This window comes from Elaeis guineensis, chromosome 8 (genome assembly GCF_000442705.2).
Source record: "Elaeis guineensis isolate ETL-2024a chromosome 8, EG11, whole genome shotgun sequence".
NCBI classification, from domain to species: domain Eukaryota; kingdom Viridiplantae; phylum Streptophyta; class Magnoliopsida; order Arecales; family Arecaceae; genus Elaeis; species Elaeis guineensis.
This window is the reverse complement of record NC_026000.2, coordinates 5,813,046-5,923,264: the sequence shown is the minus strand read 5'-3', so window position 1 is coordinate 5,923,264 and position 110,219 is coordinate 5,813,046. Positions and strand designations below refer to the sequence as shown.

Here is a 110,219-nt window from a genome sequence, read left to right as displayed (position 1 = left end):
TCTCCCATGGGTGACCCTTTGGCTCCTACCTTCATGTATTCCTCTCAAAGCACACCGATGTCCACCTGTGGGCCTGTAATAATGATAAAAAAAAAAATAGTAACAGTAATAATAATAAGAAACTAGCACCATTCCTTCAAACTAGCTCTTAATTTATGGATTTTCGTGAAATACTAAATAGGATCGGTCACTCGTGGGTATCTAGAGATTTTGAATCACTGGAATGTAACGTACCGAATATGATGTTTTGATCATCCTAGGACAAGAATCATCGGTGATTTAGGATCATCTTGTTAGAATTTTTAAGAAAAAATTCAAAACTTTTCTTCCCTTCAAAGATCGAATCTTAAAAATTTATTATATTTTTAGTTCCATATTGAAAAGGAACAAACTTTTCTTGATGTTTATATATATAATATATATATATATATATATATATATTGCCCATCTTTACTTGGATCAAAGAAGAAAATGATTTTACACCGCATACGCTGTCCGACTCGGCTCGCATGCATGCAAAAATGCGGCATGACGTGGCATGGCGCATCAATTTGCACCGATGAAAAAAATGATTAATTTCTTATTCTTTTTTTTAAATTTAAAGTTTATCAAAATTTTTTATTTAAAACAGCCATTGTTTGATAGAACGTTCTTTGCAGAAGGACTCTTTATGACATATCTCAGATATCCCAATTGGATCACCAAATCCAGCTTAAACGTACATAGCAATCTCATAGCATTTTATCATCACAGACTTTGAAATTGTTTGGTGTTGCAGGTTCAAGAGCTTTTCTAGTGTATATAGAGAAGTCGATTTAACAGATCAAATTATATATGATTCATAGGCTGGATCTAAGTTCAATAGGATATGGTATTACCAGTCAAAGAATTAAGAATGTGCTCGGTCGACAATGTTGACAACTCAATTCAGATTTCTTTTTTTTAAAGAAGTATTGTGATGTTGATATTTCGATAAAAATGCTAAGAATGAGATGCTACTGTATCTGAAATTATAAGGTTATGTCAAGTCTATTGGATGATACTTACAAGACCATACTTTTAGAATGTTAGACTTCGATAAAGATTAAATCAATCATGGCTTCACTAATGAGACAGAAGGAATGCTGTACATTTGATGGTAAAACTTCTTTCCTTCGGGGAGACATGATTTCATGGATTCCTCCCCAATTCAAATCCCTTGGTGAGAACTTGCAACTATTTTCCTGAGATATTTCTAATGTTTCCTTGTTCTCATCATAGGGTCTAAAAGCATGACGACCATATCTGAGTGCATATCGATCATTTGGATTTAGTATTCAAATGCATCATTACTCTTGCTAAAATTTGGTACCATTCAATGAAAAACTATTTTGCACTCTTTCTGTCTAATTCTAGAAGTCCAAATGGAGCTTATCTGTCTCCAAAAAGATTCCTGACTTTTCTGTGCCCCTTTAATAAAAGGTCAACCTTCAATCTTCCTCACATTGAATCCAAATCTTATCCGTGTCTTGTTGCTGATGTGGATACAATTTTTTTTTTTTTTAAAAAAAAACAAAGTAGGCTAAGTAATAAAGACATGAAGCAGGAAAACAAAATGATTGGGAGATATAATTCAACATAATATACTAAAGAAGAAATCGTTTAAAAATTTAATTGTAGATATATCACCTAAACTAGTTTGTAACATTTTTGCCTTTTTTATTATTGAGAAGCTGACGCTAGTGAGAGAATAAAGGTAAACCAAGGGAATTGAAACTTACCAAGTTAGCTATGAAAGTTTGGAGGGCATCATGATTGCTCTACTTTTTAGTTTTTTTAAAAAAAATTACAACCATCTTAAAATATGGGATCGATAGACAATTGAGCAAGATCCATGCTCTGATGTAAAGAGAATATCACCTTGTCTTGTTGTAGCATGTAGCCTGCTCTACAGATTAAATTCCACAGGATGCAGCAACTCTGAGCATTAGCAACCCAATAATATTTGCTCCTTGATGCCTTAAAATAAATGGTTCGGTAGTATTTTGGGAGAGACAGAGAAGGGGGGAGAAGGGGGGGGGAGGGGAGGCTGCGAGAGATGAAAAGAACGAAGCATGGATGGGTAAAGGAGAAAAGTAAGAAGAATAGAAAAAGAATTGTGAGAATGTTTCTCGGGAAAAACTGAATAAATATAAAACTCTGAAAAGAAATCGGCAGATGGAAAGCATGGACAGTTTACATAGATTAATGTAGTTAGTTTGGAAAAACAAGCATAGACTCATGATTCATATCGAGCATCTCATGCACGTGTGATCCCTAGCTATGAAAAATATTTGGGTTGCAGCCTTTTAGCTTCACCTCTGTGAAACTGACCGAACTTGCAGTAAAGGGCTAACAGCTACCATCAAGATTGTATAAATGCAAGCCAATGGTTTTCTATGTTCTCTCCATTTGGCGAATTGTTGGTCAGGGTGTTGCAAAGGGGCAAACTGAGTTGTTGAAACGAAGGGACGATGTTGGAAAGATGGCCGTTGCTGCAAGGCATTCGAGGTGCAAAAATAGGAGAATACACTGTAGAGGATTGACATAGAAGATTCAACTTAGGATCTATTGTAGCTAAGGATTCATAGCTCGACACGTGAGGTATTATTCGTTCTAATTTATGAGTCTCACAATTTTATCTTTCAAAAAATACTTCATGTAGGAAGGATAGTCTCCTCCGATATAAAGAGTCTTTCTTGACTCGTAACCAATGTGAAATCAATATTATTCTCCCTTCTATATCATAATAAGACATACATAAAAAATCTAGTAGAATTAGTTTGGATTTCCTCACAGATTCGTGGATTGGATAGTCTGCTTAGATAGGAACTATATTAACTCAACATCATTCCAGCCCAAATCTTATAGAAGGAAAATTGACCTCCATGACTTTTTTTTAAAAAAAAGGAAAAAGACCCGTAGACTGGATGTAGGCTAAGACTAAGGTTTGGATAGACTTTCAAAAGACTATGAGCTAGATAGGCCAACAAGTCTAATTCTTGCAGGCTCTTAATTAGGAGGGCGGTCATTTCTATAGTACCAACAGGAGGATGAGGGAGAAGAGCCATAGGGTACAAGAGATGGGAATGTAGACCAAGAAGAAGGGTTCTCCAGCTAAAATCCTTCCCCTAAAAGATGATAGCAACGAGATAAATCCATATTTCTTTCGAATAAAAAACAATGCAATTGTACTTAATGTTGTTTTATACGCATGTACAGATAATAAGAACTCAAACTTTCCAGCAATAGTGTAAGAAAAGGCATCAAAGCCCTCGCCCCTGCTAGACTTGAGCTAAAGTTAAAGTTTTCAGGAATGAACAAAAGAAGTGGACCAATGGGAGCCATGCCCTTCCATTTGATTCAATAAAGTGTTGTCAAAAGGTGGCAATAAAGGGAGAACTAAGATCAACATGACCACACATCGTTTCCAACTCTGAGAGCCTGAGCTGACTGAAAGATTCTTGCTGTGGTAGAGAGGATTTCTATGAAGCCTACAATGAAAAGATCTAGCATGGGTAGTGGGCGAGCACAAACAACTCGCCCTCTTGCTTGATTGCTTGGATGGAACCGGCCGACCACTTCCTGCTAGTGTTGTTATCATCCTTTAAAGAATCATCTAGCATGATGATGTTAGCAGGCTTCAAGTCTTTCACCATCATTCAGGCCTTGATCGAGCATAATAAACTAATTATTACATGATGCAATGTATCCACATCATTGTTATAGGAAAAATGTTGCACCTTCAATTAGAGTATCTTAACTATTACGCTAGCAAGTTGCATTATCTTTCACTAAATCTGAAGAACTGTTAGGATTTACTAGCATCAATCGGTAGCAATATATTCTGCAATGGTTAATAAATTTTTTAACAACACAATTGCCAATTCTAGCCCAAAAATTTGCAAAGTGGAGTTGGATAGAGTTTTATAATTGCTAATCGATCGGAAAGAAGTTTCATGCGAAACTAAACAATGTTTTTACCAAAGGAAACTAAACAATGGGAAAACCCATTCATTTCCCAGAAAAAAAAAAAGTTCTATCTCTGTTTTTCGTAAAACTAAATGATTCGGACTAAAGTTATACAATGATTAATTTTCTCAAATTTATCGACTTTAATGACCAGACTGTTTCGTAAAATGAGTTTGTCAATGCGGGAACACAATGATTGAATCAAAATATAATATAATATAATATATATATATATATATATATATATCAAAATAAACTGAGTACAAAATAGAAATGTAAATAGCCAAAGACCTTACAGTCCTATTAGAATGGAGCCAAATCCAAGTCGAGATAAGGCTTTCATTGGCTCATTTGGCAGACAATGGTTTCATTAGGCAAAGATAATTCTAGATAGGATCCTCTACTTGCCTTATTGTTTGCTGTTTTAAATGGAAAAGTTCCCTAGGTGCATATGGAATCACAATAGATCCGACCTTAACGGTCGGAGCCGTTTCTCGCAGCCATGAAACCACCCGGGCGCCAACTTCCTTCTTCGTTAAAAGCAGCTCCAAAAGAGAATTATCGTAAGCATGAGAGAAATGGCACAAAACAACCATTAGGATGGAGTGCAAGATGGACAGAAAGAGGTTAATTTATCATAAGTATTATCACTATTCGGAAAAGGGAGAAAAGGTTGGTGGATGGAAGGATAATTCCAAACACTCAAACCAACAAGGGGGAATAAGAATAGTGAGCTTGATTCCCTAAAACAAAATAAAAGGGATTTATTTGGCGTTGGGTCTTAAAGTAGGGCATCGGTTATAGCAATCCGAAACAAATTCAATGATTGTATGTCCCACATAATGCATTAACCTAAGAATAACCGAGTAAGGACTGAAATTGACATGAGAAGAGAAACAAAGAAATTGAGCAAAAAAAAATTTGTCATACAACATCTTTTTTTTTTTTTCCTTTGTTAAAGTGGAAAGATAGACACAATCTGAATTATTTTTGAAAGAAAAAGGAGGATCATAATGTTATAATGAAGCATTCAATCTTTAAAAGAACTTTAAATTCCATTACATATGTCCCAGTACTTAAATCTGTACAGAGCTTTTGACGTTCCCATTCTAACTCTCCTCCATGTGAAGCATGTATAATGTTAATCAGTCCGACTAGAATAGTCCGGCTCATTTTATTTTAGCATTGTTCATAAAAAAAAAAGCCAGAGTAGAATGAGAAATTATTGAGCTCAAAAAGGATCCAGCCAGCAAACATCAAAGCGGTGCTGTAGAATGTATTTTGTTTCCGACTGAGAACATGCAATAGAAGAGCTGTAATTTGAAAATTGAAATGCTTTCATATTTATGTTAGGAGATCAATGCAGTTTAGGAGTAACAATCGGATCGGATCATAAACGGATCGGATCAAAAAATCATTAACCAAATCGATCTGTTTATTAAACGGATCAAAAATTCAAACCTAAACTCAATCTCTTTATTAAATAGATAATCCGACCCGACCTGTTTAACCTGTTTATTAAATAAGTTAAATTAGATTAAACGGACTAAACAAGTTAAACAGACGAGATTAAATGAGTCAGAAATATGTTAAACAAATTTTAAACAGATCTTAAATGGGTTAAACATGTCGCATTAAATGGATCAAAAATAGATTAAACATGTTAAATGAATTATCTGACTCAATCCGACCTGAATATTAAACGGATTAAATAAGTCAAATATCTAAAATCAAATCCGATACACTTATTAAACAGGTTAAACGGATTGATCTGTTTATGATCCAAATCCATTTAGTCTAAACCCAAATTTATTTATGACGGATCGAACACGGATCAAATTGATGGATCGGATCATATTTTATCAGCTCTAATACACTCCCACTTAGTGTTGTATGCTATCTATCTTGTGAGAGCGAAGAGAAAGCAAAATTAAGATGGGGTGCATCTTTCTGCACCGAGCACATGGAATGCACATGAAAAGAGCTCTGATGTGAAGACTGAAAGAAGATAAATGCACTCCCAAGGGTAAAATGTACACTTGTATCTATCTTGAATAAAGAGGGAGAGGAGCAAAACCAAGGTGGAATGCATTCAGCAGTGAAACATACCGGCAAAACTATTGCCATACGTTAGACGTCTAGTAGGATTTTGCTTGATATAATAGGAGTTTGCACCATAGTCTTTCAATCCACCTGGGACCTACTAAACTTAATTACCAAATTTTGAGAAGACTTTTCTTAATTTATTTTATAGGTAAGGATTAGGAGACAATCTACACCATCATCTTGGTCTGTTGAAAGATGAGTTCTGAGTATTTTTAATTCAACTGCTAAGGTCTTTGCTTTTAAATAATGAAGCTTTGTATTCAGCTGCTAATGAATTATGTTAGCCGGTGCTTTGATGATTGAAAAAGAAAAAAACACTGTGACCTAAAAGGCAACTCAACAAACATAATAACTGGACAAATTTGTGAACAACCTAGTGTAGCTTTAAAGAAACCCCTTACAGCAGGGAGGGAGAAATATCGGATTGTCGCAGGTTATAATTCAAACCCCACCAAGAGCCTTTTATCTTGTTCATTGAGATCAAATAATATGTGCTCCAGGTCAAACCCAAAGTCTAAGGTTAGGGAGAAGAAACTTGAGTGATTACACAATTTGGTGAAAACCCAAAACAAAGCTAAGGAATGCGATATTTGGTGCTATATTATTTCAAAAAATAAATAAAAATTAGATTCTTATGGAAATTATCAAGGGATACTCCAGGAAAAGCCAATTTTGATTTTGGATATGTCTTTGTTAAAAGAATGTACAGATAGACAAAGACATGTTTATTAGAAATTAAAGGAATAATGGAGGAAGTGAGTGTTTTTCAGCCAGCATCACACTAGAGTTTCTTAAAAAATCTTACATAACATCCCCTATGGTGTTGTAGGGATCAAAATATTGAATGAGTAAGAAGTGTTTATCCTAAGAATCTGGAATCCCAGAAAACCTACTACCTGAATATCATGCATTTCATTCTCCTTCCAAACAAACTTCGGTTCAATACTCCCTCAAGTATTATAAATGATGCTTGCTATCACAGGTCATGATCATTTGACTTCACATTTTATGAATTGAAACCAAATGAGCGTATTTCAGGTCCAGAAAGATTATGTAAAAACAGAATAACACTAATATTTAGTCAAGTGCACAAATAAAATAAGTAAATAATCAAACTTTACAATAAATTTCACTTTCTGTTAAGGCAGAAGGGCAAAAAATAATTGAAACAGAATCAAGGGATGCCCTTGATCAAAATTGATGATCCAGGGTATTCTGGTAAAATCATTTTCACTAGTTTGTATCAATTATCGATAAAAGTTGGAGATAAAGCAAGACAGATGAAATAAAGGAGCATACATGTTCATATCATTTCTTTGAAAAAATTTAACAAAACATACTGCTGAACAACCTGCCATTTTGCCTAACATAGTCAAAACAACAAAGAATATTTTGCAGTAACCTCATTCATTGCGCTCCACTTAAAACCATCTACCTATCCAGCCACAAAGAAAGGTTTGTAAAAATATTTCAACCTAGGAGGCAAAGAGATAGATTGCCCACTAATATTCCGCCAAACATGTAATTTTCATGAAACCATATCCATCAGCTCTTGTCCCAAACATTTGGGATCGGCTTCTGATTGCTCTTTGCCGATCATTCCTATTGAGGATCAGGTCTTGTGTTACTGCAAGCTTTTCCAAGTCCTTTCTCACAAGTTCTATCCATGTTAGCATTGGTCTTCCTCTCATCCTTTTAGACCCTCTTGGACAAGCCTGAGCACCTCTCATTGTTGGTGCTTTGGATTTTGGTTGTACATTCCCATAACTTCTTGATTGATTTTTCATCAAATTTATGTTCAAATTAAATAGTTCCTACACCTCCTCTAATATCATATTCATCTTAATATTCTGATTTTCATCATGTTCATCATGATTGCTCACAATTTCTTCATTGCCAAGATTAGAAACCACGAAGAACATTCTCATCTCTACCAAGTCCAACTAACATACTGCCTGATTACATATAACCATGACTTAGAGCAATCCATTAGCTATTTTAGTTGTAGTTTAGAATAGTAGCATTAGACAAACCCAGCTAGTGAGAGATAGTATTTTGGTTCCAAGGTTCTTAACATCAAACTCAAAACGTAGCCTTAGCAACCAAAATCAGCTAATAATATGTACAATATGGGCTGTAGCTCAGCATAAAACAAAAAATCAAACATATCTTGTTCTGAACCACTCCAGCTCAACCAAAACAGAAAACATCAAAAATGTCATGCTAACTGCTCCATACAAATGCTATTCTAAAATGCCAAACCTGAGGGCTAATAATGGTCAGAAGCATATGAAAATCTGAAACTACTTATCAGGTAGTAGTGCTAGATATCAGGGGCACAAAGCATAACCAATACACAAGAGGCGGTGTAATCCACCTTTGAACTTAAAGAAGTAGATGTTTCATCACTAGAATGACCCAAACAGATCATTGTAGAATAATTTTAGGCAATTCAGGCATTCCTTTTGGGTGTACGTTGACCCATGCAGAACAACATGAGAAACTGCAACAAAATTTCTCAGTTATACAGCACTCATAGCCACCATGGGCTTCGAAATGTCCACATGAAGCATAACTCATCACAGACTCATTTAATGAACAAATTAATGAATGAAATATGGTATATCATCAGTGATTACCAAAGAGATCATTGCTGTCATCTGCTGAACTAACGTTGTTTTTCTCACTGGCAGAACTAAGAGGCTTTTCTTCAATGCTTTTTGTGCTACCCGCCTGCCTATCTGGCTTGTATGCCCAGGATGAGCCCACCTTTCCAGAAAAGGAATACCCATATAGATCATCATAGATCCCACTTTCTGTAGTGCTTTTGATTTGTTCAAGACCTATTGTAGCTTATCAGTAACACCCTTGGGAGAAGTTCTGTCTTCCCTTGGACAGACCTGCTCCTTTCCTTTTGGTATAACTGTAATCTGTAAAAGAGATTCATATTTCCCAACAAGACTGCCTTCTTTTACACCAATAGGGCTAGGTTCAATCTCAACATCCCCCCCCACCCCGACCTGATCTTTAAATGCCACTCTTGCTTTCCTAATTCTTTTGGTAGACCTTCCTGACAAATGGTGGTCATCAGTTCTACTTGACATACTGCCTGATGATTTTTGAGACTTGGATGAGAGGTCCAACTGACTAATACAACCATAACGGGTGAGTACTGTATTATATGCTACCACAGCATCTTCATCAGAAGGGTCTGGAGGGGAAGGTAGATTAATTTCCGCAGGAAGTGCTGGGTTTGGAAAAAGAGCAGCTGTATTCTTTCTTAAGATGTACCTTCTGGTTGATGCAGCAAACAGCATCGACCGTCCAACTTCAAGCTCAACTGGATTGTCATTAATCAGTCTCTCATTGGCAACAAATGTACCATGAACTGAACCCAAACTGATCACATAGATGCTGTAGAAACATTAAATATATGAATAGATACACTCCAGCTCCAAAAAGAAATACAATCAACATAATGAATTCATTTCAACTTCTAAGCAATCCTAGTAAATCGTTTCACAAAAATCATAATTTGAAAAAGAATCATGAAAGAATCTGCATGGTTGTAAGAAAAATGGCTTCAATTTATAAGTCATAAGCTGTACATAGGCAAACTGGCACCAGAGAAAATTAAGAATCAATTCCAATCTCACCTTCCATGCTTGTGGGGAACTATTGCTGCATGTTGGCATGATACAGACTGGTGATCTAGCACCAAATCACATGTTGCAAACTGCCTTCCAAACATATGCCGCTACTTATCTAGATTGATCTTATCATTGACCTCTGTATTCTTCAACATCTTGAGATAGTAAACCCCAGGACGGGGTTCTATAGCCCAATCTGGAGGCTGCAAGATAGATTGCACCCCACCAACCTGAGTGGCCTGTGGAGCTGGAACTGCTGCTTCAGGTCACGTAGGTTTCGACAGGACATGCTGTTGATGCTGAGTATGGGTTATGCGAGGATTTTGCAGCTGCAGTGACTGGACCTGAGGGTTGGCTGCTTTAGGAGCCAAAGTAGTTTTGGATGCTGAATTGAGGTTAACCGAGAACGGCTCCAAAGATTGGGCCATCTTAAATATATCGAGACCCCCTCTATACATTTTCCTTTCTCCCTTTTGCCCTAACTACAATTTTAAGGTTATGTTACGTAAAATCATCCCAAGATGCATTATTTTTTATTTCAGAAAGAACAGCTCAAGAACAACCCATATGGATAACATCAACCCTCTGTTACATCCAACCAATCTAGAGGTGTAAAGCTTACGCATTGAAGCAGAAATCCTAGAAAAGCTTCCAAACATCAATTTCGAAAGCAATCAGTTCCATACGCTCAAAAAAAATCACTAAAACCCCATATTAACTCACAAGAAGAAATCTATTTCCCGCAGATGAGAAGCTGAACGGAAAATCAAATGTGGAATAAAAAAATGCCCAAAAAGCGATAAAAATGCGACCTTTGAATCCTAGACTTTAGGAAATTGGATCCCTAATTACACGTAGTTCGATCTGAAACGATTACAGAAACTAGAACAAATTTCGACGAAGAATCCAAATCTAATCAAATCAGAAGCAAGCATTCATTTTTTAAAAAAAAAAACTGGAATCATCCGATAAGAACCAAATCAAATGAAGATGACCATTATAATAATAAATTCGTGATCAGTGGTAAGAGAGAATCGGATATTTGGCGAAGAAGGATTACCTCAGGGGACCAAAGAGGGATTTCCAATTAGGGCTTTGATGATATTTTCTCGAAGAAGACAAGGGAGGAGAATACCCTGTCGCCGAGAGGGTGGTCTTAAACAACATAATAGCGTAGAAGACCATCGATGACTCCGTTTCAGAACTTGTCTTTCCGGACGGTGGGGCCTACGTGATGGACTACTCTAATGCGGGACTGGGAGTGGTTGGTAGTGAAGGAGGGGTCATCAATTGGGTCTTTCGAATATTATTTCTTTCATCCTTGCATGGCGCTAGAGTATCATATCATGGCAGGAAATTATTAGATAGATTATATCTAAAATAGACCTCAAATAGCCACTCGCATGATATTCTCTTATATATATATATAAAATCATTCAAGATCAAAACGAAGGTGAGCACTCATCTAGTCCATTAGACCTGATCCATCTAATAATTTCTCTCTTATAACCCCTTGTTGCTGTAATCATGTGCTTACCGGTGCAAAAATTTGGTGAATTTTTACACTTCACAATGGCTTATATATAAAAATATTTTGTATGTAATTGCATTTATCTTCAATGTTAAATTTCATCTCAAAATTACAATATATGTGCATCAGGAGTTCACAGAGATGTGTATGTTTTAAATTCTATAGTTGCTTTGCAAGGATGGATTGACATGGTTGCTCGATGCCCATGGGAAAGCCAGCTGGCCATAAAGCCTCAATTAATTGTACAAGTGAACTTATGGTCTTTTGTCATGATTCTAATACAAAGTTGTATGCTGCTTTTCCTAAGAAATGCTGATACTAAAGTAGGTTGCTTGTTAACCATGACAGGATATCGGTCATCCACAATAGGGCTCCTTCAGATTTGACCACAAATATTCTACTTGCATTTATTGTGAATATAACTATGTATTTTTTATGATTTATTATATTTATTTTAATATTAAAAATATTTTATATTAAAAAAAATTGATTTATATTTCTTAATATAGTGTTTAGAGATACAATCGCACTGAACTGAGTCGATTAGCCGAAAGCTCGAGCTCGAATCGACTCAAAATATGCAAGTTTGAAATTCAGCTCGAGATCGACTGAGTCTTAATATCTTAAGATCGAGTTCAGCTTGATGAAAAATAGACAAAATTCGAAATCGACTAGACTCAACTGGAATATCAATCGAGTCATACTTAATCTCGAAATCGAGTCTTAATCTATTAATAATATATATATATATATATATATATATATATATATATATATATATATATATATATATATAATATATATATATATATTCAAATAGGCTCGCGAGCTTTAAAGTCGAGTATCTTGCTACTCGAGTTCGATTCAAAAAATTATTCAAACGACTCAAATTTGAATAGTAGGTGGCTCGACACATTTGCATCTCTAATAATAGTAATAATTGTTTCTTCTTTAATCATGAATTTTATATAAAATTTATGATGCGTGATTCATGATATTGTATGGCATTTAGCAAAGAGCACATGCATATTTGTAAGTTAATGTCATCATGTTAACAACCAAAAGTTGCAAGATCCCTTATATATTTATGTACACTAATAGTTAATCCTAGTTTCTGCAATCCAAATCATACATGGAACTTCATAAGCATAGTTTAGCCTCACTCCATGACCTTAGTTTGGACTTTATATAGGTCAAGACTGGTGAATTTACTGCATAGCCAGATAGGTCTAGACTAGTGAATTTACTGCATAGCCAACCATATATGTGAGGTAATAACATTTTTTATTTTTTATTTTTGTTTTTTACGGTGCTCATTTGCAGCTACTCACGTTTGAACTTGAGATTATCACTTGAAGAAATGGGACCAACTACTTGAGCTAGCAGATGTTGGAAATAAAGCCTACAAATTACAGTGGCCGTGATAGCTGCAAAAAGATGGGCGACACAAAGAGCATAAAAATGTGGAAAAGATTTGCATAATTATGATGGATTATGCTGAATTGGAGAAGGGATCCTATAGGACAAGAACATAAGAAAGAGGAACTGCAGGGGGGAAAAAACCTCTGACATTTTGACATCCTCCATGCCCATGAATGACCCCGTCTTCAGAATGGAGAGTTTTTTCTTCAAATTCTTCTTCAACGATCTGCTCCTTTTGTTAAAAAGAAATCGACGATCTTAGTCTTCCACAGTACTATGATTTTCTCTAAGATAGAAGTATATCCTCACTATTCTCCTTTATAAGAGACCTATTGCGGCCAATTTCCTCGTCGCCTGGTCGTCGGGAACGAACACCTGCAAGAGAAGTCCACACTGATCGAAGATACCTCCGACGGAAACCCTCCGATGGTCAAATCAGAGAGGAGAGTAGACAACAGTAGAAAAGAATCAGGAAAACTCAGCGAGAGAGAGAGAGGGAACTAGAGAGAGAGAGTCCAGGGGCTTCGATAGAACCTCTCCGTAGCACTGTTGCCTTCTCCGTTTTATAGTAGAGTGTGGCGTGGTGCCGTCATTAATGGCGCAGACAATTGAAGGAGTTGTCAAATCGTCAGAGGCTGTCAGAGTCGTCGCGGACTGTCAAGTCGCTGGGACTGTCAAATCGCTGGGATTAATCTATGTTCTTGGCAGGACAATGCCCCATGACGGCTATGCCGCACACTCTTGTCAAGACGGCGGCCCTCAGCAGTCGTACGGCATTTGGAGGAGCCGACCGACTATACGTCGGCATTTGGTTGCAGGACGTCAGGCGAAGACCCAGGGACACCGTCGGCTGGTCCGATACATTGCGGGAATCGGACATCGGCCACCACGCCCACCTGATAGTGAGTCGGTAGAGTCAGGCTCCACCATTTGGCTAGTCGGGAACAGAATGGGTCCATCCGATTGATATATCTTCGGTCGAATAGTGTCGACAATCGTCGGTTGGTGCAGTCGGTAGAGTCGAACACCGGTCGGACAGGTTCGAGAATGAGTCAGCATGAAAAAGATCGATCAGTATATCCCAACAAGACCAATATTAACATGATAAGTAGATGTGCAACCAGAGAAAAGAAAGCTCTGGGATGTTTTTTTTTTGGATGATAGAAGGCTCTGAGAATTTTTAAAAGTACAAGTGGAAGGGAGTGAAACATCATATTACCAATGCAGAAGGCAAAATGGAAGAGTAAAATTGGAACACAGCTTATGCTCGTCAAAGATAAAAAGGATCCTCCCATTTGAACTCTGAACGGTTAATTGAAGCCGCTTATCCCCTCAAGTTATCCCCTGAATCAAACTGGACCATGACAGGTTATCCCTTCAACTTGTCTATTCATCCAAACACCCGAAAAAGAAAAACCGTCCCATGGAATAAGTCCACCATCCTAAACTTATTCATGCATCCGAATGCCCAAAAAATTATTCCATGGAATAAGTCCGATATCCTAAACTAATTCTTCCATCAGAACGGCCGTAAAACTGTTCCGCGGAAGAAGTCCAATTCTCCCAAGCTTATCCAGAAATGCTTTTCTTATTTTATAGAAATTTATTTTGCAAGCAAACCTACCCACGCTCGAATGAGGTGGGAGGGTCGTATCTTTCGCGCGAAAGAAGGATTCTCCTCCCTTCGCACTAATTAACCGTTGGATCACCCTTGGCACAGCTCTCAAAGATCTCCGAACTGGATCATCCATCCGCTTGCGCAGCTCTCAAAGCAACCGGCGGGTAACCAGTCGGCGGTGCTTCCTTATTATGTGTCACATTTAAGCACAACCGTTGATCAGGCCGTCATCATGTGGTCTTCCGAATAGACGGCTAGGATTCTCTTCTCCATCAATAAAATGACCAAACCGCCCAGCTGCTCTTATCCCTCCTCTCTTCTCATCCGCCCCAGTCTTGGCCCCGAAGCTGGGGAGTCGACACCCGTCGTTCCTCCTCCACCCCTCAGTCCAGTGGTCGTTTGGAATGATCTTCGCTTTCCTCCCAATTTTTGGTGCTTCCCATGGCTTCTCTCGCTCCCTCCTTCTCCCCCTCTAGCCTCAGCGGTATTCGGAGAGGTGGCGCCATGGATCTCTGCGAAGCCTCCCACCTCTTCCCTCTCGCAGGGCAGCGAGGACTCCTCCGCTTTTCTCGACTCAATATCCCCAGACCGGCCATCTTTCCGTGGGTTTTCTCTTCTACTTTTCTTTTTTTTTTTTTTTTTGCTTTTGAATTTATTGCATATTTGTGGTCAACAAGGACGTCTTTTTACTGTAGTTGAAACGAGTCAATGGAAAGACGAGATTGAGCCGTCTTTTCTGGATTTCTTGCGTTTTTCATTTGGTCCACATGGTTTCTTTTTTGTGTTCTTGAGATGGGCCATTGGAAGAATAGTCTGGAACTCTTTACTTCTTGAATTTAGTACTGTATTTGTAGCAAATATTGCTTCTTTTTATGCGTATTTGATATAGGGCAACGCAAGGAAAAGATTCTGAAGCATTATTTGCTGAAGTTATTGCGTAATTGATGGTCAAGATGGTTTCTTTTCTTGTGTTCTTGATATGGGTCAGTGGAAGAACAATCTTGAACCATTGTCTTTCTTGAATTTATGACTGTGCTTGTGGCAAATATAGCTTCTTTTTTGGTGTATTTGATTTGGGGCAATGCAAGGAAGAATTCTGCAGAATTTTTTTCTGAATGTTATTGCTTTCTTTGTTGCCAAGATGGCTTCTTTTTGCTTATTGAAAAGGTATAGAAGAAAATATATCAATTTCCCCCGAATTTATTTTTGCTGTGGCCTTTTTTATTTGTTTCAATGAAATTTAAATGGGTGAATCGAAGAACAATTCTGAACTGTCTTACCAAATTTAATGCTTTCTTCATGGCCAACATGCCTTCCTTTTTGTATATTTGACATGGATCTCCAGAAGAACAAGCTTGAACTTTTTAATCTATTATTTTTGTAAGATTTTCTGAGTTAATGTATGTCGGCCATGTAAGGGGCTCTGAGCTTACATGCGTTGTACTCATACAAGTTATGTTAGCTCGATATTGCTCCCTTTTGTTTGTTGAATTTGCCTTATTGGATGATATGATGAGCACAACGCCATAAGTGTTGTTACTATCTCTTCATTCATGCTTCATTGCACCAGGAATGCCACCTTCTCTGCAGAGTTCTCAATACCTCCTTTTAGAAGCCTTTTGTTTTGTTCATCTTCCAAGTAGAAACAGTGGAAAAATTGTTTTATCTGCTTGGGATAGGGATGCAGTTCACTCTGTAGAGTGCTTGGCCTTGGGTAGAAAAAGTGGTGAAGCCAGTTCAAGATAGATTAGACGAAATTTGTTTTATGATGATTAATGAGTGACTCCATCTCTAATTTTCAAACACACTACAGAGACAACTATGATGAACAGATTTTAGACCTGATCAATGTTGCTTTCATCTGTAAACCATAATTTTTCCCAGACAATGGATTCTTATGTTGGAATGATCTTTTCCCAGTGGCATCGCAGAAGCCACTTTTAGTCTACTCTAATTGAGCGAATCCTGGCCTAAAAATTCATATACTTTTGACTGTTTGTTGGAGATGGGGAGGGAGGGAGAGAGAGAGAGAGAGCCTATGTGATATATGAAAGAACCAATAAATTTTATCTAGAAGCAACCTTAGCCCTTTAATCTTATCAAGCCAATCTCAAACGTTCAGACTCTACCACGTACCTCACAAATAACATCCTAAATAAATATGAACTTTATTCATGATTGCTGCTGTTAATTTTGTTAGATATTAAGTTGATATTGTTAATATTGGATTTCATATCTTGAAATTGGGACACCATCATAAGAGGCAAGGGATAAATGAGATGCCTCATGCATGAGAGAGATGGAGAAACTATGGTGTGAGTCTAATGTATGCGAGGTGAACACAAACATCATCTTATGAGATGCAAAGAGAGAAAGATAATGCAAGTCAAATGAATTCCCCCTTCCCCCCAACCAACAAAAAAAAAAAAAACCACTCCTGCCCCAATCTTTTCAGCTCTTTTTTCGTAGAAGAGTTGTAATCTTCCAAGACCCTTTTTTTTAAAAAAAATAATGGCATCAATTTCTTTTATGTATATGCTAAATGCTTGCCAATGATGATATTCTCTTTTCTCCCATCTGTTTGGGCTTGCATCTAGTGTATTTTATAGGTGGTAGTCTTCGAGATTATGATCTTGAAGCAGAAATCTGATTTTTCTTCGAGGTGGAGGTCTTTGTATTTATTAGAGTTGACTTGAAGCCAAGGTAAGGTGTGTCTAAGAGATGAAGTATGATAGCTGGCACATTTGTTGATCTGACAACATCAATGAGGTGAGGCAGCATCCTGAGAGTTGAGTCTTCACATGCACTTTCTCAGAATCGGTGAATGCCTTAAAGCAGCACCCTTGAACTAAGGCCGGCAAATATAACAACCCAGAGTCATTGCCTTTATGTATGATACTCTTGAGTAGCACCTTTAGAGGTGAGAATTTACCAATTTACAACAGCAGCCATACTTATATGGAATTTACCAGCAATATTCAGGTAGCCCGTTAAAGCATTTGTCTGACTATAAAAATTTATGCTTTTTCCTATGCCATAGCAATGTCAGACTGTTTCTTGTATGAGTTTTACATGTGTTGATTTATCGCAAAAATATTATGGTACAATAAATTATCCTCTATGATATATTAAATCTCTATACCATTTTAGTTGGTCCTTTTTTGCATCCACATAAACAGTTGGAGGTTTAAGTGATTGAAGTATTAATTCCTGATTCCCCCTTTTTTTTTTTTGGGGGGGGGGGACCTTTGCATCACATCCAACATCCTATAATGCATTCTAAAATTCTGTGTGATGTATTTTGTGGGAATCGCTATCTTGATTCTTCAAGATCTTTCTTGTAGTTGTGATCATTTGAAATGATGAGTCATTGGCTAATCTTAATGCATGCAAATTTGTTCCTAGTCATTGAGTCTGTCTTTGGATGCAATATGCTAAATGTATTTTGGTTGTTTCTATATAGATATGGTTGGCATTGGATGCGATCTCAAATTGATCTCAGGATTGCTCTACATCGAAGAATCCGATCCTCTCTTTCAAGGTCGCCATTGATGTCCATGAGAAATGGTATATGCTTTACTCCACTCCCAGTTTAGTTTTTGAGAAAAACAGCTTTACTTAAGAACCTAATAGTTGAAACTTCTAGCTAAGGTGCCGCATCTACTCGGGAATCTTAGTTCTTCTTCCACATTTATTTGCTAATGATTCTGTCCTATTTGAACTTAAAGTATTTAAAATCACTATTTTTTTTGATATGAGACTTAGTACGAAAAGAACTGCATAGTTTTTTGATATGAGACTCAGTACAAAAGGAACTGCATAGTTTTGTTGAATCATACTATATTAAGTTATTAATGTTTTTTACTTCATACCATCTTAATATACGAGCCGAAAGTTAAGGCCCCAGTTCATTTGATGCGTGCCATGCCATGTTGGCAGACAGCATGAGCCATTTCATTTGGGCGCATAGTATGAGGTGCTTCTATGGGGGTCGGTCAAATGCCTCTTGCAAGTGGTGATGTCTGATTGTTGACATTCATGCAATGTGAAGCTTATTGCCAAAGCATGAAGTGTTTGTATTGTACTGCAATAAATCTGTTATATGCCATAATACAGTGTTATTCCACAATATCACATGGACTTAGTTCCACGGTGATTGCTGGGTTTAATAGTATGTTTGTGCCAGAGGAATACACTGTATTGGTGGTGGGGCCTGTATCACATTGTTATTGGTCTCATCATAACATGCTCATATAAGATTCATGCCGCAATATATGAGACCATCATTATACAGATTATTCGCATGTTATCATGAGTTAATTGCATGTGTTACATTTCAAATAAATAGCTCATTATGATCTTAGCTAGCAGAAACAAGTAGAGGAGCATTCATTCCAAGGAGCAGATTTGTGATTCCACAACTGTGTTGTCTATCATCCTTCCAATCACTATATCATGCTTTCATTATAATGTAATAACAAGATGAGTCAATCTAGTTATAATAGTATGTACTTTTTTGTATATATGGTCATAACTTGTAAATCCTTCAGGCCCTTAAATTTTTAGATTTTCATTTCCTCGTTCCTCACCTAAATTTGCTCTTGCAGTTGGTCCTGATTTAGGTAACTCACATATTCATCTAACAAGCTTTAGTTAGAAACTATGTATACGAACTTTATTTTGTTATGTGCAATTGACATGTGAGATGGAAAAATATTCTTTCTTGCTTCTTCATCCAAAATTGTGAGTATAGAATTATCTTGGAAATAACCGGCTCCTGTCAAGTATGTATTTTTATATGTATTCTACCAATCATCATGGTACTATGATGCTTGATGACTGGTCTTGTAATGTGGCTTCTAGAATTGACGGTTTTCTTTCCCTTCTTTTGCTTTTCTTTCCTTTTTTCTATTTTTTTTCAGGTGACTCGGCTTTAACATGTAAAGGATTGTGTAAGGTACTTTGGAATCTTGAAGCTGATATAGCAGATGACTACCTCATCTTCATTACGGGGGATCCAGTAACCTTAGGCTGCTGGGAACCAGAGATGGCAATTCTTTTGTCTCCCTGCACAGAATGTGACAACTTATGGAAGACTGAGATAACGGTATATTCATTCAAACCAACAGGCTGCATTCAGTCCTTTCCTTGGAAGTCAAATTCTAAATCATCATGGATTTGTTCGCTTTTCCTTTAGAATTTCACTGTAGATAATATCACTTATAGTTTAGTAATTAGACTAAGAAAGATGATCAACAGTTAACTTTAGAAAAAGTCATCCCCTACTTTCTATTGTCATTCTGTGTTTATATGATCCATCTACCTTGAATTTTTGGATGTTATCAAAGGTTTTGGTTGTCTATGAACATAAAAGTACCTTTTTTTTTTTCATTTTCTTTTTGAGAACTAGGAGAAGAGGAAGCCCGGCCAAAATCTGGGTGAGGGCAGGATCCAACACCAATTGACTTTACTAATTGAGCCAATTGGCTATTAAATCATCTATCATTTATTGCTTGTAAACCATTGTCACCTTTCCTTATATGGTGACCCCGATACCAACATTCATCTTCATAAAACCAAATCTAGTTCTCATAGGTTAATCTTATATAGTGCATGCAACTTGATGTTGCCTATACCCATTGACATTAAATTAAATTTGATTTCTTTAAACACATTAAGTATGCAAAATCCCATTGTATGCTGTTGTCATTTGTCATCATGCACTCATTAATCTGGTTGATTCTTTTCAGTTACAAACTTACACCTCTTGTATTCAAGCTTGGACTAAAGCTTCAACTACTCCAAGTTCTGAAGGACCATCAAGCTAAAAGTGATTACTTACTAGCCAAATCATGATTCGTCGAACTACCTTGAACCGTATTGGTAGCCAATTGGTATGGTTCGGGTGTTCGATTTGGAATGCTGACAAAAACGAAGCGAAGGAGAAGGAAAGAGAGGAAGATAGAGATAGAGGAGGGGACGAAAAGAGATGGAAAGGTTGGTGGTGGTTGGCGGTGGTACGCCAACGCCGCTGGAGGGCCAGCGAGGCCTCCGGTGCTCTATGGTCCTCCACGAGAAAAATTAGAGAGAGAGGGAGAGGGATAGAAACAGAGGGAGGGGAAGGCAATGGGAAGGCTAGCGGAAATCCACCTTGTAAATGTTGTGGGTTCAAAACAAGGGCGATCCACTCTTAAGTGAAGCCGGTAAAATCATTGCTGGTTGGTTGTAAATCGTATTTAAAAAAAAAATACGATGAACAGGGGTGGGTCGCCCTTATATTGAACTCGCGGCGTCTGCTGGGTGGATTTCCACCATTTGGTGGCCATGAGAGCCACCTGGCAGCCTCTCTGCCACCTTCCCCTCCCTTTATTTTTCTCCTTCCCCCCTCTCTTTCTATCTCTATCTTGCGGAGGACCACGGAGCTCTGGAAGCCTTGGTGGCCCTCCGATGGCCACCGCTGGCCTCCCTCTCCCTTCCTCCCAACCCCCTCTCTCTGTTTTCCTCTTAAGTTCTCCCTCGTTTCTATGTCGGTTTAGATCCAAGATGAGGGCGTACCGACTCATACCATTAGCCATTTAGCACGTGGTCTGGTTTCGAGTTGGCATGAGCCAAATGCTTCAACTTTTCTAAACTAAAAAGATGAAGGAAAAAGTAACCCGTGCTTTCACTTCATGCTGCCCCCTAAATACATAGGGCCTGTTTTTTGGATAATTATTTTTCTATGAAAAAAGATATATACTACGACACTTCTCTTTCAATATGAGAAACAACAATTATTCTACCTCTTCCTATGTTTCCTAGATGAAGATTGTGTACTTGATTTTTTGATTAAATTGATACATTTGTATACTACAGCTACATGGAGTCTACAGGGAAACATATTGCTATATATTCATAGTTCTGCCACTATACATCTTATTGCATTGCTTCATATGGTTGGCAAAGCTTGAATCTCCTTTTCATGGAGCTTATTCATGGGTCATATTCATGACTTAAATGTTTATGAACTTTTATATACAAAATTATTTTTCTGGATGCATTTGATTGCTGTAACTCTCAGGTACCTTGTGGTATTCATTTCAAGTACAATTATTTCATAAGAGAGGAGAAAAAGCCCTCTTGTGATCGTATTTGGAGGCCAGGGCCTGAATTTTCCCTGTCAGTACCTTTTGTTGGCAAAGAAAATGATGTGATTGTGGTTAGAGATTCTTGGATGAGAACCAGAGTACAAAAGCTGCCAGTTCCCTCATGGGGATCATGGATGGTCGACATAAACCTTCCTAAAAATCATATTAAGCCTGGACGCCGCAGAGCTTTCTCTGCAGGTAATTTAATCTTTTGGTGTATTCATGCATTACTTGAGTTCTTTCATGGTGCTGAACACTTAAATGCTTCCAGTGGATTGACAGGTGTGCATGAGATATTGAGAAGTCCTAATGGTGTTCCCTTACAGAGGAAACAGTCCTCAGTTGATTGTCTGCCTGAGGAAAATTATAAGCCTGCAGAAAAGAATGTGAAATCAAATGATAGAAATGGAGAAACAATGTCTGAAACGGACCAGCCTGTTGAGGAGCCTTGGCTACTTGGATCTATGCTTGTCTTCATGATGGATTTTGTTGGACTTGATGAAGCATCTCATCAAGATAAAGTGCACAAAAAGGACTTTCCTGGAAGGTTTCCTGATGCAGAATTACTAGCACCAGATGATGACCACAGGGTAGTCCATGCAGAAGAACCTGCTTCAACTGTCATACTAATTAACTCCTCTGTGTGTACCATGCAAAGAATTGCTGTATTGGAAGATGGGAAACTTGTTGAGTTATTACTAGAACCAGTAAAAAATAATGTACAGTGTGATAGTATCTACTTAGGTGTTGTTACAAAACTTGTTCCTCATATGGGTGGTGCATTTGTAGATATTGGGATTTCTCGGCCTTCCCTTATGGGCGTGAAGCATAACAGAGAACCATTTGTATATCCGTTTGATCATGAAGTTAGGGGCAAGTCTGTCAATGGTTCTTCAAAACCAAAAGGGTATTTTGACACCCATGAGAATGACCAGTCTTTGGATGATGATGAGGATGAGGATGACGATGATGATGATTATGATATGACTGATGAATTCTTGGAGGTAGACCATCGGGATGACTCATTACAGCTCATGCATGAGGACATTGACGAAAATGAAGTAGAAGATGAGATGGATGTCTCTGAAGCTGTCAAAATGAACATACATAAGGGTGCTAGTGGTTATAAAGGTGTCGAAGTTGATTTTGAAGAAAATTATGAAGAAAATGGAAATCATATAGGAGATGGATATGTTGAAGATATCCTCCCATCAGGAACAGAAATCTCCAAGGATTCTGCTGTGTCATTTCCAGTAGAACAAGATCTGAAGGATCCTGATGATACATTTACTGATGAAAACAAATGGTCTCATGTTCGCAAAGGAACAAAAGTTATAGTTCAAGTGGTTAAAGAAGGGTTAGGGACAAAAGGTCCAGCTCTGAGTGCTTATCCAAGTCTGAGAAGCAGATTTTGGGTATGTATGATGTTTGCTCTATACATTTATCTCTTGGTTTGTCATAGTAAACGCTTTGGATATCTTGCTTGTACTGAATATCCTCCTGTAATTTTATACACTCTTAATGACATGTTTTCTTTTGATTAGTATTCCTGATAAAAAAAAATGCTCTGAGTGCTTATCCAAGTCTAAGAAGCTGATTTTGGGTATGTATGATGTTTGCTCTATATGTATATCTCTTGGTTTGTCATTTTAAATGCTTTGTATATCTTGCCTGTACTGAATATCCTCCTGTAATTTCACACACTCTTAATGACATGTTTTCTTTTTATCTGTATCCCTGATAAAGCTGCAAATTGATCTTAAAACAATGTATAAACACCCAATAGTTTTGCCTATAGCTGCTTAAGGAATCCATGTTTCATTTAAATTGCAACTGGGAGGTCCTGATGGCCTGACAAAGATCCAGGTATGGATACATATAAGTAACCTGCAGTGTGAGATTATGCATTTTATTAGTTGGCTTTGCATATTCCAAGTATTTCCTGTGAAATTATGATATAAAATGTACACAGAAAAATATCTATCTTGATAGTACCTTTATTAAGTTCCTTAAGGATGTTCACATTTGATTGGCAGCAATATATTCACTCAGTCATCCATCATAGTACTTATAACTTCAGTTATAGCCGTTTGAGCTGACTGTATCAGTTGCAGTTGTTGGTGGATATGCATAGGTTCCTCAAATTATATGCAGATCAAATGTTTAATTGCTTAAAGTTTAAGAACAACTTGAAGTTAATGCCATGCTATTCTGTACGAAGGAGTCAATTAGAAGTTTGCCTTTACTTTGGTATTGCAGATATTGATAACTCGCTTTAATAGAATTGGAGTGTCCAAGAAGATCAAAGGGATCGAGCGGACGCGCCTAAAAGTTATTGCAAAATCACTGCAGCCCCCAGGTTTCGGTTTAACTGTACGAACAGTTGCTGTTGGACATTCACTGGAGGAACTGCAGAAGGACCTGGATGGGCTACTCTCTACCTGGAAAGGCATAGTTGAACATGCAAAATCTGCTGCATTAGCTGCCCAGGAGGGGGTCGAAGGTGCAGTTCCTGTAATGTTACACAAGGCAATGGGTCAGACTCTGTCTGTTGTGCAGGATTATTTTAATGAGAATGTGAGTAACCTTTCTTTATCCATGTAACTGCTTGAAGGAGACTTATTCATCATCTTTACTCGCTCCTGCAGTTATCATCTGCTCACGGTTGTACCATCTGAAGAGTTATTTTTATTTATCTCAGGTCAAGGGCATGGTCGTTGACTCTCCTCGAACTTATCATGAGGTAATGCATCTGCCATGCGGATGTTTCATTCGTCAATTGGTTCATACATGGGGATATCAGCCTTAATATATATGATATCTTGATCAGTTTGTGATCACATGTGAAAATATTTTGTGCACTTTGTTTGTGTAGGTTATTTATGAGAGTCATTCAATATAATGGTATTTTTATATTCTTTGTTACCACAATAACAAATTTCTTTGACCATTGTCTTCAGATTACCAGCTATCTTCAGGAAATTGCGCCTGACCTCTGTAACCGGGTTGAATTGTATGATAAAAGACCACCCATTTTTGATGAATACAACATCGAGGAGGAGATAAATAACATTCTTAGTAAAAGGTAAAAACCAGCATTACATCATTTTCTCAGACTAGGCAACTTAAAGGTAGCTTGTTAGTTTTTTGCCCATTAGATAGTCCAAGATTGACAATCTTTTATTGATGATACTTCTTGATTCCCTTTAATTCAACTTTTAAACAGAACATAAACCATTACTCAGATGCTGTGTGTGCTTCCGTATCTGGTCCTGAGTTTGTTTCTGGGTATACATTGATAGTGCAATCATCTCAGTCTTTATTTTTCTTCCTATAAGATGCACCTTCAATCTAACCTCTTCTGAAATTATGTTAGAATGCTCGTATTAATATCTTCATGTATAACTGGCTTACCTTTGTGGAATTTATGAAATCTGTTTTGACTGCTTTTAATCAAGAAATTCTGTTTCTTAACATGCCAACTGGAGCAAGAAATAACAAACTTCACTCGGGTGCAGCACTTGGATGAACAAATTGTTGTACCTAGCCTGAATGTGATGCAGAAATGGCTAGACTTTACCTTACTCCAGAATGATAGCAAATGTCTGTCGGAGCTAAGCAACAAAGTCATATAATGTTGTTTTCTATGGGGAAAAATTGCACTTAATAATACATCTATGGTGAGATCATAAGCAATATAACTCTGTGAACATTATGTTGTCTTGTTCTGATCAGGATTTTAATTGAACTTAGTGGCAAGTCCTTTGGAAATCCTGACCTCACTGATAACAGCTTAATAAGAGCTACTAGTTGCACAACGCATGTAGTCCACCTTTTGCATTCTGTAACATTTTGATGGAAGACATTGAAAAAAGTCAAGGTTTTTAAAGACCAAAATCTTGGTCATCTCCATGGGGGGCCAATTTTGAGAGGAACCAATATCTTGTTTTATCTTGGTCAATATTGTTGGCAAAAAGTCATTATACCAGTAATATTTTATAAACCAAAGTATTGGGAGATACTGGCTGATACATGTCATCAGAGGTTGGAAATCAACTTCAACTCTCAATATTTTCAGTAATACCTATATTTGATGAATTGTATAGGTCACTATAATATTGTATAATTGTTTGTATAATAAGTTAAAAATCATAGCATAATTTTTCAAAAGTAAAATTAAGTTTGACAAAATAAGCATCATGTTAAATGTTATACTGATGATTGTGATGATGTAATTAATTTAACTTAGAATAAGATATAATTGATGCAATAAATCATATGAATAGTGAAATTGATCAACTTTTGAGATATATGTATGCAGAGGTAGACAAGGACCTGATCAACTAGTTTTGAACTTGTCTCCAGTTGGGTGAAATCAGATGATAGGGGTCCAAGGTGTGATCTGCTCTCTTTAAATTGCTTGTAGCCCAAAAATCACCTAAATCTTTAGCTATGCATCAGGTTGTCGAAAATGGATATTATATCATGCTGTTTATAATGTCCATTTTTAACCACTTGATCCAGGGGTTCCAAGTTACATGATTTTTGGTTTGTATGCATTTTAGAGGTAGTAATCATATTCAACAGCTTGTATCATCATTGTTAGACTTAGATCCGTATCCCATGATTTCACTTGATAGGATCCAACTTCAAATATGTCAATCGGGGCCTAGTTCACCTATAGACACACACACACGACGCCCGCCCACCTGCACATAACATGTTTTGCAATAATATATTTTTTTTCTAAAAGTTGTTTCCTATGATTGATCTTAATCTGGCAAGACAACCAAAGCCATCATATATACTTAAATTGTTTAAATATATTTATTCTTCTTTTGTCGTCTTGTTTTATTAACATTTTATGCATAATAACTATCATGATATATATTTTCTTCTCATTTATAAAAAGCAAAATTACGATAAAGAAATAAATATTTTATGATTCTGTATCAGCTGCGATATCTAGATATCATATATCTTGATCATCTTGGCTGAGTTATTGTTACAACAACTGTACAAATGTTTGAAAAGTAAGAACTATTTTTCACCTATCTTGGCTTATAGGATAAAATTTATTGGTTGATATTATCATCATATCAGTTTGTTCTTGGCCGAGATTTTAGTTAATGTGGTAAAGTGACTGATGTATTAATCTTGTATCGGGCAGTATATATCTGGTTATATTTCTTTTATATTGGCCAAAATAATGAGGACTGGTATTTTAGATATATCATATTGGTGGATGCGTGCTGTAGAAACAAATTGAGATCTTGGCCAAGGTGAAAACCTTGGGTATGGTGAAAGTCTGTCCTCTAAAACAACTCTAGAGTTCTTACATAAACATTGCCGGTGTATGTGTTGATACTAAAAGGGAATTTGAAAAACGAGATCTCTTGGGCAAAAAAGAGAGTTGTAATGACTATGAGGACTTAGAAATTTAGAGATTTTACTTAAGATGTTGGCAACATTTATAAGTCAGTCAATAATTGTGGCAGAGAAGCTCACATGGGAAGGCAGTGGGAAGTGTTTTTGTATGTTTATGCACTTATGCACTTTTCTTTTCTTTATTTCTCAATTATGTTCTTAGCTTGCTGTATTAGTTTTATGTCCTATAAATAAATTCTTGCATGTCAAAAGATTTAAAGGAAAAAAAGACTGGTCTACCTATGCCTGTCATAATATTCTTTGATGCTCATTATGTCCTTTTCTTGTAGGGTCCCACTCTCTAATGGAGGTTCTCTAGTGATTGAACAGACTGAGGCTTTGGTTTCTATTGACGTTAATGGGGGCCACAGTATGCTAGGACAAGGGACCTCTCAAGAGCAAGCTATTCTGGATGTCAATCTTGCAGCTGCAAAACAAGTACGTTAGAAGCCAAACTTTGGTCTCCACTTCAAAAAATCATGTAAGACCTTTGGCATGCTGTCCAATGATAAACTAATGCATATGATTCTTGAAACTCTCTGGAATATAAGTTTGTGAGGAAGACTTGGTTGAAATTATACTGCGTGGTGATTCCGCTGACTAATGATTTTATCAGAAAATGCTACAAAGCTGATTGTTCTGCAGTATGGATATAATTATTTATTTTAATTTGTGTTAGAACTGAACCATTTATATATATGATAATCTAGTGGAAGAAGTGAAAGCAAGTGTAAATTGAAATCCATTCAAGTGTCACAAATGCACTCACTGTCAGTCATAAATGTGCAGGTTTAGTTTTAAATGCATTTTAATTTTTACATTCGTGTCCACTTTCTTCACTGTTGACAAGTTATCTTGATGTTTGGAAATATCAGACTGGATGTTATTGCATTCATGTGCATATTGCTACCCTGTTTTGAGTTTTATTAGAGGACAGTCAGCAATTTTAAATGATTTTCAGAATTGTATTGAAAGCATATGCATGTCATCTTTTACATATGTCAGATGAGCTGTGGAGAAAATTATCACATGATATAGCCTTATGAAGAGGCATGATTAATTCATAATAGTTGACAAATATATTCCTGTCAAAGGTTGTACCCCCTTCAAATATGTCTAAAAGGCTTGGAACTTCAATGTTAGCTGCATTATGAACATTGTAGACTCTACAAGAAAGAGTGTCTGTAGTCACGTCATGAGGCAATTGATCTGGTTCCTTGTGCCATCTTATAATGCTCTATCAGAAAAGAATAAAAAATGACTAACATAACCTTTCAAAGCAACATATTGCATGGAGATTTAGGTAGAACATGTGGGACTAAACCGGCAAGAATAGTAGTATATTCTTTTCTTAGGAACTAGGATGGGAGGAAGCTCAGGCGAATTGGACGAGGGTAGGATTTGGACCTAGGTCACTGGTATCAACACCCATTGGCTTTACCAACTGAGCCAAGTGGCACCCTGAAGAAATGTAGTGTATGCTTAGAAGGCTCATAGATAACTAATGTTTTTTTTTTTTTATGTGGTAGAAAGTTATTCTCACTGAGGTGGTCAGATAATGTGGAGAGAGCTGAGTCTCTAATATTAGTAATTGTTTCTGTTATGTGGCTATGCAGCCAACCTGGTTTGCCATAGTTGGCCTGACTTATCATGACATGCATCATGGATTTAGGTTTCCTCAGTGATCAAAATCTCAATTAAATAAATCTAGATTGTGGTATGTGACAGTTGATCCAGATAATTAGACTTTTGCGACACATGTCATCCGATAATAGCTATACATGGTCCCATGGACTGTCCAGATCAATTTCCATTGCCTGTGTGGGTGTGTGTTTGTGGAAATGGATCAATCATCAATACTTAATGAGGAAAACAGAAAGAGAGACACACAGAGAGAAGTTTGGGGGGGCTGGGGGGGAGGGGGGGATTGTCCATATTGAGTAAACACAGCAATGAAGTCTGTATATACTCATAAAGTCTCTAAATACTGTAAAACGTACAGAAATGTAAAGAAGTCTATATTGACAAGAATCTTTTCAAAATCATGCCACACTCTTTGCCGTCAATGATAGGTGATTTCCCTCATTCCAAATGTATAAGCAGGAGCATTCATGCCAATAGGAACAAACTGACATGGTGATTCAATCAAAAATCGAGTCCTGAAAAGACTCCATGGAATCCAAAATGTTTCAACAAGTAATCCAATTCTTACCATGTAATAGATGCAAAAACTCCACCAACTCATCTTTTTATAAACAATATTAGGAATGTTAAAGTTCCCTTAGATTCAGATTCTCAGCGGACAGCATTTGAGAAGCAGTCCAGTCAAATTGAACAGCTTGCATGTGGAAGACTAAAACCCCTCAGATTGAAGGTTCCAGTAACTTTTTCCCTTTTTTTCCCAATTTTGTGTATACTGTGAATATCTTTGGAAATTAAGAAGAAAAAAATTCACTAGCTTGGCGTCTTAGAAGTAGAGCCTGGAGTGCTGGTTCTGGAAAGAACTTATTAAATCCTGAATTTTGTTCATTTCAGATTGCACGGGAGCTACGCCTAAGAGATATTGGAGGCATCATTGTTGTGGATTTTATAGATATGGTTGATGACTGTAAGTATAAAGATTTTAGGTGACCATTTTTCAATATATGCTTATTGTCATCTATAATAGGTAAAATGAGGTCTTTTTCCTTTCAAAGTAGCATATGCTGGAGCATATGATTATGTCTGTTTGTATTTTGGTTAGCAATTTGAACCAAACATCAAAATGTTGGGCATTTTACAGGACTAGGTTTCCTGCATGGTACTATCACAGATTGCAAAATCTCTGTGGTATAGATTTTATTCATCTAATAACACAGTACCTTAGAGATTTTGTATATCAAAAGTTCATTTCCTTTACTTACAATCAGTGTCTTAAAAGGAGGCTGCAGTATGCAGGCGGTCAATGGACCATATACTGCTTATGCAGCATGCGGGCTGCATATGCACTATGCAGCTACTGTTTACCTATTCAAAATTAAATATAATATATTAAATGCAATGGTAAGAACAACAATGATAGTGATATTGTTTTGGAGCAATATTATAACAATGATGGTGATATTGTTTTTGTATCTGATACCTAATAGCAATAGCTATAACATTAGTCAACATTTAACATTATTAGTACCAATATAACACCCATCTAAAACCCACATCGAACCTCCATCAGTTTAAATCCACTTCATTGCATGGGCCCACATGAGCAGGCTGCATACGTGTCTGAAAATGCTAAGAGGACTCACATATGCAGCCATACAATGCTAGGTGGGCCGCACATGCGATCACAAAGGCTAAGTGTGGTGCCTTCTTGGGCCATTTTGGATATGACAGCATATAGTAACTCCATATAGGGCAGTACAGTCTAAAGGAACGCATCTGCATATATGAGTGCATAAATGGCTGCATGCAGTGAATTTTAAAATACTATATACAATAACATCGAAAGAGCTTTAATCACTTTGCTAAAGAAAGCTTAACATTATGCCTTTTTGCCCAAACTTTCTTTTGTGTTTCCTTGTTTCTACTCTTCAACATAGGATGGCACTTCCCATCGTACACTCACTAATGGATGACATTTGGAGGGACATGGTCATGGTTACTTGGTCTTCTAGCATTAATCTGTTCTGTTTAGGTGTTAGGGTGGAGAAATGACAGGTATTTCAAACAATGAGAGAACTGAGAAGCTTAGTCAAAGCTTTGGGGATAAACTAAAAGTGAGCTAAGTTAGTCAGTAGCTAAAGTATAAATTGGTTTGTATCTATTTGTGACTTTTGTGAAAAGCATGGAAACTTAATCCTAGAGATTAGCTGGATAAAACTTAGCTGTAGGTGGACTGACACAAATGATGCTTACCTTTTCGAGTGAGTCATTGTAATGTGGACTCGTCTGGCACTAATATTAAAATATATTACTAAAGCCTTCTTTTCAGCTGGGTTGAACACCTAGAAAGTCGAAATCTGTGCTCCAGTAGGACTGGTAAATCATAGAAATATGCAAGTGGAAATTACTGAATTAATACAATTGGAGCATTGATATTACTGGATGGATGGTTGTAGTCAGTCCTTTAGCAATTAATGGATGTGGGGAAAGAATGGATTAGCCTCTGAAAGGGGTTCTAGAGTCATCTTTAAACATATTGGAGGTCTACAAAGTAAATGTTGTAGTTGTTGGCAAGTCATAAACATAGGCTGCTTATTAGTAGGGTATGGCATGAGAAGGAAGTTGTAAATAACTGGATTGTTGATTTGGCTTCTTTCGTAGGTCTTCTAGTGGTCATGTATTTAACTTTTGTCCTTTAGTTGCTTGACTCTCAAGTAATTCCGTACTTCAATTAATGGCTATTAAGTTTGGAAAATCAAGAAGGTTACAGATAAGTCATAGATCATAGATGTACAACTATTAATATTTTGAGACTGCAGCAAAAGCTTGCATGTTGGTTTTTGAATTCATAGTTTAAGGTTCTGGAGAATTGTTACTTTACAATGGTATCTGCTTTATTTTGTACCATTGCAATGTAGTTTGCTATTCTCAAGATTTACCAAGTTCCGTTCAGATTTTTAATGCTTCTTGATGATAGTGATTGCACAATTTTTGGCATTGTGGTTTACAAATTTCTAAAAGCCGCCGACACTTAATTTAAGGGCTGAATTCTCATTTGCCCTTGTAATCCATTTTGTGGTTACCTTTTCCTGAATCTGTTTTGTAGCATTTTATGCCATGTTATGCTCTTTAGAAATGTATCTTTCTCTTATTAAAGTATTTTAATGCATTCAAAAGATTGTTTTATCTTTTATTTTTCCCAGCAAATAGAAGGCTAGTCTATGAAGAAATGAAGAAGGCAACTGAGAGAGACAGGTCGACGGTGAGAGTTAGTGAGTTGTCCAAGCTTGGATTAATGGAAATTACAAGAAAAAGGGTATGGCACATATGCTCTTTTTTTTCTTTGCTCAGCACATTCAACTTGAAAAGATTATTTGAGGCTACTTTTGTGACTTCGCAATGAGATTTGGACTTATTGCAAAATAAGTAATGGCAACTCCCATTAGTTGTCGAGTTAATTAATGCACTGATATTTTACAAAATAAAATGAGAATTTTTGCATTATCTGGTGGTAAAGTATGTGGTTATGACTCTGTTTGACATATATGAATGTTTGTGCCTTGTGTGCTGTCATGCACGTCGGTCATAATCCGGGCATCCCATAATGCATTCCTTGGCTTCTCCTTGACTACTCATTTATGCCTCAAAGTAAATTAATAGCAGCTGTTTAAAGTCATGTCTTTCTTGCTTGTTTAGCTTCTTTATCAATTTCCTATTGTAGGAAATGAATGTAGCCTATAACATGAATGAACAGGTTCCCAAGGCTTAACAGCAAATATTTTAGATATGGTTCACCAAAGAGCATGAAGTTTAGATAAGGATTCTTTTTGAAGTTGTTTTGTACCTACCGAGTCAGTATGGAGTTAATAAACATGCACTAACTAATGGTCCTTTACAGGTTCGCCCAAGTGTTACATTCATGATCAGTGAACCATGCTCTTGCTGTCATGCTACAGGACGCGTGGAAGCATTAGAGACATCATTTTCAAAGATTGAACGTGAAATTTGTCGCTTGCTTGTGAGCAAAATCCTTCCATCCCTCCCTCTCACTAAAATATTTTACTTCCCTTATATTGTTTATGTGATGATGCATTGGTTAGAGACAGAGTGAGGTTTGATGAAGGATAACAAGGAGTGTTTTGATCATTTATGAGAGGCTTGGTTGTGGGTCAACTGGTGAGCCCTGATGATGGGATCACAGAAGATTTTTTTTTTTTGATCTTTCATAATAAATTGGAAAGTTACACAATAGGTATTTATAATTGTTGAGATAGTTTTTTTTTTTTTTTTTTTTTTGCCCTTTGGGATTCCTTACTAGAATTCCCAGATCTCAGTAATGCACTCCTGTTCTTTCTACAGAAAACTTTCTGTAGAGTGAAACCTAATGGCAATAGACCTATCAGAATAGGTTGCCTACTTATAAATTCCATTCTTCTCAATGGGATAATGTGAAGATTTTTCTTTAATGGGTGGTTAATTTAATTTCCGGCTTAGGCAGTCTACATTATATAAAAGTTGGGATATCTGAAAGTTTTGGCTAGCATATTACTTCAATCCTGGCTTTATGACCTCTATAAACTCTCTTTAGTCTCCTTTATACTTAAATGTGGAGGAAACCAAGTTCTAGAATAAATATTTTGGAGACCTTAGTAAACGAATTCCATAACAACCAGGGGGACTCATCTGTGGTTTGTTAACCTGCTTGCAGAGAGTCTAATGTTTCTCTTGCAAGGTGCATCCAGGATTTTGAATTTGTGTGGTTTCAAGAGCCAAAAAAGCATGAAAGATGGTCCAAAATGGGCTTGATGATGGTGACATGCCCAAATGGAAAATCAATTGGATGGTGAAACTTAAGATAGGGTGCTTGCTTGAAAGAGACAAGCTGCAAGATTTAGTGGAGCTCAGTATGTTATCGATATTAAAAAATTGCCATCCCTGCTTGACATGTTATTATTATATACTTCTTTATATTTGGATCATTTATGGTATTGAAGTTCATGCTGGAACATGTTGTGACCCAGCCTTAGGATAATATCTTGTTTCATTTGGAAGGTTCCAAGAAAAATTAAAGTAGAACTAAATGGCCTTGAAAGTCTCAAAAATTATATAATCTATAAGAAAATAAATAGTACATGATAAACTTCTGAAGAAAAATTCATAAAGAACTTAAAAGTATTTTATGGCATTTTTGGTATTAGCATATTGGTTCCTTATTACTAGATTTAAATTCCTTATTAGCATATTGTAAAGTCAAATTAGTGTCCTATATTTAAATCTAAAATTGCAATAGAAATAAATCTAAGATAATTTTAGTCATTGCTCTTCCTTTTTCAATGTTTTCAAGCATAGTCATAATTCAGTTCACTGTATCAGGCTGTCTCAAATCAGAGGCCAGACCCTGAAAATCCAAAATCTTGGCCAAGGTTCGTTCTAAGGGTGGACCATTACATGTGCAACTACCTGACATCAGGGAAGCGGACAAAACTGGCAGTATTGAGTAGTTCTCTTAAAGTTTGGATTCTACTAAAGGTATGGCCAATCCCAACAGCGCACTCCCCGCGCCAACCCCCCCCCCCCTCCCACAACAACACTCCTCTTCTTCTCTCTCTCTCTCTCTCTCACACACACACACACAAAGGCAAGTTGATAATTGCTACACTTCAGAATAAGACAGACCAATCATATATATCAAGAAAGATTGAAAAGAAGGATTATTCCATATTTAACTGGAAAGGCTAATTTTCTCCTAGAAATCTTTGAATATTTTAATGTTTGTATTGTTGTGATACTGATGCACGAGTTTACCCTATGATTTTATTTTGATAATGGTTCATCATGGCTTATTTGCTTAAAAGTGGTATTGACTGCAGGTAGCTAGAGGATTTTCTCGAGGAACATGTGAGGTGAAACCATTTGCCGAGGACAAGGTAAATGATGAGCAGCAAGTTGCTATCTCCAGACTACAGCCTACTGAAGCTAGAACTTACATTCCGAGTAGCAAGCTCACTCTCTTTCCTGTTAAGAAATGGAAGACTCGAGGAAAATGAGAGGTAAACCAGGCCTGCGGGCTTGGCTTGTGATCCGGCTGGTATTCTTTTTGATCTATTTAATTTTGCATTGGTACACCTCACTGTTTTCAATTTCAATTTTTGCTCCTTGTCCCAACTTGAAGCACAATTTCTGTTGGGCCTTTCTTTTTAATTTTAAGAACCAGGACTGGTGGAAGCCCGCCAAGTATTGGAAGGAGGCGGGACTGAACTGAGCTTACTTGGCAGCCCCTTAGATAACTGTTGTACCAATTATTTGTATGCCCTAAGAAATTTTCTCAGAGAAAGATCCACCAGTGGTTTGAGATTTCTTGGTAATTTATGGAAGAATGTAGAAATCCAACCATCCTTGTTTGTATGCCCTATAAGAAATTTTCTCAGAGAAAGATCCACCAGTGGTTTGAGATTTCTTGGTACTTCATGGAAGAATGTAGAAATCCGACCATACTTGTTTAGCTGCGCTATGATATATTTGAGTATAAAGCTCTTTTCTAACTGGAGACCATTCTTGTTGGAATTTTTCATCACTAAACTGGATTCATTCTTTTTCCCTTTCCTCTGAGCTGATTAAATTTTAAAAGCATATTTGTGCCTTTCCTACACTCTCGAGGGAGCGTTTATAGGTTTGCCGGTGAAGTGCAACTGAAACTGTAGTCTTGAAGCTAAAGACACACATATGACACTTGTGTGCCGGGTGTATGGAGCAAGTAAAGCCAGCTTAGCATAATATCTTAATGTCAGGCCCCCGAGCGGGAGATCTTTTCTTCCAATTTGAATTTTTTATTGTCTAAAATATGACTATTGGGGCAAAGACATGACCTGCTAATCTAACGTGTGGGCTTCAGCACTAGATCTATAGTGAACTCCACGTCTGCTTGCATGCTCCCGTTCTGTTTCTTTGCTGTCATGTCTGCCTTTTGTTGCGCTGTATCTTTTTCAGATTGGTATGATGGAGGAAAAAAAAAAAAAAAAAAGAGAGAGGCAATCAGAACACTGATAAACATAGGTTGTGCTTGAACCTATCAGTTGTTGTGTTGGCTTGCCTACTTCACTTCTAACACTTCAAAAACTAAGAACCTTCTTAATGAAAAAGTTCCGAAGATAATTATTAATTTTGGTTTTCTGCAAATGTTTATGCCCTCCAAATATTTTGTTCTAATTTTATTCTCCACATCTGTCTTCATCTTCTTATGCTAGGGCCTGATGTGGTCAATCAAAATGGCGAGTTCTAGCACCCTGACCCAAAAAAAAAAAAAAATCTCTAGCGTGTGGGATCCTTGCGTAGAGCCTTCCACCCTGCCCTTGGAGGCAAGCGGATGGAAAATTATCTTTTTTTTCTTGGACAATCCGACTCGAGCTGCACCCAAGAGATGTGGCCCAAGCATTCATTTTGATTTGCCACTGCTTTATTCTGGCTCACAAGCTTCTGACGCAAAGCATTTTGTCGGAGTGCGGAGATTTTACTGACATGCGACGAATGAAAGGGTCTCTCTCCGTAGTGCTCAAATGAAAGGGTCTCTCTCCGTAGTGCTCATCATCGTGTCAGTGACACTGATATCGAGTAAGATTTGATGTCGTAATAATATAGAGTTTTTTATTTATAAATAATTTTAAAAAAATTATTTTTTAATTTATTTATTAAATTAATATAAATTTTATAAAATATCATTCAAAATGACGTTTTATAGTGTACACGTCATCATTTTTTTTTTTATTTTTTTTTCACATGGACGACGGAAAAAAATTTAAAAATATCATTTCAAATAACATTTTTGACGTTAAACATCATTTGAAATGGCGTTTTCAAAAATACTATTTCAAATACCATTTCAAATACCATTTTTATTTGAATTAAAATTAAAATTTTTATTTTTTTAAATTCAAAATTATAATTTTTATTTTTTTTATTTTTATGATATTTTATATTATTTTAATTTTTTAACATATTTTTTAAATATTTTTTAAAAAAATTAATTTGAAATGGGAAAGTAATTTGAAAGATATTTTTTATTTGAATAAAAATTAAAATTTTTAATTTTTTAAATTCAAAATTATAATTTTTTTCCCATTTTTTCTCATGTTTTCTTTTTTATGGTATTTTTTATTTTTTTAATTTTTTAAGATATTTTTTGGGATATTTTTTTAAAAAAATTAATTTAAAATGGAAAAAGTAATTTGAAATGATGCTTTTTTTTGAATTAAAATTAAAATTTTTATTTTTTAAATTCAAAATTATAATTTTTATTTTTTTTTATTTTTTATGGTATTTTATATTATTTTAATTTTTTAAAATATTTTTTGTTGAGATATTTTTTTAAAAAATTAATTTGAAATAGGGAAAGTAATTTGAAATGATGATTTTTATTTGAATTAAAATTAAAATTATTATTTTCTTAAAATTTAGAATTACAATTTTTATTTTTTTCAATTCTTTTCCCTTTTTTATGGTATTTTTTATTTTTTTATATCAATTTTTTTTTCAAATATTTTTTTAAAAAGATAATTTGAAAATTTTTATTTGAATCAAAATTATAATTTTTATTTTTTTATTTTTTTTCATTTTTTCTCTTTTTTTTTGGAGAATTAATAACGTTTTTGAATTTTTTTTTTTTTCATCATCCACGTAGAAAAAAAGATAGAAAAAGAGTGGTGACCTGGATACTATAAAACATCATTTTGAATGGTGTTTTATAGGATTTGTATTAGTTTGATAAATAAGTTAAAAATTATATTATTTTTATAAATAATTTTTTTTTAAAATTATTTAGATAAAGAGCTCTAATAATGTATAGGTGCCTGAAACTTCGACTGCTTTATAAAGCAATGGTGGGGTCTCTTTTCTTTTCCACGATGAAATTATCATGACAAGGTTTCAATTACATGCTGAAGTTTGGTTTTTCTAAAGCTATATAAATTACTACATGGGGGATGGTTCCTGTACCTTTCATGCATGCCACGCATTGGATCATGACAAGCAGAGGATTGGCTCTTTATTCCTGGTAGTTGGTTGCTTGCATTTATCCCATTGCATGCGTAGACATTGTTCTTATAAAGTGATGTAATTTCTATGTCTATACCGTCGAGGGAACTTTCGGTCTCGGTATCATCCATCCACATAAGGAGATCATGAGATATTGATTGCATGTTCGACCATCATGCTCATTCCTTCTTTCTCTACTTGGCCATCCTTACGCCTGCTAACCAACTACCTGCATGTGTGGGGCATGAATTTGATCATGTTTGTTTCATCGAGATTGGACTTTTGGATGATAAGTTACTGGTACAAATCTCGCTTGTTTGCATGCAACACAATATCCGAAATTTGGGATTACAAAAAAGCCCTTAAAAATTACATTTTTAAGGTTTAAACTCTAAAAGAAAAGAAGAGTTCTACGCAAATGGTCAGGTGACTCGGATTTTTCCTTTTTGTTGGTCGTAGATTCACAGTATTAACATCATCAACTCCATTAAAAAGACATCATACCAGTGGTAAGAATGTTAAATACTGAACGCTGATAAATTCATTCCAAATTTAAAGCTTACTAAACTTATATGCATGTTATCACTCACGCAGTTTTACAGCATGGACATAGGAAAGAGATCCATGTGATGGGAACAACAAGAAAGAGAGAGGCACACATATACTAAATGGAACAATAATAAGCCATTAGAATATGAATAAGAAAGAATAAGTTGCATGAATATGAAAGAATAATACCTTTAAAAGTTTGAATAATACCTTTACCAATACATGTTAGTTAATCAATGGCACTTTAATTAACCGGGCGATATTGGTGTTGCCACTTTGTTCCGGAAAAACAAACAGATCTCCTTTAATTGGATTAAGACAATTCTTAAGACCAAAACGAGACTTGAATTATACAGGAGATTTTATGTAGGCATATAAACAACTTCAAATCACATATCATATGAGATTTTAGCAAAACAGATGGCTAATTTGGGCATCAGCAGTGATAAACACATCTAAATATTTCAAAATAACATGTATATACACCAAAACTGAAGACGTTTACTATGGCATGGCAACGTACAAATTCTATCAGATGGTTGTGTTACAACCCATTACCTACTTCAAAGACCCAAGCCTACTCTTCTAATGAGAAATCTGCGAACCAGCTGAAGGGGAAAGAGCTCTCAGATCAGCGGTGCTTTGGGGGTGCAAGATGCCGCTCTATGCTGAAGCCTGGTAATACTTGACTCCATGTTTCGTTTGACCATATCTTGCAGTAGCCTTTTTGCCGTCTCTGCAGCTTTGACAGGGCCATCTACCCGAGTAGCAATGTCATAAACAATAGTCTCCAGGTCTTTTGACACTACTCTCTTTGGCCGGGAGTCATCCCTAAGCATATCCAGAAGTTCGCGAGCTCTTACCTGGGCTTTATTTGTGCCCTCCACAGTTAACAATAGAAGCCCTGGAATAGGCCCTTCTTTTAGGATAAGCTCCCTGTATCTCACTCGACAACTCCTGCACAAGGAAAGCAACACTCCAACCGCATATTCTGTGCTAAGCAGAGAACCCTCTTCAATGGTCTCTACCAGTGTCAGAATCCCTTCATCAAATTCTGAAATCGAGGTCCGTCCTTCTTCAGGTTTCGAGATGATTTCAAGGAGGGCAGCAGCTTTTTCAGCAAACTTGGAGTACTTCTTGGAATCTTTTAACAGGATCAGAAGAGGTTTGACTGCTTCCACAGGAAGAGTAAGATTCAGACTCTCCTTACAAGTGGAGAGATTATACAAAGCAGTGACTGCATCAACCTTTCCTTGGATACTTCCAGAAATGAGTATCTGAACAAGAAGTGGCACTGCACCAGAAGAACTAATGGTTGGTTTGTTAGAGGGTGAAGCTGAAAGCGTCAGAACTGCTGCAGTAGCTAACTCTCTTAGGCTGCTGATCTCAGATCTCAGGAGTTCTATGAGATGGGGGACAGCGCCACTCTTCACTATCTTATCCTTATTTCTGACAGAAAATTGGATGAATGAAATTTTAGTAAGATGAAGTATTCCATCAAAAAGAAAAGTCAATTGCCATGCTCTTTACGGACACAACCATACGAAGTAACAATGTGGATGGACTATGGAGATATTAATTATTTAGAAGGGCTATAAACTTAAATAATTCTGCAAAATTTACAATTCCAATTTATAAGACCATAATAAATGATCAACAGCTAAGACAACTGTTTCAATAATCTTCTGACTACTATTAGAAGCAACAACTATAACAATACTTATAATAACAAAATAGTAATAACAATAGTTAAATAATAAGAGTAACAATAACAGTAGTTCTACTTATTCTAAAAGTAATATTGACAATGGATAATAAACAAATCATGGGTGAACAAAGTCTGCACAAAATATAGTACTCCATCCAAACACAACTTCCCCAAAAGAAAATAGATTCTGGAACAAATTGGAAGAAAGATCTATTATATCTATTCTAGCTATTATTATTGACCTAACTGCACGAAATCTATCAGTAACTCTACTGACATGCATTGACACATCCATATAGAACACAGTATAATGGAATATTGGTGCCCTAAAAAGAATTCAGAACCATAATAATTCTTCAACATATTCCATCCAAAAAGGCATTAAAATCTGATTGAAGCAACTATAATTTTCATTTATCATTTGTATATCAATAGTGAAAGTGAAATAATGATTCTTAGACAGGTGGACTTCACAACCTATAATTAAATTTCAAACTGAAGGTTAGCAAGATAAAGAATCAAAGTACCAATGTATACAGACATCGGGAAATAACAGAACATTCACGAAAAACAAAAGAAGCGAATCCCACAACAGAAAGAGGTACACTGGAGTGGCAGCACAGAGGCAGCACCAACCTTAGGGGGGAGGGAGAGAAGGCAGCTATAAGCCTACAACTCCAAATTAATCCCAGTGAAATGAAGACTACATAAATGTGCCAGAATGACAGCGCAAGTTAATTTTTACACTGCTAGAATTCACACAAGATTTTTATAGTAATATAAGTCTTCTGAGGATTTCTGTTAATGAGGGCATCAAAATCAGGGAGAAAAAAGTATTTCCAGAGCATTTGACCAGTTTGTCAGGTGGCGTTTTTCTTCCCCTTTCCTTTTCCTTTTTCGGGGATGGGGGCAGTGCAAGGTGGGGGCTCCATGTGGTGGCTTAAAAAACAAAATGACCACCCCCCCCCCCCCCCCCCCCCCGAACAGACACCAAAAGCAAACAATCATTTGTTTTAACAAGCTAGGATAGTTTAAGAGGTAACCCAAAATAAGTTTTGAAGGCCTTCTTTTTGTTTGGGATATGAGAGATTATTGAAGATGTCATACAATATTTGAGTTACCTTACCGGTGCTGGTTTTATGTGCATGAAAAAGTTCCACATGCTAAGTGACACAAGGGGATTACTGCAACTCATGGAAATTGGTGCAATACATAGGTGGTGGTTGGCTGCTGAGTTGCCAAGGCAACATTATGTTGGCACAGGGAATTCTTTTTAGTGCACCAGCACGCATCTCAAAGAATTTTCTAGATTATTTACTATTTTTTGGTGGATACCCAGCTGACAAACCCAGATCTAGTTTGAATAATTTCCTCAGAAAATGGTATCACAATTTTCTTTACATATCTGATTTATTTCAACTCAAAAATGACTTTTTTCTTAATGAGAACCTTATGGGATTCATTGAAAGCAAAAGGAAATGATTTAGACACTCAGAAAAGCCCCAAAAAAAGACACCCCACATGGAAAATGTGGTTATCAAGCTGGGAGTGATTTTGCTCATTCCAACTGAGTTGATTGACGTTTTAGGGGTTCTCTTCTGGGGTTCTAAAGCATACCTTCTGATGGTTTTCCTTAATTCAGACTTTAGAAGGTCATAGTTTAATACAATAAGCAGCATGACAACTGCAACTGGATTGCTATATTAGATAATATACTTCCCAAGCAAAAGCTTTTCATTTATGTCCAAGATCACATAATCAATATGATTTCACCTTTCTCCTTCCATAATCTATGTCACTTCACCAAAAGCCGATGGATAATACCTACTTCAATAAGAACATAAACAACAAATCTTCACTCAGCATCCAGTCAATGACCAACCATGCATCTCACTCACACCTTTTGTTATATGCAAGCTGATAAGGACAACTAATCATGGAAGTGTTGAGTGGTAAAGGGGCACCACACAGGAAAAGGGTTAGGCAGTGGAATGTCTTTTGGCATCCAAATCTCTTTAAGTTAGGATAACTTTTAGGACCTAAACAACTTACCAACTGCCGATCTTAACTAGCCATGTCATTAATGTAAAAGACAGCACTATGTTGACATATGGCATGGCCATTTGATATAATTATCGAGGTCTTTCTATATTTTTCTGTTCATCATTGTTGCTAGATGTCCTGCATAATAAGTTGTTTGCCTATATATCTTATAGATCAGAGAGAATGACTGTTCCGTATGAAAAAAAAAAAATTGCATAATAAGTTATCTGCCTATATATCTTATAGATCAGAGACGATGACTGTTCTGTATGAAGAACAAATTGAACAATAAATTAAAATGGCAATCAGGTCTCTCTCTATCTCTCATTCCTGCATGTATGTATGTATTTTTTTAATTAATTTCCAAGTCTGCTGCTGCAATATGTCGGACCTACTTTTCCATTAAACCGTAACATATAGCTGGCCAGAATCTTGTGTTCCCACCCTACGGATGACGTCAATATCCAAAAGAAGGCACTTTTGGTTCTTTCTAAATTCTAATGACATCATCTTCTGCTCAGTGAAGAACAAAATTGAACATAAAAAATTTAAGAAAAAGAAAGACGGAAAATAAATAAAACATGCTTCAATCGTTTGTCAAAATTAACATACTTTAACATAATTAAGCAAAATTAATGCAAATAAAAGAAAAAATGAGACCATTTCCAGGTTCTAAATTCAACAATTTCACCTATTACCACGAATTCATCTTCTGCTTCAGTTAGCAGATTCTTTCTTAATATCAGGAGCTTGAAAACAAGCAAAAACTAATTTAATAAAAAGGAACTACAAAATTTATGAAAGAAAAGCAATATCAATGGGGAAGAAATTTAAATTAAAAAAAAAAAAAACCTACATCAACGTAATCAACCAAAACTCATCAAGAAAGAAGGGAAGAATTACTTCCAAGAACAACCAATAATCCGATGGATGACAGAGGGAGAGGATATGAAGAGAAGCCAAGGAGCACTCACCGTTCATTGCGGACGGCGAGATTGAGGAGGGCGAGGAGGGCGGCCTCCCGGGACTCGGGGTCTGGAGCGGGGAGCATGGAGACGAGGGGCTGGACCACGGCGGGGACGGCGAAGGCTGAACGGGCCTTGGCTGACGCCCGGGCCAGCTTCCGGATGTCCCGCGCGGCCTGGACTCGGGCCGCGGCGTCGCCGTCGGCGAGCCTCCGGGCGAGCTCCTGGACCTGGGCCTGCTTCTTGCCTATCCGAGCTTGCTCCTCCCCGCTAGGGTTAGGGTTCGAATTGGAGCTACGGTTAGGGTTCTGGCACATCCTCCCTCCCTCTCTCTCCCTCCTTCCCTTGAGTTCGCGGGAGAGCGAGCCGAGCGAAGGGGAGAAATGGGGAAGAATATGGACGTTTTTTTTTTTTTTTTTTCCAATTTCACCTGGCCGGAATTTGAGGAATCGGATGAGGCGTCGGGACAGAGGCCATGTGTCGGGGATACACTTGCATTTTATGCTGCCGATATCATTCCTGATTCTCCGAATCACCACCGGTTTATCAATTCAATCTGTTCGAAAGGAATAATTTGTTGATGCCCATGAGGTGACTTGGATGTGATGGGGATATGATTATAGGTATAATAAATATGGATATAGGTTAGATACTTAAATTTTATGCTTATAAAATATATAAATGAAAATAATATAAATATTATCCATCTAAATTTTTTTCATATCTAAATTTTAAAAATAAATAAAAATTTAAAAATTTAATTAATATTTATTTTTATATTTAAATATTTAAATTCATGTGAAATTTTATATAATCATATATAGTATTTATTAATTTAAAAAAATATAACTATATAAATATATTATTAAATTAATTATCACCTATTAAATCATATTTATAACTCTGTAGTTATGAAGTTTAATTATCTAAATTATATTATTGTTTAAATATGATTAAGGAGAGTGAATTTGATATTTTAAAAAATTTTAAGTCAAATTAAAGCTCTAAATAATTATGTGCTTCTAACTTAAGTGATTGTACGGTGAGAACAATATATAGCAGTGGAATAAAAACTAAGCTAACTAAGTATTGAAAGTATGTAAATCAAATATAATAAAGTACAACATAAATATATAAATTTATAGTGGTTTGGAGCAATCCGCTCCTACGTCCACTCTCCAAGCTGTCCTTAAAAATTCTACTATAATTCTTTGACTACAGTGTGTTTGTTTTTTTCAAGCTCACAAACAAACCCAATTGATTTTTTCGGACTCACCAACCACAACTCTACATCGATAGTTTTTCGAACTCATTATTAACCCTACACCGATAATTTTTCGGATTCACTATCAATCCAATTAGTTTTAACCTTGGCTCACCAACCACAACTATACAATGATTGTTTTTCTGGGCTAACAATCAATCCCAAATTTTTTTCCTTAAAAGAAACTTGCAAAGAAACAAAAAAAAATAATTCAGCACAAAACAAAACTAAAAATAAAAACTCTTTTTGAGTGCGATGAAGAGGTTGAAGGATTGCTCTTTGATGTTTCACTTTCTCTTTCTTTGAAGCTGAGAGAATGTTGAAGATGGTATTAAAGATAGCTCTTAAATGCTCTCTGAAATCTGTGCTTAAATCTCTCTCTCTTTTCTCTTTTTTTCTTAGATATTCAATGAAGCTCTCAAACTTGAATGATTTCTTCTTTCAATCCACTTGCCTTCTTTTTCCTTTGATTCTTCACTTTTAAATAGACTTGACAAAGACTGGAGAAAGTATTCTAGCCATTGGAAGGGCTGAAGTAGCCGTTATGAGACAATGAAGATAAAAAACTGCAAAATAGAAAACTAGCCATTACGGATCACTGTGTCGGCTCAGTTCCTTACTGGATTGACTCAGTCTTGAACTAGGTCGGCTCAGTGGCATCATGTTGAAAATATTATTTTCTGTCTTTTGTTCTTTCTCAGACTCGATCGGCTCAGATTTTTATTTGGATCAACTCTGCTGGCATGTCAAGCGTGTCAAATACTATTTGGGTTGACTAGACTTACCTTCTAAAATTGATTTAATTCTCATTAAAACTCTTTAAATTTGAATTATACATAACTTATACTCAAAACTCTTTGTCATCATCAAAATCAATCTTTGTGTCAACAATCTCTCCCTTTTTGATGATGACAAAATTTTTAAGTATATGCAAAATAATATATAATGGGTTTTTAAAAAAAATTATATATTTATAAAGCATGAAACTACTAAACAATATAAGCATACTTCATTCAAATTTAAGCTCAAATATATACTCACTATCTCTCCCTATTTTTGACATCATCAAAAAGAATTACTTAAACAAAATAATCAATAAGATCAACAATCCAAAAACATTAAACTCTCCCTTAACATTATAATCAATTGAGTTTAATTTTTATTCAAAATCTGCTCCTCCTTACTATATACCAAATTTCTTAGTTTTATTTCTTCCTTACTCTTGAATAATTAAATTAATCCTTATTCTTATTGAATTTTGTATCTCATATTCAAATTGATATCACATTATGAAAAGTATCACATTATCACATGATTTTGATGTCAAATTTATTTTCTTTAATTACTAAATTTTCTTCTCCTTTCTTTTGCAAACAAAACTATTCAAAATCAAGTAAAATTTATTAACTAAACAAATACTAAACACACATAATATTTACTCAAGTAAGCATCAAATTAATTTTTAAAAATATTTATATAAGATATTTACAATGAAAATAATCATCCAAAAATACAACAAGTATAACATACACATATAGCATACACATCAATCAAGCACATAATCTTTTATGAATATATGTCTTATCTTTGATATGTAACTTTTAATGTTTCTTATAAGCATATTAGAAAACTAATTTATAAGTTTTACATTCAAACAAAATCTTATACAATCAAGCTTATTTTAGATTTCTTAAATGATTAACAATCAAAAGAACATGATATAAAATATTAAGATAGTATGCAAATAAGTAATATATTTAAAATATTTAACTTGTATAATAAGATCATTACACATATTGATAAATCATCAAAATCAATCAATAATTAATAATGGTATAATGTAAAGAAGGTTTAGCTTTCATCAAACATCATCACTCATTTTCCCAAATCCAAGCCATCCATCCATAAGAATTAGCTTCTTTTTTTTAATTGGATGCTTAGTCAATCTACAAAAATTATTTTTTAACTTTTGATACCCAAACTATCTTGAGTCCGTAGAAGTTAGAGCACATGATTCTTTTTGAAACTCAAATTTATTTAACTAACGTATGGCCAATTCTTTTAAAATTACATTCGAAAATTTTGTAGTCAATTTGGTTACATTTAAAGCATTTAATAGAGTGATTTTCAAATGAAGCTCTTGTAAACATATTCTTAATAAATTTTTTTTTCTTAAAGGATTAAATCCAATTCCTATTTTATTGAAAATAGTCTTTTGATTATTCAAAAACGTTTAAAGCTTTTGTGATCCATAAGTAAATTTTTCAAGTATGAGCTTCAAATCATCAATCTCTTTTTTTGATTTTTCATTTTCTTCCAAAAATAATTTCAATAATTTTTTTTTATCATTAACAAAAATTTTTAACTTTTCGGATTCTTCTTTCAATTTTTTATTTTCTTCAATTAATAATTTTTCAGATTCAAAAAGTATATCCTTTTCTTTAGCTAAAGTATTTTTTTCATTTAGGATATCTTTTTTTTTTGTTGATAATTTACTCTTTTCATTGTCTAAAAGAGGATTGGATCTTTTAAGTTCTTTATTTTTCAGTCCTAACTTTTTAAACTCATCCATTAAATCAATGAAAGCATCAAATAATTCATTAAATATAAAATCATTGGCTTGAATTGAGTTTACCTCTTCATTGTGAGCCATCAAATATATGTTTGTCTCTTCTTCTGTTGAAAATAACTCTTCTTCTGAATTTGAGCTCTCACTATTACTTCAATTAATCAATATAGTTTTTCTTCTTAATTTTTTTGATCTCTTTTTCAGTTCGGGGTGGTCCTTTCTATATTTTCTATGTTGACTCTTTTCTTCTTTTTTTCTTCTTGGTTCAAAATTTTTCTTCTTTCTTATAAATCTCATAAATCTTTTTGTAATCACCACCATTTCTTCGTCATCTTCCAAACCCTTGATAGAGTCACTTGAACTTTCTTCAATGGTCGATTACTTGAGAGCAATGGTCTTCCTCTTAGGCTCCTTTTCTTCTTTCTTTAGTGCCATGCTCAACTCATGTGTCATGAGTGAACCAATGAGTTCTTCTAGGGATAGCTTGGTGAGATCTTTAGCTTTTTGAATTACTGTCATCTTTAGTTTCCATTCCTTTGACAAAGATTTCAAAATCTTACAAACAAATTCATGATTTGTATAGGTTTTGCCCAGACCATTCAAAACATTAATAATTTTAGTAAATTTTAAAAATATATCAAAAATAAACTCATATTTTTTTATTTTAAATATTTCATATTTATGAACAAGCAAGTTAATTTTAGATTTCTTAACTTCGCTTGTTTCCTCATAAGTTTTAATTTGTTCCAAATTTCTTTAGCCAATATGCAAGTTGATATTCTATTAAACTCATGCACATCTAAAGAAGAATAAAGAACATTGACACCTTTAGCATTTAATTGAGCGATCCTTTTGTCATTTGCATTTCAAATTTTTTTCAGATTTAGGCACACTTATATTATTGACAATCATTGTAGGTGTGTGAGGACCATTAAGTATGATACTCTATATATCATAATTTTATGTTTGAATAAAAATTTTCATCTTAGTTTTTTAATAGACGTAATTAGTGCCATTGAAAAAAAAGAGGTCTAATGGTTGAGTATCCTTCATCCAACAAAAAATCAAATGGGTGGACCATGAGATCTTTAACTCTATAATTTTAAATCAAAAAAAAAATCAAAGCACCTACTCTGATATCAATTATTGCCCAAGTATGGCTACTCAAGAGAGAGGATGAATTAGATATTTTAAAAAAATTTAAGTCAAATTAAATCTCTAAACAATTATGTGTTTCTAACTTAAGTAATTGTGTGGTGAGAATAATATATAACAGCGGAATAAAAACTAAGCTAAGCAAGTATTGAAAGCATGTAAATCAAACATAATAGAGTACAATACAAACACATAAATTTATAGTGGTTCGAAGCAACCCACTCCTACGTCCACTCTCCAAGCTCTCCTTGAAAGTTTCACTATAATTCTTTGACTATAATGTGTTTATTTTTTCGGACTCACAAACAAATTCAGTTGATTTTTTCAAGCTCACAAACAAATCCAGTTGATTTTTTCAGGCTCACCGACCATAATCCTACATCGATAGTTTTTCGAACTTACTATCAACCCCACATCGATAGATTTTCGGACTCACATCAATCCAGTTGATTTTAACAATGGCTCACCAACTACAACCATACAATGATTATTTTTTCAGACTAACAATCAACCTCAAGTTTCTTTCCCTTAAAAGAAACTTGTAAAGAAATAAAAAATATAATTCAGTATAAAACAAAACTAAAAAGAAAAACTCTTTTTGAGCATGATAAAGAGGTCGAAAGATTGCTCTTTGATATTTGGCTCTCTCTTCCTTTGAAGCTAAGAAAATATTGAAGATAGCTCTTGAATGTCCTCTAAAATCTGTGCTTAAATCTCTCTCTTTTCTCTCTTTTTCTTGAATATTCAATGAAGGTCTCAAACTTGAATGATTTATTCTTTCAATCTACTTACCTTCTTTTTCTTTGATTTTCTACCTTTAAATAGGTTTGACAGAGGCTGGAGAAAGTATTATAACCATTGAAAGGACTGAAGTAGCCGTTGTGAAACAACGGGGGCAAAAAGCTGTAAAATAGAAAACTAACTATTACGATCATTGGATCGGCTCAGTTCCTCACTAGGTCAGCTTAGTGGCATCAGGCTGAAAATACTGCTTTCTATATTTTATTCTTTCTCAAACTGGATTGGCTCAGATTTTCACTGAGTCGACTCAGCTGGCGTGCCAAATATTATTTTTCAGTATTTTTTTTTCAAATTAATTTCTAGGCTAGACTTACCTTCTAAAATTAATTTAATCCTTATTAAAACTCTTTAAATTTGAATTACACATAACTTATACTCAAAATTCTTTATCATCATCAAAATCAATCTAGATCAACATATATCCATCATTATATCTATATTTTCAGTATCCGAATTGTATCCATATCTATTTAAAATAAATATTGATATAAATTTTTGCATCCGGATAATATCCGCATTCGTATTTGTATTCGTCAGATAAAATAATTATGGATATAGATATGCTAATATCTAATCCGTATCCGATTCGATTTCAACCCTAATAATATAAAAAAATAAATTAAATTAAAATATATTAATATAATTTTTTTTAAAAAAATTCATACTTATAAAATTAGATAAAATTATAAATAAAATTAGATATTTCGATATAAATTAAAATAATTATTTATTTATATTATATATTATTAATATATTGCACGGTGTAGGAATTACAAAATATTTGCCTTATTCGGAGATCATATCCAGGATAGTTTTTAGCTCCTACCTTAGATGGATTGGCGTGTCAAGTACGAAGGCCTAGATTATATCAAGACAATCCTCATCTGACATGTTAGATTATATAAAATGTGTGATGTTTGGAAGATACTTCCTATGACAAGATTCACCATCAGTGAAAGAGAATTCCTTGCACAGAAAACTACATCATTGACATGCCATTAGTCTGGCAATATTTGCCCGAGTGGACAGATTCAATCTCTATATAGGATTCGGCGGCCATACATCTAGGTGAAAGCCTTTATCCTTTTTCCCCTTTTCCATTTTGGTGTAAATATTCCACAATCTTTATCACAGATCTAGGTGGAAGCCTATTACGAGAGCTAAAACATATTCTTCATACATAGCTTGTTAACCAAATACTTTGGCTGGCTGTTTGGACAATTTGATGAACCTAATTAAGCATCGTGATGTCCCAACTTCACTATGCAAAATAGAGAACATAAATCAAGCAGCATTTGTTTCTTGAAAAGTTGTTTGGCTGATGAAAGACTCTGGAAAACTAGATTATGCAAATGTTACTCTATGTGAAATACCGAGATTCCAACTTCTTCCACATATGATTTAGAATTATGTGTCGGTATTCAAATTTAACCAAAATTCATTAATGCTATATTAAAATGGTTTCAACAAAAATCACAGGCAAGAAAAAGGTTCTGATATGTGTAGAATATTAAGTGTGAATAAATGCCTGAGGATCCAAAATTACTATTTCAAAAACCCATGACTTATAATCCTTTATGCAGACACAAGATTGAATCTAATAATTTCCAAAGCCGAGTCTATCAAAAGCTTTTATAACTAATTTTAAAATTCACAACTCCAAAATTGAATTCGATTTTTAGATTCCAAAGTTTCAAAACAAATCTTAAATTTTAAAAATGGTTTTCGATTTTAATCTTTTGAAAACAACATATAAATATTAAATTGTTACAAATTTCATAGACCACAAAAAAAGGCCATAAGCTCGAAAACTGACGAAGATTGTAAGGATTTTAGAACAAAGTCTAAGCCTAAAGTTGACTTCAAGGTTAAAAATGTAAAATTGGAATCATAATACTTACGAGAGAGATCCAGTCTTTGAAAAGAAAATAATTTCGATGTTTTCAAAACAAAGCATAAGCATAATTTGAAAAACGAAACCAAAATCTTAGGCGGAGAAGCTACCAAAATAAAGAAAATGAAATCCTAAACCCTTACAGCCAAACTACCGTTTCTTCCCTTGGCCTGCCCGCTTCTATTTGTAGGCAAAAAGAGGCAATTCAGATTACATAGGGTCTACTTCCTGGGACAGTACCCCCCAAACCTTCGTAAGCCGATTACAAATATATTTAACACCGATTGGTTAAGAAGGTCCAATAAGCAGGTAACCCGACAGATAGGCTAAAACAGGCATACACAGACAAAGCTTATTCACATTCAATATAATTTGCGTAACTATCACTTACGAAATTGCATGTAAATAAGAAAAAACTCAATTTTTGAATTCAATGAAGATACTAAATTTCATTTCATCAAGAATAAGCTGATTTCCCATCATTAATTCATAACCCTGATTTTTGACTCCGAGTCAATATTTTCAACTTCCAAATGCCCATTTCAAAATTTCTATTATACATACATTACCAGAAGCTAAATGTCCAAATATGATACTTGACAGCACTCAGCATGTCCATGGACTGGTTTGATTTTTATATTTATTTCATACATTTACATATATAAGAATTTTATGGCTACACAAACCGTAGGGTAACTCTGGGTAAAGACAAACTACTATACTTCACTAAAAAAAAAAAAGACAAACTGCCATAAAAAAATTATTGATGTTAAAGTTATTTTTTAAAACATGGATTCTGTTGTTACACTACCAACAAAAAACATTAAAGAAAGTCTTGCGAAACGCTCATCAAGTATTTATTCAAGCTTATTTGATGACAGTTTAGCATGTTTACTTTGATAGCCGGAGAAAAGGCCTAAATTTCTGTTTTTGAAGATTTATATCAAGTCAGCAGTCTTAGAAACCCCGCAAACAGCAGGCTAAAAATTTCGGTAAAAAAATATACAAAGGTTCCGAACTAGCTACTCACGGTAGTGCATCACTGCATCATAAAAGAATGAATAGACAAAGAAACATCAAATAGATTTTAAAAAAGGAACAGCTGACCAACAAGAATTAGAAAGTCATTTTCTCTAAAGGAAAAAACGACTTTCATTTTGCAATAATTCTTATTAGTACAACAGAGAATGTTTTCCATGATAAATAAAGAGATTAAGAGGGTCAAGCCCCCAAAGGAACCAGATAAACTTGTGGCAGGATGTAAATAGATCCACTGATTCGCCTATGCAATGCGGCAAATCCACCCAGAAACAAACGACATATAAGAGTGGGCGATTAATCTTCAAAAAAGCATGATTTTTCTTCATTCCCATTCTCGTAACCAAATTGACCTCACCAAATCACACAATCCACCACAAATTTAGAGATGCTAATTTAGTGTGAAAAGGTGCAACAGAAATGTCCATCAGCAGCAAGCCAATGGAGAAAAATGTCATAGATAAAACTTCTGAATGATTAGGCCCTCTGAGAAGCTGTATTAGTGTCTATGGAAATGTCTCCTACTGTTTCTCAAATTTACATCACCTTTCTCTCTATTCCTCCTGTCAATAATTCTGGAAGCGAAAAACATGGCACCTATGGCGGCCATTGCATAAAATGCTCTGTATGAGGCTGAAGCCAGAGCATTGAGGAAGGTGTAGTATCCAGCAAGGAGGTAAACGAGGCTTAAACCAACTTCACGACCACGGGTTCCCGGTATGGAAAATGATAGGGAGTCGATGTCCTCTGGCCTTGAGCCGCAGAGACCATGAAGGATGACCCCCACACAGAGAGAAGCATCAATGAACCAAGGAAAGCTTTGTCCCATACCAAATCTCTGAAAGACAAAGAAAAAAAAAAAAGAGGAAAAATAGGTATACAAAAAGAAAATGGAAGAAAAAGAAGAAAGATGAGCAAGTATGATGTGCCACAATAAACAGTCAAATGTACCACATGGAGAAAATCATGCCAAAAAGAGATGATAGAAAATTGGGCAAGGTTGGCGAGAAGGCATTTAACTTCTCATGAAAAAAAATAAGCTAAAAAGTGGTTCTCCAATTTTTCCATGAAATCAGTGGCCATACTGGTCAGTGTGATACTAAACCTTTTAGAAAATTTAACTTCTTCAAAAATTTAACCGTTTGTTCCCTTGAAATAATAAACTCTGAACGAGGAATAAAGTCAATTCAACTGAAATGACTCGCATGGCCTATGGTAACACAGTCAACTATGAAGTCACAAGATCGTCTTAGCATTCTAGAGAATGCTTTTGTAAAATGGTGCACATGTTTCTATTTTTGAATACATCATTTATGACAATCTCGGTAATACTACATCAGTTTTGACAACCAGCTAGGTGAAGCTTTAGTGAAAAACTACAAAAATAGCAAGGTAATGAAGATCCACATAAATTTAGTATATAAATAAACAAACAGCCTTTTCTACCATCAAAAACTTAGATCAAGTCTCGATTATGCCCCCTGACAGACTGCAAACACTTGAACTTAACATATAGAGTGAAAGGGGGAAAAAACGAGAGATCAAAGTTGTGCCTAAACCATGATAATCCGGCATTTTACATAGTGATAGAAGCAAAAACCAAAAATTCAAGTGCTTGTGATAAATTCACCATCTATATATGCACACATACAGATATATGCATGCGTGCATATGCATGCATGCACACACATATATGTAAACATCAGTAGTTGAAATTTAGAAACACCAGTTACAGATTTGCTTAGATCATAAAAAAATTAACTACAGCAGCAAACGTCCTTTTTCTAGGCCTTCTTCTATAAGCATTTTGTGATCAAGCTTTTTACAATATTTTTTGCATATGAAATCCTTAGATGATGGATATGCAATTACATACCTGTAACCAAGCAACTAATGATGGGACAAACATGAGCATTGCAAGAAAATGCGAGATTAGAATGCCATGTCGGTAGTTGAAGATTTCTAACTGACTGTCACTAAAGGTTTTAGTGGAGTTTGGGCTGTTCTCATCCACCCGTAGAAGTGGATCAAATGCATCACTTGATTGCATTTTGGATAATAATGAGGGATTGCCCTTAGTCCTGTGGTCATGGAATTCCTTTCTTTGAGCATGGTTGCGAATTGAAGCCACCCAAAAACTGTTACAAAACAGGGACTAAATTTTAGAACCATAGCCATAGCAACTACAGAGAAAAATATACAAAATTCTGAAGTAAACAGAAAGATTAGAAAAAAAAAAAATGTATTGGTGGGAAGCATTAAAGGTAAAAAATTGCATGAAGGGAAATACTAGGGTACAAGATCCTTCCAAAATTACCCAAGTTAGTGATATCAGAAAAGCTAAAACTTCATGTATTTAGCATATTTAATGAAAATATTAATTCTTTATCCCAGCTAATAAGCTCAATCCAGAGTTCAGAACTTGACAATGAAAGTATACATAATTAAATGCAAATAGAAGTGCCATGTTCTTCTTCTCAGGAAATCAATTTAAGTCAAGCCACCATGAACAAGAAAACATATAATTAATTAGAATCTAATGCAAACTACATGCCATTATCATTATTATTCCATAACCAATTAAACACATTTTTTCGGAAGTATAGTGGGTAGCATATGGGATATCTGTAAAGATGGGTGATTTTAGTATTTTGGAAGAATTGGATAATTACACTAGGAACGAAGTGCACCAAACTTTGAGAGAACTTGTTGATCAAATCAGACAAAATGCATAGAAAACCTGAGAGGGACAAGTCATTAGACAGTTTATCATGGTTAACAGTGGAACAACATGCACACAGAGACTTAAACGGACTTGATTAACAGAAGGTTGACCACATTTAGTTACAAAAGACCTGCAAGGAGAGTTTTTCTGTGTGGGGGAGGGAGGCAGGGGAGACAGAGGTTGGAGCCATCCCATGGATTCAGTGTTAACCATCTCAGTAATTATGGCAGTTCTCAGTTCCAGGGCTAAATAGTTGCCTATGATGAGCACAATATCCATGCAGAAGGCACAAAATGTCAGAAGAATGTGAGGCATGTAAGCATAACAAGGAATTCTTTGGAAAGAAGTAAAGAAATGTGACAGACAACCAAATTTTATGCATCAATGAAGTATTAACTGATCAGTAGTTGCTTGACCTCATCCAAAAGAATCAACTTCATACTTGAAAGCATAACCAGTAATGGTCCATCTAGTCATGTATCCATAAAGCAATACCGATGCTTGACTGGGAGGCCGGGAGCCTGATTTCCATGATACATCTCAAGTGAAGGGTGTTCACTTCCTAATCACCTCTTCCTTCAGCCCACATTTCTTGTCAACAAAAAATGCATAGAATAATCGTTCAGACAGAAACTTGTGAAAAACGTTTCAGGTTAAGGTCTCGGTGACAAGTAAATTGGCAAGTACCCCCTTTTTTTTTGTTGGTGATAGAAAGATATTACGACATATAAGAACATGGAAAAGGCAGTCTCTCAAGAGATTGAAGAGGCAGATTTACAAGATTCTAGAAGGGATTTAAATATTAGATTTGAAAAAAAAAATTCAGGCCACTTACTAATAAGATGATTTAAAATAAAAATGAATATTGACCATAAAGATTTGCTTTGTTTAGTAATAGCATGGAAGCAGAGAGACTGTATGTGCCTCCCAGCTAGGATAATCATTTTATATTTTCAATCAAATTGCAACCAGAATGAAGAAAAATTTAATAGAGAGCTTCCCTAAGTAGAGAGGATCACAAAAAAGATATACAAAAACAAAATGTAGGATGGTTGTAGGAATGCTGAACTTGATTGAACTTTGAAGAAAAATCAGATGCTTAACAAAATGATATACATGATGAAAAGAAAATTCCGATAACAATCAAACACTCGATAGAAATAGAGCTCTATAGTCTAACTAGTTCTAAATTTTGACATTAACCCCATGTTTTGTTGGAGTCATGACCGGGAGGATGGATGGAGTTGAATGGATGGTCTCCATCTATCGTTTGGTTCAAAAAGTTTTAGAGAATGGACAAAAAGGAAGGATTGTTCATCCATCCTGGCCCACCAATTTGCATCCTCCCAAATTAGAAGGAAGGATGGATTTCTGTATTAACAAAATTATCCCTCATTTTTTTTTGATGGAACTATAACACCTCTTTACTTTTTCATTCATATTATTTATTCATATTGTTATTTTAACTATACTATTAATCTTGTACTATTAAATTTTATTACTAATTCTTTAATTTCAGAATATAATTTTCATAATTATAATTAAATAATTAGAATTATCTTCTATTTTTTTATTTATATTTAATTTTTTATTAATTATTTGTATAAAATTAATTAACTATTTAAATTAAAATATAAATTAATTAGTTATGTATATAATTAATATATAAATAAATTAATTCATTAATAATTAATTTATAAAATCATGTATTAAATTAAATTAAAATTAAATATTTATATAATTTTTTATATAGTTATAAATTATAAAGATTATAAGTTTATAAATTGCTTAGTCCTCGAGTATAAATAATATTATAAATTGATAGCAATAATATTTTTATGAGATGATTGTTTAGTCAAAATGTTATACAAATATCATCCTTTCTTTTATTTCTTCTACATCAAATAGAGGAGAAAATCATTCCCATCCATTCTTCCATGTTTCACCAAACACAAGGGAGATCCATCAATCCTTCGAATCAAACAAAGGGTAAGGATTAAGGTATAGCAACATACCTTTTGTGCTATACCAAGAGTACTTGAGCACAATACAATGATCTATGCCAATTTGCCATTCTTGCTGGTCCATTACTAAGGCTAACATTCATCAGACAGACATGCACAGGCATATGCACACACAAACATCTCAACCCCGAACATATTCGTGTAGTATCTAGAGCCTTACATCTACAACTCTAGAAAAAGGACAACAATACATACCCAAAATGCCATGTTGGTGCAATGGGTGTATGGTAGATAGCAGAAATGGACCATGCTACTTAAGTATCTGTCAATTTTCAAATCCTAATAACTGTAAAAATAAATATGCTGTATTTAATGAGGAAATAGCATCGTTTCAATTTTGTTTTTTAGTGCCTCAAGATTGATAAGGAATTTGATTGCATCACCAGAAAATTGTGATAATAGATAAAAAAAAAAAAATTTAAGAAACAGACACTTCTGAATGAACCCTCAAAAGAAAAAGGAATGGCAGTAGTAAAAAATATTCAGATTAAGAAGGAACCTTTCCTCCTGTAGACAGTACCTGCAGAGAGCTGTGTGACAATGGAAACCATGAGCTAGAAGCAGTACAATCAAGCCAAGGGCTGGATGAACAAAGCAGACTAAAGGAATTGTAATAAATGCTACTACGAGATTCGGATTGCCTCTGAGAATCTGCATGACCTGTTCAACGGGCCACCAGATCAAATTGAAAGTTAGCAGAATTATGGATATTCAGACAAAAAGATTATTTTTGATCCTAGTGTAATCAGCAGGAATAGTTTCCAATGCCTAACAGATCCTGCTCAAAGTCATGCTTCATACGCCATCAACTTTGCTATCCAACATAAGTGACAAACAAAGCTTATTACCTTTAATGAGTAGAAGATGGATGAGAAATCGAGAATCTGATGAAGAAAGGCCATGCAAAAATTATCTTCCCAAGCTTGCCAGCTGTAAAACCACCATGTCAGATCAAAATAGGATATTTATACCTTTTCTAGGGGGCTGAAATTGATTCAAAAACTCTAGGAAGAGTGTTTTTATCCACCAAAAAAAAAAACAAGAACAAATAATGCTATTTCCCTCAGAATAGTTATTCCTAGCATAAGCAGGCTTGACTAGAATAACTATTTCTTTCTTTTCCTGTTCTCTAAAAGCTGTTTGGCCTACATAAGGCTTATTCTGAGTCTTGTAATGGACTTATTCCAGAATGAAACTCTTCCCATCTTTAAATCAGAATAGGTTTCTTATCCAGTATCCACTAAAAGAACTATGAATTACTCCATTTTTACCCATGGACAATCTTAGTAACAGGAAGTTTCAAAAATCCGATTAACTGTTTTCCATTTTCTAATGGAGGCAATCGGACAGAGCAAACAACACCAACTTCTGCTTTTTAATAAAATATATATAGGAGACAATCATTTAATTGAGAAAAAAGAGCACATTGAAATGGAGAAAGACTAACCGTTTTTTGATAAAAATATGTGTAATAGCAGCAGCATAGAGAAGCAACTGAGAACCCAAGATTAAAACAATCAGAAAACCAGTTGCCATCAAATAGCACACTATGGAAACAAAGAGGAAGCTTGTGACTGGAGGAAGTCGTTGGGTTGTCAGCAAGGAAAGGACCAACAAAACAAAAATAGGTAACATAGCAAGCAGAATAAAAGGAAGTGGCATTCTCAAATTTAGCTCCACAGCTGTCAAAATGGAAGGCATGGATGACTCAAGCTCCCAAGCATGTGCTTGCCGCATCAGAGCAAAAAGTATTAGAGCTATCATCAGACCAACAATCTGCAAGATTAGTATGATATGATGGATCAATTCCTGAATATATCAATATAGTATCGGTAGTTAAAAATATATTGCCACAAGCCGCCAGAGGAAAGCACAATTAACATTAAAGATATTGCAAATAGAAACATGCACTCATGTGCATATGCAAGCAAAAAGCCATATCAGTATTGTAAACATGTGTGTATAATCATTCATGCAATGACAAAGAGATCTGCTGACCATACAAACAAACTTTATATGCTGCATGATTTAATAATAGCTATCTTCAATAATAATCAGTAAGCACTAAAATTTAACTGCATATAGCTTTAATATATTTGTTCAAAAAAATACCAAGGAATAATAATTGGAACGGTTCCTCCTCTTTCACTAAGAAAAGCAGATAGATCTTCTCAACAACAAAGGCATCAATTGGAGCAGCAAAGTCAATATCAGGAGTCTGTTGTTCTCTAGTAATCTTGGAACATATAAGCAGACCATCTTGAGTTAGTTCTCTTGGATTTTATTCAACTAAGACTTATCTCAACAGAAGCTTCTAATACATAGGAAGTTTGAATTTAAAGGATACAGTTGTCCAAACATATCTTAGGTGTGAATGGAACTCTAGAAGCTGTTTAGGTAATTGTCCCACTTCCCATGTCCTAAAGCTCAAATCAAGAAATCCATAGAGAATTATCATCACTGCTTGATTAAATCTTCTAGCATTGGGCCACAAATGCATGATCCTAACCCATATATACAATATCAACAGCTCAAACTATTGTTACCAAATACAACCATGGCTTCACTTTTTGACCAAGTCTAGATGCAAATATGTTGGATCACTAATAAGCTCATTAATCCCAAGTCTGCATGAATAAAGAACCTATCTACATAGTAACACATATTTCCTGTTAGGTTGTTAATAAGACATGTTGGATCACTAATGAGTTAATTAAGATGCTAGGTTGTTGATAAGGGTGGACAATGGGCAACTTGAGCTTGGACACCGGTATCAACATCGACAGCCCAATGGCCATCCTAGGCCTAAAAAGTCAAGCCTGAAAAGATTTCAAGGTAGCCTTGAGTTCGAGTCAAGCTGAAAATAGTCATGCCAAACTTATTGGTGGGAACTCTATGGACTGTATAGTTGACAAGTTTTACTAAAACAAATTTATAAAAAAAATGAATAGGTTTTACAAAAATAGTTCTTTGGTTGTTTTCCACAAAACTTGTTTTGCCAAAACTGACAGGACATAAACACCTGAAAACTGAGTTTTTCGAAAAACAGGTCTCCCCTGTTTAACGTAAACATGTTTTATAGATAGTCATATTCTATGATTAATTGATTATCTATTTAGAAAAACTCATATGTGACTAAACAGCACCTATAATTATAGAGTTCCACTGTTAACCATTAATGGCAGAGGGATCTTGGCTGATGCATAAGACAAAACTGACATCCACCAAAAAGGTGAGGAAGATCAGGAGAGAAGGGAGAAGGATCAGAGAAGTCACAACTCGCAACTCAAACTATAAACCAGCAAACTATCCAATTCGATCCAGAACAGCCTGAAATGGCTTTCAACCACTTTGTACTCAAGATAGTTACATATATCTCCATACTCCAAAATTTATTGATATCCACTTTGTATTCCAATCACTCGTTCAATTGACCTCACTCAGGGATTTACCTCATGTTACTTCATACACAATAGCCCACCATTTCTCTCTTTGAAATGTGTTTAGGCACAAGAAAACCGATGCATCTCTTTCTTTATTCTAGAATTTGGGTTGGGCTCAAGCACAAGTTCTATCTTAAAGCTCTGTCTTGAGCTTGGGATCTATTGTGAAAAACCACTAGCCAACCTAGCATGACTCATTGACACTCCTAGTACATTTCATCAGGCCAATAAAACCTAAACCTTGACCAATATAAGTCAAAAATTATAATTATTTTAAAAATGGCTATTGCCCTCCAAACTAAAACTTATGAGTTCCATGGACAAAGGAGTTACGAGAGGAAACAAAATATTATGAATGTCAAAAAGAAAATTAAAATAGGAAAAAAAGAACTATCATGAAAATAAAAAAGGAACACCAACTAAAATATATAATCAAAAATCCAAGTGTCCAACCATGTTGCATTATACAACAATGCGAACTGTGCTTGCAAGTTATTGGCATGATACAAGAGTAATGGCTTTGTTCCATTCATAGTTAGAAGTCTGACACTTGGGAACAATTTGGCAAGATCAAATAATTTGGAATTTGAAAAACCCAGTAAACTTGGAAAAAGTTCAGTACAAATTCAAAATGTTTTAAAATTTAAATAATATATGTTACAAGTAATTTTTCAAAGATAATAAATATAATATTATATTTAAAAATAAAAATAGTGATGGAACCAATGTGCTAGAACCCAAATCATGCAAAAATAATATTATATGAGTTAACACATAATACAATTTATTTAGGAGATCAGGTCCGCATGTTTAGAGTTGCTGGTGGAAAGGGAGAAGAGAAGTGAGTACTTAAAAGTAGGAAGTCAGGATTTGGGAAGGGAGAAATGTAAGGCTCTTAATATTCTTATTTTACATGTAATCTTTTCCAAGTAAGTGATCTAAACCTAATCAAGAGTCTAGCTTTGGTATAAACACAATGAAGAGCCCAATGCTTGGGGAAATCAAGAATCCTGTGTCACTTCTCCTTCCACAACTCTCTCTCCTTAAACATGTGGGATAGTTAACCTTCAAAGTCTGTGAGATCCCACAACAAATTTATAAAAAAAAACAAAAAAAAGAAAACAAAGCAAACAATTTGGTGGTGCACAATCTATTTGCAAATTTCATGAGTTGACGAGTTTACTGGTAGTTCACAAACCACTAGATAGATCACAGAATAATTTGTTTTCTGTCATTCATAAATGAAACATGAAATTTTCAATCATCAAACATCTTGCATCATTGGCTGGTGACCTTTATTGTGACCAAAGTTTTAAATCCCCTTGGATGGGGGTGTTCAAGTTTCTTCAAGGAACAAGATGCCCCACAATCCTGTCCTGTCTCAACAGCAGTCCCAATCAAGAGTCCTATAGGTACTCTCCATCTCACTCCCCTTCTTCCCTTTCTTTCTTTCATTTTTTCTTTCTTTTTCCTCATTTTTCCCTTTCTTCCTTCTTTCCTTCCTTTTCTCCTTTACCTTCCTTTCTTTCCTTATTCTTCTTCCCTTTCCTTTAGATTTTTCTTTCTTTCCTTTTTCTTCTTTCTCTTTCCTTTCCTTCTTTGCTTCTTTCTTTTTCTTGTCCCTTCCTTTCTTTCTTTCATTTTTCTTCTTCTTCCCTTTCACTTTTTCTCCTTCATTCCTTTTTTTTCTTCTTTCCCCACATGGATAGATTTCAGAGTCCCAACCTAATCCAAGTCTCATTTTCTCACAGGAACATGATGGGACAATCAGACACCTCATCCCACCGAGACTTAAAAACTTGATTGTGAGTATCAAAGCAACAAGCATTGGTTCAACCTGATACATAGCAGTACTCTTTTCTTGGATCAAAGACCAAAAATACTAAAAAAACTCTGATTCTATTGAAGAATTCTTGAACATGCATTCTAGTTTCATGCTTTAAGGATTTGAAGGCTTTTTTTACATACCAGACATGGTATGAAAACATATTTCACATTGGATAAAAGATTAGAAAGCCAACTCATGATAATATACTAGTTCTCACAAACTACTAGCATACAAAGTTCCCACTATGCCAGCAGTCCTCCTTATGGGCTCTTCACTCACACTGCCGGGGGAGTTAAAAGCATGCGAGAAGAATAAAAAGGAAGACCGAGAGTAAAGAAGGGAAAAGGAGAAGAAAGAAAAGCAGACACTAATCTGCTAGTCGGAGTTGACCTGCCAGCTGCCAAATGCTGTAGCTCCCACTGTGGCTTCTCGATGTCACCTACCTCCAACTCCAGCATTCACATCTCTCTCTCTCTCTCTCTCTCTCTCCTCTCGCACGCATATGCCTAGAGATAAGGTGTTCAAAACTTAGCTTCATGAATGTGAATTTTGGTTGAAAACCTAATTAGTCAGACTTCCCTTTCAATTGTCCCACAAAATCATTTCAAAAGCATGCTAACCAAACGAGTCAAGCACCCCGAGTCTCTTTAAATAGGATAGTTGCAATAAGTTAATAGATGTGCCCCAAAAATATCAGATGCATATTGGAATCCAAAACACATTGGATACTGTCACATCATACAATTTGAAGTTCTTATATAATCATAGGGCTAAATGCTTCATATCAATGTGCCGCTGATTGTTGCGTAATCTTGTGTTGTGTCCATATTCAAAAATGTGGGCACTCCAAATTGTCTGAAAACTAAACTTCCTGTAACATGTTTTGGAATGGATACTTCCCATAACATGTATAATTGATTGGATGTATGACAAAGTTAGCTTTGGATGCTGGACTTACTGCAAGTAAAATGTCTTTTGCATTTTAAGAGAAAATAAAAGATTTCTTCTGACATTTGAATTGTCATTGTGGATATTTCATATCTAATGATAATATTAGTGAATTATTTCAATAATACACTAAAACAAAAAGGCAATATATAACAAATTTAAATCACCTGTGGAGCATATAGAAGACAGAATCTGCTTGCTGCAGCAATTACAGAAACTGAAACACCAATTTCATACGAGCAGTGTGGATCCACCTGTAATACAGTATAAGGAGGGGAAATTTCGCTTAGCAAACCAGTATATAAATGATTGGACATATAAATTGTATATAATGGCCAAAATTTCCATGTCTAATATCTGCAAATTAAGGTCGTAAATAAATTTTGTAAATGATAGAGGATCCTCACCAACAACAAGACGGTAGTTTTTTCAGACTCTTGACTCGAATCCCACATTGCAGGTGATGAATCAACAGTTAAAGTCTCAGAGTATATATTTGGAATTACATGTAGACCGGATATAGAATCCCAAGCCAGGGCAACAGGTGGGAAGCAGCGTAGTTTACAGAGACCTACAATGCTAACAAAGACTATCACTAATAATTTCCATGATAGCTTCACATGTTTGTGCAGCTGGAACCAGCAGCATATTGAAATGCTAAAAATGCAAGAAAAGATGTAAACTCAGTACAGAGACATTTTCACTTTAAACTTTCTAATGTCCAACTTTAAATGAAAGAGGAGCATAATGAACCATCCCACAGATTTAAGCAATAACCTTTCTTATTTATTTTCACCAACAATCATTTTGCTTATCAGATCAATTTCATACAGCCCGCATTGTATATAATAGGCGGGCACCTGACCTAAGCTGGATGCAACCCATCTAACCTGATCTATCAGGTTCCTGGTCTGGGTAGAGTTCGGACATCTTGCTGGTCATGTTTGGATCAAAGCCTTTCAACTTGTCATGGCAGAAATAACTTAGTTAAATTAAACATATAATTCAAACATATATGATAATACAAGCCATTGTATCATTATCCAAGTAGGTGGTTGTTGATTGTCAAAAACAAACATAAATAAATAAACAATAATAATGAAGGCCCAAGATGCAGTCCAAAACAACGCGAAAAGTACAAAATGAACAGCTGGAACTTGCGTTGTTATAATTAAACAGAACTGTCACCAGGCAGGTCAGCTGGTCAGGTCCAAGCCAACTGGTTTGGCTGCAAATCATGTTCAGCTCTGACATCTCTGACCTGCTCGTGCATTGGGTCAAGTTAAGGTTGGGCCCATATTGACTGGTTAGAAGCTAGAGGTCAATGGAATTGGTATATGATTCTAAATCATTTAGCAAGTATGGCATAAAGGTGGGATTGAAAAGGCATGCTAGCCTGCCTAGAAAAACCCCAAATTAGCTAATTTTTCTCCACAAGCCTCCAGTTGTGCATGCTGTGTAGAAAACAAATATAACATCAACATAACTGTAAATCTTAGAGCCCCACTTAAGCCTACACCTTCATTTTTCCCTAGGCCCCTTAAATTTTGGGAATAGCCATCGAAATGATATCCTTAGAAACTTGTGAAACATTAATTCTCCTTCAACCCAAACATGCATAAAGCAACCTCCATGTATAAGCTTGATGAGGAAAGACCAGAGTCATCATCAAGCCAGCCAGTTGCTGAAAGCATATTTACTAGGTATATCTTGACCTTGAACCTTAGGTCTCAAAATAGATCATATAACACACCGTATTGACGATTTCAGGAAGCAATAAAAATAGGTCATATAACACTTACTGCTTTGCTCAAGATCTCCAGTAGAACTTTTTATTCCACAGCCTGCTGTTCGCAATGACAGAGTTATAGGGAAAAGGCCCAAGCTTATGGAGAAAGACAGGTTCAATATAAGGGGGTGATCCTCCTTTAGATAGAGCTCCTGCATGAAATTTTTAAAAAAATCATTCAACAATCAAAACAGAACTATATCAAATCGGGTGGTGCATCAAAATTAAGGGATGGACCACATGATAATATTTATAGTATAATACTTTAAATTTAGCAGACGTAAACAACCATAATATTTTTGACATAACCTCTTGAACATAGCTAGAACATAGAAGCATCCCAGGAGAAAAAATTCTCTCTCCTTCCTCTGGATTGAAGAATTGTCCAACTGCCATTGAAGCCGCTGGGGGAGGCCTACCTGAAACAGTCTGGACACTAAAAGTACAGGTCATGCGTCCAATGCACAAATGGTTATTAAAAGAACTAATAGACAGGTAATCAACAGACATGAGAATTGTAGTTCTACAATAGTATCAAATTTAGTGCAAGATATATTGATATTCCATGTTGTTAAGTTATTAACAGTTTTCACCAATAAATCCTATAAAAACTGTCCTCCAAGATATTCAGCAGTAACCAATACAGAGAGCACAACTTGCACAAAGAATACACCTCTAAATTATGACATAAATTAGAACATCATTAAAAAAAAAGGAAAAAGGAAAAACTTTCAGAAATAATAGAGTTGGTGCCAGTATGAGAGATCACAACAGCTTGTCTCACAGATGCTAGAAGTTAACAGTGTGGATTCAAATGCAAGGAAATACCCTAACAATGAGGTGGAATAAGCAAAAAAATTTTATTTATAATAAGCGTGGCATAAGAAACTAGCATAAAAAATATAAGAAAGAAAAAGTTGTAGATTAAAACATAATACATAACTATAGCACAGTTGCATATGGCAAAATAAATGGCAAGGATTAAGACAATACCGGACGAGGCGCAACTGAAATAGTCAAGAATCGGAAACCATGCATTTCCTCAGGACTCAATTGAAGCAAGGCCGATGGAGGTGCTTGTTCAGTTTGGCTTCCTGGTTCAATCTGGTGATTTGAAAAGAACAACAGACCAAAAATAAAAAATAATATTTCAGCAGAAAGAGTTTTCACACAAGCAGATAAATATAGAGAAAACACATAAAACAAAGATGTACCTGCCTTGGGGCAGGTCCAGAAGGAATATGGACCATCTTTGATGTCACGTCGACAATCCTTTTATTGGCAGATGTTTTGTCATCTGATAATAATGCACCCCTCTCGGGCCACAGGTGAAGTCTAACCCCAGAACATGGTGAAAGATTTGTTACAAATATGAAGTGCCCTCTGCCATTTGAACCCTTTAAGAAAAAATATGGATGAATTATGCATGAGATAATAGCTATAAGGCCATCAACAAAACCAGCATAGACATGACATGAGGGTCTCGATAATTTATGTGGATATTAGACACATTACTCCCTATCAAGTTTAATGATTGCCTAAACTAATAATATATACCATAATATGAAACAAGCAAAAGAAAATGCAGAGATAATTGAAGACTTGAAGCTATAAATTTTGGCTCATCAACATGTAGAAATATAACAATCAAGAAAAAAGACCAGAAGCAGAGCACAAAGTCTAAGACATCGAAGAAGTAGGAGCAGTCTTAACTTCAGTGTATTGGCATGACCAAAATAATGATAATCAGAGGAGGCCTTACCAGTTTTTTGATGTCTAACCATCGCCTCCTCCCATCCATTGCTAAAACAGTAACAGAAGTTGACTGAATGTAGAGATCTTTCTCAAGGCCATCATCCGCCCAGTGAACAGATGGTGGACAGGAAAAGGAATCTTGTATCTGAGATTCTGCAAGCAAGACAGGAGTTTCCTTTTTAATTTTTTAGTTCAAGAAATGCATCCATGAGTTGCAAGTAAAGAAAGAAAGAAGCACCAGGACCCTCGATGAAACAAGGATGAGCTTTGGATTATGACAAGTATCCAAATAAACATTAAAAAAAAAATGAAAGTGAGAACCGCCAGATAATACAGGATTCTTTTAGTTAAGCCTAACAATGAATCTGCATTTTATCAGAACACATATGCAACACAAACTTCTTTCTACATGTATTGAGAATGAGATTAAGCAATAATTTCGGTAGAACCACATTAAAGGTTAATTTTTGAAAATTGAGCCAAATATTAAGCACAATAGCTAAGTGAGAGGAATGAATCACGTTCACATTACAAAGAAGAGCATAGTTTACAATGAGAATATAGCACAAGATTAAACTAAAAAGCACAAAGTCTTCACTTCAAATTGAAAACAGCATTATATTTAATTTTCTTTAGCATAAGACTTTCCAATTTGCATAATAATCCTGCATTTAAACTAAAAGTTTAAAAAGTTAAAATATCTTAGATCCTGAATAACATGAGGCATTGCATGCAATTTACTCATTTAAATTGGGGGAAAAAAAAAGCTTTGAAGAATAAATACTGCTTATTACTTGAAATTATGCAATGCACATGTTAAACAGATGCCATCACATATATACAAGACAATTTAAAATGCCAGGTTTTCCATGCATTTGTTAAAAGATGCATGTTTTGCTCAAAGCAAGTCTTAATACAAAATAAAAAGGTGTTGGACCCTGTTCAAACTTCGAGTGTAGAAAGAAGGCTTCGATCTAACTTACCCAAACATGCCAGCCATGTATTGACCTTAGTAGCAAGAAACTTCAATTTAGGGTGCTGCACCCACTTCAGAAACTCCTAGAAAACCCAACCACACCCACTTCCTTAGACATTTTCTTAATCTAAATCTTTTCAAGAGACCCTCTTCCCCATACCCACAGCCAAATCTGCTCCTGCAACCGCTCCCATTTCAGGTAACCAAGGTCCTGACAAACTGGACTGAATACCACTGTGCTTGTTGATCAACTTCAACAGCAGTACAATATGGCATATGCATCATGCAGACTCTGGCAATCAAGGTCACAACACCTGGAACTTACTAACACCTCAGGTAAGCTCTACCATTCATGTAAAACAGAAGAAACAAGGTACTGCAAGGGATTCTATTTTCTTCTTTTTTCTGCTATTCTGGGTAAAGAGGAAAACTAGGTGACCTTCAATCAGGGCCGATCGCAATGATATTTCTCTTTAATGATTATATTTGGGTGTGATACTGTGATATGTTTGTCAAAGCAGGAACTGGTAGTTCGGATACAGGAGGTACAGTATTACAACAAAAGGGCATATGAGACAAAAGCATTTCCTTGGAAAACCAAAAGAATGTTGCAACCTCTCCCTTAAATTCATCTCCTTTTTTAACCCAAATAACAGCATCCCCACCATTCCTTACACCTAGAATACAGTACCCTACCATTGATGATCATAATGCCATGTCTAGGCCCTCAATTCCAATTTTCTTGACGATGAATAGTTTCCCAAAGATCCATGATATGGATATTATAAATCATGAACCACCTCACTAGCCAATTACTAAGCCACTGAATTGGGCAATTATGAAGTGTTGTTGAGAAGTGAAGTTAGATTGGATTCAGTAAAGAAGAATACCTACAAAGTTTATGGTACCCATATGTACCATCCCTAACCAGGTGTACCATATCATATCGGTACCAATCGATACTCTATATGGTGGTGTACAGTGTACCAAGTATTGACATGCCAAACCAACCCTCATACTGGGTATAATGACAATGTACCAAGATTGCGAACCTTGACACCTACCCAAGCACAGAAATGGAAACAGCTCTCTATTCGACAAGATGACAACAAGTAGGGAGGAAGAGAATTTCACAAGGTTCCCACAAAAAGAAAAAAAAGGAAACATGGAGTCCTTCACAATATTTTTAAGGAGTTTTTGAAGCACCATCCTAATTTTAGATAAATTTATTAAGGATGTATGCAAAGTTCATTTAAATCGCTTCATACGCCAAAGTAACAAAATCCAAGTTGACTCTTGCTTAATGGACTGCTAACTTGATGTTGTCTTTTCCTGAATTGATGCAGAAAACAAGAATGCCATGAAGTAAATATCGATAAATTGAAATCCACCATTAGCCAAAAGTTCTATGGTTGTAAACAAAGATCTCTTACATCCTAAGATAAACTTATATATGGCAGATGAGAACAAGATATTCATATCAAGGCCTCACACTCATGTGCATGCATTCTTGGTCCTTTTTTTCACTTGGCTTTTTCTTAAATCTCAAGGTGTTGATCCATGAAACGCGCAAGAAGAAACACGTTTTGACATCACAAACAATTCTTAAGAAGATGCAACTTAGATTTGGTAAGGCATGGGCATTAACAAGGGACTTGAAGACCAATATGAACATATGCTTAAAGATTTAAAAATCTAAGTGAAATAGATGGCAAGAGGCCCATTGTCTGCAGCTATAATCAATTATTGGTTTCCATTCATTAGTATAAAAAAACTGTGCTTGTTGATCAATTTTTGTTAGGTGCAGCTTCAACTTCCTATGCAGGTATTTTGTGTTCATCATTTCCAAAATACAACAGAAATATCAATCTTATTAACTTCATTCTCATAAATAATGAGATCAACAATTATCCTAATATACAAACATTACATTCAAGAGAAATACTATTTCTTCAACCTATTCATGATTTGTTGAATATGAATTATAATCTGATTATAATTCCACAATGAAGTTGTATAAAGATGTAGAGTTTCCAGTGTTATTGTTTAACATGGATCCACAATCATCGAGTACAGCATCAATAAACTGTTACCATTGCTCAAATAATAACAGAGCTGATTTACATATACGCTAAAGATAGGAGGCTAAACGAATTTACCAGTAGGACCCCTTGTATCTTTGACGGGAATGTCTCCTGAAGCCCAGGATGGTTGTGCATGCCTCAACCAGTTTAAACTCTGTGGTATCCCACTTTGAAGCATTTTTGTGAACACAAGAAGCCTTTCTTGGGCACTTGAAAATGGTTGTCCAGTTTTGGGGTTTATCATACTAAGAAGAGTGTGTGAAATCTGTAAAAACATATTAACCTCAATTACCATATTACTAAAAGATGGGAACCAAGGTATATAGAAAAATTTCTATATATTTATAGTGTTGGCTACCTGTACAACCAATTGATTACACCATAGTATAGCTTGGTGCTCCATTGAGAGCCAAACATTCTTCATGCCTGAGCTGCCTATCATAAAACCATGAGTAGGGGGCACAATGCCATCTAAAGATGCCAACTTTGAGCGAACCTGGAACAAAAACCATCGAGAACATAAGAAAGACAAACCTCTAAGGATCTTAGTCACATTTGTATATATGAGCAGAATAAAAGGCTATTAAGCAGTGTGCACATCTTATACCAAATAAATTCTGATAAACCAGTATGACTGTCCCCAAGGACCTGGCAGAATATTATAAGGAGGCCCCAAGAAATGTACAACATTCATCTTTGCTTCCAATTCTACAAAATTGAACCAAAGCTGTTTTGCATACATCATTACTCCTGATTCCTGAACAAACTTCACCCAACAGTACTCACTTCATCAAATCAAATTGTGGCATTAACAGTGGGCTATGTTGACCTTCAACATGGCACGCAGCCCAGCATACTCTTCAATCACCAACTTGAGTAACGTGCAAAGCATAAGCACATATCCCAAGCTTGTAATTGCTAGAACAGAAATATTTTTTATTCAAAAATAGAAGATGATACAACTTTAGCAGATAAAAAAAGTGAAAGTGATGGTGAATCGATTATGCAATTTGGGGGTTTTTGGGAGGATTTCCTTCTAGTTCAAGATTAATGGCAATTGTTGGTGAAACTACATTAGGTAAACTATAGAGAGGTGGAGGATTGGAGGTCTCACCCTGTAGTTTCTAGATTAGATGGTTTGCATATACCATCAGCAATGCTTCAACTTCCAGAAAAAAGCTCAACCATCTATGAATCTATTAGTCACCTGATTCTCACCACTGGAACGCAGTTTCTTTGGACCATGGAACTGTCAAAAGCAAGTACCTGTTCCCATATGAGAACAGGTCTTCTCATTTGGGTAAGATGGGAGTGCTCTTAACAAACTTAACAGACCGGGTGTAGGAACACGAAAGTTAAATGATAGAAATTTAATATGCTAAAAATGAACTCGCTATAAGTGAAAACCAACTGTAGACAGAGTTACGGGACCATGGCAAAAATGTCAGTTCAAAATAAATGGTTTACAATAAATAACCATGAATTCCAATACATTATGTAGAGCAAAATTAGAGGAGCCCAAGTCCTCAATACGTGCCTATGATGGTATGGAAAGGGTGGCCCCTGATTTATATCATACATATAACCTAAAAATGTCACACCCTCATGGTCAGCATTGATGGTTATAAACAGCATATCTAAGCTGCTCCCTCAAAAGCTGAATATCCAAAGCCTGCTTGTTGATATGTCCACCATCATGAAATGCTAACATGAATGCAGTAAAATACATTGATACCTACTGGTGTGCATGTACGAATATGAAAACAACTGTGAACAGTCATGCATATGTGCAAAAATAACATATAAACATATCATAAAAGCCCAAGACATAAACCAAATAATCTCAGCAAATTAACTTATAAAGATGAGACAATCTAGGGACTAGTTATTGCATTCAAGTTAAAGAGTAGAAACCTGGTAATCATTAACCCCACCAGAGACAGAAACCACAACAACATTAGACAGTTTAGGGCCAGACACAAAATGGCCAGCATAGGTGATTTGCATCTCATAACCCTTTTTCCATTCTTCATTTACTTTAGAAAAAAAGTGCCCTAAGGATGGCTGCAATGCAACAGGAGGTGACCTGGACAAGTAGTTCAATTTCATCAAAAACTAAGCAACCAAACAAACAAACAGATATTTAAAATTCTGAGAGAAACATACTGGTGTGGGCTTGAGAGTGTTAAAATTGTTTCAACTGCACATTTCCGCAAGTGTGGATGGACAGCTGCAGCTCTAGCCACGAAGCCACCCATAGAATGGCCTACTAATATTACACTAATAGGCAGGTTTCCAGAGACCTCAGCACCTTCCTTAGAACGGGCTTCATGAGACTCTCGATATTGATCCAAGACCTACAAATCATGTGAAGCCAACCATGATCATGACCAACAAATAGAATTGAAAAATATAAGCAATATAATAAGTCATTTATTATGACCAAATAACTAGGTATTTGTATATAAGAATGCAATTGTCTAGAACAGATATTTGCAGGCAGCGCCATAAGAGGTTCCATTATTTGCGAAATGGTACATCCAACTTATGTTGCCAGTGTGAACCAATCATCCATAATGATATTGGCCCATTACTTGGGAATTTTGAGGATTTAAATAAGTGATTTTGTTATGTCTCTGGCCCATTCAATGGTGAGCATCCATTAGGTAATTGAAACATGGTACAGCTCTTGCCATTGGGAGATCCATTTTGTTGGTTTCATATAGTGAAGGTTAATCATAACACATCAAACCTTCTCCCAATCACCTGAGAATACAGTTAAAAAAGGAGGAAATTACAAAATTCATCCAATTAGTGCAGACTAAAACCATTTAACAGCTAAAATAGGTTGAAGAAGCAATAATGTGCCTAAATTGTAAACGTTGCGAGACCATTTCCCAGTACCTAAGCTTTTAAAGCAAGATGATGGAAAAGTTACATCAGCATCACAAAGTACAAGAGGATAATACTGATTACAGAGGTACACGTTTCTTTTTGTACATAAACAACAGCAGTTTCAGAGTGTTACTGCTCAAAGTATTTGATAACATTTAATCTACCATTCAATTGCCAAGCAAAGATTTACCAGACTTAACCATAGGCTGTCTTTTAAAAGCATGATCAATTTTTTTGTCTAAGAAAAAGTGATACCCTGTGGATGGCATATACAACATATTCAGTATGCTCTTCTAGAATCCGACCATCCATTGCAGAATGTTCCCCCTCAAGATCCACAGCAAACCAATCCAGCTTGCGGGTATACTCGCTGGGTAATAAAAAATCATCCAAATCCTCCATCTCAATAGTTAAAGCAGAAGCTTCCTGATAAAAAGTTGGCTCAAGAGGACCTCCTTGGTAAGCCCTAAAAGATTCGGCTGCCAACGAACGTACCTGGAAGAACAAAATGAAATGGAAAACAGAGAGGAGATTCAGTATACTTAACATCAGCCATAAATAAAGAAAAAAATTACTGCAAAACTTGTAAGTGCATGGGAACATCCCAAAATGGGTAAAATAAAGGAATAAGATGAGTCTTGACACGATATAGCCTCTGCCATGCATTCCCTACTACACAAGTCCATGCATCAGTTGAGACATGATGATCACGAGCTCATCGCATCCCATTAACAAATTTTTGCAAAGTTATACACTAAATCGTTGTTCACAGTTTCAACAACTACTAATAATCACAGGATCTTGCCTGTTTGTAGCTACCACCGTTCCCAGGTATGAACAGAACAGGGACGCCATCAAGCTTCTTAATATGCTCCGTGAAATCAATCTTTTTCCACCCCTCGTGATACAAGAACAGCCCATATTTCTCTGACGATACATTTGCTGGCGTGGAGATGGGGATGTAGGTCGGGTACATGTATGTCATGACGCACCCATTCGGAACCGGTTTTAGCAATCCATAGAGAGCGGCAAGCCCGACCCACAGGAAGAGGACGACAAGAGCTCCCACCTTGCACTTCGCTTTGAAGCCCTGCATTGTCCCTACAAAGCTTCTAATCCTAAACCACAGCCATAGGATCCAAAACCCTAAAGATGCAATAGCATGGAAATCAGAGCTCGGTGAATCCAATCCAGAACCAAAGAACTGAGTTTCCTAAACCTAACAGACTATATTTCTTAAAGATTAAATGAGATCGAGATCCAAGCTACAGGTCGAAGTCTTCTTGATCAATAGGACATCGCTGCGTAGAGCTTCTTGAAAAGAGGATTCCGGATCAGAGCTCGGTTCCAAGATAGAACCGATCACGGATCGTTCTTCCGACGATCCTGACTCAAGAACCAACGGACAGCCCTCCGCGATCCAAATGGCTCAAGATCACTGAACAAGACCTCTCCAAGAAGGGATTCCGTAGCCAAATTCCTCGATCTTGAGCTCGTTCTGTGGCAGATCCCGTTCTCCGATCGATGGTAGGCCTCCGGAGACGAGAGATCTCGACGGTTGGGAGATGGGAATCAGCCAGGATTCAAACAGACAGAAGCGCAAAGCGAGGGCGACCGAGTCTAGATCACTGCTCCGAGCGCGACGGGACGAGATGGCAGGATTGTTCTTATAGTGGCCATGTCGTGAGGGTATACCGGCAGTATCCGGTTGTCATTTAGGTTTTCACTCCCAATGTGGTTTCCCGGTTCCGTCATGTCGCCAACCGGTAGAAGCCGGTGCCAGGATGGTGCCCCATTTTTGGTAGTGGGTTGTTCCCGTTTTGAATTATTAGAGGCACGAGCCAATCACGTTTCCGTGCTTCCTAAAGCTCTCTATGGATGAATTATTGGACTGACTAAATAATAGGAAAAGAGAGAAAAAAAAAAGAAAAGAGAACACATAAGACCGACAATGATCTGCAGCAGCAGAAGGAAGCAAGTCATTCTGAGCAACAATATGTTAGTAGATATATTTATACCATTACGAAGTATTAAGATAATAATTTATATGATAATTTATATTTTAAATTTTTATACTGTACTCACATTAGATCGATGTGATTATTTATTTATATAAAAAATAATAATTAAAAAAATAATTTTTATAATAAAAAAATTAAATTAAATTAAAAAAGATAATATGATTTCAATTTGACAGATATGGAGATAAGCAAAATTAAATATGGCACCAAAATGAGATGCAAAAAAAGATGGGGCAATGTGAAGGATGTAATGCCGGTCGCTTGCCTCCCCAAGCACGCAACAAACACAACAGAGAATAATATCAAGGGAGTAAGAGCTGAGAATGACTTGGCACTGCTGCCACTGACTCGAAGATAGATTGGATCATGAGGCAACAAAGAGCCACCCACAGTTCAACTTGAGACCTGTTAGACAACCGTTGAGGCTTGAGGAAAACTATAGTGCATAATAACGGACTCCGTCTGCTCCATTTAACTAGGATTGTCTGTATCATGATATAGCACAAAAGAAGTAGGAAACCAGACATCCTTTTATAAGCAATGAGAAAAATATGGAGTGGATTATAAATATTGCATCTAAGCATGAGAGGCTACTTGAAGGTGAAGCATAAACTATGTTTATGAATTCTGTTTCCAGAAACCTGAGTCAAGTAAGCACTGTGGTGAAGCAGGTGCTCTAAGAGAAATAATCTGGAGTTGAGATCAGCAAATTGGAGATGCACAGGATTGAGAACCGTGAGTAACACATAAGAAACTACTCTGTTAGCCATGTGGGAAGAATAAAGAGGAGACTGATTTGCAGCCTGCGGCAGATGGTGTGTATAATAGGGGATCTACAGAAAAATTAAACTTGTTCATTCTTTCCTCATGATGTAAATAACGAAGCAACGGTCTGCCTGCAAGAGAGCTGCAAAGCATGAGGCAATCAAATTGCCTTGTATCCATTCAATGTATGTCCTCTTTAAGGGGTCGCTTAGCCATGTAATCAGGTGCCTAATTAGCCTCCCTGAAAACATGGGTAGCATAAAACAGTAAGCTAGAAGAGAAGCCTTCCATTACATGATATCCTGAAGTAGAAGAGTCACCCTCCAACTATATTTGATCGGCTTTTAGATTATTCACTGTAATGGAAATTCCTAGCCAAATAGCTATCAGTTCGGCATACAAGACCGAAGAAGACAACAAGATCCTACCGCCAGCTCTTATCAATCTATCTTGATAGTCTCGAATGACAAATCCAGCTGCAGCTCTATACCACTTTGCAAAGTAAAATCCAAATTCACCTTTAGAACTCCACATGAGTGAAGGATAAATGAGTGTGGTTGATGCTACCCCAGTGCTTGCTCGGAGCTGATAAAGGGATATTGGGTCCACGCGTTTGAAAGGCTGAAGCCCTTTGAATCAGGTGAGTAGCTAATTGTGTGACTTGCTGAAAAATTCTTTCATTTCAAGCAGCCCATAGCAGCCACGGGACACATATAAGAAGGAAGGGCTCAGTTCATTGTGATATGATGAGACTAGTGTTGAAATCCTTTCTTTTCCAATCTTATTTTGAATTATTCTAAGATGTGCTTATTAGTTCTCAAAGAGTTTTGGCATCTAATGACATGGCTTAGATTGGGAGAGTAGGCCATAATCAAGATCTATCAAATGAACAATTCAATCGATGTACCGAAATGGACCATTCAAGACTAGCATAGGTTTGAGAGCTCTCAAGACTCGATTCGCTCTCTCCTCCTCTTAGCAACTTGATCCCATGCCCTCTGCTCACAAACACCACCTCAGCCCTCAAGTTACTCGCAAAGGTCCACCCCCTTCTCCCCTCCAGTAAGCTCCTCCCTCTCATCCTCTCTGACAAGGGAGAGAGAGAACAAGGTAGAGGACCACAAATGCAATCCTCTATTTTAAAACTCTTTTTTATTTTTAAATTTCAAACAAAAGTAGACAAATCTTATGCCAACTTTCTTTTAATGGAATCGGTAAATCATCTATCCATTTTAATTCAATTTTAAAAAAAAAAAAACTCCAAAAACTCTGAAATGATATGGTACAGTTCTGTACCATGACAACCCAGCCTACATACCCGCTGACATGGGTTTGGCAAATTTTGATTACGAGAGTGATGTATTGTCATCCTTAAAGAAATATCTAAGATATGTAGAATATCATAATCATAAAATAAAATATTCCTTGGAGAAGTCAAAAGATTTTTTTTTTTTTTTGACAAAGAAAGTTACAATTTTTTGGCCGGCATGGACTTCACGGCGTCCTACAAGGGATGGGACTGTACCTGCAAAATAATATATTTTTTAAAAGAAGTGCGCCTCCCCACTTTTTCTGCAACTCTTTATTTTGGTGCGTAACTCCACTGTTCCTCCGACAGCTCCCCTCTTTTTCCCCTCCGCGACCTACGTGCACCGCACACGTCAAGGACTAATCAAAAAGAGCTTACTTTAGTGGCATCTTTACCCCAAGGCTAAGTAATTTATATGGGTGGGCGCCAACAATCCCCCTCCGCCCATAATGTCCCAATCAGCGAACCTGCACACGGCTATGCCCTAATGCATTCTTAAATCATATCACACCATAATTTGTATCTATAGTATCAACTCCTTATAATAATATTATAGAAATAAGTACATGAATCCATCATGGAGATTTTTTTTTGAAGATAGAGAATCAAACATACAACATCAACCCCACAAACTAAATTGTTAAACCAACTCACAAGCAAGTGGTAGACTTGAAGAATACGATCACACTTGATACAATCACTTGAATCTAGAGTTACACATTCGAATCAATTCCACTCTAATAGCAAAGATATGGAAAAGAAGTTTAACCTTAATAACTATGTTCATCTATCATTGTATTCATATGAAAATATAATTGAAAACTAAACTTTTTTTTTAAGAGCTTTCGGATTGCTCCATGGAACAGAAAATCTATTGTCCCATCATGTCATAGCAGTTGGCTTGATCAAGCATCTTGATGGATATCCTCCATCTTTCTTTTTTCTTTTAATTATTTCTTTATTTTCTTTATTTTTCTCCTCTCTTTTCTTGTCTTTTTCTTTTTTTCTCTTTCTTTTCTTTTTTTTTCATCTTTCTATCTTTCTTTCTTTTTCTTCCTTCTTTTCTTTTTTTTTTTCCTCTTCCTTCTTCTTTCCACCAAGATGTATAACTCTGGTCTTAGTTGACTCGATTTTTAACCTAGCATTTTACTCTTATCAAGAAAATATTCTTGTTCCCACATCGTTCAACCTGTCGGTCATTGCAAGGAATTCAATAGATATAAGGGAAGCATCAATTCAAACTGATTTTTCATTTATCATACCTTACTCTTTCGAGTTGGGGAATGAAAAATCTTTTGGCAGGTTGGTAGAGCAAACTTCTAGCCAAAGTCTTGGCGCTCCCATTAACTCAAAGAAATTGAGATATAAGTTTTGTGCATTACTTGCTCAAAATTTTGTGTGCATTTCAGTAATTTAATATTCACATGAAATTTCTAAAACAATTTCAAAAACCCTCAATGGAGCTGGGCAAAGAAAGAGGGGAAAGCCATTAATAACAAAAAGCAGCAACAACAATCTTGCAAAAAAAAAAAAAAACTAATAATAATACTTTTCTAAATTGCAACTTACCGTTGCTCAACAGAAAACATCAATTATGTGGCATTCATTCAGCTGTAAGTTAATGTAATAAGCTGTTGGAGGATTTTTTGATGTTTCAGAATTAATAATTGTAGCACTTGGATGATCTGACTCACAAGAATTATAGAAGCATCGTGGATGGATCAGCAGATTAAAAGATACAAAGTTCTATGCTGATCTTTCAAAGATTAAAGAATCCACAAATTTCTATGCAAGGATTTTTCAACACTGTGCTGCCAGTTTCACATATATTTGATTACGACTACCCTAATATCTCTATGTGGGAAGGACTATCAGATTTGGACTGTCACTTGGGGACGGATTATGGATGCATGGCCTTTGCACAGAGTTAGTTCTAATTTCAAAACTTTCTATCAAAGTTTGTTGTACCGATATCGAATGGCATATCGGTATCGGATTGATATGGTACGGTATCGATACCATACCGTACCGATATATGGTACATCCGGACGTACCGATCCGGTACCGGTACATAATTTTTTTCGATTTTTATTTTTTTTTATTTTTAAAGTTAATAATTGATAAATACAACCTCAATATGGTATTATATTGCATATTATTGACATATTTGGTTTCAATTTGGAGTTAGGTTACGGTACAAAGACTCTTGATCCAAAATTTCAAACATATATTTATTTACATTATATTTCAACTATGTCATCTTAAAACTAAAGAAAAAATATATAAAATACGCATTAAAATGTATCTAAATATTTAAGTACAAAGCAAAATAACTGATATACGAACTTTAAGATGTACTCTGCATTTAATTTCTTGTCGAGTGTCTGTGACGCTCGTAGATATCTGGATCATCAACATAGTCTGAAGAGACATCAGTCCAACTCTCTAGCCAAGCTACACCGTACTTCTGAATATTCATCATCCCATAAGGCATCTTTTCTGGATTGTAAGACATCTCAGACCTCTCGCTAAAATTCTGACTCTGAGAAGTATCCTCAAGATGATGGTACGGTTGTGGAGGAGCCCATCCAAATATGCCAGTAGCAAAATCTGATCCTGGAGCTACTTCAGGCTGCATAGAGTAGTAACCATTAGAAGATGATGCATCGGATGCACCATATGCATATAGATCATAAGGTGGCTGTGGATAATAGGATCCATAATGCGAGGATAATCCAGATACATTCATGGATCCTACTCCACGTGCAAGATTATCCGCAGCTGCAATATGTGCTGGACGACCTCTAGGAGCCCGTCGTCTATATGAAATCGACTCCCCACGATCTCTACCGACTCATCCACCATGATTCCTATCTTGTGTGACATGCGTAAACTGAGACTCACCGGTGAATCGAATATCACTCTGTGGCTGTGTCTCATAAACGGTGGTCTCCTGTCCTCCAGTTCCTTTCTGATCATCAGATCCATGGCTACTACTACCAGTATCATCATCACTCTCCTTGGTGTCCGTATCTGAACCAGATCGCTCCTGTACTCTCGAGAGTGGTGCACGTGCAACTGTCTTTTTCTTTTCCCCCTTGTGCCCCTCTGTGACTGAGTTTCCTGTGATTGGAAGGATGGATGCCTTCTTGCTGGCTGTCGGGAGGAACGTCTATACATCTCTCGTTCGAATCTCTGAGAAGATGTATCGGATAGCGAGTCATGTGATGAATGAGTCCCTTGTGTCCCCTCAGACTGTGGCTGATCAGCTGGAACCCTATGTGGAATATTTTTTTCTGCCCATTGCCCTGGATCCACCCTGATCTCTCTTGCCACCACACTGGCTGGTCGTGGAGGGATCTTGGCTTATCAAGCTCTGGCTCCTGTTGCTGACCTGCAAGCCATCCGATGATCGGATCGTCATCCTCGTCGGCATAATCATCCAGCGTCGGATCAGTGTACTTCAACTGAACTTCCTTCTGAATACATTTTAGCCTCAATCTCAGATTGTAGTGAACATATACAAGATCGTCGAGGCATTTTTGTGTCAGATGATTTCTCTATTTACTGTGAATAAGGACGAAAGTGGACCAATTACGCTCATAGCCACTAGCAGAGACCGTCTGAGAAAGAATACGGACAGCCATATGTCTCAAATTTTCTACTGACGTTCCAAAATGAATCCACCATTCAGCTACAAAAGTAAAATTATATATCAAATTTGATGATAGTATTAAGCAAAATTACATATCAATCTACATTGCTCATTATTGATATGTAATTTATCTGGATTCATCTGCTTTTTGCTTACGACAGCTGATGGGACTCCAAAACTGTCTGATCCCTCTCTAAACTGTTTCGTCTGAAATAAAATATATTTATTATTTATAAATATATCAGATTGAATTCAGTTGAATAATTACATCTATTTTAAATTAGCATACCTTTTGTAGACACAACGACGCGATTTCTGGATCGGGCACCATCTTATATATGACATTGCGAAGAGCAGCAAGAAGCTCGCTATCCATATCTATCTTCGAAATAGTATACTGAAATCTCGGATTCAAGTAATAAGCTGCAGATAAATTTCAAAACTGATTAAGCACAATTTTATTTTCATGCTTCGAAAAAATATTTTAAAATATTTTTGAATCCAAACTTACCAACTAGATGTAAATCTCTGCCCATCTGATAGTCCCAACGGCGCTCAATAATGTTAATAAATTTTTGAGCATGCTTGGGATCATTCTCACTGATCTGTTTCTTTGTCTTCTCCATCATGTAATATAGGAAGCTCATCTGGGGGTATCTCTCGCTGTCCACGGTGCGAAGCACCTCATATAAAGGCTTGATAGCCTTCACTATCTTCTCAGCCCACTGCCAAAATGACTGACTTGTCACTAAGTTCTCCACATGACTTCCATCAGTGCCGGCCCTCGCATATCTGCTCTTCTGCCACTCGGCACTGACAAACATCTGACGTAGGACTGTTTTCTTCTGAAGAAGACTATCAAGTGCTATGTAGTTGGTAGCAAACCGTGTGATACCCGGTCGTAAGATCTCTCCCCCAGTATACGTCCGCATCAATGAAAGAATCCATATGTGGTTGTAGATGAATCTAGTAATGGTCTGGGCAATCTTCACTACCTGCTGCACCCTACGAATTTTTCCGATATCCATCAATATAAGATCAATGCAATGTGCAGCACATGGGGTCCAGTATATCTGCGGTCGCTGCTCCATTAGCAACTCTCCGGTAGCCTTATATTGTGGTCCGTTATCTGTGATGACCTGCACGACATGCTTCTCACCCACTGAATCAATCACCTCCTCCATCAGATCAAGGATATATGTGGCATCGTGCATCTTATCTGAACCATCGATTGATTTGTAAAAAAATATTTTTTCATCACAGTATGTCAAAAAATTAATGATGCTCCGCCTAGTAGGACTTGTCCAACCATCACACATCACTGTCAGACCGTATGTAGGCCATTTATTTTTGTAAGAAGCAATACATCTCTGCAGATCCTCCTTATTGCTGTCAAGAAGCTGACCATAGATGTCCTTAGGTCCTAGAGGATCTACACCTTGGCCGGCAGCCTCTATGGCTGAAATAGTAGATCGGTAGTAAGGATTGACTGCTGCATTTGCTGGAATATGACTGAAATAAAATAATGATCCAATAGCTCGCCACATATTCTTCTTCTTATCTTTTTTTAGCATACTATCAATTCTCTGCTGCTTTGAATCATTGCTGGACAAAGCATGTGGATCCAAATCTTGAATGCTGGCTCCTGCTGGAATATCTCTGGAGGACCTTCTCCTACTGCCAAAAGCTTCCAACAAAGAAGACATGCTGCGTCTGCTCCCTCTACTATCAGGCTCTCTGACTGAGGTAGTCCTCCTGAACTCGAATTCTCCCCTATTAGTCGCTGATCCAGATCCTGATTCGTAGCATGATGGTCCGAATCGATCTCTGTACCGGGCCATCTCCTCCTGTTGGTACTGATCCGCCAAGCTTGCATGAATGACAGCCTCAATCTGTGCCTCCTCATCATCTGGAGCAAAAGCCTCCTTTGACTCTCTAGAGTGATAAGAAGGTAGCTCTGCAGCTCGACGGTCTACTTCGGTCTTTTTCTGCTTTGTCCTTTCCTTCGCTGCTTTCGAATCAGCAAAGTGCTTTTTCATCAATTGTCGGACCTCTTGCGGATATTTCCGACACATCGACACATCAGGATAACCACCAACTAGATGCTGCTTCAACCTAGTCACTCCTTCTCCCTTGAACTCTGTGTTGCACCATTTGCATCTCCAATGATGCCGAGCCGAGAACATCTCGCCATAATCCCAACCGATGTCATGCTCTTGATCTTTCTTCTTACTCATTTCTGCAGATATAATAAAATACTAATTATTTCGAATTATCAGTAATATAATACTAATTACATATATTTTTTATTTGATAATATTTTTTACTATTTAAATATTTATAAAAAAAATTTTAAAAAAATCTCAAGTTAGATTCAAATATTTCAATTGTTTTGAATCATTCTAAACATTATTCTCAATTTTAAAACTAACACTGATTTTTTATTTTTTTAATAATTTTTATATAAATAAATATATACTATAAAATAGCTGATTAATTAAAGTGAACGAACGTCATGCTCTAAATTTTTTTCTTATAAATATATGTAAGTATAACAAAACACGATAGTTTAACGATAATTAAAATAATTATATATAATTTTAAAATAATTTTAATAATTATTTTAAAACTTATAAATTTAAAATAAATATGTTATATGCTTCAAATAATATTTTTAAATTAACTAAAATATAATACTATTTTTATATATTTTTTATTTTATAATTAAATTTTTAAATTTAAATAATTAAAAAATATTTTTTTAATTTTATATATTTAAAAAAAATTAGAAATTAGATTTAAGTAGTTTGAATCATTCTAAACATGATTCCCAAATTCTGATTTTTTTTCTAAAATTTATTTTTTTTAATTTTTAAATAAATAAATATTTAAAAATATTTAAAATATATATAATTAACGAAAATTAATAATTTTGATGTCATCGTGTAGGTCTTCCAAAGATCTATCACATATAATTAAATCATCCCAAAATCACAAGATTTTGGCATGATTTTCTCTTATTTTCATTCTTTCTCATTTTTATCCTATTTTTAACAATAAAAATTTAAAAAAATATTTACTAAGAAAATAATACATTATCTTACCTCCGGCCAAAGATAGCCTCTCCTCGAACCACTCCTGCAATTTGACGGAGTTTTTTTTTTTTTTTAATTTTTCAGAGATCTCAACGGTTTCATTGAGACCTTCGGATCCTTGGGAGTTCTCTGAGACATCTCAGAGAACTCCAAAGCAGGTAAGGGTTCTTTTATGCATGTGATCTCCGACCCCATCACCCCCCTCCCTCCCCCCTCGTCACTTTAGGCATATGGGGTGTCGGTACGATTCGATTCACGCCGAACCGGACCGAATCGGATCATACCGTCCGATTTTGGATGGTATGGAAGCGAACCGGACCGAACAGCTCGATTCGGTACCGATTCGGGATGTTTCTCAAAAAAAAAATCCGTCTCTATTCATCATTTACTACTGTGGGTGCTACTCCCGGGAGCTCATTGTCACGAATCGATATTTTTGTGTGTCCCTTTAAGTTCCTGCAGGATACTAACTATTGTGGAGGTGCTATGAAGGCATTGCTGGGTTCAACTTTCCTTTCTCTATTTGCAACTACTTTGTGGGAGTAGTACCAAAAACTTCTCCTGCTACCTGATTCATTCAGATTGTTGCTATTCTATACACTGTTCTGGGTCTTCATGGGCTGGTTGTTCCATGCTTATTTTACTAATGAAATCTTTGGTTTTAAGCAAATGGGAAGGTCAATATATGCTCAAGTTTGCTCTTGGTAATCCGGAAGATGTTTGTTTTGGCACCCTGCTTCAGTGTTTTGGGCCATCTTACCATTTATACTTCAGACTTTTACTTCAGTCACAAAGTTTGGCTGGGTTACTCGAATAAGGCTGCACCTCATCTCATTATACCAAGTTTTGGCTATGAGCGTGTTTGCGACAACTTGGTTGGTACATGTCGGCTATGGCACCTGGACTTCTGTTTGGGATTGGATATACTCACAATACTTTAACATCATGATACTGGTATGTTTCAAGAATACATATTATGTCTCAGGTTCAGTTCCCTATCATCTCTACTTCAGAAGGCAGTTATTTTGGCTACCGCATCACTTTATTCTATTGAAATGGTCAAGGCTCTCAAAGGATTGCAGCTACCTGTTCTTCAATGCACTACGCAATTTTTAACACAGAGGGAGCGGCACCTGCTATTACAACCTATATTTGTTTTGGGTGGATTTTTACCGTTTATATTCTTACACATGAATTTTTGGTCACTTTGTTTCCATATCTTTTTGTGCTATAAAGTTTCATGTACCAGCTTTTCATTAACACCACTGTCTATATCATCTCTTGTCACCTGTTGTTACTTCATCTGTGAGCCTGCGTTTTGTTACATGTTTTGCAGGCTTTTCAGGATTATTGTACTTGCAACAGTTCTTATATTGAATGAATTACTTTATACCCAAAAAAAAAAAAAAAAACGAATCCATAAATTTCTCAAGGGGAGTAAACTTTCTACACGAACATGAGCCAGACATTTGAAAATTTTGCATGGCGTACAACTATAGTGCAGATAAAAACAGACGACGGACAATTTTAGCCCTTTTTGTTGGCCAATCATCCTGTGCATGCACTTACAACAAGTAATAAAATTTGCTACGCTTATATTGTAGGAAAGCTATATTTCACAGGTGAAAGTATTAAGCAGCTCTTTTCATAACTAAATTAAGGGTATATGAAAATTTCAAACATCTTAGCATCACTCAACTCCAAAAAGAAAAAGAAAAGAAAAAATCATCGAGCAAGAGATAAGAAAACGTTGCCAAAATTGGTCTTGGAAATCAATCAAGAAAAATGTATGCCGGCCTTGTTAAACAGAGAGAGCAGGTATAAAAAATCCACTTGTGTGAGCTTGGAAGCCCTCTTCTCCAGAAAATCCCCTTGCCTCAACACCTCCAACACTTTTTCCTTGAAATCAGCCCCCTCACCTCCTCCACCCACCATATCCACATCCTCTATCTCCATTTCGTCATCATCTTTCCCATAATTATCTTCCATGTTTATGTCTTCAACCATATCAGCCAAGACTGCTACATCATTCGGAGCTACCTTATCATCCTCCATTTGCTCTTTCTGAGAGAGTTGCAAAGCTTGTAAGGTCTTATAGTTCTTTTCTAGCAATGAGAGCACACTCTTTTGTCTAAAGATTGAGCTCAGTGTCTTGTTTTTCCGGTTAAAACAAAGGCGCACCAGTCCATCCCACTCCTTGAAGTTAACAGGTGGAAGGGGTTTCCTTGGCTCAATTCGCACCACAGAGGAATCGACCTTCGGTGGGGGCCTAAAATTGTTCCGTCCCACTTTGAGGAGATGAGAGACACGAGCAAGGAGCTGAGTGTTCACCGAAAGCCGACAGTACAGGCTATCGCCAGGCTTGGCGACCAGCCTCATTGCGAATTCACGCTGGAACATGATGACAGCACATCTGAAGAGTGGACGGTGTGACAACAGCTTGAAGGTGAGAGGGGATGATATCTGATAGGGGATGTTTGCCACACAGATATCAAAGTAGGGTAGGTCATACTTGAGCACATCTCCTTGGATGACCTGCATCCAAAAAAAAAACTGTAAGCATTCATTTTCCAAATAACATGATATTAGTAATTGGACTATTGTTTCTTTAATGGATTGGATCAGAATAGAATAAACCACTCAATGTATGAGAATCTGACTAGCTCACCATGGAACCTTTACCAATGTTTGCTTTGACTTATAAATATCAAACAAAACCACTCTTTCTTGAGGGAAAAAAAATAGAGCCCATTCAACTTATCAAATTTCAACTATCCTTAAAAACATTATTTAAGTTGCATCAACCATGAAGAGTAAATTCACAATGTTTCACTTTAAAATATATATATATATCTCACCAAGCTTACATTCAAGGGTGCAAACAGCTACAAAAATTTAAGTACAACAGAAAAAATGCATAGTTCGTTCAATTTAAAAAACAAACAAGAAGATATCTTATTGTAACATGACCAAATATTGACCTTTCGACCAGAACATGTTAACAAGGAGAAACTTAAAACTTCAGCTGATCAAGTCAAACTCCACGTAAAACCAAGATATTGTATCGAGAAAAATTGGCATTTATCCTAAAAACAATTCATGGCTATGCGAGCTCTGTTTCTTCTTTTTTCCCCAGGACCCCAACGCCAAAGAAAAAGGAAAATCCTACTCGTTGATTGCGAATCTGATTTGAAACTTATTGTTTCTTATATTTCTTTTCGTCTTCTTTCGACCAAACTCTTGGACTAGATACAATCAACAGAAACCATAACCATGACTACTACAAGTTTCGACCAGATACAGCACATACTACTGTAAATTTTTGGATTTCCAAAATAAAAATATTCATCTAATCCAAAAAGAGAGAAAAATAATAATTTTTATTACAAAGAACTATAAAGAAAAGAAGAAGCAATATCAGGAGGTCCAACATTCGATACAATAACTGGAGAGCATATTAACGAGTCAAAGGTGCATTTTTTACCCAACACCATGCAAACTGCCATAGACTTTTTGGTTCCAGAGGAAAAAAATCATATTATTGAAGAAAACTCAAAAGAAAATAATAATCTGTTTAAGAAAAAGAACCAGAAACATTCGAGGAATCCCTATCCAGTGGTCTTGAACTAGATATAATCGACAGAAACTATAGAAACCATAATAACCATGACCCAAGGTGCACCCTTTAATTCGATACAGCACTAATAAGCACATAATTTAGGTTCGCAGAGAAAATAAAATCATAGAATTACAGAAAAAGTTGAAGGAGACCATAAACATGACGCAAAGGTGCAACCTTTAACCACATACCGTGAAAATAATGGAGAATCTGGGGTTTTCAACGAAAAATGAACGTATAATCATAGCGAGAAAAGGGAATTGGAACTAAAAGCATGAGAGGAAACCACAAATAAATGGAGAAATCAATCACCTTGAGGCGACTGGAGTGTGGGGTGCCCTGGAAGCGACGGTTGAGCTCGAGGACCATGCGGTGGTCGAGCTCGATGGCGACGACGGACTTGGCGACCTCGAGGAGCTTCTTTGTGAGGTTTCCGGTACCGGGACCGATCTCGAGGACGACGTCGGTGGGCTTGATGCCGGACTTCTGGACGATGGTCTCCACCAGCATGGGGTTCTTGAGGATGTGCTGGCCCTTGGACTTCTCGAAGGGGATGCCTCCTCCCATGGGCTGATGCCTCTTCTTCTGGATCTTCCCTCCCGCCATGGCCGCACCTCTCCTCTCCCCGTATCCGCGCTTGCGGGATGATCCTTTTATGAGGGTTAGGGTTTTGCCCTAACGAAAGGCGGACTTCTCGTAAAAACCTTGGACCGGCGATAGGGGTTTTATAGGGGTTCGCATTTTGGTTGGGTTGGTCGAACTCCCACCCGAGTTAAGCAGTAGATTGGGCCGGGTGCGGTTTGCCTACCGCTTTGCTGGGTTGGCTCGCAGATTGGCTTGGGTCAGAGGCTCAAAATAATAATAATAATAAATAGATAAAAACTGTTTTGCTACGTAAGTCTATTCACATTGATAGGGTTATCGATTCATATTTAAATATAGAATTTTTTTTTTTTTTACATGTGAAATGTATGTGAGATGAAGTATCAATGATAATTGTAATTCTCACATGATTATAGATATATTCGGTTGTTAAAGAGAAGGGTCCACTCTTCGTATGGATATAAGTATTAATGATATTAATATTAATATATTTGATAATCATTAAAGTTTATTACTTAACGTATTATATATTAATGGCGTAGGTATTGATGTGCTCAGTTATAATTAAATTTTATTATTTAATTGTAATAAATTTTAACTATTAAAATTTTTTAATTATTATAATTGTTACATTGTCATATTATATTTCAAAAATAGTTGGAAAAAAAAAAAAAAAACAAACCTTACTTCCTATATTATATGAGGCTGATGTTAATGACACAAGTAATGATGGAAGTTTCTGAATTGAGGCTCAATTTTTATAAGATTCTTCATTCCGTGTTGATATTGGTGATAATGATAGGAGTTTTCTCTAAAATCATTAAAGTTCATTACTTATATGCAATAGAAATTTGATTATTAAAATTTTTTATTTATTATAATTTATTATATTACTATATTATTTTTTGAAAAATAGTTTGAAAAAGAATAAAACTATATCCTGCGTGCAAGTTATATGTTAGTTAAGTCTGATAATGCATGACAATTATGGATTTTTTTAAATAAATATATAATTAATAATAAATTTAATAACAGACCCCTCTAAGCTTCATTAATTATATTTAGACCTAAATTTAATTTTTCCACATGATAAGCGTATAATGATTTTATGGTCATCATATGAAACATGCTAACAAAATTGATGATAGGCCGCACTCTATTTCAATTGATTCTAATAATGCTAGATTTATTTTTTTAATATAATGACAATAAAATCTATCTAGCGGTCAATGTATGAAACATAGGAAATAAATTTAATAGCCTCGATATCTACATATTTTTATCTAATACTTATAACTTTAAAAATATAAAGGGATTGCTTTTCTTTCTTTACAAATTTAGATTCAAATCACCATATTTGTAAGGGGTACCAAGAGTGTCATATGGCAAGCCCTTAAGTAGAAACTCAAAAAATCTTATAGCATTTTAACCATAGGGGTTTGTATTGGAACATCATCTTCTATCCAAGACCTAGAGATTAGGGAGCAAGCAATGGAACCTTTTTTCTGCATTATCAAATTACTAAGAATTTTGTCTTCAATTTTGCTAGGATACACTGTGGCACCCTAACCAATATAATCATGAGATCAATAAAATACTAATTTAGGTGTAGATTTTTGAGTTTTTTTTTTTTTTACACAATTCTCATTGGGATTGAAACCAGAATTTATATGATTTTTAAATTTAAGAGCCTATGAATGCTTGAGGATCGATCAAGCAACTTTAGATAATTTCTACTCAACAACCTACATGTGGAAGTTATAGAAGCATTCAACTTAGGCTGACTTAAGGACTTCTGATTAATTTCCTCCCAACATTCATTGTGTAAAGATTACAAGAAATCTCTATATGGATTTGGAAGATAACCTATAAGTAATTAAAGATTCAAATGAAAGCTTAATGATAACTTCCACTTTAATGGCCCTTTTATGGAAATATAACTTTTAGCCCGTATAGTTTAAGGTTCCACTATGGACATAATATCAAAGTTCTCCTCCATGCTATCACATAGCGATCCATCTTTGAGGCAGCTGGCTCGGCGATTATTATGCTTCTTCCAAGATAGCTGTGCTGCCGAGAGCCTCTTTTCGTCCTCTTCATCGTGTTATATATCACTTCTCCGCCTTATAGTTCTGGGGTACCTCTCTATTTCCATCCTCTTCTTCCACTTTAACTGCTGTAAGGTGCGTATCCCCACCCCTTGGTACAATGAAGGTTAACTTTGATGGATCACTTCAGAATCAAAGGTCTGCTACAGCTTTTGTCATTGGAGACTCATTTGGATTAATTCCTTTTGAAAGCGGCAGCTATTCGGTTGCATCCTACTTCAGTGCTTTTTGCTGAGCTCAATGGAGCTTGGGCTGGGTTGCTAGCTATTGTCCACATTCTCAAGCAGGACCAAATTCTACTAGAAGGAGACTATGCTGTTGTTATATCTTGGATCAGCTCATCCTCTTCTTCAAAGTGGCATGGCCACCCTATTTTGCAGGACATCTTACAATGCCAAAGATCCCTTAAAGTTTTTGCTGCCTCTCATACTTTTAGAGAGGCACATTCGGTGGCTGATTGGATTACTTGCTAAGCATACGTGGGATAATGATGAGTCTATTGATCCTCTGAGTCCTCTCCATGTTGAGCTTTATGCGCTTCTTCGTGCTGATGCTGCTAGCACTAACTATGTTCGCTTATGATGCCTATTTTTCCTTTTAACTTTGATGCAGGTCTTTTGCAGCGGCTGTTCTTTCCCTGGCTTCTCTCGGTCGAAGCTTACCTTCTCACTTCCATATAATCTCACGAGGCCTTTCTGTGTGGGTTCTCTTCAGCAGTAGTTTCCTTTCAAATGCTCCTCTGCAATGTATCATCTTATAGGTTGCCATGGTTCATTATCTCCACGCGGTTTATGCCTGTATTGTCTCAGTAATACTACATACAAGGAGCTATACTTTGTCTCGCTTTATCCCTGCTGCCCTCCAGTTTTGCATTCTATTATTAAAGGTAATATGCACTTGCCAACCTTCCGGTTGTCATGTATGCCTGCTCTGTATCTTTATCTCGAGTGGGGCAGTAATCAGGCACAAAGTGGTCATATTCTCTCTGAAGTCATATAGCCATTGTGTGTTCCACAGACTTTATGGGACAAGTTCTGATTTGGATCTTTTTTCATAGTTGCCTCACTTCACTGTTTTTTCTTCTATGCTTCTTCAATGAAGCTATGATGCTGCTTATTCTGGGAAGCACTTCCTAGCGTTATGCTCACATAGTACTTCATGCAGTCTTCCACATAAGTAAACTCCATTACAGGGCATTTCTAATCTGTCAATACAGTAGCTGTTGTTCTCTGCGGTTTGGATGGTTTTCTTTTGGCTCATGTAGTTGTGAGGTTTTCTTGGGTTTCTCTACTAGCGAACTCCACTCTTTTGAGTAGTATGTTTTCGCTACGTGCTGTCTGGAATGCTGCTTTGCTCCTATTCTGCCATCTATTCAAGGCAAATTCTATTCAGGCTTTCACTCTTTCTCGGCTTCCTAGATCTTCGTTTATGGTTATTGTATTATCCTTTCAGTTTGGTCAACATCACAGGTTCATGTTGCTGTTTTTGGATGGCATCTCTGTTGATCGGTCTCTACTACAGGCCTTTATCCTTATTTCTACTTCGGCTCTATGTTCAGCCCACTGCAAAATATATTCATTTGTCTTCTGTGTACATGAGCTGGGTGGGGCTGTTTACCTCATTCAGTTTTTGTTGGTTCTGTTTTACTTTGGATCTGTATGCGTGCGTTTGTTTCCTTTAATGATGTATATTACACAGTGTAATCTTGCTTTCTAGGAAATATATTTCCCCTCTTCTTTACCAAAAAGAAAAAACTCATAACACCACTTGATATGCCGAGCATTTAGTTCGTAGAGATTAAAATTCTCAGTTAAACGCTTGATCCTCCGAGTCCTACGATGTCCAAATTGCTACTATTAATAGACCTCCTGTCAAGAAGGTGCATCTTGTACTGAAATCTTATACAGATGATATAACTCATGTTCATTTCAAGTTCCTGAAATCAATAACTACTGATCATTGGAATTCCATTTTACTCACTCGTTAGTTGAGAATATTTTTTGTATTGGATTTGCGTGGGTATTATTCCATTTACCGGAATGATATTCACACGGATATGAAAACAAGTAAACTTCTTAAGACATGTAATTATTTTCCTTTGTATTCCATATGAAAAAATTCCAAACACCTATTTTCACTTCCATTGGTGTGCCAACCAGCAAAAGTATGATTTTCATGGGCTTGCAAATCTATTAAAGCAATAGTTATTTTAATTGCAAGTCCAAGGAAAAAGAAAGGAATGTGCTGCTGCTTCTATTACACCACATACAACAGTTGTGATACATCCTTGATACTATCAAAATCCACTTTACAGGTAAGGCAGTGGAAAGAATGAAACCCCACTAACTTTTAAAATTTTACCTTCCCAAAGTTACTATAACCTCATCTAAAGGGATACAAAAGAAAAGAAAATCACGCCTTTCACCACCGACAGTAATTTAAAAAGATCAAGAGAGAAAGGGCAAAAGATAAAGAACGAGCAGCAGACACGGCAAAGAAAAGGAACCTGACCAGATCTCTCAACCTAAAAATGGTCAGTATCAGTCACAGGTGAAGCTCCACTATTAATCTCAAATTCTCAAAGCAACTTGGAATCTTGAACCCTTCCCTCCAGTTTGGCCATCCTTTAGATATATCCTCCACTATTCACACTCTTTGATCAGGCTGCTCTGCGCCAAAAATGTTCTGCCTGAGACCAATAGTAGCCTCCAAATTTCACAGGATTGAAAAATGTCTTTTGCTTCTTAAGAGGCTACCATCTACATGGATTCCCTTTCCTGTCTTCAATAATTATTAGTCCAATTTACCTGTGCTCGTTGTGACTGTTGATAAACACCAGAAGGTGGGCCTACCATCTCAACAGCACCAGCCACAGTCTGAGACTGCTGGAGTAGCGGATGAACAGCAGCTGCAGCGACGGTTGGGGTGGGATGGTAAATTCCACTGAGGCCACCATGGCTGGCTTGTGTAGGTGCCAATGCCATGTGCTGCCCCTGTGGAGGAAGGGTGTAGAATGAACCAGCCTGAAGACTGGCAATGTCCCGCCCGGTAGCTGCAGGAATCCAGACAGCTGAACCTTCGCTCTGCTAGACAGCAAAGACTTAGATATAAGTAAAAGATATAGAAATTTATAAATCTAGGATGATAACACATTAGGAAATAGAAATCAGAGTTGCAACCGAATATGCTTCTCATATGTAAGTGAGAGACACATAAACAACCTAAAAAGTTTGACATCCAAACAACATTTACATAACAAATTAGTCCTGCTTATGGTGCTCGTTGTGAACAATGCAAGGATTAAAATCCAGGTACCGGTGCCTGTCCCAGTCTGATCCTGTGTGGGTACAATACCGAGACAGCCTGGATGGACTAAGATGAACTGGAACAACCATTAACAAAGAGAATGAAGAGGAAATTTCTTTTTTTTTTTTTTTTTAAAAAAATCACAGACACAACCATCCCGGTGCGTTTCAGATGGCACCAACCACAGGACAGTCCGGACACACCAGTGCATGTGTGAACAGGTGTCCCAGTGGCATCCCTGAAACTGTTTTCTTCTCTGAGCAGTATCATACCAGTGGGACATGCCAGGGTACACATGAATCCCTGGTTGACATATTTTTAAAGATTCTGTTCATCTAAATAGCAGCTAAAACATGGTGTTTTTGCATCAAACGAGTGAAAAAAATACCATACATCAACTTTGAGCAAAAGGAATAAAGATACCTGCTGCCCAGGCATATAGACGTTATTTTCCTTGAACTGAGATGCCGTGAGATCCTCATTGCCAGTTGAGTTGCCATTGCTCACAGTAGGATTAGGAGTGTAGGCAGCTGGACTCGAGCTATATGTTCCATAGCCAATTGGCATCCCAACAAGGGTTGAATTACCAGTGTTGGTCCCAGGCTTGTATTGAGAAATAGAGTATTTAACAGGGGTGGCAGCTGCAGTGGCTCCGGGAGGTGGATATAAGCTGCCTGTTGGAGGTTGCTGAGGGAATGCAGTGTTGCTTAGAAAATGGTGAAGGGCAGGTGGTGGAACATAGAATGGGGAGAAATATTGACTATATGGAACATAGTTGGGGGTATAATGTGACATATGCACACCAGCAGGCTGCCGGAAAACAGGAACATGTTGCTGGGGAACAGCAACACAACTCTGCATAACCCCAGCAGCTTGAGCAGAAAGAGAAGTAGACCCAACTGTTGATAAGATCACAGAATTCCCACTCTGAAATCACAATATGTAATAAATATTCCAGTCAGAAGGCAGATACAAAGCATATAAAACAAGAAATTCTATCCAGAAGGTAAACAGAAGACAGTCAATAGGTTGCTGGTAAGGAATTAAAAAACATCAGACATAAAAGAAAGGTAGCATCTCCAAATAAAACAAAATACCATCAATTTCTTCCAGATTCAAAAGTCTAAAAGTTGGCCCCTTCATTCAGGTTTAATTTCAAAGCAAGTTTAAAGGCGTGAATTGAGTGCCATAGGTAGAAAACAAAATTTCACTTGAAAACTTAAACAACAATCTAACAGTAAATATTGCGATATAGGCTAAAAAAATTAGCAGCACCCAAGGAAACATATATTTGAAATCACAAAAGGTGAAGAGTCCTAAAATCAGCCCCAAATAGATGGGTAAAACATTCTAGTTATGATTAAATGTGAAAGAAGAACATTTTAATTATTCCATTAATGGAGCAGTAAAACAAAGCAAGTGCTTGATGTGAACCTCTTGAGGAGCCTGGCCAGTCTGAGCAGGTAGGACCGCAATATTACCATTATACTTAGCAGTGGCACCAGGTGCAAGAAAAGGAGAGAAGCGACCCTCAGCATCAGCAGTAGGTCGATATAACTGGGTGTAGTAGCTTGAGGATGGATCAAAAGGCTGCTGGACCTACACAAAAGAATATCAGTTTTTCATATTCCTAAAATAAACCATAAATAAGATATAATTGGAATACCCATCCTGATTCCTATCTGACCTATTACAGTTAGCAGAGCTAACAATAATGAATGGAACATCTTGAACAGCATAAATAATGAATGGAACAGCTTGAATACAAAACATCGTTTGCAGACACATCCTATGGTCACTACCCAAGGTTAGTTTACAGAAGCAACCATGCTGCGGAAGAATAAACATAAGACTACCAGAACACAGATTGTTAAACATAAAATACAGAATTTGCTCGATCTACAATCCAATAGGCAATTTTCAATGTAAACCATAAAGGTCCTCAAGTTAAACACTTACCACAAAGCTTGGGAGGCAAGGGGTATCACGTGCCTGAGTCTCAGAGCTTTCAAAGGGTCCTAATTGGCTACCAAGCATTTGCGGCACCAACCCAAATGCTGAATAACTAGGGGCAGTATGCACAACTGAGTACTGAGGACCTTCTGAAGACAAAGCAGCTTCTTGTTTGGATTGAACATATTCTGGCACTGGAGGGACACTGGAGGAAACGTCAACTACCCTAGTTGAAAAGTTTTCCGGTATCTGGGTAGATGACTCAGGGCAATCTGGATAGTCCACTTCTTGAGCATCTGGGGATGCATCATGACTGCTGCACTCAAAGAGGGGGGAAAAATAAGAAAACCTAACATGAAATAAAAAGGAACTTATTTGTCATGAAAACGAAAAGGCAAAAATAAGTGATTGTAGAGTATCTTGATGCCAAAACAGTGTACATCAACAAAAGATCATAATTGGTGGATTTAGGAGAATATCAGCTCTGCCATCTAAAAGAGAGAGAGAGTAGCTTTGTATCGGATTTAAAAACTGATCAATATAGATCAAACTTGACTGTATAGAAACATCTTAGAATATTTTGACTATGATACATACGAAGCATCAAAGCTAACGACACCACACCACAGAGATAGAAAAGGTCAAGATCAACAGACTGTACATCATAGTGAGTTTTGTCACAGTCATGCCATATATGATTTTTAAAGATAAGCAACACCAGCATGCAGTATTAAATAACAAATAGAAGAAGCAAACAGATAACTAAAACATTTCCGGAAGCATCAGCCTGTAAAATTTTATAAATATGCAAGTATAGATGTGTACAAGTAGAACTGCGTTAATGTAAAAAACAATGAAAAATGTAAAAATTGATGCATCTGACCTTGAAGAAGGATCCTCAACATTTTCCTCAATCTCTTGAGATGACTCAGATGGTGGCGTAGTGCTCTTGTCACTTGCAGCGCCGTTAGCAGAACCAATGCTTAGGTTAAAACTGGAATCAAAGCTTCCAAAACTCAACCCATGCCTTTCAGACTCTGGGACCTGAAGATGGTTTGGAATGATGACATGCTGTCTGTCCGATAACTGCAGCTCATCTAGCCTTTTTTCCAGCTTTAAAGTAGTGTTTTCCGATGCCACTGTACCTGGCACCGGCAATGACTCAGAAACAGCTTCCACCATAGTTGATACATCAGAAATAACGGGTGTTCCAGATGCTTGAGCAGGATTTGTGTGCATTGATTTTGGTTTCCACTCTTTATTAGCAACAACTGCTGAATGAAAAACAAGCATTATCCATATAATCTTTGAATAACCATCAAACTGGGCAAATTATAACGATGAAGGCTTAAACATCTAAATTGCACATTAATTGCATGCAAAAACTATCAATCAACAAAGTGATCTCATATCATACATACTAGAAAAATAATGGAAGCATATGCCAAAATCCAATACATAGTTGCACTCGCTGAATGCTGAATCTTTCCTGGAATTGTTGTGTAAAATTATAAAAATTTGCTAATCCACCAACAGAGCTCTCAACTTGAAGATGTGCACTTTTTTTTGATGAACAACTTGAAGTTGTGCTGTTTAGCAGAGTTTTACGTCCTGCAAGAAGAGGGAAGTACCAGCCTTCCTGTCCCATTCTTGTGAGAAAATGAGACTAAGACAGGGTTGACTCCAAAACACGTACATACAGGGAGAGAAGAAGAAAGCAGAAAGAAGGATGAAAGGTAAAAGCTGTGAGGAAAGAAGAAGAAAAAAAATGAAAGAAAGAAGGAATGGAGAAGAAAAAGAAAGGAAAGATAGAAGAAAAAGGAAAGAAAAAGAAGAAGAAGAAAAAGGAAAAAAGAAAGAAGGAAAGACAAGGATTAGAAAAAGAAAGAAAAGAAGGAAAGAAAAGAAAGAAAGAAAGAACGGAAAGAAAAAGGGAGAGACACAACGGATATCTATTGGGATGAATGACCGAGACAATTGACGGGATGAGACAAAACAGTGGGACATCCCATTCCATAGAGATACCAGGACATCTCTGTCCTACAAGATTTAAAACCTTGCTCTTTAGTGACCCATTTTGATAGGGAAAAGGCTTTGAAACAATCACTACAATAAGATGAAATCCACATATTCTGATTAAAAGATAATACATAATGTAAAATACTTAGACAAACTATTCTAGGTGTCATAAAGCATTAGACATGTCCACATTGACCAAGTCAATGGGCATGAACAATTTGCCAAGGATCAAGACCTTTAAAAATCCCACTATTCAATCTGTTTGTTGCAAGGCGGTCAAGGTTTGTGCTATTTGAGTTAATGGTTGATTTCAAGTTTCAACTGACATACTTTTTAAATTCTTATAAGGCTCACGATCGCAAAGTTTAATCTGATTTGTGTGACTCCAGTTATAAAATGATACAAGCCCAATTAATTCTTGCTATGATGTTTTGCTCTTGATGGAAAAAGGAAATGACACACGTTTGGCTACCCTTATTATTAGAAGAGTGGATATTGCCTTTACCAGCTAATAAATCCCCAACCAACCCAACAATAACCAAGCTAGCAAAGATATTTAGCTGGAATATCAGGTTCAAGTATTGGTGTCTTGAGCCAAGTATCAAGGATTAAAGTATCATGTATCATAGCCCTACCATATCACTAAAGCCGATATCAAGTGCGCAAAGGCATAGGAAAAATACACTATATTGTAAAAAGATATGCAATTGGTACACTGAGATGCGCCATAAATTTATTTTGTAACTAGGCCAATTTGTAATTTCCAAAGAAACAAGAACATAGTGCTACTGAATGATATGATACCATATACATCAATATGGTCAATATTACAAGCATCAAATGTCAAGAATATGAGCTCTGCCTTGAGCCCTCCCATTTCCAAAGTCATAATATTTGATCTATTTAAACAGGCTATGCCTTCAAAAGGAAAATATCCATTACCAGAGAATGATTGTGCTAGGCATGCAAAAGATAGATGCAAAAGAGACCTGACTTGAAATATGACTAATTCTATAAATGTGCAAAAATACCTCATGAAGAAGCATAAATTAGTGTATAATGGGAAGTTATTTAGGTTCTCTAATTGGATGTTTTTAGATTATCATTATTTACGTACACGTTTTCTTGACAAGTGTAGCAACCTAAATTGATAAGTTGTGGTTGGGGGTGAAAAGCCACTCAAACACAAATCTAGCTGGTTCTCCTTGAAATGTGTTGAGGCATGACATTGGACAAGATATCTAGGGTAAAGCACTATTTTGGTGCGAGCCACAAGAGCAGTACCAAATCGAGGCAAACTCTTATACTAGATATGACCCCACGACACATCTAGGGTAAAGCACTATTTCGAGCTTCACACCTATTTTGAAATGCCACCTTGCCCTCCCTCCTCTTCTTTCCCTTCCCCTATCTCCTTTCTCGCATCTCACGGAGGACCACGAAACCCAGATACCTCAACAAACCACCACCGGCTTCCCCTTTCCTTTCCTCTCCTCTCTCTCTTCCTCTCTTTCCTTCTCCTCGCTCCGTTTTTGCCGACGTTCCAAATCAAATGCCCGAACCACACCGATTAGCCGCCGGTATGATTCGGGGTGGTTCGGTAAACCATGGATGCATCTATCGACCATTTGATCTTAAATACAAGGCAAGAAAGCATACTTCTAATCACTCCGTAATCCTCCAATCCAAATCTTGGTTTTCCTGACCAACACAATCCATTTTCCTATGTCCATCAAAAGGATAGGACAACCATGCAGGTACACCAATCTCAATGACCTAGAACCTAACCTGCATTCCTCATCACTAGATCTAATCATTACACTCCTTCCGTTTCTTTGAAAAACCACCCATCCCCTTCATCCCGTCAACTTGAGCATCACTTTGACTTGCAACAGCTGATGCACTATCTACATCATCGAGTCAAGTTGTTTAGACAAAAGTCATCTGCCTAAACCAGCGAACAAGCACAGGTCAAGGAACTCCAACTTCGTGGTAGGACAAAGTACACATCAAGCCCTTCTTTGCTATTGACAATAGACCCAACCAAACCCAACCCTTTTTTCTTTTTTTGGTAGAAACCTAACCCAACCCATTGACACCCCCCTTCAAAAGCATCTCCAATTCCACCACTGTAGAAAACATAAGCTTACATGCACACATATGAATTTTCCTTCATTTGCTCTCTTTTTTATATATCAAAAAAGGAACCCCTCTAGTTATCCAAAGATGAGTTCGTATCAAATAAGTAAATAACAGGGTTCATAGATTATTTTTTTTTTCCTGGTCCTCAAGGCTAACAAAGCACTTTAACTAGAAAATCATGTGGTTCAAATATTACTTGGAAAAATCAATCGCACAACATTATCATGGACTAAAAATTTTAGAAGCACAGACAACAGCAACATCAAAGCCATTAAGTGTTGAAATCTATAGAAGGAAAGAAGAAGAAGGATGACAGTTATCTAATGTTAATTACATCCAAGATACCGTTCAGATGAAATCTTTAAGCAGATAAAAGCATTAAAAGATAAACTATGATAGGTATTCATCTCTAAGCACCAGTCACAAAGGCCACAGTTATAGTTGATAAACTTGACAACCAATCTCTGCTTAACAAAAGCAAATGACGCACAAAGAGCAATTTTCTGTGCATTGAGCCCTCAATATATTAATTTTGATCATGTTAGAAGTCTTTATGTATAAGGTCCTATATGAGGTTTTTTGTTTCCAAGAGTTTCTGAAGGTTTACATTTTAATCACCAAATTTTTAAAACAATTTGAATCTTAGGACTCGTTTGGTTCGCAAGAAGAACTTTTCTTCCAAGAAAATAACTTCCTACGAAGTTACTTTTCAGAAAATTATTTTCTGGGAATAGAATTTTAGCATGTTTAGTTGACCATGAAAAAAGATTTATTGCAGAATGATTATGTTTGGCTGAGCATCCATTTTTCTAGAAAAACTGTGTAGAATACCCGTTATATCCTTAATAGATATAAACCATACCTTTTTGCTTTTAAACTTTATATAAATAATAATATTATATTTATATTAATATAAATATAATATTAATATATTATTATATCATATTAGATCATAATAATTATTGTATTAATATAACACTAATATAAATTAATATTATATTAATATAATATTAATATTTTAATATAATAAATATATTAATATAGATATAAATACAATATTAAATATAATATTATGTTAATATAAATATTAATATATTAATATAAATACTATATTAATATTAATAAAGCTATTATATTAGTATAAATATTAACATAATATTAATATTATATTAAGTATTTCATTTTAACCATCCACTGATATTTTACAAAATCTTAGTCGTGGATCTTAAAAAAATCTTTTTTGAAAGAAAAAAGTACGATCAATTTTCATCCCATAAGAAATTCCGAAACCCACCTCCCTCATGAGTTTCTACTTCCCATGAAATGTGAAAATGTCTTTCTATGGAAAAAAAAAATTTCATTCTCTTTCCTCTTAAATCTCCAACCAAATAAGAGACCATCTCTCCACTTCCAGGAATTACCTCTTCCCTCTCTACTTTCCGTGAACCAAACAAGTCCTTAGTGAACCAAAAAATGGAACTCATTAGTAGATTTCAACATTATCCAAAAAATACATTATTTAAGGCAATTCAATCACATATGACATTGTAGATGTTGTTCATTCTAGAACATATGGCAAAAAAAAAAATAAGAAACTACAATTCCTTTTGCTTCTAGGAAGAGGCTCTTCTGCTATCCTGCATCACAGACAACGAAATATATATTTACTCTCAAAATCTTGGCCCTTTGATGGCAAATCAGTCTTCTACCCAAAATGAATTTGCCTATGAAATAGGAAACAATTAATAAATTGAGATTGGATGTTGGGTTATTTGCCAATCATAAAATTTTCTTGATTTATGCTGGGCTGAATATTAACACAGTGTTGACTGTGTATAGATGGAATAGCAATTGTTGGTTTCTTTTGTAACATACAAGCTTGCCTGGTTCCTCTTAAATAAATATATATGGGTGCTCCATCTATACGTGCAATCTAGTCCATGTAAGAACAGATAAGTTTTTTAAATTTATTTCATCGAAAAACCAATTAAGTAGAGCAAGATTTATTGGTAAGTACTTGAAGTCTCAGACTGGTTCATTTGTATATTGAAGAGATCTGTTGGATGATGGATCTTGGAGCAATGTTCCACTTCTCTACATGGAACTCTGTACTTCATATGGCCTTTCTTAGAATACATGACTAACTAGGTTAATTCTATGATAATTGCTTTGGCAATAGTCTAATCTTTTTCTTGATGCTACTATTCTTTCATTATCTCCTTGTCAAAAACATGATATTGATACAAGTAGTTGTAATAGCACCAATGATGATGCTTATGCTTGCATCTTTGTTAAACAAAAAATAGGCCATTGCCTTGTGGTATTAATAGAGTTACTGACCTCTTACATTTGACAGGGTTCTAAATTTGGGTCATTGGCTATACTAGAGATTTTTGTGATTTTGCATTCAGATTTTCCTATTTAATATCATTTTCCTTTTCAATAACCTTAAACAGTTAAAAAACTACTCTAACTCACCATACAAAAATGACAATATGTGTTGAATCCTCTAAAACTAGTTCAGATAACATAGAGAACTCAATATCTAAATATAACCTTGCAGCTGTTATTTCACAACGTAAAAAATTCCAAGATAAGGCATCCATACAATGAGTAGTGTAAGGGATGCTGTTAGTCAGATGCAGTTAGTTTGTAATTCAGAATGTTTAATAATTTTATGAAAGATGCATTTATTTAAAAAAATAAACCTGCAGCTATCATGCTCCGAAATTTGTATCTGTAAGCAGATCTAATATCCTGACAAGCACAAAATTACCTGAGCAGCAATAATTCTTTTCTGGCAATACAGGCCATCAAATTTTACTTACAGGAAGTCATGCATTATATATTTTGAATAACATTGACTGTTTGGACCAGAAGCAGCAAACTTGACCTACCAGACAAATGCACCACCTTTAGGTGTGATAAGATTCTAAGTGCCCACAAAAAAACAGAAAATAATGAGAAGTAATGGGTTAAATTAATTACAAAAATACATAAATAAGAAGTACTGCATCCAATCAGCTAGACACTGATGTGCAATTGTTGTATTTGAAAATATAGCATGCACGGATGCACCCTGCTCACCTATATTTAAATAAACTAATTATAAGTAATTCAATATAAAAATCAAAGAATATAAATTTTCAACAACTGGATCTAACTTGATTCCTTGAATAATTATATAATATTAGATATTAAATGTTTATATGCCCTAAAATCTGGAATTAGGAAACAATCAAAGTTTAGCTCCAAAATAGGCTTGGCAAGTTCATAAATAATATGTTGCTAGTATTGTCCAGAGCCAAGAAGATGCCAGCCCCAACATATTGGACTACAATGACAACAGACAGCAGTTAGTAGAAAGATTAGAAGAATTGAGCTCGTTATTAACATGTTAGCGTAACAAACAAACATAGGGTATATGCATGAAGTGAAGGCCCATGGTTCCAAGACAGTATGATAAAAAATCACATAATAAACTGAAAATAGTGGATGTTAATATACACAAGGGCAAAGACACAGCAGCACAAACGTGTTAGGACCATGGATATAATACCTTTCTGTGGATCACTTAGTTGTTGTGATCTGTTGCTGTAAGTAGAAGAAGGTCTGCTGCCTGGAGGGCCAGAGAGAGATGAAGATACAGCATGTGATGTATCTGAGAATTGGTTCACTCGAGGTCCTTGTGATCTCATTTGCACCCTGCCATGTACTGAAGAACGACTAATTGCAGAAGGACCTTTTCCTCCAACAGATGACAACTCGGGTCCAGATATATCACGAGATGCAGCCTTGTTTGTCGTTTCCACAACAGTCCGTTGACTTCCAACCACACGTTTGATGGTATCCACTTCACCTGGGTTACAGGGATCAAGAGATGGCAATAGCACAGCATCTGATGATGAGGCATATACCCCAGATATAGATGCTGCCTTGGATGGCACAGATTGACTTGAACCTGGTACAAATTGTCCAGATGCAGAACTGGTTTTTACATCATCGGAGATCCATGAGGTTTGGGTCTTATTAGTTCCAGTAGCAGAACTTTCTTCCTTTGGAGCAATCTGACTAACACCAGATCCTTGCAACGAACATTCCTGAGATGAAATAGGGTGATCCACATTGCTGGGACCATTGGCCAGGCCAGGTATAGAGCTGAAAAGTGTTTAGTATGAAATATATATATATATATGTACAGTGATGCCTACATATATAATATGCAGAAAACACAAGCAACTTTTTCGCATTTAACTCAATCAGGAAAAATAAAAACAACAAATAAACTCAACAATTATGTCTTAAAAAACAAAGAAAGTAAAGAAGCCAATCAAAAAAAGATGATATCATGGTATTTAAGGCAGCAAAGCACTAAAATTATAACCAATGGAAAAAGAACCTATATCTACCGTGTGTTTTGCATATGTGCACTCCAAAGAAATAAATATCGTCATGAATTATAACCAATTACGATTACTACTAAAATTCATTAGGAACACTAATATCATGGTAATTAAGTCGGTGAATCACTAAAATTATAAACAGTGGAAAAAGCTTATACGTACAATGTATTTTGCATATGCACAATCCAGCGGAATAATCATCAGTGCAATTTGTCCCTAATCCCAAGCATAAAGTAGGACTCACATCCTAACCATTTTTGAATAGGTGATGACGTCCTTGCCAACCCATCCAGATAGATATCAGAACTAAACACAAACTAGTACTCACACATGCCAAGCACATACCATTCAAAAAAATAGGAGAGAGAAGAAACAACAAAGAGGTGTTTCAGGACTCTACAGATCCCTCTCTCTAATAATGTCTGCTCTCTATATCTCATTGAGACTAAGCAGGTCCTGCAGGTTATTAAATCCAAATGCTGGTGCTAATTCTTCAGAGGTCTCTCTTTAATGCTTTCCCTTCAGAAGTGGGAAACTTAAAATGTAATTATACTGGCTTCACTGAGTTATAGTCCTGCTTCACCGTGTCCCAAATCTAGCCATTCTTTTTACAATTATAGTATACATATAATATAGAGGATCTATAGCAATTCTTCTCAATGAAAGGGAAAATTAAAGTATGTGAAACAAGCATGGTCTACATGTATTGACAAATAATTAACCAATAAAAGTAACATGAAGCAGTCAGACATTGTCCTGATGAAAAAAGGCCTTAACTTTGTGTTGAAGAACTTTAACAAAAGATGCACAACCTAACAAAAACTCAAATTAAAGATATGATAGGATTCAAAAATATCTGCATTTGTCATACATAAGCAGTAGGATCCCAAAGCAATGTAGGATTCAAAAGCAACTTGCAGATAGTTGACTACTTAACATGATACTTGTTGGACGGTTATTACTCTGTTCTGATGATTAAGAACTACAGAAGGTGTACAGCAAGATAAGAATTGGGACAAATTTACATCAGTTTATGGAAGTTTTGATTTGTAATACATGATAACACTCTACTTGTTGCTTAACCATATTAATTATAATAAGATACATATACTTCAATTTATAAACAAAAAAGAAAAAAAAATCAAAAGAGAGTAAGGAAGTCAATGCATGCTACTCTAGAACAAGGATATATGACCAATTAATATTGTTGCATCACCTATTAGAACATCATAGAACTTTACAAGGACATCAGAATTGTATAAGCAGCTCACTTGGTGATAGTCTCATGGTCAATCAAAAACAATACAAACAGCTAAAAGCAATACATATCTGCAATACTGGTAAATGGTGGTGTTCTACAGCACGTGTAATTTATCATGCATAAATGAAGTGCATCAAAAGGCTTGACATTAATTACATCAACACAAACCAAAATCAACAAATCACAGTCCAGTATTAGAATTATAGTTTGTTATAGGGATAAAGTATGTGCCAAACTAACAACAAACCAAATTAGATACCTTGATATGGAGATTGAGGATTTGTTCTCAGTGTCCTGATCAACAGATGAAAAAGATTTATTGGCTCCCTCTGTGCCTTGATTTACTCCATTCTCATTTCCAGAAGTAACATTCCTTCCCCCAACAATATCTACAAAGGATGTAAGCAATATGTATGATAATATCCAACTGCGAAAATGATAAAGTAGCAATCTTGCACGTAAAATTATTTAACATATGTTCTTTATAATGCATAATATACCTAAGGAAACACAATAATGCATGTGCTATGTCATGACAAATCGCAGAGACACTAAATAAGATTTGTAAAAATTACAATGCAAGATAGAAAATGTAAGATAAATAAACAGCATGACATAGTTGACACAATCAGAATAGAATTACCAAAAGAAAAAAAAAATGAAGGGAACATGATGCATAGTGCGAGAATGGAGCTTTCATAGATGATGAACAGAGATTTTCAGATCTCATAAATATGTTCAGGTTACTCCCAGTCTCAGATCATTCATCTGAACAAGAATCAGAAGCAACCGTGAATATCTTAAAAGGTAGCAATTAAAACTTCCAAATAAACACCCATTTAATGACCCTACACTGTACATCATGATAAGCATAACAAGCAAATTGAAAGTAAAATGAGTAAATTCAACAAGACGCGACCTATAAGAGCAATGGAGTGTCAACAAGAGCTATCTGCATGTCCACGTGAACCTCGAGCTTCATATTATAGAAGCGAGCACATACCATTAGACGCATGACGTGAAGAATAGTTTCCCCGACCACTCCTACCTCCTCGCCCCTGCACTCCTGGCCTCCACCTAGAATCAGCAGGCTCTCTAATGTTCTGCAAAAAATCATAAAGCAAAATATTTTAAATACGGTGCAAGCAATTAATATGTCATACTAGTTTGTAATTGGATACATTAAAACACCTGAGGCATGAGTACTAAGAATTCTGACCAAATTAACCAAATGAAATGATAAGCAAAGTGTTGAAAATCAAACAAGTTTATTTGAAAAGAGTTGTAAAATGAACCCAATATATATATATATGAATACTTAACAGATGAGGTCTGAAAATCATGGCAATGAAATAAATATAATTGCTCAACCTATCCTTCAGAAAATTGTGAAACACAAGAAATATGTACATTTTTGCATACTTAACGCTATAAATTCAGGATCATTTAATAAAAAGCTGATAACTGAGAATCATTTAGTAAAATTTAATAAAAAGCTGATAACTGAGAATCATTTAGTAAAAAGCTAATGTTTCTGCATACTCAATACTGCTTTAGGATCATTCTATTACAGATTCTTTACAAAAATATCCATGTTATCTATTGAGAAATCCTAAATGCAAGACACAATATCCATTTTCCTCTTGATAGGAGACCTCAACTTACAAATCCTAGAATTTCAAACCAATATCTAGATCACATCAAAATTTGACATTCGAGTAGTTCATCATTGAATATCAGTGCCATTGAGAAGAACAATTCACAAATCAAGGTAATGAAAGAAAGCAGCAATAGCACAAATAGGAGGCAAGTTCATATTTAAAGGACCAGATAATTAGTAAAATTGAAGAACTGCCCTAAGTATATTTTTTATGTTGAAAAAGAAACGAGTTGATATGGGATATCAGTTTGCAGGTTGTGTCTTATTTCATGATCTGGACTGATTTTATTTATTGGACGCTATTGATGCATGCAGACATTTGAAGGAGAATTTGACATGAAAGAGTTACCTGCATATTGCCATGTTATAGGAACAAATATATTTGTACTATTTTAATAGACAATGCAGCACATGTATGAACAGTACAGAAAAATGTCATTCGTATTTATAGAAATATCCTGCTAAATGAAATGGCATCGACCTTGTAATCTTATTCTGTAAATTTAGAATGGATTTTAATTGCTTTAGACAAAACTGATAAAAACAGAAACTGAAAACTTCTACCATGACAATTCACTTACTCAGCAGCCCCTAATAGGAATGACAAGAAATTACAGAATTAAATGCAAGCAAAATGACAATGATATACCTCTTTTTTCTTATCGCGCTTCCTTTTTACCTCGTGAAATGTATCTGAAAAAGCAATACAATCGTTACAACCTGATTATACCAAATTTTTAGTAGCGTACAGGCACAGACACACACAGAGATATGCAAAAAAATATGTACATATAACTATGTGTATAGAGTGACGCAGAGAGAGCAGAGACACACACAGAGATATGCAAAAAAATAAAATAAAATAAAATAAATACGCACCTATAACCATATGTGTAGAGTGACACAGATAAAGCATGATGAGGGGGGAGGGAATAAAACACATGATTACACACACATGCACACACAATACTAAATAGTCCCTTATACACACAGAGAGATATGCACAAAATAAGTACATATAAATATGTGTGCAGAGTGACACAGAGAAAGCGGGGTGAGAGGGAGGGAATAAAACACATGATTACCCACGCATGCACACACAATACTGAAAAGGTTCCTTATAGAGAAAATCAACTGACAGCATTCAGAGGATTAAAAGCTACGGTAAAATTGTGCAAAACAAATTAAGAACGGAAGAGAAGGTGCCTGGCGAAAGAGGTTCCTATCCATTACCACTTAGCTAACTTCATCTATTCCCATATGACGTTTTCATGACCTGAGTTGAATGACAAATCTCAAAGAGCTGAATCCCTATTTGATAATCTAAAATATAATACATTTGACATGACAGTACTTTGTTCATCAACCAGTTGCAGACAGCAGAAACACAACCTCAGGGTAGTCCAAGCACCCCCCAAATCCACAATTCAGCGAAGTAGGCCAGCATCTTCAACCAATTCAAATCTATCACGAAGTTGGTCATGGTATATAAAACAGATCAAAGACATGAAGCCTACTGCATATATGTGACAAAGCCCCACTGGTAACACATTCTATGGCATGAGAGTTAACAGATCTGCCACTCAAAACAGCTTACGGCAAACAACTCTAGACTGTCACTGATGTTAACAAGACTGACTCTTGAAGATAAAAATGGATGATAAACTAAACATGGGGTATCCAACTAAGACTACCCAATAACCCAACTCCGACTTCCCCAGAAAAAAAAAAGTATCGCTTTTCCACCCAGACCACTAAGATCAGCCACAATCCTGTCAATACGTCAACCTATCAAGATAAGCCGATAAATTGCACGCAATAAAATCGTCAAATCTCCTTCTGAAAACCCGAAAATAAACGATAAAAACGTAAGAAGAGAGAGAGAAGGTACTACAACCCAAAAAGCCAACAGGATTCGCCTCCACTCATGCAACGATTGGCATCGCCTATCAAAGCAAAGATGCCCGCATCGAAACCGAACACGAAAAACCGAAGATTCAAGCAAAGAAAAATAAGAACAGAGACCGAACAACCCTAGATAGAGGAGTTTGAGGCTGGGGAAGCGGAAGAAGATGGGGACCTTGGAGGAGGAGCCTCTGGGCGGTCTCGTTCGGATCCATGGAGCACTCTTTAAGCATTGCGTACACCTCCTCGTCGCTATGGTTGCCGGCGATCTCCTTGATGTTATGGATCGTCTTCCGGACGTTGGAGGGGATCGAAACCCTAAAGCCGCCGCTCATCTTGGGAGGCGGAGAGAGGGAGAGAGGACGGCGAGGGAGAGGAGAAGAGGAAGTCTTTAGGGAATCGGGAGGATAAAAAAGGAGACAGTTTTGGGGGTTTTCTTTGGGCGAGAGGAGGTGAGAGAGCAAAGGGAGGACTTGACACAAAAACACCTCACTGTTCTCTTCTTCCCTGGGAACCACAAAGCGTGTTCCGTGGCATTGTAGGAGAAGGAGAGGAGGGATTGTTTAGGTTTTTCCTTTTTATTTGCTGGAGACGCACAATGTAAAATACACTAATGGCCTCGTCCACCCGCCACCCACAGCTTTTTCTAGGTATTCTAGAGACAATTCACTTACCTTAAAAAAAAAAAAAATTAAAGGGCCCACTAAAACACTAATAATAATAATAATAATAATAAATGATATGTATTAAAAAGTGAATGACAAATTATTAAAAATAACTTGTGATAAAAAATAACCATGTTAAGGTAACAGCTTGAAAGGAATTTCTATGATATGCTTATGACTGTACATGTTTAGACTAAATTGGTTGGTGGTGTTGCGGAATAAAAAATTGAGATTTTTTGATGAAAAAATATTTTAGGCCAAAATCAATCTCTAAAAGGCATAGTTTAAAATAGTAAAATATTATTATTACTAGATATTTTTATTTTTGATATTAAAATTATTTATCATGAAAACTAAGAGCTAATATGGCATTGTTGTTTTTCTTATTATTTATTTTTTAAATATAACGACAGTAATTGAGGTAAAAAATTTTGGTGCTATTATTTTTAATTTTTATTTTTATAAAAAATTAATATTTTTTAGAAAAATGAGAATGAGAATTTTTTATTTTCATAACTTTCAAAAAAAATAAAATACATAATTTTACTATAATTACTAACACCGTCTCTATATTATGATTATCATTGCTATTTGTGGTTATCTTGCCACTACTTTCATCACTTCCATTATTATTGTCATTGTCTCTAATACCATCACCGTTATCATCTTAGTGGTTATTCTCTCAACCATCACCATCTTCACAATTTTCTTCAATAGCATCACCGTCATTACCATCGTTGCCGCCGCCATCATTACCGTCTCTATTATCTCTATCATCTACACTATCATCATCATGTTGATATTTTAAAAATAATCTAACTATACTAAGCATATTTATTAAAAATAAAAACTTAACTTTTTATTTTTTATAAATAAAAAATAAAAATTGATGCCAAACAAAATTTAAAATTATTTTTTTCTCAAAGAATATATAGCAAAATTCATTGTATATAAAGAATTAAGTTACATCAAAAAAACTTACATGCATGAGTATATTTAGAAAAAATCATTACATGATGTCGTCCAACAAAATTATGTAGCTTGTTTGGTAGAATAAAATATATGGTTGCAAATTTTTTAACTTAGATACGTTTCTACTTATTTTGCATATTTTTTTGATAAGATTTATTTTGCATATTAATTCATGCTTGTTTGAATGGTTTTGCACATATCTTTTGCTTTATTTATCTTGTTTCACTCATTAAATTTTACTTCGATAGATGGTATGTAATCTTAAAGAAAAACAAATATACTTGCACCTTATTGGCTAATATAACATCCAACATCTAATGATATTTGTTACTGAATGCCCTTTGTTTCTTTCCTTTCTTTCCCCTTTCTTCACACCTTAGGCACATAGAAAACCACACATAATAACATTGTCATCTGTGCCAATAAAGTCTGCTGATCCCCAAAGCAGCATTCATGGGGTCACTGCAAAATGAACTTTTCCAAATGCTGCTGGCCCCCTTTTTTTCAGATTTGCGGATTTCTACATTCGTGTCTTTTTATGGGCAACTGCATGCCTAACTCCCTTTGACTGGTGTTTTATGCATGGCTTGCTTATGGTGGGCTCGGATGGAAAGTGGAGTCCTCAATGGTAACATCATCTTTAATCAATATTTATGCCATCTCATCTTCCTTAAGTTTAGTTTTGAACATTAATTGGCTCAGTTATCTACTTTAACTGATGGTTTTACATACTATTACTACTTGAATGATAAAGTTTTTTGTTTTT

The 110,219-nt window shown here is 35.9% G+C and overlaps 6 protein-coding genes and 1 pseudogene across 14 annotated transcripts; 1 reads left to right on the top strand and 6 right to left on the bottom strand.

Moving 5' to 3' along the window:
- Positions 1–8,496: 8,496 nt before the first annotated feature.
- On the bottom strand, positions 8,497–10,963 carry LOC105050634 (protein phosphatase 1 regulatory inhibitor subunit PPP1R8 homolog). Its single transcript, XM_073242409.1, is given in 4 exon segments — positions 8,497–8,927; positions 8,930–9,510; positions 9,753–10,228; positions 10,807–10,963. Coding segments are annotated over 3 exon segments (1,236 nt in total). The 5' UTR covers positions 10,205–10,228; positions 10,807–10,963; the 3' UTR covers positions 8,497–8,724.
- A 3,651-nt stretch (positions 10,964–14,614) lies between these two features.
- On the top strand, positions 14,615–35,054 carry LOC105050635 (ribonuclease E/G-like protein, chloroplastic). 4 transcript variants are annotated; one of them, XM_073242478.1, is made up of 14 exons: positions 14,615–14,919; positions 17,781–17,884; positions 19,240–19,424; positions 21,378–22,859; positions 23,704–24,021; positions 24,146–24,187; positions 24,405–24,529; positions 27,162–27,309; positions 29,407–29,479; positions 31,716–31,828; positions 32,411–32,530; positions 33,886–34,041; positions 34,383–34,562; positions 34,721–35,054. In XM_073242478.1, exons 1-13 carry the CDS (start codon positions 14,759–14,761, stop codon positions 34,557–34,559), a joined length of 3,204 nt encoding a protein of 1,067 aa, XP_073098579.1. In that variant the 5' UTR covers positions 14,615–14,758; the 3' UTR covers positions 34,560–34,562; positions 34,721–35,054. The 4 variants fall into 4 exon arrangements, with proteins under 4 accessions (XP_073098579.1, XP_073098578.1, XP_073098577.1 ...); XM_073242477.1 differs by having other exon boundaries at positions 34,685–35,054; XM_073242479.1 differs by having other exon boundaries at positions 14,616–14,919; positions 21,378–21,642; positions 21,727–22,859; positions 34,383–35,054.
- A 3,455-nt stretch (positions 35,055–38,509) lies between these two features.
- LOC105050637 (U-box domain-containing protein 45) lies at positions 38,510–43,311 on the bottom strand. Its single transcript, XM_010930730.4, has 2 exons — positions 42,814–43,311; positions 38,510–39,537 (listed from the first exon to the last, which is right to left on the bottom strand). The coding sequence occupies exons 1-2, from the start codon at positions 43,119–43,121 to the stop codon at positions 38,715–38,717; spliced, it is 1,131 nt and encodes a 376-aa protein (XP_010929032.1). The 5' UTR covers positions 43,122–43,311; the 3' UTR covers positions 38,510–38,714.
- Positions 43,312–51,822: 8,511 nt separating this feature from the next.
- LOC105050639 (uncharacterized) lies at positions 51,823–73,637 on the bottom strand. The gene is made up of 18 exons (XM_010930731.3): positions 72,798–73,637; positions 72,248–72,487; positions 71,264–71,454; positions 71,012–71,183; positions 69,456–69,593; positions 69,173–69,362; positions 66,045–66,190; positions 65,497–65,679; positions 65,276–65,386; positions 64,592–64,711; positions 64,296–64,434; positions 62,901–63,064; positions 62,661–62,747; positions 57,722–58,050; positions 57,123–57,204; positions 56,795–56,934; positions 53,402–53,663; positions 51,823–52,363 (listed from the first exon to the last, which is right to left on the bottom strand). The coding sequence occupies exons 1-18, from the start codon at positions 73,086–73,088 to the stop codon at positions 52,025–52,027; spliced, it is 3,324 nt and encodes a 1,107-aa protein (XP_010929033.2). The 5' UTR covers positions 73,089–73,637; the 3' UTR covers positions 51,823–52,024.
- A 4,815-nt stretch (positions 73,638–78,452) lies between these two features.
- Positions 78,453–81,943, bottom strand: LOC140851152 (uncharacterized; annotated as a pseudogene).
- Positions 81,944–84,451: 2,508 nt separating this feature from the next.
- Positions 84,452–87,148, bottom strand: LOC105050640 (ribosomal RNA small subunit methyltransferase). The gene is made up of 2 exons (XM_010930732.4): positions 86,769–87,148; positions 84,452–85,372 (listed from the first exon to the last, which is right to left on the bottom strand). The coding sequence occupies exons 1-2, from the start codon at positions 87,060–87,062 to the stop codon at positions 84,614–84,616; spliced, it is 1,053 nt and encodes a 350-aa protein (XP_010929034.2). The 5' UTR covers positions 87,063–87,148; the 3' UTR covers positions 84,452–84,613.
- Positions 87,149–91,393: 4,245 nt separating this feature from the next.
- Positions 91,394–108,401, bottom strand: LOC105050641 (GBF-interacting protein 1-like). Of its 6 annotated transcripts, none has more exons than XM_073242887.1 (10): positions 107,992–108,401; positions 106,561–106,604; positions 105,255–105,354; positions 104,511–104,640; positions 102,147–102,715; positions 95,310–95,700; positions 94,433–94,742; positions 93,908–94,072; positions 92,897–93,400; positions 91,394–92,253 (listed from the first exon to the last, which is right to left on the bottom strand). In XM_073242887.1, the coding sequence occupies exons 1-10, from the start codon at positions 108,149–108,151 to the stop codon at positions 91,951–91,953; spliced, it is 2,676 nt and encodes an 891-aa protein (XP_073098988.1). In that variant the 5' UTR covers positions 108,152–108,401; the 3' UTR covers positions 91,394–91,950. The 6 variants fall into 6 exon arrangements, with proteins under 6 accessions (XP_073098988.1, XP_073098985.1, XP_073098987.1 ...); XM_073242884.1 differs by having other exon boundaries at positions 102,147–102,745; positions 107,992–108,400; XM_073242886.1 differs by having other exon boundaries at positions 94,433–94,739; positions 102,147–102,745; positions 107,992–108,399.
- Between the last annotated feature and the right edge of the window lie 1,818 nt (positions 108,402–110,219).

What these genes read in the sequence shown, in the direction of transcription:
- LOC105050635 (XM_073242478.1), top strand. Translation starts at nt 14,759, where the DNA reads ATGGCTTCTCTCGCTCCCTCCTTCTCCCCCTCTAGCCTCAGCGGTATT. An exon ending in AGGATTATTTTAATGAGAAT is followed by an intron (nt 24,022 to 24,145) that starts GTGAGTAACCTT and finishes TATTTATCTCAG; the next exon opens with GTCAAGGGCATGGTCGTTGA. An exon ending in GTGAAATTTGTCGCTTGCTT is followed by an intron (nt 32,531 to 33,885) that starts GTGAGCAAAATC and finishes TCACTGTATCAG; the next exon opens with GCTGTCTCAAATCAGAGGCC.
- LOC105050637 (XM_010930730.4), bottom strand. Translation starts at nt 43,121, where the DNA reads ATGTGCCAGAACCCTAACCGTAGCTCCAATTCGAACCCTAACCCTAGC. An exon ending in CTCGCCGTCCGCAATGAACG is followed by an intron (nt 39,538 to 42,813) that starts GTGAGTGCTCCT and finishes ATTTTCTGTCAG; the next exon opens with AAATAAGGATAAGATAGTGA.
- LOC105050639 (XM_010930731.3), bottom strand. Translation starts at nt 73,088, where the DNA reads ATGCAGGGCTTCAAAGCGAAGTGCAAGGTGGGAGCTCTTGTCGTCCTC. An exon ending in TTGTATATGCCATCCACAGG is followed by an intron (nt 71,455 to 72,247) that starts GTATCACTTTTT and finishes CATGATTTGTAG; the next exon opens with GTCTTGGATCAATATCGAGA. An exon ending in GTTCTAGCTATGTTCAAGAG is followed by an intron (nt 64,435 to 64,591) that starts GTTATGTCAAAA and finishes AATTTCATGCAG; the next exon opens with GAGCTCTATCTAAAGGAGGA.
- LOC105050640 (XM_010930732.4), bottom strand. Translation starts at nt 87,062, where the DNA reads ATGGCGGGAGGGAAGATCCAGAAGAAGAGGCATCAGCCCATGGGAGGA. An exon ending in CACACTCCAGTCGCCTCAAG is followed by an intron (nt 85,373 to 86,768) that starts GTGATTGATTTC and finishes TTTTGGATGCAG; the next exon opens with GTCATCCAAGGAGATGTGCT.
- LOC105050641 (XM_073242884.1), bottom strand. Translation starts at nt 108,151, where the DNA reads ATGAGCGGCGGCTTTAGGGTTTCGATCCCCTCCAACGTCCGGAAGACG. An exon ending in TCCTCAATCTCCATATCAAG is followed by an intron (nt 102,746 to 104,510) that starts GTATCTAATTTG and finishes AACACTTTTCAG; the next exon opens with CTCTATACCTGGCCTGGCCA. An exon ending in CTTGCCTCCCAAGCTTTGTG is followed by an intron (nt 94,073 to 94,432) that starts GTAAGTGTTTAA and finishes TCTTTTGTGTAG; the next exon opens with GTCCAGCAGCCTTTTGATCC.